This window comes from Trachypithecus francoisi, unplaced genomic scaffold (assembly GCF_009764315.1).
Source record: "Trachypithecus francoisi isolate TF-2019V2 unplaced genomic scaffold, Tfra_2.0 Lachesis_group14, whole genome shotgun sequence".
Classification (NCBI taxonomy): Eukaryota; Metazoa; Chordata; class Mammalia; order Primates; family Cercopithecidae; genus Trachypithecus; species Trachypithecus francoisi.
In genome coordinates this window covers 27004363-27126258 of record NW_022681459.1, presented here as the reverse complement: position 1 = coordinate 27126258, position 121896 = coordinate 27004363, and the positions used below count along the sequence as shown (strand labels likewise).

General features: G+C 43.6%; 1 protein-coding gene and 1 long non-coding RNA gene across 2 annotated transcripts; both read right to left on the bottom strand.

Moving 5' to 3' along the window:
• Window positions 1-3036: 3036 nt before the first annotated feature.
• Window positions 3037-65418, bottom strand: PCP4 (Purkinje cell protein 4). Its single transcript, XM_033232514.1, has 3 exons — window positions 65225-65418; window positions 34498-34549; window positions 3037-3450 (listed from the first exon to the last, which is right to left on the bottom strand). Exons 1-3 carry the CDS (start codon window positions 65231-65233, stop codon window positions 3323-3325), a joined length of 189 nt encoding a protein of 62 aa, XP_033088405.1. The 5' UTR covers window positions 65234-65418; the 3' UTR covers window positions 3037-3322.
• A 19398-nt stretch (window positions 65419-84816) lies between these two features.
• Window positions 84817-100837, bottom strand: LOC117096696. The gene is made up of 3 exons (XR_004442590.1): window positions 100129-100837; window positions 98898-98966; window positions 84817-85090 (listed from the first exon to the last, which is right to left on the bottom strand). It is a non-coding gene; the product is annotated as an uncharacterized LOC117096696 (long non-coding RNA).
• Between the last annotated feature and the right edge of the window lie 21059 nt (window positions 100838-121896).

Here is a 121896-nt window from a genome sequence, read left to right as displayed (position 1 = left end):
CCTGTCTCCACATGGGCTTTTGCAGCTCCTTGCAAAAAAAAACAAAATTTTTTAAACCTTTTTTGCAGCTTTTACCTGTCACAACACCAACCTTGTCCCAACTCAACATCTCCTTCATCTTAACTGACTCAGCTCCCATGATGGTTAATTCAGAATCACTAAAGAAATATTCAGACAGGCTGAGCCCACACCTTGAGTCAGGTGCCCACCACTGATCCAATTGGCTGTAGCCAAGGGAAACTGAGTCTCGTGGCTTCAGTTGAGTGAGGTGTTGTGTGTTGCATGTTGATAAGGGAAGCCATGGTTGACTCTTTACCACATGGGTTTATCAATAATGATAGCTTACATTTATTGGACACCTACACTGAGCCAGACACTCATGCATTTTGCCTCATTCTAAATTCCTAACACTTTGCCAACCACCTTATCACAAAGATTTTATCATCACTTTGCTATTAAACTGGCTACTTGAGGTAGGTAACTTCTCTGTGTCACTTGACTGACCTGTAAGTCAAAGACGGATCCAGTTTCAAGTCTCAAATACTTGAGTTCTTGCCTCCTGGCCTCCCCAAGTTCAGAGAGCAGAGTCACATCCCCCAGGCTGAAGTGCACTGATAAATTCAGCCTCTGGGACAGCAAAGCTGGGCAATTCCTTCTCAAGGACTTTGCCCAGACACTTCTCCACCAGCCACCACCCTTATTTACCCAGGAACTCCTCTCAGCCTGCAGTTCTCTGCCAAGTGTGGCTGTACCTGGAGAAGACTTGAGAGACTGATTCTCCATGCTCTGCCTTGCTGTGCCCCTCCTTCTGTTCCAGCATCTGCTTATCCTTGTCCCTTCCCCACCAGCCTAACAGCACCTTGACAAGGACTGTCCTGCTTTGCAGCCACTGCACCAAGTCCACACCCACAGCAGGAGTTGGATATACATGGCTGAAGGGACACTGAATTAGTGACACTCCAAATTGCTGGCACCCCATAGCACCTCAGGAGTTTCCTTCCTTTACCCTAAATAAATACTACAGCCCATGGTAAGGAAAAGGTGCTCCCTAGCCTGCAGCCACAATCCCTCGTCCTTCTTCTGGTTTTATGAGACCATAGACTCAACATACCCAGTTCCTATGCTGAGGGGGGCCGCATTTGGAATCTTCGCCATGCTGTTAGCTGAAGCTCTAGACCCTCATGAATCTACCTGGGAAGTGAACAGTTAAATTCATCCCTGTGGCTCAAAGGAAAGCAGTTATACCCCTGTTCTGTGATGGGAACAAGAGAGGCACATCACAGTCTTTGAGGGACCTCTCCAAATTTCACGTCTCTCACCCCACTTTCATCCTTCTTCCCCCAGTGGGCCATTGTCACTGAAAGAATATTCCCAGTCCTTTGGGGACATAGGGAAGAACCACTCCATTGGAATTTTCTGCTCTGCATGGAGAGTCCCCTGTAAAGAAAGCATCCTCATTATAAGCCAGATTAGCTTCCAGAGGGGTCAGCCTTCGGTGAGCACCAGCCAGAGTGCGGCCAGTATAGACAGCGTCCCTGCTTCCTTTATGTGAAATAGTCAGAGGATGGGGGTGCTTGAAGTATAAGGTGTGGTGAAATTGTTCCAAAATTTGTAAGTGTTTGTTTTGTTCCTGGCTTACTTTACATTGGTAGCTTAAGAGAATGCCAAAGAAGACTACATTGAGACTCATCTGATTTCTTTGGCATCCGTACCCCTGCTGTCTCAGGAAGCTTTTCCTGGAGTGTCCCCTCAGCCTGCGTTCCTCTTTTCAGTAGGGACCCCAACATCAGGAGTCCCTCAGAGCCCTCACTGGTTGTCAAGGCCAAAGTGATCCTATTTAGCTCTCTGATGATTGGAAATTGATCAGAGTCTATGAGTTTTCCCTGTCTCTAACAACCACAGGGAATTATCTGGCAGGAGAGATTTCCTTACACAAGAAAATATGCACATTTTCAGAGGGATTTTTGAGACAGTAAATCACACAAGCATGACAGTGTTTCTCAACCTGTGCCCTCCCGACAATAAATGTGGCCCTGCTGCAGGAACAGCAGCACGTCCACCTGCAGTCAGTGCCCTACCCATGCCTCACTCACCATCCCTTACATCCACACACCCATGCACACACATGGAATCATCCCTTGCCCGTTTTCCCATTATTCTTCATGCTCCACCTTGACCCTTCGTTAAGGAGCTGGCAAAGGAAAGACATGCAATGTCCCACAGTATACAAGAGCAGTCATGGAGCATCTCAAGCATCTCAGGAAGGTGAAGATGAGATGTGACTTACACATCACGTTATCATGTGGAAAAGTTCAAACAAAAACCACAAGTGCCTCCCAAGGTGGGTACCCACCCAACCAACTGGTTCCCGAATCGTGACGGCGAGGTCCTCTCCATGTGATGGACCTCTCCTCAGTGCCTACAAAACCACTTTGGGATTTGCGGAACAGTTTACCTGCAAGGTTTGCAGGGGGAGAAGATGGAGCGGAAGAGAAGCCTGATAGCTTCTCTAAATTACAGGTTGTAATAAATAACCCTACCGGGTGGCAAATCACAGCATGAAGGAAGTTGGGGAGTCTGGAGAAGGTGCCAGTATCCTGGAGTCACACAGGTGCAGAGTACTGCAGGTAAGCCACAGAATGGCCTGTAACAGGCTAGGGTGTCCCCTTTGGAGATCTGAAATGGGTCTGCTGAGTAAATCTGGGGACGCTCCAAACACATACGCATCACCTTCTCCCATTTTATTCTCCTGGATCAGTCATAATTCCCCAGGGAAACTTCTGAGTCTTCGGCACCGGAGGATGCAGGGCTCTATTCCCATGATAAGAAGAAAATATATTGCCATCGCCAGCCAGCACTTAGGACTCTCCGAATGAGGCAGGCATGGCTGAAAATGGATCTCTCACTCTCAGCAAAAAAAACTAACAGAAAACAACATGTTATGTCTCTGACTCCTAAGAGAAGGAGGAAATAGACACCTGGCTCACAGTCATCTCTAACATCGGGTAAAATAAAGAGAGAGAGAAAGGCAGACGCTTGAATTCACTCATCTTAACTTCATTTTATTACAACATCAAGGAAAATAGTTGCAGGAGGAATGAAAATGGAGAGAAACATAGAGATTAAGCTACTCACAATTCCATTGTCTATACCTTCCTACAAGGGTATAAATATCACAGGTTTCTGTACATGCATTGGAGGTTTGCTGTGCATGTGTGGATGGTGTGTGGATGACTTCTCTCTAGGGTGTTGTTCTTTTAATTTCTTGACAGGTCATGGTTGAGTTTGGTGTTTTCAGGTGGAATAGGAGGGGGCTCTCCCGCTAGGACTGAGACCCAGCCTTCTTCTTCTGGAATTTCCTGAACTGAGACTGAATGGCCACCGCTGCACGTTCTGTCTCTGGTGCATCCATGTCAATGTCAAATTCTTCTTGAACTTTCTTCTGTCCATCTGCAGCAAGACAAACACAAACAGAAGGCAGTCACTGAGCTGAAAATAGGAAAGCAGACAGCCCCACTAGATAAGTGAAGCCAGGAAGTCCACCTTGGGGCACACACAGGGGCTTGACTTACACCCCAGGACAAGAGCTCATTTACAAAGTAAAATCCAGTGGAGTGTTTTGACAGAGCTCAGAATCTACCACCTGAGCAGGACAATAAAACTCAAGGACACAGTCTCAACACTTCATGTACTTTCCACACATGATTTTCTGTTCTCAATGGCCATCTTGATATATGGTTTTAATATTGGCTGTGCTGTTACTTTCACCTGCTATCTCACATAGGTACCATTTAAATATTGCTAAGACATTGGTCCAATGGTAGCTGATATCCACAACGACTGAGTTAGCAAAGTCGTACACTGAGTTTCCATGTGTAATTCTGTGTGTCATTCTCAGGGAAGATTTGCTTGTTGCAATCAGGGCTTCCATTTTTATCATCGTCAAGTTGGGATGACACCATTTGACCTTCATAGTTCGACTGAACTTTCACAAAGCTTACATTCTTGTTCCTATGAGGTAGGCTTGGCAAATGGCTTGCTAAGGTGGAGGGATTTCACCAATTCGCACGGTGACAGGATATAAAGCAGGGGGTGGAGGAGGGAGCAAAGGCTTGGGCCTCTGTGCTGTGTACCTTATTACAGCACAGGGCCAGTGCAGCCAAGAAGGAAAAAACAAATAAATCAATAAAATTCTTCAGTCATGGAAGGTAAATGTCTTTCAAAGGCCTCTAGTCTGATCAGACCCGGCGTGTTCAGGGTGGTATGGCCGTAGAGTGTATAGTGTATGCTGTTTGGGTGATGGGTGCCTCAAAATCTTACAAATCACCACTGAAAAACTGACTCATGTAAGCAAACACCACTTGCTCCCCAAACACCTATGGAAATAAAAAACTAAAATAAAATAATAAATGCCCATAGTCTAATGAAGACTAGACATCAGATTCATCAAGGCATCCTTTTCCCTTTTCTTTCTTTTTTAAATACAGGCATGAGGGTCCCACTCCAAACTCCAGGCTTCCTCCTTGCCCAGCCACAGTGGGAAGGGTGCTCCTAAGAGCAACACTGATGTTGAGAAATCCGTGTCCCTGCGGGGAGGCCAGACATCTACACTTTTTAAAAAGGCTCTCAGGTGTAGCCAGAATTGAGATCCAAGGACAAAGGAGGCCTTGGAGTGACCTCAAGCCAGAACTGGGGATAGAACTCACCTCTCCTGGGACCTGGGCCAAGAACCTCGCTGCCACCCTGGGCTTGCACCTAGAGCAGAGGAGGCCAACCCTGTGAGGAGCACAACCAGCTTGGAGATGGGAGAACGGGGAGCATTCTGAGGCAGAGGAAAAGCCCTAGCCAGGGAGCAGGGCACGGGTTCTGTTCCTGACTGTCTCCAGGCAGCCTGAGTTCATCATCCACTACCTTGTATAGGGACTTTGCATAATAATGCTCAGGCACCAGCTCTATCAGAGAGGGTGGAGGAAGCTGGGGATCCTTGAGGATTTCAGGTAAGGCCTGCCTATTCTCCTGCTTGCAATAGATAGATAGATAGATAGATAGATAGATAGACAGACAGACAGACAGATAGATAGATAGATGATAGATAGATAGATATAGATAGATAGAAGATAGATGATGAGAGATAGATAGATAGATAGATAGACAGACAGACAGACGGATGGATGGACGGAGATAGATGGATCAATAGGTGGATGGATGGATACTTAGATACATACATACATATATTATATAAAAGTAGATGATAGACAGATATGGAAGATGATAGACAGAAAGATAGATAGATATAGAAGATGATAGATAGACCGACAGATGAACATAGATAGATAGATGGATAGATAGGTGAATGGATACTTAGATACATGCATACATATATACATAAGTAGATGATACCTACATACATACATACATACAAACATAAGTAGATGATAGATAGATACAGATAGGTAATAGATAGATGAGAATCAGCACTTATTTCAGATGCATCTGGTTGGGTAACATTTCCTCTGCAGATCCGTAAGCAGCCTCCTTTCAATTTTCCTAGCACCTAAGCAGCTTCTACCTGGAGCCCTTCAATCATACCCTCACCTAACAGGCGGGAAAGTCAACTCTGGCTTTGGAAGCCTTGTAGGACTGATGGAGCCATGACCCAAATCAGAGAACTGTTGTTTTCTATTTCAAACTTGCTGCCAATGCTCATAAAAGCAGAGATGTTGACTGCACCAGTGTTTTTGGAATATTTCAGAGGCAGGGGAGGGGGGCGCTTAATCCACGACAGCCCAAATGATTGAGAGACAAGTGGAACTGTTTCTCACACTCCAGGTAGCTATTCACATTGTCTTCTACATTGCCAGGGCCCTTTCTTTGGAGAACCATAAGGGGTAGGATCACTGGGAGAAGTAAAAGTTTCCTGTGGCTCAAGTAGATGCTTTAAAAGTGGTTAATTAATGTTATCACATGAGCCTGGAACTGGAGAGCAAGTGTCTAGCAAACCCAAAATGCAAATGGCTCCAGTGTTTGTGCTAATGGCAATAAACCCTTTAGGACCAATAACATCCTTGGTTAGGTAGTATCTACAGCACTAGGAGTTGTCATTTTTCATAAGATGGTTTATAGTCCCAAATCTTCCTACTCCCAGAGGAATCCTTGCATCGACTGTACAGTGAGTGCAAAGGGGAAAAATTCACTCCGATTCCAAGGAGGAGGGGAAGTTACTCTTTCCAATTTAAAATGTTGCTGCAATCTGAAGTTTTAAAAGGGCCTGATTCATCTTTTCTCTTTTATAATAATGGAAGAAAGCAGCAATATTATTTTTTGACAAATGACAAATGAAGACTGAAAATTATGTATATTAAGGAAATACATAATGAAACAGTGAGGACAGGTCACAAAAATCAATTTTGCACTTACATCTTAAACTCATATCTCAGCCAAAAGTGATCGATTGATTCCTCTTTTGAAAAATATTACATTGTTTCATGAAGAAACCACTGACATTTAAGGAAGCGCTACTTTCTGTGTATACTTCAGATAGGCCAGTCCTGGGGGTGGGTCAGATGTTGTTAGAGGAGTGACAGGAGCTCCTTCCACTGAGCCAGCCACGAGTGTGTAAGGAAGAGAACGGGGCACCCGACTGTAGTGGAGAAGGGACAACCAATTAGACTCGGTGGCACAGGGTTCAATACAAATGGCCTGTGGCCCTGGAAGTCAGGAAAGTGCAGTTCTAAATACCCCAGATTCAGAAGGCACGAGGGTGGGGGAGGAGAGTAAGGGAAAGGACCACAGCCAGGCCCAGAACCACTCTTCAGGGCCTTGGAGACTGCCAAGGTTCCCCAAGAATGACCCCAGTGATAGTGACAAGAACACAGGAGCACAGTGGCCCTGTGAGGAGCCTCCCCAGCCCCATCACTCCCGGGCAGAGGTGGGGACCCACTGCCAGCACAGAGGGCCCTTTCTACTGCTGACACCACAGGGAAGCCCTCGGCCATGCCTGCTGGGGAGACTGCAGACCCTAGGAGAGGACATTCTTCAAATATGCGCCGTAGGAGCACGCCACACCCTCAAGCCTGCATTGCAGTTCTTTATGATGCAATCGCTACCCATTACTTTACTTCTCTCTTCCCTTCCCTGGTTTGTCCTCTGTCTCCCACACTAGAGTGTGAGCTCTGTGAACCCAGGGACTTTGTCTGCCTTGCTCCAACAGCTTACATAGGACCCAGCACACAGTAGGTGTTAATTAAAAACTGTTGATTGCAAGTGAGTCCATTCATTAACATGCTAGGCAGCTGTCAAATGCGTACTTTTATCTGGAGGACTAACCAAGCATGGTACCCTCCTTGGTAACCATTTAACTTCAGTTTGTGAGGCGAGTCCTTGTCCTCACTCCCTGCAGCATTGTCATGGAGGAATGTCTCAATGGGCCTCTAAGGAGGGCGTGTGGCTGGGAGCCCTCCTGGTAAAGCCACTGTCTGACCAGCCAGAGGGGCACAGCCCACAGGTGGCATCGTAAGGAAGATGGAAAACCTGGCACCTGAGAATGACATCAGGAAGCACTGCTGTTTCATGGGAGAAAGTCTTGGGAAATGCTCAAGGCGGGATGGAGAGAAGAGGGGCACAGGCGTCTAAGGGCAGATGGCACACAGCGAAAGAGGAAGGCACAGGTGTGCCCTCATGCCCCTGGGCCAGTGCCTGTGGCCCCAGAGGAGCCTGTGGGGACCCAGCAAAGCCAGAGAAGCTCCGGGCAGGTTTTTAAGCACCTCCTTGCCTAGAACAGAGCCTGCCACCAATGCTTGGCCAGGGAATAAACAAAACCTGGGGCCAGGTATGGTGGCTCATGCCAGTAATCCCAGCATATTCGGAGGCTGAGGTGAGAGTTCGAGATCAGCCTGGGCACCATATGGAGACACCATTTCTACAAAAAGTTAAAAATTAGCCAGAAGTGGTGGCAGCTAATTTTTACACAGGGTTGAGCACAGTCCCAGCTACTCGGAAGACTGAGGTGGGAGGATCACTAGAGCCTGGGAGGTGGAGGCTACAGTGAACTATGATTGCACCATTGCACTCCAGCCTGGGCAACAGAGTGAGACCTGTCTCAAACAAAAACAAAAACAAAAACAAAAAACACAGGCCTCGTGTCCCAGCAGCCAAAGCCCTCATTCTCCTTGGGGATGAGAGGCTGCCTCTCTCCTCACACTTAGATACTCCCCACATGGAGTGAGGCACCCTGCAGAAGCAGGGGTGTGGAGTCCGGGGAAAATCTGAATTTGGGAATTGCCTCTGACTGCTCTGTGACTCTGGAAAAGGTTCTTAGCTTCTCTGGTGCTCAGTTTTCTCATCTAGAAAACAAAAGCCTGTGCTACCTGGCTCCCAGTGTTAGGTTTATGTTCAGATCAACATTCAATTGTACCTTAAAGAACAGGCCACACTGTACTGGGCATGGCATGGCCAGAGCTGCAAAGGCCAGTGAAGGGGACGTGGGCAGTAAGGTGGCTCTCCAGCCTCAGGGTGTCTGTGTCTGCTCAGTGGTGTGATTCATGGATCACTCAGGCCCTAACCCAAGGAGGAAGGGGGCACTTTCCATCATGGCCGCCCACATGGCCATCGTGGTCAGCTGTTAGCTGGGCTTGTTGCAAGATGGCCCTAGCTCAGAAATACAAGGCAGAAAGAATATCCTTAAAATTTGTTTGGCCGTGCGCGGTGGCTCACGCCTGTAATCCCAGCACTTTGGAAGGCTAAGGCGGGCGAATCACAAGATCAGGAGATCAAGATCATCTCGGCTAATACGGTGAAACCCTGTCTCTACTAAAAATACAAGTAATTAGCCAGGCGTGGTGGCGGGTGCCTGTAGTCCCAGCTACTCGGGAGACTGCAGCAGGAGAAAGGCGTGAACCCAGGCGGTGGAGCTTGCAGTGAGCCGAGATCACGCCACTGCACTCCAGCCTGGGCAACAGAGCAAGACTCTGTCTCAAAAACAAATTTGTTCAAAAGAGAGACCTCCCTCTGCTGACCAATACAGTCCACAATTCACAAGTCAAGTCACTGTAAAGCTTGGACAACGCAGAAGGACATTCTCCTTAGCTACAAGGACACGCGCCATGCCCTCCTAGTGGCCTAGAAGCCTTTGCAGGGCTTCTGTGTCCAGGTGGGAGCAGGGCATCTAAATGAGTGGTACAGACGAAACGAATGCCATTGTCATGTCCAGATGGCAGTACAATCATCTCCGTCATATTTCCCCTTGCTCCTTCACACAGAAGTCTGAAGGCTTGGGTCTGGAGTGGGTGGCCTCTTCCTGACATTTGCACATAGAATTCTGCCGCCTGTATTGGAACATCACTTTGGCCACACCCAGTCTCAATGGTGGCTTTTCAGCCTGAGCAAGCAGCAGGTTAGACTAAATCACATTTGGCCTGAGGATGCCTCCATACTCCGATCCTCAAATAAAAACTACAATCTTACTTAGTACAAAAACTAACTAGAAGCCTAACTCAGGAGTACTGTACAGGTGCGCTCTGGTCAACAAATAGTGGGGTCTCCAGCAATCACAGCAGCCCATTTTCAGTCAATCACAGGTGGACAACTTACTCCAACAGGGCAAAATGCTGTTCTGTAACCAGTTAAACTGCCTCGGTGCCTCCTGTCTGCTTTCTGCCCATGAAAGCTGCCTAACCACGTGGCAGGCTGGAGTTCTGAGAACCTGTTCTGGTTCAGAGAGATGCCTAATTCTGGAATCATTCTTTTGTTTAACTCCACTAAATCTGACTTGTCCACGGCTTTTCCTTTTAAGAAGTATTTCTTCAAAATACCTTGTAAGCTGTCCAGGGCTTCACAGTTGTCATTGCTTGTATTTGCCTCAGGTCCTGGAATTCGACCTTTTCCCACTCTGCACATTCTGAAATTCTCAAGCTGATTACAGAATAGTCCAGAAGATATTCATACCAATTAGCAGATTTGATGTGAGAGAACAGCAATTCCAACTCCACTAGAAGGCGAGGGGAAACCCGACTTATTGATCATTACAGCTCAAAAAAACAGCCCCATGATTCAACATCCTGTGTACCTGGAGTGCCATTATTTCTCACAAGCCCTTCAGACTTCAGCCCAGTCCATCACCTGCAAGATCACACCTCAAAGGAAGTGACAATCAAAATCTATCAGGCTGGGCAGTTACATGAACTGCTACATTATGTAGCTACCTGTCCTTTACCTGTCTACCTGTCACATTGCCCTTTCTCAACAAAGAGTGTAGCTGCAAAATGGCTCCAAGCAATGAGGCTTTTCCCTCTGAGCAGAAACCTCATTAAACCACCAGGACCTGACACAGAGCTCTGCCAATTATCATTGAATAATGAAGAAATGATGCTCCCTGAGGCTTGGAACGTCCCCTGATTCAGTTCTGCCACAACCTCCACTAGGAAGCAAAACAGTCCTATTCAAGTTTAAACTTTGCACTAGTATAGACATTTCTTATGCTACTTTCCTGAAATACTGTATTTTCCCCACAGAAACTGAATAGAAGGAGGCCTCTGCAATTATATGTTTTATTATGTCATAAGAGAAAGCTCAGGTAGCCCTTCTTAAAGATGGAATGGCAATAAAAACCACTCCTTATTGAGCATTAAATAGATCCTCCCTCATATATTCAAGTAGATTTTCTTTTACAGATCATTTGATGGGCAAATGTAAAATAGAGAATCATAAATATAAAGGTTAGGAACTATTACACTACCAGTTGAAGACAATCCCAAATGAATATTATGAGTCTCTGGGCCAGGCACGGTGACTCACACCTGTAATCCCAGCACTTTGGGAAGCTGAGGCAGGAGAGTCACTTGAGCCCAGGAGTTTGAGACCAGCCTGGGCAACATGACGAGATCCTGTCTCTATTTTTTTAAGTCTCTGGTATTGTCATGAAAATCCAAAGAACAGAAAAATGCTTTGATAAACTAGAATTCCACTTGCATTTATCTATTCTGATAAAACAGAGTTTGGTACTGCAGCAGAGGTTCTCACATCAGTCCCATAGTCCATCAGCAGATGCTTGTCGAGAAGAGTATTAGTTTGCTCAGGCTGCCATAACAAAATACCAGAGACTAGATGGCTTCACCAACAGGAACTTATTTTCCCACAGTTCTGGAGGCCAGAAGTTGGAGATGAAGGTGTTGGTAGGTGTGGTTTCTCCTGAGGCCTCTCTCCATGGCTTGCAGATGGCCACCTTTTTGCTGTGTCCTCACCACGTGAGGACATTAATTTAACATTAATCAATTAACCATCTCCAAATGCAGTTACACTCTGGTGTACTGGAGGTTAGAGCTTCCACATATTAGTTTGGGTGGGGAGACGACACAATTCAGCCTATAACAGCACCTGACCTAATTGCGGGGCTTCATAGGTTTTAAAGTAGCTTTACATTATAAAGAATCTATATTTATGATTCTCTATTTTACATAGAGAATTTGGGCTTCTGTAGTCTGTAGTTTGCACTTACGCAGTCATTTATGAGAGCTGCAGGGAAACATTCATCATCCTCATTCTAGGAGGGCCTCGTTTAAGATCACATTGTGAAGACTGGCCAAGCCTGACTTGGGATCCGGGTCTTGTTCCAAATCGTGTTTTCATTCTATGGTGTTAGGCTACTTCATCTCCTTAGATGTAGACCAAGTTGACAGACTTCTTTATGGACCAGTTAATATAGCTCTGGGGGAAAAGTATCTCTTGGATGGTCCAAGTCTAAACACATAATACAGTCAACAAGCTTGCAAAATCTGCTGGTTTACCAGGCAGTCTGGGGGAACTATAGCAAATTCATGCGTTCGGCGAGTGGTCTGAGAGAGCCATCCCTGTCCTGGGGGCTGGGAGAGAACAGAGAACAAACCTACTCCCCTCCTTCCTCAGGAAAACAAATGGAAAGGTAAATGCACAAATCAGTAATAGAATTTCAGAGACTCAAAGAGCAAAGCAGGCCGCTGGCGAGTGTGAGGTAAGGTTGTCAGGTGGGGCCTCTGCCAAGGAGTCATCCTGGGAGGGGCAGAGCCCCACAGTGACGCCAACCAAGATGGGGGCGACAGCCAGGGCTCCTCACGGATGGTGGGAAATAGCACTTCCAGAAAAATGGTCTTCATCTGTGCATTCACAATCTAAGTGGCAGGCTTCAAATAATTAACATAAATTCCTAGGAAATTAACAAACATGAAAATTCACCTAGGGCATGACAGAGCTATTCATGGATCCTGCAACAGTCCCAGAAAGGATAAAAAGTTTGAAACACAGCACAATTCAAAAATATATTAACCCCTAAGCTTGGGAAAGGAAACCCTCAAATCTATTTGTTTCCCAGTTGACAAAGATGAAAGATCATTTCTCACGTCATCATGGTAAGGTCATTGGAGGAACCATCAGTAAGTCACGACAGCAGCTTTTACTTTTAACACACGGACACACACACATACAACACACCACACACACACCACAGACCCACACATCCACACCCATGACACAGTCACACACCACACACACTCACACAAACACACCACACAAACACCACATATCATACCACATACACAAACACACCACACACTGCACACACACCACACACATCACACATCAAATACACACTACACAAACACACCACACACACACCATACCCCACACACTCACAGCACACCAAACACATAGCACACAAACACACAACACACACCACAAACACACCACACACACCAACCACACAGATCGTATCACACACAAACACACCACACATAAACACACACCACACACATCACGCCACATCACACAAACACACTATACCACACACACCACACACACACAAACATCCCACACACAGACCAAACACACACACACGACACGCATCAAACACACCCTACACACACACCACACATACCTACACACACACCACACACACACCTCACTCCACATGCACGCACTCATATACAAACACACCTCACCACACACACTTCTACACAAACACAACCCTCAACACACACATTCATACACACCACACACAAACACACCACACACATACACACATTAGACCACACACATCACACACCACACACAAACACACCACACTACACACACAAAACACACAAACATACCACACACAAATACATCACATTACACATACACATACCACACATACACAAATACACATTACACACATCACACACCACACACATACACACATTAGACCACACACATCACACCACACACACACTCATACACACCACACAAACAGGTAAATGCTTTAATTTACATACTTATCACTCTTCATATTTTAAGATTGATTTGATAGAAATGAATGGCCTCTTAATGCCTAATCCTGTAGATCAGAAATTTGTGCCCAAGCAGTAAATTGGGATGTAATAGTCCCGAGTAGGAGTCTGCCTTCATTAGGAGTCGCAGCACATAGCATCCTATAAAGGACCTAAATTTTAGCACGCTATAAAGAAATAAGTCATTTAACTTAAGTATGCCTTGCAATTGGGGTATTTTAATGCCAAGGTTCTTAGAATGTCCTATCTTCTTTCAAAGTATGATATTAACTTTGGAAGAATTAATATCTGTCAGCTGTGTTGCCCTTGATATAATTAAGCTAACTGATGCAGAGTTCTGTGCCACTGAGGCCCTCTTAGCTGGGATCCCCTCCCCCACACCAAGGCCACTTGGCCAAGGAGAAGGAGTGGGGATTCCTTCCTAAGGACCCCAAACCCTTGCCCTGGAGGCAGAGAAAGCCAAAGAGACAGGTAACAAAGCAAGTAAGGATTGGAATTTTATCCTTTACACCTCACATTGGATCAAGATATACTCAGAGAATAAGGTGTCTAGTGTTAGAGAAAAGGTCAATTCCTCCAGAGGAAAAAAAATTGTAACAATCAGTTTATATCCGTAGTACCTAATAATGCTGGCATACAGCATCACACTTTATGAAATGTCAGTTTAACAAAAGACCATAAGCTCTTTAAAAAGCTGGGAACAAAGCATGCAGAGAGCCACTGTGTCCTTCTGCCTGACTTCCTCAGTTGCAGTCCCTCTGCAGCTTGGGGCGTGTGGGATTCCAACAAGCCAGCCCCACAGCCCAGAGCCACTTCTCACTCCTGCCTGCTGGCTCCGTATTTATGAACGGGGACTGCTGATGCGGAGAATTGCAATTTTCCAGGTCTGTGCTAAGAGGCAGAGATTAACAAGCAAGTTCAGGCATTAACAGGCCCAGGCAAGGGGACTTTCTGCATCTATTGTATTCCCCAAATCAAATAAAAACACAATTCTCATTTCTTCTAGCTTTCCATTTGCCAAGTTAGTGCCTTCTTTGGTACTTAAAGCTTTTTCCAAGACCGAACTTAAAGCTTTTTCCAAGAACGAACAATTCTCCTTTGTCCTATAATAGAAGTATTCTGAAACCCACAGTCTTCGATTGTTCAAATCAAGTTCTGATTAATGCAAAGCCTAACTTGGGAGCCAAAGTAAGAGTTTACTGTGAGCTCCTCTCAGTCATCTATTTCCCATTATTCTGTTTCTCGGGCTTCCATCCAGAAGCACCCTGGCTTATATAAAATGCCCTCTGCGGTACTAGATAATCAAATGAGCACAGATCCATGAGTATCGATTGCACAGAATGAGGACTAATGAGATCAGATCTTCCTCCAAATTTATTAAGTGAGGAAGAGCACAAAAAAGAAGGTATAATCACCACTGAAGAAATACTAATTTTTCTGTTGAAAAGGCAAAATTTATTCCTACTTGTATGAGTTGCTTAGGCTGTCACGACAAAGTATCATACACGGTGTCACTTAAGCAACAGAAATTTATGTTCTCACATCCAGGAGGCTGGAGTCCAAGATTAAGATGTTGGCAGACCAGGTTCCTCCTAAGACCTCTCTCCTGGCTTGCAGATGACGTCCCTCTGTGTCTTCACAGGAGGATCCCTTTGTGAGTGTCTGTGTCCTCATCTCTTCTTCTTATAGGGACAGCAGCCAGACTGGATGAGGGCCCAGCCTGAGGATCTCATTTCAACTGAATTACCTCTGTAAAGACCCTATCTCCAAATAAGGTCACATTCTGAGGTCATGGAGATTAGGGCTTCGACACTTGAATTTGATAGGGAGGGAGTACAATTCCACCCAGAACCACTAGCCAAATGCCTACATTTTCAAGAAAAAAATTAAGACAATCGGTGAGGTATGATGAGAAACAGCTTGACTAGGGGTAGCTTGAATTCAAGTCATGACTCTTGACTGTGGTCAGATTTGCCTTCCTGAGGTTCAAATCCTTGCCCAGGCTAGTTTTTCTCTGGAAAGCATGTGCAGGGACACAGTTTGTAAGGAGTAGAGGGCCATCCCAATGCAGGGGTGCATTGCCCAAGATGGCAGCTGACAGCCAGGCTTCCCAATACACCCTCCTTCCAGCTTCTCCATCTACCACTAGGCTGAGAAACTAGAGGAAATCATTCCCAGATGTCTCGGGGTGGAAGTTTGCTGCGCAGGTTAGGGTTGGCCAGGCAGGTGCACTAGAAGGATCTGAGAGGCAGAAGTGAGCACCAGGGGGCAGTCAACCACAGGAAGATGCCGACTTCTGGCAAACCCTGAGGCGGAGGCACTGGGTTTATCTTGGGCAGCTGTGAGGACATCCCAGGGTCCTTTGTCTGGTGGCACATGCCAGGCAACATTAGGAGCAGTCGAACGTCTGCTAGAAAGATTGGTGGTGTAGCTAAATATCTTCCATATGAATTGTTTCTGGCTGGACACCATCTAGGCTGAGTTCTCTGCCTCCCAGAAATTTTTTTTTCTTTAACTTTCATTTTAAGTTCCAGGGTACATGTGCAGGATGTACAGGTTTCTTACATAGGTAAACGTGTGCCATGGCGATTTGCTTCACAGATCAACCCATCACCTAGGTATTAAAGCCCAGCATCCATTAGCTATTCTTCCTGATGCTTCCCTCCCAGTAAGTCCCAGTGTGTGTTGTTCTCCCCCATGCATTCATGTGTTCTCATCATTCAGCTCCCACTTATAAGTGAGAATACGTGGTGTTTCATTTTCTGTTCCTGTGTTTGCTGAGGATAATGGCTTCCAGCTCCATTCATGAACCTGCAAAGGACATGATCTCATTCCTTTTTTAGAGCTGCATAGTATTCCATGGCGTATACATACCACATCTTTATCTAGTCTATTCTTGATGGGCATTTAGGTTGATTCCATGTCTCTGCTATTGTGAATAGTGCTGCAATGAATGTACACATGCTTGTGTCTTTATAACAGAATGATTTATATCCCTTTGGGTATATACTCAATAATGGAATTGCTGGGTCAAATGGTATTTCTGCTTCTAGATCTTTGAGGAATCGCCACACTGTCTTCCACAATTGTTGAGCAATGGTTGAACTAAGACATACATAGATTCAAAACAAAGGGATGGAGGAAAATTTACCAAGCCAGAAATTATTAAATGTCCTGTAATAAAAGCCCTTTCTTCCAAATCCGACGAGAGTAGGTTCTGTTGTCTGCACCACCACCTCTTATAGCCATAACCAGTTACACTGGGGCCAGGGGAGGAGAGAAAATTATATAAAGAAAAGAGCTAATCTTGTGCTTTTAGAGATCAGATTGCAAGATTTTAGTTTATTTACATAGAAAATACTTTAATATTTACTCGAGAATAACTTGAAGGAAAGTAGGTAAATGAGAACTCTTTCAGGAGTGGGAATAACATACCAAATGCTTTCTTCCTCTCTGAGCACACGGGAAGAATTGAAATTCCTTCCCAGAATCAGCAGCTAGCTGCCCTAACAGCAAACCACAGAAAAGCCACAGTTTGCCTTTTTTCACACTCTGACTAGGAAAACTTGAAAAAAAGAAAAAAAAATCTCTTTAGGCTGATTGGAGGGACAGAGGACAAATTAGTCATCAGACAATTCAGATAACCCCTCTGTGCAAGCTAACCAGCTTGTAAGTACCCAATAAACTCCAGGAGCAGAAAGGGGTTGTGGCTGAGTCTGTTCATTGCCTTTGTTTATCCCCTTTTTCTTAGTTATAAAACCCCTGATCTGGGGCTGAGCACGTCGTTATCCAGAAAACAGTTTCCAGCCTCCTTACCGTCGGATGTGGCCCTGCAACTAGGATTTGATCAATATGACCTAAGTGGAAAAAAGAAATCTTACAATAAAATTGACAGACACCCCTTGCCCATTTTTTCCCCTCTGTTCATATCTGTTTTCTATTGGCTGAAAGGTAGGTGCAACGGCTGGTGCTCACGCAGCCATATTCAACCATAAGTTAGAAGTCTTACGCCAAATATGGCCAAACAGTAACAGATGCTTGATGCTCCTTGAAACTACACAGACTGCCCTTGACCATCTACCTCCAGACTCCTTCTATATGAGAGAGAAATAACCTTCTGTCCTGTGTAAGCAGTTTTTATCTTGGGGTTTCAGCTTCTTTTACATGAACCTCATCTTCTACACATATGTGATAATCAGTGTATAATTCATCAGGAAACATTTTATTTCAAGTTAATAATAGAAGTTCACATATATTTTACTGTGCATTGGATGGGTTCATTTCCTTCCCTGAACTGCAGATTTTGTCTTTTGCTTACATGCATTCATTCAGTTTCTGAAATGGGTGGTCATTTCTTCATAGCATTTAATGCTTTAAAAACCCCAGAGACTTTTTTTTTTTTTTTTTGGCAGAAATTCTTCCTTTATATGCAATAACCTTTGGCAACATTCCTTCTGAGGCTTCCCTGCTTCGTGTTATTTTTTTTCTCCTTGTGGGACATTTGCTTCTCCCTCCACACCCTTCCCTTTGCAGTTGCTGAAACTGCATAGTTTTTCAAGTACCTGTAAAACAGGAAGTTGATGTGAGCAGGTCCTGCTCCAGGGAAGGTGACCTCCCTAGTCAGGTTTCAGGCCACGCCCTTCATTCTGCACTGGGTCCATTTGTTTCTTCCTTTCACAGCTTTGGAATAATTGGAGTTTTCCTTTTTCTTTTATATTCCCTGGTTTTACCAGGTATCAGCTGACTCTCCTGAGGGTGCTCACTACCTTCTAGGACTCACATGTGCCCCAGCTTCTAACATTTCACATACCAGATTTAAAGCATCACACTCTAAAAATTTCACCACCGTAGAGAATTTCACACAGTTCCCCCGTTTTTAAATAGAAAGAAAAGTCAAATGCAATCATAATTACAGGACATTTTTAAGTAGTCTCAAAAGAACACCAATTAGCCTAATTAATATAAGAACCTCACTTGAACCCACTGAGTTTCTTCTAATACTCCTCGCCCCATAATTCTACAAAGAATTTTACTTTTTCTTTTTTTTTTTTTTAAGACAGCTCTGTCACCTAGGCTGGAGTGCGGTGGCACGATTTCTGCTCACTGCAACCTCTGCCTCCTGGATTCAAGCGATTCTCCTGCCTCAGCCTCCTGAGTAGCTGAGATTACAGGCGCATGCAACCACACACAGCTAATTTTGTGTGTGTATGTTTTTAGTAAAGATGGAGTTTCACCGTGTTGGCCAGGCTGATCTCGAACTCCTGACCTCAGGTGATCCACCCGCTTAGCCTCCCAAAGTGCTGGGATTACAGACGTGAGCTACCACGCCTGGCCAAAGATTTTGACTTTAAAAAGGAAAGGTGAAAGCCAAGGCAAACGGAGTGTGTTCCAGGACTTGGTGAAGAAGGAAGAGAAAGGCTGGTAAGAGCCCCTGAGAGTTTCAAGAACGGTGGGGAAAGCAAAGAGCAGCACGGGTTGAAAAATCATCACATGAACATCAGAAAGGGATCAAAGCTGCTTTCAAAAGTGGGTACTCTGGGCCTTTTCTCCTTACAAATACTCTTTATTCTCTTTGGTGCTGTTTGATTTAAATAAAGAATAAGAATACTCTTAAAGAATAAGAATACTCTTTCTTCTCTTTGGTGCTGTCTGATTTAAATGCCTTTCTCCCACAATGTGTGGGTGCATCTGGCATCCTTCGTGACCCACGTTTCTGCGTCCTTCTTGGCCTTGCCTGTCAACTCAACTGCTGGGCTATGCTATCTCACAGAGCACTTCCCATCCTGGTTCTTCACCCTGAGCGTCTAATCCCTGCAAACAGGTGTTTTTCTTTGCATATACAAGCTTTTTTAAATGCACAACACTATTCAGTAGATGGGTCTGTTGTGTTTGGAATTTCACGTGGGGTAAAACTCTCTGACTGGCACCTCCAAAGGGGGTCTGTGAAGCAAACCAGAGCCAAGTCCATCCCAGGTCCAACCACGCAGCTGAGCTGATGCACGCCCATCACTGCTCAAAATCTCAAGCCCGAGGCTACCACCAACCTGGAATCTCCATTCAGTCGTGGGTCCTGTGTTTTGTTTCATGCTATACATTTTCATACATGGTAAGAAAACGGCAGAGCAGAAATAGACACCACTGTATATGACTCTGATGTCCCATGTTTTAAAATACCCTTCAAACATGCTGAACATGACTAGGCATCCGACGTCAGAACGTTGTCATAAGGACAAAGAGAGCTTTTGCCTAGAGGTGTGTGCCCAGATTTGTAAATGAGTATTTTATATCTGAACAAAGATGGGTGCTGATTTCTAGGGACGGCCGGCCATGTGACAATTAAACTTCACAATCTCTGGTTTCCTAATCCACAGCCACAGTCCCTGACATCCCTTCTCTTGGTAGGTTTGGAAAGAAGACATAGCACTTCTATTTGCTTTTTTTAAAAATAGCACTATCTTAAGAGCTCATAGCCAGGCACTTGCTGATTTCTTGGAAATAGCTTTTTAAAAATGGGTCATTTTAAGCTTTGTACCTTTTTCTACTTATCAGAAAGATGGGTTCTCATATTTATAAAAAGATAATAAAATTAAATACCCCAGAAGTAAAGTTATGGGGCATTCTAGACTAAGTAGCTGAACTACATATAGTAACCTGGACTCAAAAAGATTAACTATAGTAGAGTTTTGGTGTTAGTTTTAAGCAACAAGTAATAATGTCCTCCTTTGGGAGGCCTAGGTGAGAGGATCACTTGAGGCCAGGAGTCTGAGACTAGCCTGCGCAACATAGTGAGACCTCATCTCTTCAAAAAATAAGTTACCCAGAGGGGGGCCCACACCTGTAGTCCCAGCTATTCTGGAGGCTGAAGCGGGAGGATTGCTTGAGCTGGGAGTTCAAGGTTATAGTGAGCTAAGATCTCACTACCGCACTCCAGCCTGGGAGACAGAGCAAGGCCTTGTCTCTAAAAAAATTAAGTAATTAATTAACATAATAATGCTCTGACACCTAATCACCCCGAAAAATGGCATTGGGAAGTACTTCCCGGGTTGTGAAAAGTTCTGAAGTGCCAGACTTTTTGTATATTGGTTCAGGTAGATGAACACCTAGGCAGAATTCAGATGGGGCCTGTTGACATGTGACCATTTAACCAGGGCCTGTTTTATGTGGTATCTTGGCAGGAGAGCGAGGCTCCTGCCATTTGTGGGTGCCATCGGAGCATCTCCATCCAAAAAGCTTTTACAAACCAAAAATAAAGTGGATTACTCTTATTCCTTTCAAGAAATTTCAAAGACAGAAAGAAATTTTCTGGGATCAAGGCAACAGGGTCAAAAATTAATCAGTTTGGAAATTGTTTAAAAAAGAAAACAAACTCTTCCAAACACCAACAATGAAATATCATTCCTTGACACATTCTAATTATCAGCAGAGGCAGTAGAAGCATTTCCGTCTAAACCAAAAATCTCATCAGTGATAAAATACCCATTTTGGGCTGCCATGGCTCAAGGGAGCATTAACAGAGGCTGATGTCAAGAAACTGATGGGGGAAACAAATTTAGATAGAATGTTAGAAAAAAAAATGTCTAACATCAGACTATTAGAGATTGAAAACATCTCCCAGGAACAGTAGCATCTGACCTTTTGCTAAAGTCATTTTAAGCTGAACTGAGGAAATACACAACAGGGAGTTATATTTCACCAGCTGTGAACGGCCGGGGTGACCTAATAGGCCGTTTCTAGCCCAGATAGGTAATTGGCAACATTTTATAGTTTAGTTCAACTGTGAGATGTGTGAATAGAATAAAAGTGAACATTTTATCTGCAGGTAGCTCATCTTGCCTTCTGAAACCCTATCTCCTTCTTCTACAAACAAGTCTGGATTATAATTTCAAAATTACAGTTCAACTCTTCCACACATAGCCATCATTTAAGGTGACAATAGGCTAGATTTATAGAAAAGACAAGTGAGGATTTTTCAAGAAACCGCTATAACTCAGTATTCCATTGCCACGGGGCTGGGGAGCACCTATTCCGGCAACCTCTGGCAGAGGTTTCCCGTAGTGTTTGGTTGGTACCAGGTGACACTGACGAGGCCCACAGGTGAAAAGGCGATAAAGTTTCTAAAGAATGTTGGCTACCTTCTGCCTGAAAGATCGCAGTCACACTTTAATTTCATGTATGCCAATTGCCCCAGAGAGAGGCACCCACTTCTTTTGTGTTTCTGTGTCGAGTGGACCACTGTTGTCTACACCTGTGCTCACCTCGGGGTCAGTCACTGGGGCGCCAGCCTCCTTGCAAAACTGGACTCACACTACAGAAAGGTCCAGGAAAATAAACCCTGTTTCCCTGTTTTACTGTCAGATATTGGAAATGCAGTTTTTCTAGAGGAAAGGTTATAATTTCCCATTTTCACCCATTTTGTTGAAATAGTTATTTCAACAAAAATAACTACTTGTTATCCTGTGTTCACAGCCAGTGACCATCCCATTCAGATTCCAACCATTGCCTTTACTTTCCCCTCCTCTTCCTCCACCAAGAAAAATCATCGTATTTCTCCTGTGGACTCATAGGCGATATCCCCTTGATGCTTACAGAAAATAAAATCAAAAGAAGTCAAATGTCCTACACTGTCCTAGGAAAGAGACAGCCACAGAATCATAAAGAGTCAGAATTTAACAAGAGCCCAAAGACAATGTCATCATACAATATTGCAACCCAAAGAGATAAAATGATTCACTGCAGGTGAACCAGGAACAAATGAGTAAAGCCCAGAAAGGCAGGAACAGAACAAACTTGGGAATGCACCCAAGCTCCACCCTTCGTAAGCAAACCAAGAGTCAGATGAGGTTTCTTGGCAGGACTTCAGGCCAAGCAGCTGAGGGGCACAGCAACCAGGGAAATGGCTAACGGGCGAGGAAGACCCTAAAAACAGTCAGCAAAAATGCCCAACTCCTGCTGGCACGGAGGCAGCCTGGTGTCAGCTAATCCATGGAAAACCTCAGTCAAAACTGGATGCTAAACATTGCTCTATCTCCTTCTGAAAGTTCTATGGGAAACAATTATTGAGCTCAGAGCTACCTGGGAGGAACCTTCAAAGCCCTTTCCCCAACCAGCAAATGCATTATAATCTACAAGCAAATATCTGCATGGACCAATTCTCATTGCCTGGCCCATTTTCAAAGCTCACTATAAAAACACTTTTTTTTTAATGGACTGGTGGGAAATTGAATTTTGGTTGAGTGCACATCCATCCAAACTGCCAAAAGCTTTATGTTTGCATGGAAACAGCAAAACTCGAAGTGTAAGAAAGGTTGGGAGCAAGGAGGATCATTGTCCCACAGTGATTAGCCCCGTTCACGATGACTGCTGTGGGAAGCGAGGTCTGCCCTCCTACACAGGCCAGGTCTATTGCATTTGGATTTGGTGAACTGGTAGGAACTGGAGTCTGAAGTGAGAATTGCTTCGCTCACATCAGTGCCCGGCCACGAAAGCAGCTCTCTGACTTCTGAGGAGACTTTGCTTTCTGAATGAACGCCAGAGCACGATTCAATTTCCAATTGTTTTCAGGGTCTGGGATAGTAGAATAGTAGAGAGAAAAGAATGCACCTTAGAAATATTGAAGAAGCCTTGGGAGGCCGAGGAGGGTGGATTGCCTGAGATCGGGAGTTCGAGAGCAGGCTGACCAACATGGAGAAACCCCATCTCTACTAAAAACACAAAAATTAGCCAGACGTGGTGGCACATGCCTGTAATCCCAGCTACTCGGGAGGCTGAGGCGGGAGAATTGCTTGAACCCGCAAGGCAGAGGTTGCGGTGAGCCAAGTTCACACCATTGCACTCCAGCCTGGGCAACAAGAGTGAAACTCCATCTCAAAAAAAAAAAATGAAAGAAAGAAAGAAAGAAATTTTGAAGAAGCTGCTTGCCAAGCACAAAATCAGCAGCAAGCATCCTCTTCACATAATCACAAATTCCTGAAGGGAGTTTTCATAAACATTGTGATGGAGGCCACGTCGCTGACTTCCCAGCTTCTCCTCCCGGCACCCCCAGCCATATCTGGGTCTATCCAATCGATACGTATTTCCACTGATCACAGTTCTACACCATTCCACATTCCAAGAGGAACAAAGGAAATAGCAGCTGAAACAGAAAAACCATGACCAGAACGCAAGGAGATCCCAGCAGGTGAATAAGAAGCATCTACTCCTTAGTGAACAGGAGAAGGGGGTAACCTTCAAAGGAAATACAATCTTAAAATTAAACCTAGTGATATGCAAATAATTCGGCTTCTTGCTCACGATGAGACTGAGGGAAATAACATGACAGAAAAACAGAGCAGCGACATGGAACAACAGTCTGTAAGAAAAGAGTGTGCTCAGCCTGAGTAGATACAGGATCTGCCCAGCGAAAAAGCGATAGTAAAAGAACAGATCAATACGCCACAACATCCCAAGAAATTGTCATTATAATAACTGTAATATCTGCTCCTTCAAATTAGTGCTGGAAATAGTGAGGTCTATAAATGGCTGCATTTTAAATTCAATGATCTCACGGCACTTGTTATTCTTCTTCCTTCTTGAACATCCAGAATGTACTTGACATTAAAGGGGGCCCTGATCTCATTTCTTCACCACGGTGCAGAAAAGAGCAATTCCCCTGTGTCGGGGGAGGAGAGAGAATTTAAAAGGAAATACGTTTAATTTAAATAAGGAGACGGTCATTTCTCATATTTTTAAGCAGCTGATCCTGCAGTCACAAATTTGAAGTTTAATTCAAGGTGATGAAGCCAAGAAATCCAAGAGGGACCTAAATGAAAGCAGACTGGCTCCTTGATGCCTCTGCATGGGGGTGGAGGCAAAGTTCAGCCTCTCCTCTGAGACCTCAGTGCTGTCTCCCAACCCAGACCAACACCTACAGCCCCAGGCACAGCAGCAGCTACTCCAGCCTCCCAGAGAGCACCTGGAGCCGCGGGTGCTCCTGCCCTCCTCCCCACCTTTCCTGTGGGCGGAGGCAGCTGGGGAGTCATCCAGAGACTCCACTGAGTGGGAGCAGAGCCTGGGGCGCCCACTAGGCCCCTGAGAAAGCAGCTTTCTCGAAGCCCACAGTCTGTGGGTGTGTGGCTGGAAGCTACTCTCCTCCTCCCTCCTGCTCTGACAAACCCCAGCTTACTGGTGAGAACCGTGCCTGCCCAGTCCCCTCCCCATTTCCCAGTTGGCCTGCCATCCAGCGGGGCCTTCCCTTCCGACTGGGTGGAGGTGTGCACAGCTCTGTATTCACCCTCACCCCCTTTCCAGCCACCTTCCTCTTGTATCTCCTCTTTGGCCACCTCCTTGTACCCTTAATGACACCTGAGGAGGGATGAGGGGCTTACACCAACTGTGAAGAACACACATTAATCTTCACAAGGACAGCCTCATCACTCCAGGAATGTCAAATATGTCATCCTTAAAGAAAAGAGAGATCTGACAGTTTTCCTTCCTTTAGAAATACTAAGCCAGCCAATTACACTACACAGTTAACATGAAAGCATGGTTTCAATAAACCACTTTTCTTGCTTTTGTTTTCTGAAACCAATCCAGAATTCGCATACAAAAATCATTTCTACTTTGTCTTTGGGAAGCTGCAATCACTTATCGTATAATAAGCTAGATGTTTTTACTAGCTTAGGGACAGAGAGGGGAACGGGGTGACCTGGCCCAAAGGCCAGGGAGGGAAGTGCATTGGCAAGAACTGGAAAAAGTCACTTGATACAGTGGAACGATGCATTTCTTGCTTCTCAGATTCACTCTCCACTCTTCCCCTGTTCCACCTAACCATTGCTCTGTAGTTTTGGTTGGGGAAGTCCAACGGGTAGAAGTGATTAGGGGGCACTTTTTATTGAGGCAGAGTCTCACTCTGTTGCCCAGGCTGGAGTGCAGGGGCACCATCTCTGCTCACCTCAATCTCCGCCTCCTGGGTTCAAGTGATTCTCATGCCTCAGCCTCCCAAGTAGCTGGGATTACAGGTGCCCGCCACCACGCCCAGATAATTTTTGTGTTTTTTTTAGTAGAGATGGAGTTTCACCACGTTGGCCGGGCTGGCCTCAAACTCCTGACTTCAGGTGATCCACTCACCTCGGCCTCCCAAAGTGCTGGGAGCCACTGCACAGGGCCTTTATTTCTTAATTCTAGCAACCTACTAGTCTCTGCAGTTGCCACAGCTTAGCTGTGCCTTTCAACAGGCCGAAGCCCCTGTCAGTCTGCTCCTCCAGATAGGCCTCCCTGGGATTCTGGTTTCTCCTTTTCCGGGTCTGCATCTCCCCCGAGCTATATTCTAGATTGGCTGCTAGAGTGCTTTCTTGGGTGACCAGGGGACTTCTGCCCCGGGTCTGAAGCATGTTCTGTGGTTGCTCTAAGGATATCCTGGAGACACGCCCAGGGCTGCAAAGCCTACTCTTCCCTGCCTCATATGGAGGGGAGAACAGATCTAGCTTGAGAGGGAGATCTACTCTCTAAGGACAATTCTGCCCACTCCGTCTACTGACAGCATTCTTTTCCAAGGAGAAATAGTAGCATTTTTCTGTACTTTTGTAATCCCAGCTGTACCTAACTAATATGAAACCTACAAATTTAAACCATCTTATCATTTGGCCCAGCCTGAAATTTAGGTTGGATTTTGCTTCTGAAAAACTGCCTGCTGTGTAAATTAATTCTATAAATAAGATTCCGAGTGTTTCACCTACTTAAAAGAGCAAAAATGTTTTCAAGCGCACAAGAAATACTATTTCCGTAAAAGTAATTGACAAGCAGAACCTGAAACATTTGAAACCTGGAATATCTCCTGCTTGGGGCAGGATTCCAAAGGCTAAAAAGATCCACATGTTCCTGGTTCAAGCTAAAGCTACTACACGTCCAAGATCTTGAAGAAGATCTTTAAGAGCAATTCATTTAGAATAATTTTTATTTTTTATTTTTTTATTTTTATTTTTTTTTTTGAGGCGGAGTCTCGCTCTGTCGCCCAGGCTGGAGTGCAGTGGCGCAATCTCGGCTCACTGCAAGCTCCGCCTCCCGGGTTCACGCCATTCTCCTGCCTCAGCCTCCGAGTAGCTGGGACTACAGGCGCCCGCCACCTCGCCGGCTAGTTTTTTTGTATTTTTAGTAGAGACGGGGTTTCACCGTGTTAGCCAGGATGGTCTCGATCTCCTGACCTCGTGATCCGCCCGTCTCGGCCTCCCAAAGTGCTGGGATTACAGGCTTGAGCCACCGCGCCCGGCCTCATTTAGAATAATTTATAACTTCACTTTTTCACCAAGGTATATAGGCTTTGTCTGTATGATGTGGAGTGAAATTCTATTTCAGCCGATCTAAAGCTGTCCACTGCTCAATCTCGAAAAGAAAGAAGGAAGAAAAGGATGAAAGGTAGGAAGAAAAGATGGAGGAAGGGGAGGAAAGGGGAAAGGAAGGGAAAGATAGAGGAGAGGAAGGAAAGAGGGAGGGAAGGAAGGAAAAGAAAAAAGGAAAGGAAGGGAAGGAAAAGAGAAAGAGAAAGGGTGAGGAAGGGGGAGGTGAAATATGAAAAGGCTATAAATGAGCATGTTGCTTTGATGTTTTAATTTTGAAAATTATCACGGCTGTCTCTATTCTTAGTCTGAGATCAGCCCTATTTTCCAAAGGCTAGTTAACTAAACTGATGAGATAATGGTACTATGGAGACAATAGTTTCTGGTTTGGCTGAGATGTAAGCCCGTTAACCTTATTCTGTTCCAAGGGGCTTAGACCACAGCCCATCCAAGTTCCCCATTTACAAACAAGGCCCTGGTCAAGAGGGAAGTCAGGAGAAAGTGTAAATAGAGACAATCTGGTGTGTTTGGACTGTGGGTCACATGACCAAAACTTTCCTCCTCTTATTTATGTGACCTTGGGACAATTCCGAGCTCACCAGCAACTTTGCCTGAGATCCTCTCCCAACCCACCTGCAAGGCCATGGTGAAATCAAAGGGAAGACGGCATGGGGGAGCATTTTTTTAAACTATGCAAATCTATAGAGATGTAAAGAATTGCAACTAGGGGTGGGTAGGAATCTCCGCTTCTGTCCACAATGCTTCAAGCACTTTCACACCCCAGACTGATCAGAAGCACCGTACTTATCCAAGGTGTTCCTTGCTCAATGAAGTTATTATAATGCTCACTCTGTAGGGCAAAACAAACAAAAAGTCACTCTTTTAACTGGGATGGATGTTAATAAATTCCCTCTCAGCACTAACCCCTACAGTAACCTTCAGACAGAATCAGCTCACTTGTTGAGCAATATCACCCATTGACTGGGTTTGTCTGGAGACTGCGATGGCTTTAAATGCCTGGCTTAATAAGCAATTCCAATGTCATTCTTTCCCCATCTGGATCAACATCAGAAGCAGCTTTGTGTGTCCATTTCTTCCTTCTGGAAGAGACTCTTTAGAGTGTTTGGAGCCAAAAGCACAAAGGACCCCATCTCTTGAGCATCGGCCATTATTGTTTTGATTTTTTTTCTGATTTCTTCAAATATGGAAAAGGAAGAAGATAAAGGGCCAAGAACCCCCAGAAGAGACCAGAGCTGTTGGATTTTTTACCTTGAAGGCGCCACCACCCATGTGCCTCTGGTGTTCACAGCAGCACTCATTCTTTCTCACTATGGTAGACTCTGAGCTTTAGGCAGCTGAGGGTTTCACTGCCCTAGCAGGAAACAGATTGAGAGCTTTCTGGCCTGGGACATATGGCACACCTTAGACATTAATGACTTTAGGGAGGTGCTTTTTTCACAGCCAGTGCTGTCTGTGAAAGTTATAAACAGCATATTTCTGACATATGTTGCAGCTGGATACTCAAAGTTGTCTCTGTTCCTTTTCAAAGAGGCTCGTCTTGGCTTGGTAAGTTTCCATGTAGACTATTGAGATTTGTGCAGAATTGGCATATTAGACCCTCAGTGTGGACTCAAGCTTCACCTCCCCCTGGATTCCAGACACCTGTACCCACTGGCCTACAGGAACAGCAAAACTCTGAATTGCAGGCTCTGTCTTCCGTGTACCCTGACCCATCCTCAAACTCTGATCTGACCACAACCCACATCTGAAGCAGAGCAGAGCTGAGTCACTGCTGCAGGCAGGGGCAGGGCGTGTTCCCTCTGTAGACTTTCTAGAATGGATTTCTTCCTCTTGCCTTCCATCCCAGCCCCGCTGTGCCCAGGAGCAAGATCAGCCAGGCAGCATCTTCTGCCAAAACTGACCTCTTCTCTTGGGCATGATAGTAATCACTCCATCATCTTTGGTTTCTGGACTCAACACCAGTTTCTTCTTACTCCAACCTGATGCCCAGCCTTGCACATGAAGCCTCACTCCACACACTTCCACATACCCAGGAGAGGTGATAGACAAAATATATCCTATGCAAAATCTGCCTCAGTCAGCACATAGGTCTTGAAAGATAATCTTGCACCAAGAACACAGACACAAGTGGGAGGGGGATGAATGTCTACTGGGAGATATGGAGCCACAAAGGACCAGGGTTAGGGGTTGATGAAATTTCTTTGGAAATAAATTTTTGAATTATATTTTGTATTTGAAAAATTATACTCCATTTAATGGTAGCATGTACATCTGTCTGCCTATAAATGCAAGCCCTTCTTGGGACCTGTCTCTCTACCTACTTAAGAGCAGTAAAATAAGAAAGTGACTCTGTGTGTGTACACGTGTGTTTCCTCAAAATCCAAAGGTGAGATACACTTCAACTTCTAAGGTTTGGGATTTATTTAAAATAGGGAAAGGAAAGTACCCAGTACATTAACATTTCATCTTATTTATTCTTGGCGATCATATAATCATATCAAATCAAACTAAGTCTTAAGGACTCCTAGAATATCCCCACACCTACTAGAAACTTCTTAGGCCACAGTCTCTCTCCCAAAGAAGGGGCACAGGTATTCAAGCATGGAGCCTGAGCTTGTGCAAGGCTACTCACACTCAAACACACACAACTGCAGTGAGTCCCAAAGGTAGTTCAAAATAATACTTTCATCTGTAGCATTTACCCACAGCCTGGATGTGAGGGGATTCTTTTCTTAAAATCAGGTGTGTTCATACACCTTCCACCCACAGAAATAGAGCCTTTTGGAAACACATGCATCTGCATCACAGCTCACTAAGTCAAGAGAAATCCATTCCAGTTTTAGAAATTCAATTTAGCCTGGGTAAGCCTCCAGGCTCTGCAAGTAAGCCCCATCACGAGGTTTATTATTCATAAATCTCTTTTTCAGGTTGGAAGGCTCCCAGCAGCCACTCTCCTTCCAGTATTTTTCTGCTTTTGTATGTCAATAAAAAAAATTAACTCTTGGAGTCTCTCTGGACAACCAGTATCAAGGGATGGATCAAGAAATCCAGCAATGTTAGAGTTTCCCCAAAAAATCTTTTGGTTGTGTTCAAATTACTAATTTGTGGTGAATAATCTAGATTCAGATGGTTGTGGCTGTATGTGTAAACATGTTTGAATTTAATTTAGCCATTTCTATGAGACAAAAAGATGTATAATGGAAGCTATGAGCTATTGTTTCTTTCAACTAGAAAGTTATTTCCAGAAACAAATAAAATCTGTGGCCTAAGTAATCAAATGATGAAGGCACTTTGCTCACATAGGAATGAAAAATCTCTGAACCTCCAAGCCCTGAAACATTTATTTTCTACATTTAAAACAAAATTGTAACCCTAATATTTCTGAAAAACCTGTCTTCCTACTGAAGATGATACCACAAAATCTAGTTCTAGTAGGAATATTGGGGTGGAGTGTGTGTACTGAGGCTAACATCCTGGGAAAATGAGGAGGATTTTGAAACATTCTAGAGAGTATGCGGTAGGTCATATTTCACATCAGTAAATACCGTGATGACAACAAAAATAAATATTGAATTTATGAGAAATTTGGTTCCCAGCAAATGGTGTTCTCAAGATAATATTCCATGTAATGAAATGGCAGGAAAGCCCAGTAATCTAAATACCTTCTGAAGTTTTAATGTGCCTGACTTGGGTCTTTTGTGATCCAAATAATTTCAAGGCACCCGTAGTTCACTCCCACAGTCTTTATTGCTTTATGTGTTCAATGGAGACCTCAACTCAATTTATAATATTTGGATTAAGAACACCCTGACTTGTATGGACAATTAATACAATGAGAATGTTCCTTTTATTATTAAGTGTTACTATCCAAATCTCATAACATTTTGATGGTTTTTTAAATACTTCATATTTCAATTCCCAAGGGTCCTTGCTCCTTCAAGACATGTAGACAGCTTCATTTGATATTAATAGGAAATATACATTAACATAATAGATCTCCCTAGATACCTGTAATAACAGAATAAAACCATTTGAATTTCAATGGAATGTAATACTAGGTTAAAACAGAAATTCCAAGATGATCTTCTCACATCAGGAATTTAAGAAAAAAAAAATTAAGTAACTTCAATTCTTTAGGAAAATGTTCTTTAGATTACTTCTAGAAGTTTTTACCCTCATCTTTCTTGGGCTGTTCCGGTTTTTGTCTTTGCTCCTTTTTAGAGGCAAAAGCACAGACTCTATATTATAATAAAGTATCATGAACAAATATCATATATAGGCAGTTTTAGCTGAAATTAAACTATAGCATGTTGATAATAATTTACATTTATACATTGCCATTATCTGGTAATTGTAAAACAATCTCAGATTCCCTTTTCTACCCAAAAAGGACTATCATTTAATATCTAGAATTATCTAATGAAAAGCCTTGTTCATAGCATCAGGAATATTTCTATTTAATTAATTTTTATGCCTCCATTAAAAAAATCACTCAGTTTCCACTGGTGTGGACCAGTTTTCAGCTAAAAGAAATTCCATGTCTTTGAATGGCAGAAAGTGGCATCAGCTATAGTAGCCGGCAACTCCCTTTGGTGCAAAGCACTGAGCATGTCAGCGTGCTTTGAAGAACCAATAGGATAACAACGTAAAGCCTAGGGGCAGAGACATCGAACACATAAGACCTAGTCCTGGCTTCATCACCATGTGCCTGGTCTTCAGGCTCCTCAAGGCATGACATGAGACACGCTGAGCAGTAGTTCTCGAAGTGTGAACCAGGTACCCTGGGGGGGTGCCTACATCCTTGAAGGGAGCCCAAAAGATCAAAAACATTTTTGGTCTTATAAAAGATACTATTATCATCAAAGGTAAGAGTTTGATCTTAAAGGATATCATTTGCTTTTTTAAATCTCGTACTCTCCCAAGTAAGCAGAGGAATTTTCCGTAGGCTATACATCATGTGATATAACAGGTTGAATGCAGAAGCCAGTATGGAAATCCAGCTGTCCTCTGTCAAGCCAGACTTTAAAGAGCATTGGAGAAATGTAAAATTGCCACTTTTTACTAAATATCCTTTTCCATTTTGGAAAATATAATGACTTTTCATTTTTTAAAATGTTACTTACATTAACATGTAGTAGGTTTATTATTTTATTTTTAATAAATTAATAAGAAAACCATTGAAAACTGTCTCCATTTTAATTTCTTTTTTTTTTTTTTTTTTTTTTTTTTTGAGGCGGAGTCTCGCTCTGTGGCCCGGACTGGAGTGCAGTGGCCGGATCTCAGCTCACTGCAAGCTCCGCCTCCCGGGTTTACGCCATTCTCCTGCCTCAGCCTCCCAAGTAGCTGGGACTACAGGCGCCCGCCACCTCGCCCGGCTAGTTTTTTTGTATTTTTTTAGTAGAGATGGGGTTTCACCGTGTTAGCCAGGATGGTCTCGATCTCCTGACCTCGTGATCCGCCCGTCTCGGCCTCCCAAAGTGCTGGGATTACAGGCTTGAGCCACCGCGCCCGGCCCCATTTTAATTTCTAACATAGGAGATAGTATATGGCGGATACACCTGATATCAATAGCCTAACTTAAGCATACCCTGAGAATGACCCTATGGTCTAAGAAGAATGTGTGCTTAAAGTTGAGTTCCGAGCTAAGGAATCTGGGAGTGGCCAATCTAGAGATTCATTCTTATCTGTGAGGAACATCTGAATTCCCATCCCATCCCATGGGATGCAGGCCGTACAGGAATTGGGGACCTTTGTTTTGGAATGAATGTAGATTGCCAAGTAGAAGTTGCTAGAGGGAGGGTGCTAAGTGAACATGTTGTGTAAACTGCAAGCTTGTTACAGGCAGTTGTGGTTCTTTTATCCAGCCCATCACCACTGGACTGCCGTATAAGGTAACTCCCCTCAATAAATCCTATGTCTTGTTCACTGGCTCCAGGTCTGTTCTTCAGAGCCATCTATATTGGAGTCAGTAGGGCTCCAGCATGACAAACATCAATAGGTATCACCAACATAAAGTTCTTTGGGGTCCTCAAGAATTCTTTAAAATGGAAAGAAGTTGTGAGGACAAAAATGTTGGCTGAGGTCGTGGCTCACACCTGTAATCCCAGCACTTGGGAGGCCAAGGCGGGTGGATCAGCTGAGTTCAGGAGTTCGAGACCAGCCTGGCCAACATGGTGAAACCCTGTCTCTACTAAAAATACAAAAATTAGCCAGGCATGGTGGTGGGTGCCTGTAATTCCAGCTACTCAGGAGGCTGAGGCAGAAGAATCACTTGAACCCAGGAGGCGGAGGTTGCAGTGAGCCGCGATCATCCCATTGCACTCCAGCCTGGGCGACAAGAGCGAAACTCCATCTCAAAAAAAAGAATCACTATAATAGAGGATCTCTGAGAAGTCTTTTGACTGTAAAACTCTAATTCTAAGGTTGTCAGGTTCAGTGGAAAGGAACTTGCATGAACAGATGGCTATGAATGTATGAGCTGGGAAAATCAGTGGAGGCTCACAGCGCCCTGTGCTCCCCTATGGCAGGCAGTGGGTCCTTCCTCATATAGGCAACTACATTATTGCTCCTCCCTTTTAAGCCTCATCCTTTGCTCCCTCCTCTGCTTCCTGCCTTCCTTGCCAGGACCCCACACACCTACCCCAACTCACACACAGGAGACAGGGAAAGCCCTGGGCAGCAAAGGAAGAGCCATCAGCCTCATGGAAAACCTTGTTTCCTTCCTCTCCCAGCCCCCTCGCTCCAATTAGGACATTGTGGAGTCCCCACCTCTCTACTTACTGATATGATGACCCCTTTACCCAGGGGACACTGCACTCACCCTGCCCGACAGGACTGCCCTAAATGGGTGGGTACGTTGGCAGCCTGCAGACGCAGACCAACATTCTTGTACTTGAGTCTTGCTCAGCTCAGACCCACCACAGAGACTCCAAAGGGGTTGTCAGGCCCCAGGGAATTTTAACAGCTGGTATTTGAGATTGGCATTATCCACAATCTGATTGGTGGACACCAGCATCAGTTTCACCCAGTTGGAAGCAAGAGTCATTTTCCGTAAAAGGAGAGTTCATCTTGAGGTAACAGAAAGGAAGAACATCCAGAGTCTCACCTCACTGGAACTATGCTGTGGCCCTTGGTGCACACCACTGGGTATTTTTTATTATTATGCTTGTTCTTATGTCAATTGCTAAAGTTAGGGACCTGGGGTTCCAACTGGCTCTATTTCCTTCAGGATCCATGGACTTCCCATTTCTAGCTAAATCTCACCCCAATGCCAAGCGTCCGTTTCCTGATCCATAAAAATATGATGATCATTCCTACAGTTTAGGACCATGGTTGAGACGGGCCCATGGAGAGGCAGGATGCAATGTTCCTGTCACCGCTATCATTTTTATTTGCTGGTGAATCGCTGCAGTGACAGTCACTGACTCAGCAGCTTCCAGTGGACCAGCACCGCATTCTGTGTGCTCCAGAGGGCTGAAGCAACTTTCAAAACATAATTTCAGAAGTTGCGTACTTCACAGTTTTCAAATCACTTATCTCATTTGATCTCATTTTATCCTCATAACAACTTGGATGATTCTCACCCACCCTAATGAAGAAAGCAGAGAACTATATTTGCATTGTAATTACCACGACGCCCAAAATGGGAGTCCTCCTATGGGAGGGAAACTTCTTATCACGGCATTTAGCTAGCTCAGTTTTCTTCGTAAAACCAGACCTCAGTGCTCACTGTGAATTGCTAAAATCCACTGTAAGCTGAAGCACAGACACATATAGTAAGCTGATTGGGATGGGATGCATGATCCACACCTGCTGCGCACCCAGGGCTGCAGATGGCAAAAGAGAAAGAACTTGGACTATTCATGTCCTCTTACCATTTTCACCAGATGTCTTGTCTTTTCCATTGGTTGCCCCAGCACCTTGTCGCTAAAGGCAAAAAAGAAAAGAAAAAAGAAATTGTTATCAGATATACTCGGGATTACTTTTGTCTCTTTTATAGTTCCAAACGTCTGTTGCCTTATACCAAGTTCTGTGTTACTTTAGCTCAGATGGCTAAAGCACGGTGCTAGTGAGACCAGGAATGGATCCACCAAGCAAGGATGTACTGAAGCTGCACAGACCGACCCCCTCATCCACATCCACTGCTCTAGGAATGCAGGTCACCAGTAACAAGAAAAACCAGGAGGGAGATCAAGCATAACTTCACTGAAAATATGAAGGCAACAGCCAATGTTCTGTATCAGCTATAAGATCAGCATTGTTACTTTTGTTAATATCGGTCATTAGGCTGCTGTGTTTTCATTCCAGTCACCATGTCCAATGTCTTTTTTATTTTTATTTTTTGAGACGGAGTCTCTCTCTGTCACCCAGGCTGGAGTGCAGTGGTGCAAAATCTCGGCTCACTGCAACCTTCACCCCCCAGATTCACACCATTCTCCTCCCTCGGCCTCCCGAGTAGCTGGGACTACAGGCACCCACCACCACACCTGGCTAATTTTTTGTGTTTTTAATAGAGACGGGGTTTCACCGTGTTAGCCAGGATAGTCTCGATCTCCTGACGTCGTAATCCACCTGCCTCAGCCTCCCAAAGTGCTGGGATTACAGGCATGAGCTACTGCGCCTGGCCCAATGTCTTCTTTTTAAATAAATTTTAATCAACTAAGAAACTCTTATGTTTCCTCCTACTTAAAATCTATTTTTTTTCTGCCATTGCTTATGCCTATCTTGTGCATTTTCATTTTACCAGGTTAACTAGAAGTATGAAGTCTTTTAAGGTTAGACTTAACTCTTTGGGCAAGATTCTCTGGGTGTGAAGTCTGGGGAGCTGTGTGAAATGCACCACACATGTAAACAGAAAGGGTGTTTTCTCAAAGCTTAACGTGATTCTAGTTGATGGAGAGAGAAGCATTTTGTCAATCTCATTTTTTGGTTGTTATCAAAAAGTATGCTTTGAGTTGAAAAGGACTGAAAAGCTTATAAAGTCTCTAACTTTTTTTTTTTTTTTCTGAGACGGAGTCTCACTCTGTCCCAGGCTGGAGTGCAGTGGCTGGATCTCAGCTCACTGAAACCTCTACCTCCCAGGTTCAAGCGATTCTCCTACCTTGGCCTACAGAGTAGCTAGGATTACAGGCACATGCCACCACTCACAGCTAATTTTTGTATTTTTAGTAGAGACGGGGTTTCACCGTGTTGGCCAGGCTCCTGACCCCGTGATCCACCCATCTCAGCCTCTGAAAGTGCTGGGATTATAGGCGTGAGTCACTGCGCCTGGCCAAGTCTCTAACTTTCAGGGGAAGAAAATGAGGGAGGTAGAAGGAGCATGACTTGCCCTAGATCATGCAGCTAATGAGTGACAGAGTAAAGACTGGAGCCTGGACTTCCTTGCCCTCAGGAATTGCTACTGTGATGACACTATCTGAATGGGATCCTAGAAAAAAACAGCAGAACACTGAACAAGGAGAAAACCATGACGGGTGACTAGGGGATAAGGTACCCTCAACATTCATATTTGGGTCCAGGTCTTTAGCCTAAAAACAGTATCAGAAAAATAACAATCAGTTCCCTTTGGCATTCAACATTATCATAAGAAATTCTCAGGTCATTTGTCAACCCTTAATTAATGGTAAATTGATCATCCGGGAAAACCTTGCTTTCAGAGTCTAAGAAGTATAAATAAATAGAGTAAATGATCAAGATTTATATTAATAAAGTAAACCATCCTCACATTTGCTTATTGCCTTATGCAGACGATAATTCCATAAAGAAGTAAAGTAAAGCTTCCCACTTATTACCAACTCTGTTCACCCTCCATCTGAGTCAATGTGAAATGATTTAAATCAGGTAGACCATTTCTTAAATATAGTAGATTTGCAAGTGAAAATGCCTGCTTCTTTTTGTCTGTCCTTATGTTGATGCCTCCTCTTTTTAAACACAAGGCTCGTACGTTTGCTGCACTGGGTGGAAATCTGACTACTATTGAGTTGGACCAAATCCGAGATGCAACAGCAGCCTCAGGTGATTAAACTCTGGCATTCAAATCCAGTATCTTTCCCTGCATAATTCATAGATGCCTCAAATAAAAGAAAATTTCACGGAATAAAAGAATAGTGTTTTAGAGTAGAATAAAGTCAAATTAAATGGAAGGCAAGTGCAAAATAGGTGCATGCTCAACCTCACTGTCTTTAAATGCCTTAAACATGGATACTTTTCAAATGTCATGAATAACTTGTTCCATAAAAGATCACTTTTTAGAAACCAGAGGAAAACCGAAATGAAATGTGCACAGGGGAGAAAAGGAGTCATTTTTTTGGGATTTCTAAGATGGGGTTTTTATGTCAGGTTGTATTTAATGGAGACACAATGAAGGTGATTTATGTCATAGGAGACAGTGTCTCACATCAGAAAATGATCCTGACAAAAAAGAACTCGTTATTGAAAGTATCTCATTTCAGAATTCTTTGAGACCTTTTGACATTTTCAATGCAGGTCTGAGGGCAGAGGAGGAATTCTCCAAGAGCTACCCTATTCCCAGGGTCTGGTCTTTACAATGCCAGGCAGTCACAGTTTCACTGAACTTATAGTGGAGAGAGTCTACACCAGGCTGGGTGTCAGGTAATCATGGCTCATGCTGCTGGGGCCAGGCTTCAAGGGCACTCAAGCATCATCAACTCATTGAGTTCTGACAGCATCCCTGATGGGGTAGATGCCCTTAGTGTCCTCATCAGCCTCACTTTACCAATTATATCCTGAGGTACAGAGAGGAATTTGCTCAAGCCCACAAAGTGGGGAAGAGGCAGAGGCAGAATTCAGCCCCCAAGAAGCTGGCTCTGGAACACTTCCTTTCAGCCACTGTACTTAAACATCTCTCAGTACTGTGTGCAGCATCTCTCCTGAGGGCCTCTGTCAGCAGGTGGGGAGTTAGGAGGCAGTGAGATTTGAGTTTGAAGGTAAATGTGACTTCATTTACACCACAGGCTGGAGTTTTGAGAACTCTTGGCTTTGAGGCATAAGCAGAGTCAAACAAAAGCCCAGGGTTCAATTCCAGAAATGCTATCAGATCTTTGTTAATGTTTAAATAACATAAGCACCCAGAGCTAGGCTCTACTAAAATAAATAGCAGACAGATGTGTGGATGGATAGATGAATGGATGAGTAGTTGAAAGAATGAATGGATGGGTAGATGAATGGATAGGTGGATGAATGGGTGGGTGGGTGGATGAATGGGTGGATGGTGGGTGGGTGGATGAATGGGTGGATGGGTGGTGGGTGGGTGGATGGGTGGGTGGTGGGTGGATGAATGGGTGGATGGGTGGGTGGGTGGTGGATGGGTGGGTGGGTGGGTGGGTGAATGGGTGGATGGGTGGGTGGGTGGGTGGATGAATGGGTGGGTGGTGGGTGGGTGGGTGGGTGGATGGATGGATGGATGGACGGATGAACGGGTGGATGGATAGATGAGTGGGTGGATGAATGAATGGGTGGGTGGGTGGGTGGACGGATAGATGAATAGATGAGTAGATAAATGGGTGGATGGATGGGTAGATGGGTGGATGGTCAAATGAACAGACAGATGGAGGTAGGTCATTCTCTAAGCAACCACTAGGGAAAAGATTCTTTTTCATGAGGTGATAGAAGTTAGCATCTTCAGGAAGGGGCTGCCTTTTCTATCCACCCCACTCTCATTCCCAAATAGGAGAAGATGTGATCTCTTATCTCTGTTCTAAATGAGCTCCAACTACAAGTTCACCATCCTAAGAACATATGTTGCCCACTGAACAGAAGTAGTCATAGTTCAAAAGTATCATTTATTATAATTGAACTAATAAATGAAATCAAGTATTCAAGAAACAGGGCACAATAAATTGGCTTCAGAGCAAACCCTGATATGAGATTCTGGAATCCTGAGCTCTTTCTTAGGAATTTCAGAAATGATCCAATGGTATCATGAATACCACCAATATGTCATTCAGTTTAGATATCAATATAACTTAATATGTTAGGATATGCAGAAGGCAGTACAAGTTCTCCCTAAACAAATATGCATAGCCACAATGACCAACTTAATGCAGGTGTAGAAAATATGCTATTGGAATTATCTAGAGAACTAAGCACTAGAGTATTTGAGAGCTCATGAATGTGGCATTCAGATATCTGCGAATTAGTCAGCAGATATTTTCTTCAATGTTTTCCAAGGGATCTAGAGAGTGAGTCAGTTATGACTGCTAAGAAGAGCAGAGGTTGATACATGTGGGATTTTGCTTATCTTTTCTTCTGGGGAAGGGGTTAGTAGGGTGGTAGTAGAGGAAAAAGTCAGTATCAACTTCAACCACAGCAAAACCAAATCCATTCGATTGTCTAATAATTCCACTCCCAGGAGAACGCCGCCATGAGTCTTGCAGTCTACATCACAATACTCAGTTCAGATGTTCTCATTCTTCTCCTGATCATCTCCAGCCCAACACCCACCCTAATGACTTCACTTTCATAAAATGCTCCTGTTTGGGACCCTCCACAACACCTTGTCCCCATGCAGACGTGGCATCTTCCTGGATGCTCACTGAAGAGTCTAGAAGGAGGACAGCCCCTTCCTCCTTCAACCATCTGAAATCAGCATCCCTGGTGCTCACGTCAGCTCTGTGTCTGTCCACATCATCAGGGACACTGGCCCTCCCTCTTTAAACATGTTAGAGCAATGTCCCTATTGTTATCCCCAGATACCTCCACAAAAGCAGGTGGCCCTCTGTGGGTCAGTGTATTCCACTCGGATTGACCTTCACGATCACAAGTAGTAATACCACTTGGCTCTTCCAAACAAAAGACACATTTCCCTCACAATGACTTCCTTCAATATTGTCCTTATTTCACTATTAGAACATGCTACATGCCCATCTAAGGCTCAACATAAGAACCCAAAATCACAGCCTGCATCCTCAGCCCTGTGCCAGGCAGGTGGTGCATGTGCTGGGACTCTGAGGAGGAGTCATAGGAGGACCCAGGGAGGCAGGTGAGATGCTCTGGGTTCTTAAACACGTGCCAAGCAACTCACGCAGCCTTAGAAAGTGAGGTTTCCATTCTTGGCAGTGTTCATGAATAAAAGTAGAACACTTCAGAATTTAATAAAACCCCAATTAAAGGTGACCTAAATAACAAATGGGTATATGAAGATCCTTGTGCCTTTAAATGTTTCCTCTGATAATCTCATACGTTCCCAGTATCCATAAAAAGGCAGGGGAGGTGTTTAAAGGTACAATTTTTTGAAATAAATTTTCCTGACAGTTCTGTTGCACCAAGGTCTGCAGGAAAGTAGTGAAGAATATATATTAGTCTGGGTTTCCCAGAAAACAGAGCATGAGGCAGATGCCAGTTGCACTATGGTTTTATTAGAGAAGGCAGTGCCAGAAGTGAAAGAGAGAGGATGGGAAGGTGGGGAGTGGAGAGGCAGCTGCTATGAAGATTCTTCATCAGACTGGCCATTGAGAGGTAAAACCAAATGCTGATCCTCCCAGACTTGGAGGGTAACCATCCTTCTACTCTATGTCTACGAGTTCAATTGTTTTGATTTTTAGACCTGACAAGTAAGAATACACAATGTTTGTCTTTCTGTACCTGGCTTATTTCCCTTAACATAACAATCTCCAATTCCATCCATGTTGTTGTAAATGACTAGATCTCATTCTTTTTTATGGCTGAATACTGGAGGTGGGGATGGTTAATAGGTACAAAAACTAGTTAGAATAAATAAGACCTACCATTTGATAACACAACAGGGTGACGATAGTCAATAATAACTATACATTTTAAAACAACTTAAAGAGTGTAATTGAATTGTTTGTAACTCAATACATGCTTATGGAAATGGATACCCCATTCTCCATAATGTATTTATTTCACATTGCATGCCTATATCAAAATGTCTCATGTCCCCTATAAATATATACACCTACTATGTACCCACAAAAATTAAAATTTAAAAAAGTTTTAAAACACAAAATTCTAAATGCTGATCTTGCAATGTGGACCCGAGAGCTGTGTGAACTGTGTCTGAGGACAGACGCCCTAGGGAGAAGACTAAAAAGTGATCCACCATGTGGGCGGAGGACTACCCAGGTGCCTAGGCAAGAGACTGAAGGCACAAACTGTTTCAGTGTAATAAAGAAAACAGTTTGAATAAGAATAGTCATAATACAAACTAGATATAGAGATGATCATGAACAATTATCAATCATTATTATAAACATTATTAATCATTAGCTTTTAATATTACTCTTTGTTGCATTACTAATATAACCTAGGAATAACCGACGGGCATAGGGTCAGGTGCTGAAGGGATATTATGAGAAGTGACCTAGAAGGCAAGAGGTGAGCCTTCTGTCCTTACACCAGCATAAGGGCCCCTTGAGGGCTCCTTGGTCAAGCGGTAACACCAGTGTCTGGGAACACCTGTTACTTAGCAGACCGTGAAAGGGAGTCTCCTTTCCTTGGAGAAGTCAGGGAACACTCTGCTCCACCAGCTTCTTGTGGAAGGTTGGATATTATCCAGGCCTGCTCGCCAGTCATCTGGAGGCCTTAACCCCTCCCTGTGGTGCTGTGCTTCTGTGGTCACACTCCTTGTCCACTTTCATGCTCCTCCCGTACTCCTGGTTCCTCTTTGAAGTTCGTAGTAGATAGCAGTAGAAGAAACAGTGAAAGTCTTAAAGTCTTTGATCTTTCTTATAAGTGCAGAGAAGAAAATGCTGACCTATGCTTCCTTCTCTCTCTGCTTCGGTACCTAAAAGGGAAGGGCCCCCTATCCTGGAATCACGTGACTTGCTTCACCTTGTCAATCACTTAGAAGAGTCACCCTCCTTACCCTGCCCCCTTGTGTTGTATGCAATAAATATCAGCGAGCGCAGCTGTTTGGGGCCACTATCGGTCTCTGAATCTCCATAGTAGTGGTCCCCGGGGCCCAGCTGTTTTTTCTTTATCTCTTTGTCTTGTGCCTTTATTTATTACACTCTCTCATCTCCGCACACGGGGAGAACACCCGCTAAGCCCCGTAGGGCTGGACCGTACACCACCAGCCGCCATCTCTTATTGATCCAAGGTGCTTCACAGAGCACCAATTCCCGACGCATCTGGACCGTGCAAGGTCTTGCATCTAGCATCTGCCTGGGTTGATGAGGAAGCCCCAAAGCAAGGGGTGGAGGTGGAGGTGATTGACGTGGGCAGGAGATGACATGCTGTTACTGTGCACCTTGCCTGAAGTCTGCAGAGCCCACGCTGAGTCAGCCACCCACGGGGGTCCTCAGAGAGGGCCTAGTGACACATGAGAGGTGTCTGACTCAGCACAGAGACATGGCTGGGTGACTTCTTTTTTTTTTTTCACTAAGTTGCAAAATCACAAACAATCCCTTCATATTCAATACCCTGCTAGTTGAACGGACCACACCAAGTTCCAGGTGAATAACTGGACTTGGATCCATTTCTCTCTGTACTTTGAGCTTAGAATGGACATAAAGATATGTCTGACCATATGTACGCTACAGTTAGGAGCTGCGCAACATCATTAATACCTAGGTCTTCAGTTCAGGGCTTGAATAGAAAATGTGCTGGCATCCCGAACATCACTAACAGTCCCACAAACAAATTCTTTTGAAAACAAAAAACTCGATTACTTCTCAGTCTACTATTCTTCCTTGTGAAGTATATTACAAAATCACGGTGTTCTTGAAATAACCACCACTGGGTAAGGCAAACAGGGCATTTCCCCGGTCACAAAATTTAAGAGGGCTCCAAGCCACTCAGTAATCAAAATAAATCATATGTTAATGCAATATTTTTCAAATAAAAAGTATTGCAAAAAGTCATGATGAACAAAATATTAAAATTTTGGCCGAACACGGTGGCTCACGCCTGTCATCCCAGCACTTTGGGAGGCTGAGGTGGATGGATCACCTGGGGTCAGGTGTTTGAGACCAGTCTGGCCACCATGGTGAAACCCCATCTTTACTAAAAATAAAAAAAATTAAAAAATGAGCTGGGTGGCGTGGTGAATGCCTTTAATCCCAGCCACCTTGGAGGCTGGGGCAGGAGAATCGCTGGAACCTGGGAGGCAGAGGTTGCACTGAGCGAAGGTCATGCCATTGCACTCTAGCCTGGGCAACAAGAGCGAGACTGTCTCAAATAAATAAATATTAAAATTTGAAATAGACAGGATCGGAATTACTGATATTTCCTTCTGCCTTCCACTTCAGTGTGTCTCAATCCAACTCTAGTTACCATGTCTCCCTGAAGTAAGGAAAAGATTGGAGAAACCCAATAATTCCAAGCTTTCAGAAAATTATTCTAATATAGTCATTAAAACCTTTTCATTCCATCACGGGCCATGCCTGGGCCTGAAGGACTCCTGTTGTGGTTTGGAGAGTGTTTACAATACGACTTCTAGAATGCTTCAGTGGAGGGCCTCGCTTCCAACCTTTGTTGTCCATACCCATAAAATCAGTGTGCTATTCATATGTCAGTAAGAAGCCAACTCACCTAAACCTGTTTCATCATCATCATGAGACAGATCATGCCTATTTGGGAAATAATTCAGCCCAGTACACTTTGTTCCATCTTTAGGATAAAATACAAGTTCCCATTAAAAGACACTTATTTTTCATTCCAGAGGTTGAAGAATATGAAATGTGAAATTCTAGTTGGTTAAATTTGGGGCCCAAATTGCAGTCTAATAATAATTTTTTCTGAATGTATGCCTCTGGCATTTAAAGTGGGTAAATCTGGATTCACTCTAAGAACTTGGTTTGATACTTAATTTGGTGAGATATGGTTGGACTAGGGGGTCACCACTTTTGAAGACCCCTAAGCGTTAGGGAACAAGGAGGCTTCTGAAGCTGTTAGGGTCCAGGTCATCTCCTAATTTCTTAGGGTGCCATACACCCCTCCCTTTCTTGCCCATATCCCCAGTAGACTCACCTATGTGGCCACCAAATATTGGAAAGAGCTTTATACATGAGTCTGGCTTTGGCAACACTAGAAAGAAAGAGAGAATCTTCATGCAGCCAGGTCCACAGGGGACAAGGGACAACTGGACCCACAGAGGCCCCTGGCTCACAGAGGCGTTCCCTCTCAGCTCTGGAATCAAGCCACGCAGGGATGGAAGTGAAATGGGCTCTCCCAGCCCTGCTATCAGCCTCTCATGGCTACTGCCCAGGAAACCTTCTCTAGTTAAAGGACTGCGGTGTCCCCGCAGGCTGAGAAGTCAAGATTAGTTTTTAAAGTGAAATGGAAATTAGGTACATTTACCAATGTGCAAAGCTGTCAGCAGAAAAAGTCACAGGTATAGAGTTAGGTACCCAGACTCAGTCAGGGCAGGCGACAAACTCCTGGACTGTTCGTGTCTGCCTTTGCTGAGTCAGGCCCTGGGCTAGGCCCGAGGGTCCCAAGCAGAAGGGACCCAATGCTCCCACTTTGGTGGCTCGTAGCCTGGAGGGCCAGGCAGAGACTAAAGCAACCATCTCAGTGTGGAGGGGAGAAGAGCTGAGACCCAAGAATGATTGACATCACGGGCAGTGGGGAAGTCCCCTAACTCACACTGCTGTCAGGTCTTGAGGGAGCTGTGCTAGCCACTGATCATCCCCACCAGCTGCATATCACTGGAGAAATTGCTCATTGAAGTCTCAGTCCCCTCCCTGCGGAAGGAAAATGATAATCCATGCATCCTACTGGCCATATCTAAGGGACCTGGACCCAGCAGCCATGTTCTCCCCACCTGTCCATCAATGACAGCGTTTACCACAAGAGCCATTGTTGAGTGATGTTAAATGGGTTATCTCTATGAAAAGAGAGAAAGTATTTGTTCCTAAGTCCTCTTTAAAATTTTGCCCCGTTCCCAACATCTGACTTCTGTTGGCCCCTGTCTACCACGGAGCTGCTGAGATTCTGCAAAGGAAGGAAAGTAAATCCATCTTGTTCTCATGGTGGCTTGAAAGCTCTTGTTAGCAGGTGCTACTTAACACTGTCTATCCCCCGGTGATGTGTCTTCTCTTAAGTTATTTTTCTCCACAGTGCTGTCTTCTTTTTGTGCTGTAGCATCCTGATATCAACACTTCTAATGGTTTCAGGGCTTTTAGCTCTCCTGGAATGCCAGCATCTCCACAAGCAGTTCCCTAGTGGATCATAAAAAAAGGGGAAAAACACAAATCTGCCTATCTTTGGTATATATGGCACATGAGGACCATGAAATATCAGATATTGCATATTCCTTGCACAATTAATACCCCACACAGGAGAGACACAGGGTGCAAAACTGCCTCCGTGACCTCAGCAAGCCCCTCTAAGAGTTTCTTGTCCCCTTCCTCTGAATCATCACGTTGATAAAGAAACAAAAAGGCCTGTTCCTATGGTATTATATTTAGTGTTATTTTGACAAAGGCTAATCAGGCTCTTAGATGATCAGTCTTTAAATGAACAGAGGAGCAAAGCCACAGAGATTGCACAGTGAAATGGCATCAACAGCCAGGCAGCTAAGCAGGTAGCTGATGACTGCTTGGGACCACCTCCATCATTAAGTACACGGATTCTCAGGAACATTAAAGACCTATGATTAAAGGCAACTTCAAAATCAAAGTTGCTGAATTTGTCTAAAGAGCAGAAGAGAGTTTTATGCCTACATTTTGTGATAGAGATGGAAAAGATTTAATTTCTCGCCGGTGATATTTTTAAGTCATCTGTAATTCTCCTAATAACATTCCAAAAATTGAGCGTTAATTTAATCCCTAAAGGTGTAGAATGTAATGTCAAAAGAAAACTTCAGCTAGAATGTTTAAAAAAAAAAAATAAGTTGGTTAAAAAAAAGTGATGGGATCTTCAATGACAAATGCATGAACCTTTCTAATTCCTCCTCTCTTTCATTCTCACCTCTGGAAGACCCAAAGGCTGAAATTCTGCCTCAAATGCTATGTTCTATTCCTATCATTTTTTATCCTGACCTTTACGGTGAGAGAATTAATTAGCATCACTGCCGTTTAGGCAAACCATTTATAAAGGTACCATCATTTTCAGGTATCCATGATTTATTTTATTGGTATTAATTTTATACTTTTTTCACAGTTATATTTTTAAAATTAGCATTTTCTACTTTAAAAATATCTTCTTTGTGCCAATTTTCATGTTGAAGAACACTATTTTCTATTTGCAAAGTAGGATATGGCCGTTGTGAAATTTTTGGAACATAAATGCACAAGGAAAAAAGCAAAAAGACACATACAATCCAAATAATCAGAGTGAATCCATGTTAGTACTTCAGAATATTTTCTTTCCATCTTCTTATAGGTGGACATATATATAGTCTCTCTTTTATAAAACCAACCACATGTCATACGTATAATTTCATAAAGGTATACATTGCAACTTAAAAAGCACAGTTGCTATTTAATGACTTCTGTGCGGACTCTTCTAGTTTCACAGATTTCACCATGAAATGTCCAGCCCACACTGTTGGGTTCGTTTGGAATTCCCCGACTTTTCAAATCATACGTATTTCATACCTGCCAAAAAAGCCACTTGTCTATTCAACTTGGCTCAACAAAGACTCATGGTGACGACTTGTGTGTTGCTGTCCGTTTCCTGAAAATTAATATCATAGAAGGTTCTGAATGGTCCTTGATGTTGGGCAGAGCTACTACAACTTTTGCAGTGTGGTGGGCTGAATTTGGACCTCCACCTGCATTTCACACGAGGAGGTCCTAAACCCCAAGTACCCCACAGTGTCATCCTATTGGAAGATAACACCTTTGCAATCGAGTAAAGAAGAATTCATTGGAATGGGCTCTAATCAAATAGGACTGTGTCCTTATTAAAAGGGACAATTTGAACGCAGACATGCAGAGGGAAGATAGTGTGGACACACAGGGAGAAGACAGCATCTACAAGCCCAGGAGAGGGGCCTGGAGCAGACCCTCCCTCACAGTGCTCAGAAGAAACCAACCCAGCAGATACCATGATTGTAAACTTCTGGTCTCCAGAACTATAAGAGAATACATTTCTGTTGTTTAAGCTGCCCTCAGACTAATTAATACATTCAGACAGCAACATAGGAAAGAACAGACTTATCCACAGGGGTGATAGAAGGACGCTCAGGAAAGAAAGCTGGGCACAGGCCTGGCTCTGCAGGCTCTGAGGCCTGTCCTGGCGTCCTGTCCCAGAGGAGGGGGAGGGTGCCTGGCTTTGGGGGAAGCCCAGGGCACAGGGGAGGGCATCTCCTTCAGTGCCGCTTGGGTGTGTGCCCTCTGCGGGGGGAGTGTGACTCCACAGGCATGGGCTGAATTCTCTCCTGAACTGCAAACCACATGCAGGTAGGACACTGTCCCCGGGCTAGAAAGAAGAGATGTGTCCTCCCTCAACCACATGCCCAGAACTGTTTCTCCAGCCCCGAGCCAGGTTTCCCCAGCTGCCAACGTGATGTCCTTCTTAGCTGCCTTGTGAGGGCAGCGCCTGGCAGAGGGACGAGCTGTGGTTGGAGCAGAGGGAGGGCAGCTGGGAGCTCCGCTGGACCGGAGGCTCGCTGCTGGGCCTCAGGCTCGCTGCTGGGCCTCAGGCTGGCTGCTTCTTAGCAACCAACGCCTCCCACAACCCTGGCTCCCCCGGGACTACGTGATTGACTAGCCCCCTGGAGCAGAAGCAGGTGGTGCTTGCTGAGTGTCAGTTTGAGAAGGAGCAGGACAGAAACTCATTTAAAGGCTCTGGCTGAGGCAGCTGTTCAGAATCAAAAGCACTCCCACTCACTGAATGCCCTCCCTGCAGTCAGAGACCCTGGCATGATTTATAAGGACCAGGAATGTAGGTCACTCTGGTGTCATTCTGTTACTTTTCTATACTTCAGCTATTCATTATAAAGTAACATTTATAAACTGTTGCACTATGAGATTTAATTGACTTAAAAGCTGATATGATCATGCTGTTCTCAAAACGGTGTAAATAGCTTGCGTCGTAATTGGGCTTATTTTTATTTAAGGTGTGCTGGTGAAGAATGTGGGCTCCAGAGCCAAGGGTAGAAAGAAAGGACTGACCATAAGCACACAAAGAAACTTTTTGGGTGATAGAATAGTCTATCTCTCTCTCTTTTTTTTTTTTTTTTTTTTTGAGACGGAGTCTCCTCTGTCACCCAGCCTGGAGTGCAGTGGCACGATCTCCACTCACCGCAACCTCTGCCTCCTTGGGTTCAAGCAACTGTCCTGTCTCAGGCTCCCAAGTAGCTGGGATTACAGGCACATGCCACCACGCCCGGCTAACTTTCATATTTTTAGTAGAGACAACGTTTTGCCATGTTGGCCAGGCTGGTCTTGAACTCCTGACCTCAGGTGACCTGCCTGCCTCAGCTTTTCAAAGTGCTGGGATTACAGGTAGGAGCCACCATGCCTGGCCAGAATAGTCTATATGTCAATTACAAGACTGCATATGTGTCAGCTGGGTGTGGTGGCTCACTCCTGTCATCCCAGTGCTTTGGGAGGCTGAGGCAGGCAGATCACTTGAGGTGGGGAGTTTGAGAACAGCCTGACCAACATGGTGAAACCCCGGCTCTACTGAAAATACAAAATTAGCTGGGCGTGGTGGTGCATGCCTGTAATCCCAGCTACCTGGAGGCTGAGGCAGGAGAATCACTTGAATCCGGGAGGTGGAGGTTGCAGTGAGCCAAGATCGCACCTTTGCACTCCAGCCTGGGTAACAAGAAAGAAATTCCGTCTCAAAAAAAAAAAAAAAACCTGCGTATACGTCAAAACTCACCAAACATACAACTAAAAGGGGTAGACTTTACCACATGTAAATTACACCTTAATAAACTTAACCTCAAAAATAAGTGTGCTGGAATCCTACTACCCAGGTAATCCCAGCCCTGGCCCCCAGCAGCTGTGTGGCCCAGTTTAGGTCACTTGACTTCTCTGAGCCTCAGTGTCTGTTTTTATTAAATGACAATAACAGTATATCCACCTCTTTAATGTGTGAGAACTAAATGAGATTAAAATGCTCATGTTGCATGGATCTGGTCTCTAAGAAAAATCAGAGAGCAAAATAATGGTAAAACAGGCTTAAGAAGAGATGTTTCTCCTTTTTTTCCCCCATTGTATTGAGCTTGCAATATAGTGAAGGTAATGAAAAAAGTGCATTGAGCTCACAGTTCAAAGACTAGGGGTAAATATGGCTGAATCACCACAAATAAATGATTCCGCTCCTCAAAGCCTCGGCTTCTTTATCTGACCAGTTTCTTTTTCATGGTGAATTAAAATAAAATGAAATACAGGAAATATGTACCTCACATGAATGTTAAGAGACTCCAAACAAAGAATGCTAATATTTGTGTCATTTTTCTCACGAAAGGATGCAGGCTCTACCTGTGAATATTATTAAGTTGTTCATTTCAGCTGAAGTTTCCTGGATCTCTGATTCCGACGGATGCATTTTGTGTGTTTCATACAAATCACAGCTCATATTTTTTCCAGAAAGGGAAGATACAGGAGGAGGGTACGCTGATGACAAAGAAGAAATGTGGATGGAAGACCAGGAGAACCCAGTGGCCCTGTCACAAGGTGTGTGCATCTGCCCCAATCAGCAGCCTCTCCCCAAGCCAGAGGTTGGATCAAAGGGCACAGGAATCAACATACAAGCACCTCCATTTATTCCAGCTACAACCAAATTCACATGCCCCCAACCCCACCCCACCAAGCCACCCTTGGAAGCCCCATGGATCTGTAGGGTGCTAGGACAATGCATAAATGTGGGGGTCTACCACCTTCTGCATCTGAACTGCACCAAAAGAAATGCTTCTCCAGCCACTCCACTTCTTTTATTGCCTTCCTGAATTTGTGTTGAATCCTTAGATTAGTCTCAGAATAAAGATGGCTGGCATATGAGCCAGATGCTAGCCAGAGCACCTGCTGTAATTAGAAACAACAACAACAAAAACAACAACAACAACAGTGGGCTCTTGGACAAAGGCAAAGAGACCCCAATGTTTATTACAAGGTTATATTCTCACAGTCTATGTAGAAGGTGCCAGATTGAAACAGTACAGAGAAGAAGAGAAGAGATTCAATTTCTCTCCCCATCCCTAGAAGTTATGGCTTGACCAGCCAGATGCCAAGAGTAACAGAGGGTGGAAAACTGTCAATGAAAGATCAGTGTAACGACAGAAACTGAGCTGTGCCTGTAACTCACCCATTTAAGGGCAAGTCTTTCTTATACAGATGATTAGGGGAAAAACCAACAGGCAGGACCAGTCTTCTAGAACTAAATGAAACTGACGATGTAATCATTTCAAGAACACTAAGGACGCTTGTCTGTCCCTCCGAGGATGATGTGGTTCTTCTAGCAATTTTATACTTCAAAGGCTAGGGAAGATGACATGAAGTCAGAAAACTGACATGGGGTCTTCCTGGATTACAAAAACTGGCCACAGAGAAAGACACATCTTTTCTTTGCTTTCAGCAGTAATGCCAGCTTTCCATTCCCCCAGTCCTCCCCAATACAGCTGGTAAAATGCCATGCCAGGTGTACTCAGATAAAAGCCAAAGAATGACCAAAGACCACAGAATGAATTGTCACAATAGCTGGGAGACCCTTGCCCTGCCAGTCCCTTAGCAGTCATCCGTCCTGAAAGATCTCTCATCATGGCCACACTGACTCTGCCACGGTTGAGCCAAGCATAATGTACTGCTGCACTCAGCATCCTCATCAAGTGAACAAAAACGTGTGAGAAAGAAAGGACACAGGCCAAACCCAACCCACTGTTATCCAAGAGAAGACCCTATTTAGAGCTGAGCGAATAGATGACACCTCCAAGTTCGGTAAAGATGTTTTCCTTTCTCTGCACCAAGGCACAAGGCTCTGTCTGCAAATGCAAGCAGCTATGTTTTTTCAGTCACAGTAACAACAGCTAAACACTTTCATGGAAACAAGCCTACTATGAGGTGGCTACTACCTTTATCCCGACTGGATGGAGAGAAAACTTGAGACACGGAGAGGCTTAGGAATATGCCCAAGCTTGTTACAGCTACGTGAGGGGGTCAGGGAATGGAATTGGAGTCTGGGCAGATCGACTTGGTAGTCTGAGCATTTGCCATTTCATCCTTCTGGTCTAGAGGGGGAAAGATTGGCTTGGAAGATGGAAAACCTGACTTGGACGCCCCCTTTCTGCCGTCAACAATGCAGACGTGTTACGCCTCAGTCCATCTGGTTGCAGAGTTGGAATCATGTTTCCTGCCCTTTCTTATTTTAAAGCAACGTTGTGGAAATGTATGACATCGCACAAGACTCTGCATTTGAAAATAGGTGGGCCATTTTAGGGAAAAGAGGGACAAACGCATTTCACATTGTCAGGGAACTCAATAATGCATCACTCAGGGTCCCGTGTCCGCTGTGATGTCAGAACCGCAGATGTACGTTTCATGCATCTGTGAGGACAGGACTCGGGGACCGTGAAAACAGTTCTTGCTTCATAAGTCACTCTGTCCAGCTGTCTCAACGTGTTTTTCAGGTGTTTAACTGGCTTCCTAGACTCTCATGCAAACCCTCTTCCTATGGAGGCTGCTGCCACTGTTCCTGCAATGACTTCTTGCGATGGAATGCAGATGTGTAGTTCATTTGGCACTGTGTGCTGCTAAACATGTTTCTCCAACAGTGAGTGTCCCAAGCTTCAGAAGACGGAGATTTTCTTTTTTGGTGTAATAATAAACAAATAGCCAGGCTTTTCCCCCCCAACATTCAACTAGAACAAAAATAGCTTCAGAAAACAGTAGAAGCCTGAGGTTGTATACTTTTGGAAAAAGGGAATGTTTTGTCCTGAATCAGCTGTCACAGCCCAATAAATGATTGAGACTCAGATAAGAAGACAGGTAAAAGTTATGTGGGCCATTTGATCAGCTGCTCTCTGCAGAAGTGAAAATTCTACTTTCCCCATAAAAAAATGCACACTACCAACAACCAACTCAGCCTAACAGCTGTGCCTCCTTCATAGTAGATATTTGTTCCATATTTTGTTTCAAATTCCTTTGAAATCCAGAAGGATTTAACTGACTGTAAAATAAAACCCAATTCCAATTTAAACATTGTTTTCCAGAGACAAAGCACTTACAAATGGCCAAAGCTCACACCACCAAATTACTTCCTATCTGCACATATTGATCCTGGAATTACTCAGGTAGATCTATTTCCAAAGCCCTGTTTGCAAAACTGTTTCTTTAATTAAAAAGCCTCGTACATCTGCATTCTGTTCCCTCTGGACATACTCAAGAAGAGGAAGTGAGGACCAAAGACTTGATAGAAAAATACTTGGGACAAAACTGGCCAGTAGATGCTTTCACCTGGATAAACAACCAACACTCAGTAAAGACAGTTGGAATCAGAACTCAAGGACATGTGCACAGAGTTTAGCATTTATATGGCTTTTAAAAATACACACATATACATATATATATATGGCTCCAGACATTGCAAAGATAATGGAATTATGTTTCTTCAGCTCTGCCTTTTTTTTTTTTTTTCTCATTAAAAAGCAATTGGGATTTTTCTCATTTTGACCCAGGACTGGCCTCATTGGAGAGTGACCCATGCGGTCCAAAGGGCCCACTCTCGGAAGGGCCGTGGCTTGGTCTGATATGTTGCTGTCCCCATCTTCAAATTCTAATCAATGTTTAACAAGGGGCATCATATCGATTTTTCATTGGGCCCACAAATTGTGTCACTGGTCCTGCCCTACTCCCCGTCACAGGCTTTTATGGATGTCCCAATGCTGAGCTACGTTACCTCAAACGAGGTTGAAGGCAGAGGGGGCCAGGAGGGAGGGTTACAGAACTGTGGTGTGTTTTTAAATGGCCTCACTTCTGCCAGGATCTGCCTGACTCTTCAGCCCGTATCTCTTTTCCTTGTTGTAATACTAACGGGACATTAAGGAGCCAGAGAAGGGGCCTCCAACGCCATTGCTTATACCTCTGGAGTACACTTGGAGGCATTTATATTTTGTCATGTGAAAATTCGAAATCCTCATCCAAAATGCAACTGTGGGGGAACTCTCATAGGAATTTCAGCCAATTCTGGCTCCCAGCAAGAACTCAGCAAAAGTGATGACATGGAAATTCATAGAATAGTGCCTGAAAAATGAAATGAATCATTTTTAAAGATGGCAAAGATGGAATCTGGATGAAAAATAACTATGAACTTGAAGGAGGTATTTGGTGGAGGTGCTTGACAAATTGCTACATCTATTTTAAGAAATTTTCTTGGCCGGGCATGGTGGCTTAATGCCTATAATCCCAGCTCTTTGGGAGGCCAAGGCAGGCAGATCTTTTGAGGTTAGGAGTTTGAGACCGGCCTGGCCAACATGGTGAAACTCCATCTCTACTAAAATTACAAAGTTAACTGGGCATGGTGGTGAGCACCTTTAATCCCAGCTACTCGGGAGGCTGAGACAGGAGGATCACTTGAACCCAGGAGGTGGAGTTTCCAGTGAGCTGAGATCATGCCATTGCACTCCAGCCTGGGCAAAAAGAGTGAAACACAGTTGCAAAAAAAAAAAAGAAATAAAGAAAAGAAAATTTTATTCAAGAAGAGGTAAAATACCCCACATTTCTGAGGTGTCGAACATTTCCAGAAATGATATTTGAGATGTGGCACAGTATTATCTAGATATTTTGACAGGACTTAAGCATATGTGAGAACAGAGTTATAAATATAGGGTTGAGCCCACTCCCTGAACAAGCTTCAAATAGAAGACAATAATATATTGGTTAATACGCCACTAGAAGTTCTGAGATACAGAGTGCAATAATACTCTACCATGAGCAAGCACGGATAGATACTCTCACAAAGGGAAATTACAGACATACCTAAATCCATGCACACAGTTCTCACAATAGGAACATATACATTTTATAACCAACCAATGTGTGCACTTTCAAAAATGTAATTGACTGTCCTCACTAATCTCTTTCCAATATACAGGAGACTTTTCACTTTTAAAGAAAGATGCAACAAGTCCATACAGCTTGAATATTCATTGACATGGGTGAGAAAATGTCCAACATGTTTAAAGCAATTTTTATCACCAGGCAGGAGTTCAGAATTAACAACAGTATCATAATGGATATGTATCCGCACAATGAGTTGAAGATTGCTAAATTCTCACATGGCTCTAAAATGGATGACTTTTAAGATTCGCAGAGTGCTGTCGTAGTGCTATTCTTCAATCAATGTGTGCTGAGCCCCTACTTCTGTAAGCCCTGGCTGCTTTGGGAAGGTTACCACTGGCATCTCCTTTCCTCTCCTTCCCAGCTGTGAGCAACGGCAAATTAACCCATACATCCTGGCACTTGCTTTATACAGAGAATAGGCCTGTAGCTCTGCATGGACACCAGAGTAGAGTTATAATTTTATGTGATTCTGTCTCCCCCTACAAGTTCTTTAAGGGGTAAGGACCACGTCTTATTGATTCTCCATCAATGTGAGTTCAATGATACAGCGCCGGGAAGATGAAATGGTATAGAAGACTTTTTCTCTCTCTCTCTCATATCACAATCTAGAAGAAAAAAAGAAATGTGGCTACAAAATGTGTGATAACTGATTATATATGCAATGGTTTTGGCCATAAAAAGGGCCACCATTTTCTGGAAAAACATTTTCTAAAAATGGTATATGTTAGGGTTCAGAATGCTCTTTTCTCATTCAAACAGAGCCCTAGAGAATAAGCAAGGCTTGAAGGTGATTGGTATAACCTCAAACTCAAGAACACTACCAGGCAAAAGAAAAGAAAACTTTGCCAACAAGGGTCTTGTTTCTTTGATTGTTTTGTTTTTGTGTTTGTTTTTTATTTTGAGGCAGGATCTGGCTCTGTTGTCCATGATCATGGCTCACTGCAACCTCCACCTCCTGGGCTCAAACCATCCTCCCATCTCAGCCTCCTGAGTAGCGGGGACTACAGGAATGTACCACCACACCCGGCTACTTTTTTTTTTTAATTTTTGGTAGAGATGGGGTTTTGTCATATTGCCCAGGCTGGTCTCTAACTCCTGGGCTTAATCAGTCCTCCCGCCTGGGCCTCCCAAAGTGCTGGGATTACAGGAGTGAGCCACCCTGTCCAATAAGGGTCTTAATGAAACATTCCACAGGGTAGCATTATGAACATTTCTCAGCTTCTCCGTGTGTGATGGGATGGGAGGCTGGGGGTGTCAGGGTGGAAGCTGGAATCCCTAGAAGTAGAGTGGAAGACCTGATGAAGAAAAAAATGGCTTTGTCAAGATTTCTGCGGCTATTCTTTTTTTACTCAAGGCTAATAAAAATATTCAGGACAATTTTAATTTAATAAATTACTTGTGCAAACCCTAAGTGGAATTTGCACAGGTTTAAAAGAAATTGGGTTGTATCCAGAAAATGAGAAATGGAATAGGATGAAAAATGTGGAAGGGAAACTTAGGCTTTCTCTCAAGAAGGTCTGTGATTTTGCACAAGATTCATTGTTGGACACTCAGTCCCCTATTTTAAAATGACCACTTTGATTGAAATGGCAGCAATGCCCTTCTCTGATTCCCTGAATTCTAAGTGGAACTATAAAAATTGACAGTCTTTCTCAAGGTCAACAGTCCTTAAGCAGGCTGATGTCAACTCAAGGAAGGGCAGAACCACCATGTTCAGTGGCATAGGTTGTTCACAGCACAACTCCAAGAGGTGCTGTTGGCACAGACTACTGTATCAACGGCAGCTCTAGGGTTGTAAGGTACTTCACTGTCACAAACACTCATGGTTAAGAAGACTTCTTTAGGATTTCTATTTATATTTGTGTAGGATCTAAGATCAATTTAAAACTTAGGTTTCATTAATAGCTAATATCTGGATTGATACTGACATCATCACTTGGTGGGTAGGAAAGAGTAGGAGTGCCACAACTGGAGATTGTCCCAGACACACTGCCTGTTGACTTGTTCTCAGCATATCATCACGTGATGCATTGCAGTTCCTTGTGTTCTGTTAAGAGGATTTATAGATTACACAATCTACCTTCAACTAAACTAATCTTCCTGCAGTAGGTAAGTGGCTTTTAAAATTTCCTGGCCGGGCGTGGTGGCTCAAGCCTGTAATCCCAGCACTTTGGGAGGCCAAGACGGGTGGATCACGAGGTCAGGAGATCGAGACCATCCTGGCTAATACGGTGAAACCCCGTCTCTACTAAAAAATACAAAAAACTAGCCGGGCGAAGAGGCGGGCGCCTGTAGTCCCAGCTACTCGGGAGGCTGAGACAGGAGAATGGTGTGAACCCGGGAGGCGGAGCTTGCAGTGAGCTGAGAGCCGGCCACTGCACTCCAGCCTGGGCGGCAGAGCAAGACTCCGTCTCAAAAAAAAATAAAATAAAATAAAATAAAATAAAATAAAATTTCCTGTATAGTCACAGGCTGCAACCTAGATGAACCTTGAAGACATTATACGAAGTAAAATAAGCCAGTCTCAAAAAGACAAATACTGTATGATTTCATGCATATGAGGTACCTAAAGTAGTCAAACTGATAGAGGTAAGAAATAGAATGGGTTTGCCAGAGGATAGGGGTGGGGTAGTGGAGAGTGGTTGTTGAATGGGTGCAGAGTCTTGGCTTTGAAAGATGAGAAAGTTCTGTGGACATGTTTCGCAGTGTAAATATAATTAATATAATTAATACTGCTGAACTGTACACTTAAAAGTGGTTAAAATAGTAAATTGTATATGTCTTATCACAATTGAAAAATTCTGCATAAAAATCATAGACTGAAAATAATACTGACACCACCAGCACAAACACCAAGGAAACAATAGAAACACTAACTAAACCTTCTATTCTTAGGATGCCTTCATGGGCACCAATACAAGCTTAAAAACCTCAGCCATCAAATTAGACTCAAAAAGAAGTACAGTTACCAAAAAGTCTACTGGAATTAGATTTCCATACCCTTCCTTTAACAATTAACTCTTACTATATTAGCATATTAGCATGTATACATAATTGTAAAATCAATAAAAATGTGTTGTGTATACATGGTCACATTTTTTTCCTATTAGGGCACACTATCAAAAACTTCGGAATATTGATATGCATAATCATTGTGGACACTATTCCGTTGTTCTGTTATGGATCTTCAGGAAGATTGAGAAGATAGTTCTCAGAACATTGGTATGTTAAAACAGACAGTTGTTGTTAGAGCAATGACAACTGTGGAAAGTCACAGAAGGCAAGAGGACCAAATCACATCAAGTCACCCTTCATTGTTTTAAGGAGAAGATGTCACTATGGCATAATGATTTGAAGTTTTGCTTCTTGCTATTGCTATCTAAAACTCTCTAGAAGATGCAGAGATAAGATCTGTAAAGGAAGGCTCCACACCATCGCCCGTCTTGGACATGGGCAGGTTTGTGGCAGCGCCAGTGTCTGTGTGTATGCTGTCACCCTTCAGAGATGAGGAGACGAGCACCCAGAATGCTGTCACACAGCCACACTCAGCTCAAAATTTGACCCATTCATTGCATCAGAGATTTGTCTGCATACCAAAAAAAAAAAAAAAAAAAAAAAAATTCTGTCAGAAAATTTACAATTTGAGAAAGAAAACCCTAAATACAATTGATCATTTTGCTGAGCTCATGAAAAAAAAATGATATTTTTCTAACAACTCCTAATGAAAGAGTGGCTATTATTTAATAAAGAAATTGCATACAGTAGTTCCCCCTTAATCTTCCTTGGTTTCACTTTCTGAGGTTTCAGTTACCTGCAGTTAACCAAAGTCCAAAAATATTGGATGGAAAATCCCAGAAATAAACAATTCGTAAGTTGCAAATTGCACTCTGTACTGAGTAGCATTATGAAACCGCTTGCTGTCTGAGGACATGAAACATTCATTTGTCCAACGTATCCACACTGTCCACACTACCTGCCCGTAGCCACTTAGTAACACTTCTAGTTATCACCATATGGAAAAAGCATAGCATGCATAGGATTCGGTACCACCCACACTTTCAGCCACCCACTGAGCATCTGAAGACAAGGGGAAACTACTGTACATAAGAATCATACATTTTAAAGCAGGTGTAATCTTTTAACTAGCTTTTTAAAAAAATACTAGAACTTAGCCACCTGATGGACAGATGCTTATATATACATATTTTAAGATTTTGGAAAAAAGGGAAGAAATTATATTATTTCTCCCTCTTGTGTTTCCTTGTTATATTTTTACTCTTATTTGATTAAGACACATGTTAATGGGTCCTGTCAACTTCTGGAGTCCCTTTTCAGAGGTGTATAAAATTAAAATAACCATTACTTCATTCGATTATTGACCAAACCACAGGTGTGGTGCTATGGGAACAGATGACTGTGTCTTTTGTCATGACACTGTACCACAGACTTGGATTGTTATACCAGGAATAGCGTGATCTCAAGCCAATCTGGATCCCAATTTGCTATCAAATCGTCACAAATAATATTTAACATTCACAAGTTGTCTTTCGAACTACGAGGCAGAGGTCTGACTCGTGTATGGCTGGAGATGGTGTAGTCTCATCCAAGTCCAAGACTGTCCTAAAATGGAGGGCAGAAACCTTGAAGAGAGGGACTCCCCTGCTCTCTATTCTAGCTCCTTTGTGAGGAAAATTGCCTTATTTGAATGGTTGGAACAGTTCACAACTTTTGCTTCCTTGCCCTGAAAATGTTCAATTTGTGGATGATTACCTTCCTGCTTTATGAGTCTAATTTGTCTTCCTTTTATTTACAAAATGGCGGGTTAAGAGTAAAATATAAAATAATGGCATTTAGTGGGTGATTGCTTTTTCTACTGGCAATGTCATAAATATGGGCCAAGTGTTTCCCTTTCAGAAATGGAATGAGCAGTAAATTCAGAGAGATTCTGAAGCATAAATTTACAGCTCTTCATGAGGCATAAACAATATACAAGCAGACCCATGCCTGGAATGGGTGGCTTAAGCTAAATTGTTCGTGTAGAATGATCCCAACATGAATCTGGCGTTTATAGGTTTGAGCCATTGATGACCGTGGCAAGCTTGCTTTGTTTGTGGCACAAAACAATCCGTTATCGAACATCCCCATATCTATACCCCAAAGGCACCTGCGCCCAGGTGATGGGAAAACGTTTCTGTATTCATCGTTCATATGGCACCTCATTTGAAAGATGGGAAGAAGAATGGCAAATAGTTTATTCCTGAGGATGATAGGGTGCACCTGCGGCAAAGACTCTGCCAGATCAAGCAAGATCGGTTTTGGTTTTGTTGGAAAACACCATGAAATATACTCTTTCCTCTAATTGGGGATAGTAAGTCCACAGAGTCACCAGTTACAATTTGGGTTTGAAGTTCAACTTTTCCTAATAGAGAAGAGGTCAAAATTAAGCAGGAACATGTGATTCGTGGGGCTGATGATTGTAAAGAGTTGCCATAACACTTGTTTCCCCAATCATGCATTTTATGAAGAAATGCTGTGCATTTAAAAAGTATCAGGTTTTCCCTTTTTAATTTTGAAAAGCAGAGATCCTATCAGATTAATTACACAGGGATATGGACGTGCAATTCAGTTTCGAACTCCCCGAGAAATCTGAATCCATCCCTTTTTGCATATAAATTTGCATATATTCCTATTTCAAATATAAATTTACTAAAATATTTAAATATTCAACTATCAATTATTTATTTTAATTATGAGTATGCTATTAAGAATTAATTTTAGGTGATAATTAAACTATTTACTTGCAATAATATGCAACTTGCTTTCCACATGCTAGACATATTTTACCTTCAACAATATGCCAGAGTTTACAACTGGGCTGATGGAGATTGGGCACTAGGGCCTATATCATTACGGGTCTGCTTAGAATTCTCCCTTGTTCTCTTGTAATCACAGTTAAATTGGTTTTCTGTTTCAATACAGCAAACCATTTTCCAAGGGATTCACAGGCTCTGACTCTCTGGCTAGTCTCTTTTGTTTGAATTTCATTGAGCTTATCTGAAGTGAGTTAGTCTCAATGGAGACAACACAGAAACACGGGATATTAGAATTGTACGTCCCTCGCTCAGTTCCCATATTTTCCCTGACATTTCCCCAAATGCCAAGAGTTCCTTCTGTTGAGATTCTTCTTACTTTTTCTCGTTTTCTTTTACTGTCATGAGAGCACTTGTGTTGCGTATATAACAATGCACACATTTCCCACATTAAAGGATTTAAATAGCAAACACGGGTTTCAAACCAAGAGTAAAGAACAAAAGATGGAATACATCTTTTCCAAATATATCCCAACCACAAGCCTCAACATTTAGAAAAGAGAATGCCTGGCCTATTGATTTCAGCAACTGATAAATCCACATCCCAAAACTTATGTATTCATTCAGTAACTGGGCATTTACCAAGTGCCAAATCAGCAGTCAGGCTTGTAAACGACATAAAATTGTCCCTGTTGGGAAGTTCACAGTCTAGGATGCTTCTCATCAATACTATGCAGCCTATAATACTTTAACAGCATGGTTTTTAATGTTGTGTTTCATAAAAATATCATTCAATATAACATAAACCTGTATGCATGCATTCCCTAAAATTCTTCTTTTATCCCAGTATGAAGACCTTTCTAGAAAGTCATTCTAAATTAATGAAAAGCCCCAGGCTTAGTCCCGATATTATTTGTGTGTCCAAATAGTTCAATGTGCCCAGTGGTCTAAGAACAGAAGGATCACAGACAAATTGTGAATGCCTTCCCCCAATCACATCTCTAATGAAGCACTTAGAGTAGAAAACAGAAATTTTAAAAAGTAACACAGGCCAGGCACGGTGGCTCACACCTGTAACCCCAGCACTTTGGGAGGCCGAGGTGGGCAGATCACCTGAGGTCAGCAGTTTGAGACCAGTCGGACCAATAGGGTGAAACCCCTTCTCTACTAAAAATACAAAAATTAACTGGGCATGGTGGTGGGCACCTGTAGTCCCAGCTGCTCGTGAGGCTGAGACAGGAGAATCGCTTGAACCTGGGAGGCAGAGGTTGCAGTGAGCCGAGATCACACCGCTGCACTCCAGCCTGGGCTGCAGAGCGAGACTCTGTCTCAAAAAAATAACTAACTAACTAACTAACTAACTAAATAAATAAATAACACAAAGAATGTGTTCATCGTCGGTTTAAGAAAATTTCCATTACAAAACCACATGTTTTCTTTTCATCTTGATCACACTACTTCACTAAACCTTTAATAAAATCTATAGTGAGTCGTTTATTTTCTTTTTGAAAAAAATATACATCTTGCATTGTGTCATTCTTAAAATTCAAAAGGGAAAACCTGAGACTTTAACCCTACAGCATTTCTTCATAAAATGCATGATTGGGGAAACAAGTGTTACGGCAACTCTTTACAATCATCAGCCCCACAAATCACATGTTCCTGCTTAATTTTGACCTCTCCTCTATTAGGAAAAGTTGAACTTCAAACCCAGATTGCAACTGGTGACTCTGTGGACTTAACATCCCCAATTAGAGGAAAGAGTATCTTTCATAGTGTTGTCCAACAAAACCAAAACCGATCTTGCTTGATCTGTCAGAGTCTTGGCTGCAGGAGCACTCTCAAATGAGGTTATAATTACTTAACAAGTTGGATTGTCATTTGACCTTCTGTTGCTGGGTTTTCCAGACCATTTGCAAAACCCACATTTTACGCAGTCACGCTCAGAATCTGTGCTTAACAACTGGTCTAAAACACACAGCTCCTTACAAATCTAATCACCCACCCATTAGCATCTGTTTGAGTTTACTCTTACATCATAAGAAGCTCAAAGCTGTAATCTTTCTCTTCTTAGGCTCTGTTTCATTTTAACATTAGTACCTCCACTGGGTAACCATGATAGTCAACTATGTAAGCCCCAAACCACTGTTGTATGATATTTTTAAATCAGTGGCAAAACACTTTTTTAAAAATTCATGTTTATTCTATGCCTTCACCTCACAAGTTAACTGCATGTAAACCTCCCGTTTGCAATCTCTGTCAAGAAAAATGCCATTTACAGCTTTCTTCTTCCTTTAGAGATTATTGTACGTTTTAATGTATGCATTAAATTTGACATTGATTCTGTTTGGGTGCTAAGAACAGACATGCCTATCTAAAGATTTGCCCTTCAATGTCCTTGGTGTTGGTCAAACCATGCCTTTGATGGGCATCGTCTTTTGCTGCGGCCAATGTCTGGACGAAAGAAAGAGCCACGGGCCTGGCACTGAGTTGCACTTTCCTGTCCACGCCAAAGAAAGAAAAGAGCCCAGCCCGTGACCGTGAAACTCGGGGTTACAAAGAGGCTTTTCCCAAAGGGGTCTCAAGTCCAATTAATAGCTGTCATTTGATTATGTGACCTGGAACGTCTCCAACCCGCACCCTAAACAGGCCAAGGGTGTCACGTTTTCAAATTCACGCTCCAGATGTTCGTCCTTATGCCTTCCAACCTTGCCCCCGGCTCTCCTAAATGAGTTCTTTTGAAAAGCAACTTAAAAATAGACACCTAAAGGAGAACATGGGACTGACTGTCATTATTGCAGGAACCCTTTTTTCAAAAGCTCTATGAAGTGACTAAAGAAAGGTAATCATTTTTCCTGTGCCTGGGTGAGTACGATGAGGGAGAAAGAATGCACCTTGTAAACTGAGGCTGTGATGGTTAGGATTTCGGATCCAGCTGATAGACTTCAGCCTGCATTCTGATCCCTGCTACATTCTCTTCCAATTCATCTCATAGATTGCTCCAGGCACATCTGACATATTTTAATACCGAAATGTAAATCAGACACCCCCACTAACCACCTCCTCTCTCTCACATTACCCTAAATTTGGACTTTACTTTCCTGAGCTGTTCTTTTCTATCGCATGTCATTTCCCCTAAAAAGTGTTGTTACAGGAAATAAAGAAGATGTCCTGTTGTAAAGCTGCCCAGTTTAAAGCCAGTTCGAGGCTCCCTTTGTCCCTCCATCTTTCCCTTAAAGGCGGGGAGGCCTGGAAGTGCAGAGCAGACCCTGGGGAGTATATGACACTTTGGGGTCCTCTCCACCCAGCAGGCTCGTCCACTGGCCCGGGGTAAGCAGCTAATGAGCCCCGGAGTCTCTACAGCAGGCAATCAGCCCTGGCGCTGCAGCAGGCACTATTGCCCACCAGACCCCAATCAATCCTAAGGTCAAGGAAAGTCTGGCAAATTCCATTGCTCTGGCTTTCTTTGGTAATTAGTCACACACACAAGTAAATGATGATCTGAAAGCTATTTCCACCTGAGAGTTATTAAAACTAGAAGCCACATTTAATTCATCCAACCAAAGAAACCCCTTGAGAGGTGCCGTGAAGGGGGAATCCAGTTCTCTACCCAGAAAGGAGCTTCTGTTCCACTTTATTAAATATTTTAAGCAGATTTGAGGTTTAGTCAAAGGACAAATTCCTGCCCTCCAAGGAGCACACGCCCAGGAACGTGGAGATCAGCCAGGAGCGGTGGCCACGCTGGTGGTCAGAGGGAGGGGGCCTCATGTGATGTGAGGGGGAGAAGAGGGCAGGAGGGAGGATGAGGCGCAGGAAGCTGGGAGGGGTTTTGTGAGCAGCAAGGGGAGGCAGAAAAGTGGGATGCGCCTCTTGTGTGCTTTTATCCACATTAAAGGAACTAAGGCAAGGGCTCTTGTAAGAACCTATAATGTGTCTGATAAGTGCCAGGGCAGGGCAGTGACTACAGAGCTGCCCTGATTACATGTTCAGCAGGAACCAGGCTGAGACCCTAATCACAGGTGCGCTCTGGAACACATGCTCTCTCCTTGGAGACCTGCACAGTTGAGTGAGCCCAGCAGAGCTGAGCATCCTGGAGAGCTCATGAGCACTTTGCTGGCCAAGAGCCTCAGCAAGAGACGGCATGACTGAGCCAGAATCCCAGGGTAGCTGACTTGACCCAAGAGGCCACCCCTCAGTGCTGTGCTGCTTTCTAAGTCCTTCTTCTATAGGAAACTCTTTTTGAATAAGTTGTATACGAAGAAAAGCCATTCCACGCAGCCATCCCTTCTTGTTGTAAGCAAGGTGAGCTGATGTGGACGCAGGAGCTTCTGAAATATCTGTAGAGTCCAGCAGAAAGCCCCTCCCCCTAGCCTGTGGGAAATGGAGGTCTCATCCTCATCATTCCATCTCTATTTCAGAGCCTCAACTTCTTTCTTTCTTTCTCCTCACCTCTCCTCTTCCCCTCCAACCTCTGGCATCCCTGCTGTTCAGCAAATTCCATACACATTTAGACATCAAGATTCACCTGGCAGTCAACTACCCAGCATTGAATCAGCCTAAGTCTTGGCTCTACTGTTCATTAGCTGGTAACCTCGAGCCACTTAGCTCCCATCTCTGTGCCTCAGTGTCCTCATCTGTCAATTGGGAATAATAATGGTGCCCACTGCACATTGTTGTTGAGAGGTTCAAAGAAGATGACAGGTGTAGAGAGAGTCTGACACTGTCGGCACACAGACCATTAGGCAAGTGTTAGCTAGTGTCATAGGTACCGTTGGTGGTGGTGGTGGTGGGAGAATTCCCACCTTCCACCCCACAGTCGGTCTCTCCCTGCCTCAAACCCTTGGCTCTGCCCCAAACCCCATTTCTAAGTTTTATAGTGCTTTGCTCTTCTTCTTGTCATGTTTACATCAAAAGTCACCCATCAGAGAGATAAAAGCAGGGAGGAGGCATTTTATTTCTGAAGTTGTTAATTTTACCCTAGACTTCCAAGAAAAGAATCATCCATCTGTCAGAAAAAGACAGAGAAGATAAAAGATCTTTAAAAGTAATTATTTAAGTGCCAACCAAGAGGAAATGAAAATGCATTTGGCTCGGTTATCGAGCTGAATTAGAGAATGGTGTTGTACCACCACTAATCTGCTTCCTAGATGAGAAAAAAGGAGAAGATGACTTTTAAAAAACAAACGTGCTGTCAGTTGGCCCCAACAAAACACATTCTGTATAAACATATTTAGAGAAGTGACTTTGGATTTGCAAAATTGTAGCTCCCCTTCTGCCAGGGCCGCCTCCGGTCTCAGAGCCACAGATCTATACACACGGATGTTTCCCAGCTCCTACTACTGTTTGCATTTCTTTCCCTGGTGCTCTGATTAACTGCAGAGATAGTTTGTATAACCGGGCCATGAAATGCCACCCATCGGCCAGCCCTTTCCCCACCTTGCCCCCTTCCCTTCCAAGGCTTGTGTTCACCAGAAGACCACCTGCCCACTCACATTCTGAAAGGTGCCACCGTGGGAATCAGGCAAAGATACACATCTTCATAAGAGAATAAAACAATTGGCTTTCTCTTCTGAGCTCTAAAACCCAAAGCACTTTTCAAAGTCACAATTCAATCAGAAGCAAACAAGGCATCCCTTTCTCTTCCTCAGGTTAATTGTAAAAGTTGCAAACTTAACCAATTTCTGTACTGACCATTCAAACCAAGAGATCAATCCTGTCAGTCCTCCAAGCAAAGAATTACAGGATTAATTTGTTCCTCAGCACTGCTAAGCCCCTCACATTTCCTGACACTAATCCTTCAACCGAGGTCCCTTCTCAATCCTAAGTTTCCCTCTACAGGTCGAAGCATCGCTCACCTCACTCATGTTGGCTCTCACTCAACAGCTCAGTCCCGCCGCTCAGCACAGAGAAGACTGCTCAGGGGTCGCCGCTCCACCGGTTGTGGCTTTTCTCTTAAAAAGAGCTGCCCGGTGGCATCACGCCTCCCTGGAGCCAATGAAATGCATTCACCTGTCTGCAAGCCTGGCCGGCATCTGAGAGCAGCAAGGGCCACCTAGTGGTGAAAAAGAGAACGGCACGTTCGGTCACTGCTCCAAATTCCGCCAGGGATGGAAGGAATTGCTTGATTTCTTTAAAAAGTAATACACTCCAGCTGGGCAGCAGACAGAGACCCTGTCTCTTTAAAAAAAAAAAAAAAAAAAAAGTAAAATTTAAAGTTTCAAAGATCATCACAGGGATGCCATTGTGCGTTTTTCAATGAGTGCAAGATTTACATGCATGAAAAATACCTTTCAAACGTCAGTGGGAAGGATTGTTTTTCTAAGGGAAAAGGAGTTCTGCAAACACCTGCGGACCCGCTCACGCAGCTCCAGGTTTTCCCAGGAGTTGTGTTTCCCTTGCCCTTTATAACACAAAACTCAGCCCAAGGACTTTAATATCTCTGCTCTCTCTCCCCCATCCCAAATCTGTGGCCCTGCTTGTACCCTGAGCTGGAAGGACAAAAGCAGATGGATTGGGACATGGGGTTCGGTCCCCACGACTTCTACAAGGCAGGAGAGTGGCTCCAGCAGCCTTACTGATGTGCACTCCTCACAACAACAGCGGGGCCAGGAAGGAGCCTGGGCATTGGCCCTGACCTGGTTAAAGGTCTCCTTGCCTTAGCCCTGTTCAGCCTTTCTGGGAAGAGGTTCCATCCTTTGTTCAGTCCCAACATCATGAGACTCTGAAGAGTCTTCAAGGCGTCAGAGTGGGCCCTCAACTGTCCCAAAAAGGCGTCGTACAGACTGAAGGCACATTCACATCTGTTACTCTGCCAGTCCTGGTACAGGACTTGGCGGGTCTGGCGAGTAGACTGAAGCGTCTTGTGACCCGTCCCCAGCGCCCCTCATTTCCCTGTGCAGAGCAGGCCACCAGACTCCAGCCTACCAATCCTCTCTCCTCAGCTCAGCAGCCTCACACCCTCTGACCTCGTCTGCCCTCACTACATGCCCAGGTCACCGATGCGACCACATCCTCAGGTCCACCTTGGACAGCAAGCAGAAGGCCATGCGCCCCGCAATGGGCACCGGCGAGCACAGAATGCCCTCAGAGGCCTTGGCCAGGAGCGCCAGCTGGTCAGCACCCTCTCATCCATACCGTGGGAACACCAGGCGGCAAGACAGAGACTCTACTGTGGCTTCTCATGGGAACCAGTGTCCTTAACTTCCAGCCACTTCACATGGGGTCCCGTCTGTAGACAAGTCCCGCTCCAGTGGGAAGTTTGATACATGAGTTATTATAAAATAACCTGTATTTCACAGAGCAACAGAAATGAACATTTTATTTACATATATATATAAATACGTGTGTTATATTCTTTTACTTTTATATGTATATAAATTATTTATTTACGTATCCTGACCTCACAAATCATTTGCAAACTAATAAAGGCAGCATCCTCCTTCTCCCCTCACTCCCCTTCTCCTCCTTGCCCCCCCAATGCCATGCTTGGGAAGGCCCACGTGGGATGCCTTTAGGGTTGCCCAGGTAGTTAGTAGTGGGAGAGGAGGAGAAGGAGGGCAGGGTGAGGAACTGGAGTGTCATCTGCGATGTATGATAGTGTCATCTGCGATGTATGACAGATCGACAGATTGGAAGAAGGGGGCTTGCTTAGCTATACTAGGAGACACCTGTGATTTCTCAGGGGCAAAACCACACCCTCCCCAGGGCACTCCTGTCCTGTTGGGGGCTGGAGCCCCCACAGCCTGGAGGTGTAGAAGGGGCCTCCCAGGGGCAGCCTCCACGGGGTCCCTGCTGTGGTCCTCCAGGCTGTGCAGAGGGGACGTGGAGAATCAGCCTGTGCTCTGCTGGCTGGCTCTGGAGCAGACCTGCATTTTCTAACAACACAAAGACACATCAAGAGCTGCAGCAGCCTGGGCTTGGGGACACAGCAGTTCGTGCTGAGGCTCCAAGTAGAGGGGCAGGATTGGAGGTGCAGGGCTGGACCAAGGCTTTGCTGGGTAGACTCAGCAATTTGGAAGCAGCCAAGGGATCATAAAGGCTACTGGGGAGAGGGTGGGTTATGGTCTGAGCTGATTGCCTTCCTCCAGAATTCATACATTCAAGTCCTAACCCTTAATATCTCAAAATGTGACCTTATTTGGAGATAAGGTCTTTAAAGAGGTGATTAAGTTAAAACAAGTTCACTAGGGTGGGCCCTAATCCAATAGGACCGGTGTCCTTATAAGAAGAATAAATTAGGGCACAGGCACTCGCAGAGGGACAACCCTGTGAGGATACAGCGAGAAGACGGCATCTACAAGCCAAGGAGAGAGGTCTCAGAGGAACCAGCCCTGCTGCCCCTTGACCTCACACTTTCAGCCTCCAGAACTGCCAGGGGATACATTTCGGTTGTTTAAGCCACACAGTCTTGGTACTTGGTTCTCGTATCCACAGGAAACGACGGAAACAAACACAGATACCATCGCAAGCACGCGGAGAAATTTCAGGGAAAGGATAGAAGTATCTTAAGGGGGATTTTCTCACGATTTGCCTTGTGGCATGCAATTTCATCCTATTTATTTCCCCAAAATATCTTTAGCAAAATAACTGTCTCTGGTTAATGAGCTGTAGAGTTGTCCTGTTACAGAGAACACAAAGTAAATGTTCAGTATTGCTACAAAGGGAGGGTCAAGCTGCCCTGGGAAATCGGTGCTCACCAGTGACACAAGACAGGTCTGAGTGTGCAACCCAGCAGGTCTCAAGTGCCAGCACGTTGGCTGTCAAGTGGCATCCCAGCCTGAACGCACATTGCATCCTCTCCCACAGACGGGCCCTGGGACGACATCTCCTAGCCCCATTGATCCTGGGGGGACAGTACCACCCCAACAAGACCAGTTGTCAGATCAAGAACACCAGAGATTACCTGGACCTCTTCATAGCATATCCAGGGACAAGGATAGTCAATGAGCAATCTTTCAACCTTTTCCTGTGGTTCTGATGAGCAGTCAGGTTTGAGAAGTGCTGCTTGACACAGTGATACTCTCTCCCTTTCTATCTCCTTTTCAGGCCTGCTTGGCTGTGGTTTACTTTTACACACGTATGTCAATACTTTGACGTGTCCCATCATTCAACTTTTCTCAGGTTAGCCAAACACTGTTAGGTGACCACTGGGGTTCTGAACCAGAAGCTTAGAACTTGGATCCTGGACGTGAGAAATCATTTTCTATATGACCTTGGTGATGTTGCTCCATTGCTCAGTGTCTGATTTTCTCCACTGATAATATAGAAGTATTCAAGCCTTGTGTCTGCCAACCTAAGCAAAAACATATGTGAAATATATTGAGCTAGGAAATAAATTTTGAAAGAACTTCAGAAGAATTAGATCTACAGCTTCATATATTAGATCTTGGGGAAAACTTCAGCCTGGCTGAATTAAAATACAGACATGTGGTTCTATAATTTATGGAAATGTATATATATAATAAGGACAGATTATTTTCATCTTGGAAGCGTGATCCTGCCTAAAGGGGCAGAGTTGGCCCAAGTTGTCTTTGAGATTATTTATAGGGACACTATATATTAATGACCTAGGGCTTTTCATCAGACTTTCATACCAAATGCATCATTTGTGTATAGTTTCTGGGGGTGTGGGGACTTTGAAAATGAACCTAACTTCTGCCTCATTTCCTCGCCTTTGCAGACATAGCACTGTTTTAATCCAGCACAGACGAAGAAAGTGGTCATCCTCCTTGGAACGGAGTCTGCACAGCCTGGCCTTGATGGTGAGGCTCCCCTCTTCTGCCTTCACTGCTTCCCAGCCCAATGCCAACTGTACACTCTGGGTGTCTACACGGGGAGCCTCAGCATCCCTGGCCTGATGGGCAAACCCAGGGGCTCCTATCTTTGACTCCTCACCTCCTTCCCTGCTGCCCTGAGCATGAATCTTCCAGCAGACTCTAGCCTGCTCCCAACCACTGGATGTGGTGTGGCCCTGAGCCTGGAGGCTATGCAGGTTCTATCCATAGACATGGACATACAGCTTAATTCTTTAAACCCCTCCTGGAAAGATGTACTTGCTGTAAGGATGCATGAATGTGTGTGCTTGTTCACTCAAGCCTTGTCTCCCACCTTCTGGGCTTTAAGCCTCTTGAGAGAGAGAGGCCAGGCCACACCACCCTGCTTATTTTTTTATTGCCATGCCTGGCGTGATACCCAGCACGGAGTTGGCACCTGAAACCACTTCTGAATAAATAAATACCCCAGTGGTCACTAAGTGTGAATGTTGCTGTAGGAAAGAAAGCTCTTTTGTTCTGTGAAATTAAATTCTCTTTCCCATGCCAACAGGTAAGAATTTTCTCTTTTGAAAATGAGAAAAAAAGGGTATTTTTAAAATCTGCTGTCAAATTTTAATCCAGTTTTCTAGAATGTTAAAAAAATCTTCCCACAAAACACACCTGTTTGAAACCTAGATAATTGAGTTTCACTGCCTTTTTGAAGAAAAAATAATAATTAACAAATATTTGGCTATGATCTTCCAGGATTTTAGCAACTAATATTGCACAAACATCATTCTGCCTCTACTTCATACCCCATCTCTTCTCCACACTACTGGTCACTCTTAATTAGTCACTCTATGTAGTAGGTGTGTATGTTTTATTATTTCTTGAAGTTATTGAAAACTTGGTATGCATGACTTATATTTTCTCTCTCTCTCTCTCTCTCTCTCTCAACTTTACCCTCTGTCTCCCTCTAATCTGAAATAATTTGTGTTTTATGCATGCAACTTTCCATCCCATCTCGACACTAGGTGAGGTGGCTCTTCCAAGAGGCACCAGCCAACAGGAGAGAAAGGAAGAATACGAGAGACAGACAGGGACAGGTAAAATCCACCTGTGATGCTCCCAGGGATCTCTGTCTTGTCACATCTTCTAATTCCAAGTGCTACAAACATAACTGAAGCCGCTGCTATTCTTAAGGCTTAAATTATTCCCTATGTATGGCTGAAAAGGTCATTTCATAACTCCTACTTCGTTTCAGCTCAATTAAATGCCCAAGCCTGTCCTGCCGATGAGCACTGGCTGGCTGGCCTGCAGAGCCTGCGTGTCACCTCTGTGGCCCCTCTCTTTGATGAAAAGGTCAGTGGGTGTTTGTCTTCAAAGAGCCACTGCAGCTCTGAAGGCTGCACTGTGGGCTGGCTGAAAGGACTTCTCGATTCTTAGCAGCCTGACAGCTTTCAGAACCGGGCTTGGTTGAGTCCTTAATTATTTTTCCTGTCTCCACTCTCTACACAGGTGAACTCCTCCAATTCACTTTTCAGTGATTGTTCCCAACATTTCAGATCCCTGATTCTTTCTGCAGAGCCAATCTGCTCATCTAGAGCTATGGAGCAGATCATGTCGCTGCCAAATTCATATGCTGAAGGCCTGGCCCCAACACAACTGTATGTGGAGATAGGGCCTCTAATGAGGTTTAAGGTTCCATGAGGTATATAAGTGTTGGACCCTAATCTATTATGACTGGTGTCCTTATAAGAAGAGATTGAGACACAGACACGCACGGAGGGGGGCGGCCCTGTGGAGACACAGAGAGAAAAAGCCAAGGGGAGAGACCTCAGAGGGAGCCAGCCCTGGCACCTTGACCTCAGATTTCCAGCCTCCAGAACTTTTAGAATGTAATTTTCTGTTGCTGACCCTCCTGGCTGTGGTATTCTTTTAAGGCATCCTGAATTGACTAAGACCTCTGGCAGAGAGCTAAGGTTAGTTTCTATGCTGGACTCCACAGTGGACCACACCCCAATCCCCTGCCCTCTAGGGACTGAAGTACTCATTGTTGCACCTGCTGAGAGTGTTGGTGATGGACCCAACTCTCAATTCTGAGGCCCTGAAAAGAATGCTCTCAGGCAAAGGGAGCTATGCAGAGGGCAGAACATATCCAAAAAAAAAAGGCCTGGCCCCCTGGTCCCAATTTGGGACAACTCTGCAGAATCTTCCATTCCATCTCCAAAGCTTGCTGTAGGATCCACTAAGGCATTGCTCTGCCTCAGTCACGGCCTGAATTCTCTCTCTGCCACATCCTGCCCCATTCACTGCCACACAGCATCATTACAAGGCATGGCTCAGTATTACTTTGCATTCTCAGCTCCACCTTAGAGGCAGCTTCTGGGAGACTGACTTGACAGTCACATCAGGAGCAGTGGGAGGAAAGCAGACCTTGGCACAGGGTTTGGAGCTGGATCACCTGCCAGCCAGCTGAAAGTGTGGACCCTCAGTGCAGCGTGCAGGTGCAGCATAGAGCCCCACAGAAGTGCAGTATTGTGCAGGTGTTAGGGCACTCATCCTGGGGAAGTGGGGCGCTACACTTGTGGAAAGAATGCACGATGTGGGAACCATGAAGAGACTGAGTCAGACAGCCAAGAAATATGTGGGAAAGAGTAGTTACAAAGACAATGAAATCAGATAGCTGATGCTGCGGAAATCAAGGCTATAGACAGAAATAAAGCAAGGCTGGGGGTGATTCATTAGGACCTCAAGGCTAAGTATGAGACCCAGGTCCATTTTGGAAGCTCTGGTTTATTTTATAAAAGTAAAGAAGACCCTTATTTCCTATGGACTGCAGGCAGAGGAGGTTGAAGAAAGGCCCAAGGCTTATCATGAGACTAGGAGAACCCCACACAAATCCAAATCCTCAGTGTCAGCAGGTGTGCTGGGCCAAGGTCTGATTGAAATAGAAATGGATCCTGAGTCACGGGTGGATGTGCTTGAAGATCTCAAATTCCCAGATCCCTCTGATGCCTCCGGACTTGCAAGACTGGCCTTTTCCTCCCTGTCAAAGGCTAGTGCCCCTGGTGCTTGAAGATGATGCAGAGTCTGTCTGGTAGGATAATATACACCTATCCCAAGAGAATTTCCACCTTCCCTCATGCCTACCAAACTCATGACTAAGCTAGAATCACCCATAAGCTGGTGTGGAGGAGTGCTAAGCCTTATAGTGGAGGAAAGGGCTCTCCCCAAAGGACCTGCAGGACTTGGCCAACATGTACAAAGAATGTGTAGGGGATTGGATTCGAGCATCAGATCAAGGCAGGAAGGCACTAGCAGAAGCAGGAGCAGAAAATGAAGTTGGGCAAGAGAAAGCTCATTGATACAGGAAAACTATCTTATGATACAGGACTTAACACTTTAGAAGAGACCTCAGGAGATGATACCTAAAAGCTGTTAGGATGGCTTTTGGAACCTTGAAGAAGATGGTGCCCATACTGACTGAGGCCGAAATGCCAGACCCGCCATGGCAAAAAGTGGATGTGGGGACCAAGGGGCTAGAGTTGAGGGCACGCCACAGTGGATACACCATGCAAGTCTGAAAAAGTGCAATGAAGGCATTGCCTTTACCAAAGCAACAAGGAACATGTTAATGAGAGGGACCCCAAAAGTACTGAGTAGCCTGGTGGTGTCCATCCTCTGCAGGACAGGACTGGGCATCGGGGAAACCACTACAGAACCAGGCTCCCTGATAGCAACATGCATGGCAGGATCTAGAAATAATAGAGGCTGGATGGCAACATATACCTATCAAAAGCAAGGTGGGTGCAATAATCATAAAAGGGCAGGCAGCTGGTTGGCCGTACACCAAGCTATAGTAATAGATGTTAATAGAACACAGCACCCATACCAACAAGATAGAGGACAGCCAACAAGTAAAGCCCTCAGTCTACCCTTGTGGTTCCCAAAGGAGGAGCAGGGCATTTCCTCTTCCCTCCCTGGGGAGACACTGGCAATGTCTGGAGACATTTTTGTTGTCACAGCTGGGGGAAAATATTTTCAGTTATTACAATCTGAACTAGGAGGATGTAAATGATATCTAGTGTGTAGAGACCAGGGATGCTGCTAAATATCCTACTGATATGGTTTGGCTATGTCCTCACCCAAATCTTATCTTAAATTGTAGTTCTCATAATTTCCACGTGTCATGGGAGGGACCCAGTGGAAGGTAGTTGAATCTTGGGAGTGGTTACCCCTATGCTGTTCTTCATGATAGTGAGTGAGTTCTCATGAGATCTGATAGTTTTATAAGGGGTTTTCCCCGTTTGCTTGGCACTCATTCTTTCTCCTGCTGCCCTGTGAAGAGGTGCCTTCACCATGATTGTAAGTTTCCTGAGGACTCCCCAGCCATGCAGAACTGCGAATCAATTAAACCTCTTTTCTTTATAAAATACCCAGTCTTGGATATATTTCTTCATAGCAGGGTGAAAACGGACTAATACAGTAACTTGGTACCAGGACTGGAGTGTTGCTATAAGGATACCTGAAAATGTGGAAGCAACTTTGGAACTGGGTAACAGGCAGAGGCTGAAACAGTTTGGAGGGCTCAGAAGAAGATAGGAAAATGTGGGAACGTTTGGAACTTCCTAGAAACTTGTTGAATGGCTTTGACCAAAATGCTGATAGTAATATGGACAATGAAGTCCAGGCTGAGGGTCTCAGATGGGGATGAGGAACTTGTTGGGAACTGGAGTTAAGGTGACTCTTGCCATGCTTTAGTGAAGAGACTGGTGGGATTTTACCCATACCCTAGAGATTTGTGGAACTTTGAACTTGAGAGATGATTTAGGGTATTTGGCAGAAAAAAATTCTAAGTGGCAAAGCATTCAAGAAGAAGCAGAGCATAAAGGTTGGAAAATTTGCAGACGAATGATGTAATAAAAAAGAAAAACCCATTTTTCTGGAGAGAAATTCAAGCTGGCTGCAGAAATTTGCATAAATAATGAGAAGCCAAATGTTAATTGCCAAGACAATGGGGAAAATGCCTCTAGGGCATGTCAGAGACCCTCACAGCAGCCCCTCCCATCACAGGTCCAGAGGCCTAGGAAGGAAAAATGGTTTCGTGGACTGGGTCCAGGGCCACCCCCTGCTGTGTGCAGCCTCAAGACTTCATGCCTTGTGTCCCAGTCTCTCCAGCCATGGCGAAAAGGGGCCAAGGTAGAACTCGGGTCATTGCTTCAAAGGCACAGGCCTCCAGCCTTGGCATCTTCCACTTGGTGTTGGCCATGCAGATACACAGAAGACAAGAATTGGGGTTTGGGAACCTCTGCCTAGATATCAGAAGATGTATGGAAACACCTGGATGTCCAGACAGAAATTGACTGCAGGGGCAGAGCCCTCGTGGAGAACCTCTGCTATGGCAGTGTGGAAGGGAAATGTGGGGTCAGAGCCTGCATGCAGAGTCCCCACTGGGGCACTGCCTGGTGGAGCTATGAGAAGAAAGCCACCGTCCTCCAGACCCCAGAATAGTAGATTCACCAACAGCTTGCACTGTGCACTTGGAAAAGCTGCAGACACTCAACCCCAGTCTGTGAAAGCAGCCAGGAGGAAGTTCTGTACCCTACAAAGCCACAGGAATAGAGCTGTCCAAGGCTGTGGGAGTCCACCTCTTGCATCACTGTGACCTGGATGTGAGACATGGAGTCAAAGAAAATTATTTTGGAACTTTAAAGTTTAATGACTGCTCTATTGGATTTCAGACTTGCAAGGGACCTGTAGCCCCTTTGTTTTGGCCAATTTCTCCCATTTGGAACAGGTATATTTACCCAATGCCTGTACCCCCATTGTATCTGGGAAGTAACTAACTTGCTTTTGATTTTACAGACTCTTACGCAGAAGGTACTTGCCTTGTCTCAGATAAGACTTTGGACTTGGTCTTTTGGGTTAATGCTGGAATGAGTTAAGACTCTGGGGGACTGTTGGAAAGACATGATTGTGTTTTGAAATGTAACGACATAAGAGTTGGGAGGGACCAGGAGTAGCATGATATAGTTTGGCTGTTTCCCCACCCAAATCTCATTTTGAATTGTAGTTCCCATAATTCCCACATGTAATGGGAAGGACCTGGTGGGAGGTAGTTGAATCTTGGGGACAGTTACCCCCATGCTGTTCTTGTGAGAATGAGTGAGTTCTCATGAAATCTGATGGTTTTATAAGGGGCTTTTCCCTCTTTGCTTGGCACTCGTTATCTCTCCTGCCACCCTGTGAAAAGGTGCCTTCCACCATGATTGTAAGTTTCCTGAGGCCTCCCAAACCATTCAGAACTGTGAGTCAATTAAACCTCTTTTCTTTATAAAATACACAGTCTCGGGTATTTCTTTATAGCAGCATGAGAATGGACTAATACACCTACAGTATTCAGAACTGCTCCTGATAGCAAAGAATGATCTGGCTCAAAATGTTAATGATGCCAAGACTGAGAAAACCTGAGCTTTACAAACACACCTATACAAAGATCTATAAATCTATACAAGAAACCAAAGGTGGATAATCAAGGAGCTGACAGTGGACATCTCAATAAGAAGTCAAGATTCCTTGCTCTATTTTTAGATCTGAGCCAATTCAGATCCAGAAGCAATTGACAGAAAGCCAAGTCCCCAGGAGAAAGGATCTACCAACATCAAGGCTACTGTATGCAGTAGTAATTTTCCTAGTTCTTCCTCAAAAGGACCCACAGCCATTTCCTTGAGTAACAGTGCACCAGGAAAGGAGAACACTCACACATCTTGAAGATTTTTAACTGTAGAATCCAAGTGGAAAGGGGGGTCCAAAGTGTTGGCCTTCCTGTTAAAGAAGGGGCATCCAGGGGTCGAATATAGATGGGATCCTGGCACAAGTACAAAGTGGATGGACTGGAAATACGTACATTGGACAGTTGACAGAACATCCATATTAGACTCATGGCTTGTGGCAAGAGTGTTCTCAGTTGGGAAGGCTAAGCAGAAGCTCTGAACTGCCCCTGCTCCAGCCAAAGTAATAAATAAAAAGTATGGCCGGGCACGGTGGCTCACACCTGTAATCCCAGCACTTTGGGAGGCCGAGGCGGGTGGATCACGAGGTCAGGAGATTGAGACCATCCTGGCTAACAAGGTGAAACCCCGTCTCTACTAAAAATGCAAAAAATTGGCCGGGCATGGTGGTAGGCGCCTGTAGTCCACTTGGAGGCTGAGGCAGGAGGATGGCATGAACCCGGGAGGCAGAGTTTGCAGTGAGCCAAGATCGCACCACCGCACTCCAGCCTGGGCAACAGAGCGAGACTCCATCTCAAAAAAAAAAAAAAGTAATATCACATCCCAATGAAATGGCAGAGATTAAGGTCACTCTTCCATACCTACAGGAAGCTGGGGTGGTGGTGAACCCCACCTTCATTTAATTCACCAGTGTGGTCTCTACAGAAAGCAGACAGAGCCTGGAGGATGTCAGTGGAGTACTTCAAACTCAGTCGAGTGGCAGCCCCAACTGCATCTGCTGCATCTTTGTTAGAGGAGAGCAACATGGCCCCAGGTACGTGGTATGTGGTCAGTGACCCAGAAAATACCTCCCTTCCTTTCACAGTCAGGAAGGAGGATCAGAAGGTCTGAGCCCCCGACATGGCACCAGCTTTCAAGGAGACCAGCTTTTGGTTTCAAATTGAGGTCATTAAACTCCCTCTACCCCAGAAGAGGCAATAATTCACCTTGACTGGAATTGACACATATTCTGGTGTGCATTTCCTTTCCAGTCCACAAGCCTTTATCAATCCAAGTGCAGCAGCACCACCCGAGGCTCTGCGTGTGACCCAGTGACACAGGACACTGTGTAGCATCACCTGGAACAAGGGCCCACTCTATGTCAACAGAGGTATGACAGAGGCATGTTAGAGTGGGTGTACCATGTAAATCTGGAAAAGGCAATGAGGTCATCACCTCCACCAGGGGACACCAGGGAGACTAATTTTGCAAGATTCCATAGCAAAAAGAAGGGAGCTGCGGAGAGAGAGCTGCAGAGGTCTTCAGAGCATTTCCTTGAGCCTTTGAATACAGCTCTGTGTGAGAAAATTCCCTGAAGCCAAAGTGAAGGAAACCACCCAAGCTCAAGGAAAAGCTCCATGAATAATTCCCAGAGCTCCCACGGAATTGGAATCACTCATCTTCCCACCAGCCAATAGGAAGCAACATCAAAACACTCAGGCATGGAGTAAAGGCTCCACCTGTCTTCTTATTAGAATTAACGTAGATTCTGGATATTAGCCCTTTGTCTAATATCCAGAATCTACAAAGAACTCAAGCAAATATACAAGAAAAAAACAAACAACCCCATCAAAAAGTGGGGAAAGGATATGAACAGACATTTCTCAAAAGGAGACATTCATACAGCCAACAGACACATGAAAAAATGCTCATCATCACTGGCCATCAGAGAAATGCAAATCAAAACCACAATGAGATACCATCTCACACCATTTAGAACGGCAATCATTAAAAAGTCAGGAAACAACAGGTGCTGGAGAGGATGTGGAGAAATAGGAACACTTTTACACTGTTGGTGGGATTGTAAACTAGTTCAACCATTATGGAAAACAGTATGGCAATTCTTCAAGGATCTAAAACTAGATGTACCATATGACCCAGCCATCCCACTACTGGGTATATACCCAAAGGATTATAAATTATTCTACTACAAAGACACATGCACACGTATGTTTATTGCGGCACTATTCACAATAGCAAAGACTTGGAATCAACCCAAATGCCCATCTGTGACAGACTGGATTAAGAAAATGTGGCACATATACACCATGGAATACCATGCAGCCATGAAAAAGGATGAGTTTGCGTCCTTTGTAGGGACATGGATGCAGCTGGAAACCATCATTCTTAGCAAACTATCACAAGAAGAGAAAACCAAACACGGCATGTTCTCACTCATAGGTGGGAACTGAACAATGAGATCACTTGGACTCGGGAAGGGGAACATCACACACTGGGGCCTATCATGGGGAGGGGGGAGGGGGGAGGGATTGCATTGGGGAGTTATACATGATATAAATGATGAATTGATGGGTGCTGACGAGTTGATGGGTGCAGCACACCAACATGGCACAAGTATACATATGTAACAAACCTGCACGTTATGCACATGTACCCTAGAACTTAAAGTATAATTAAAAAAAAAAAAGAATTAACGTAGTCTTTGACTCACCATGACAAAGCCTCAGATCAGAGTCTCAGCAGAATCAGACTGGTCCAAAGGTTACTTAATTGCCTGCGAGAAAAGTAAGTAATCCAATACCCTTCAAGGGAATATGATAAAATTTAGTACCCCAAAATATGAAATTCACATCTGGCATCCAAAATTACTAGGCATGCAAAAAAAAAAAAAAAAAAAGGTAAATACCACAATCCATTTATTTCATAGAAACTAATGGCAAAGAAGATGTAATTACTAGACCCTCCCTCCTATGCCTCTGCTCTATGATCCTGGAAATGCCCAAGCAGTGGCCATAGACAGATGAGTAGGATTTATAAATACTATAGGGTCAGTCCATGGTTACAAGGGCTTCCAGGGAAAAGCAACTTAGGTCAATGAGATGAAAGGAGTCTTGCATCTCAGAAGGATCCCAAGTGATCTGAGACTGAAAAACAATAGAAAAATAGCTGGCTTAGCTGTTGTTACCCACAATATTAACTTCTTTTTTTTTTTCAAAGTGAAAGCAAGTTTATTAAGAACGTAAAGGAACAAAGGAATGGCTACTCTATAGACAGAGCAGCCCCCAGGGCTGCTGGTTGCCCATTTTTATGGTTATTTCTTGATGATATGCTAAACAAGGGGTGGATTATTCATGCCTCCCCTTTTTAGACCACATAGGGTAATTTCCTGACGTTTCCATGGCATTTGTAAAGTGTCATAACGCTGGTGGGAATGTAGCAGTGAGGACGACCAGAGGTCACTCTCATCACCACCTTGGTTTTGATATGTTTGGGTCGGCTTCTTTACTGTGATCTGTTTTTTGTTTTGTTTTTGTTTTGTTTTGTTTTGTTTTTTCTCTTTTTTTTAAATTATGCTTTAAATTCTAGGGTACATGTACACAACGTGCAGGTTTGTTACATATGTATACACGTGCCATGTTGGTTTGCTGCACCCATCAACTCGTCATTTACATTAAGTATTTCTCCTAATGCTATCCCTCCCCCAGGCCCCCACCACATGACAGGCCCCAGTGTGTGATGTTCCTGGCCCTGTGTCCAAGTGTTCTCATTGTTCGATTCCCACCTATGAGTGAGAACATGCGGTGTTTGGTTTTCTGTCCTTGTGATAGTTTGCTGAGAATGATGGTTTCCAGCTTCATTCATGTCCCTGCATGAACTCATCCATTTTTATGAATGCATAGTATGTGGCATCTATGTGCCACATTTTCTTTTTTTTTTTTTTTTTTTTTTTTTTTTTTTTTGAGGCGGAGTCTCGCTCTGTCGCCCGGACTGGAGTGCAGTGGCCGGATCTCAGCTCACTGCAAGCTCCGCCTCCCGGGTTTACGCCATTCTCCTGCCTCAGCCTCCCGAGTAGCTGGGACTACAGGCGCCCGCCACCTCGCCCGGCTAGTTTTTGTATTTTTAGTAGAGACGGGGTTTCACTGTGTTAGCCAGGATGGTCTCGATCTCCTGACCTCGTGATCCGCCCATCACATTTTCTTAATCCAGTCTATCATTGACATACAATATGAACTTCTGATCACCTGAATTCAGAAAATCCAACTATTTTCCCCAAGAAAATTTGTTTATACAGTTATAAAATTCATAAAGTGGCATGTCTCTGTAGACTTGGCTACTTGGGAGGCTTAGGCAGGAGGATCCTTTGAGCCCAGGAGCCTATGATATTGACACTGCTCTACAGCCTGGGCAACAGAGTGAGACCCCATCTCAAAAAATTAAATTAAATTAAATTCAAACTAAAATTAAAAAGTTTGGCCAGGCACAGTGGTTCACACCTGTGATCCTAACATTTTGGGATCACAACACTTCGGGAAGCTAAAAGGGTTTGGATTACGGGTGTGAGCCACTGCAGATCACTTGAGTCCAGAAGTTCAAGATCAGCCTGGGAAACATAGCAAGATGGATCTCTATAAAAAGTTAAAAACTTAGCTGGGTGGGATGACACATGCCTGTAGTCCCAGTTACTTAGGAGGCTGAGGTGGGAGGATGGCTTGAACCTAGGAGTTCGAGGCTGCAGTGAGCTGTGATCATGCCTCTACACTCCAGCCTGGGTGACAGAGACTCTGTCTCCAGGAAAAAAAAAAAAAAAAAGTTTCATCATGGTTTTCCCTGGCCTTGGATATATCAATATGGTAGAAACCATTTCTCTTTCATACTTAAAAATGTTCCCGTATTAAGGATTATGTCAAGCAATCAAACAAGACAGAAGTATGTATGTGTGCCTATGTGTGTGTGGTAGGGGTGGAAGCTGGAGAAAGAGGTAGATGAAAAGTAAACCCACCACAATACACTCCCAGTGGCTACTGGGTGAAATTGTACAGCATTTAAATGGGTCACAAAAGAAGAACTACTAATAGTTACTCCTATGTAGGCTTAGTGCTTATGTCAATAAAATACTGTGAAACGATGCCAACATCTTTCCAAATGAAAGCAAAAATGATATCCAGAATTGATGTCCTGCAAAACATTCATATCATTTCAGTTATTTCAAGACTGTAAAACATTAGCATAAAAAGTGATAAGTTCATTCCAGTTAATATGAATCCTTCCTTTAAATAATTTCAAATACTAAATCATACTGAAGAATTTATTACCAATATAATAACATTTAAAAACTCCTCAGTCTATTAAATTCAGTGAACCAAAAGTCTTCGGAAAAATATAATTCCCTAATTAAGCTGCAGCGAGGTGGGGACCTACGAGTCCTACTGTGCAGCAAGGTTCTCACCAGGGCGGCGGCAGGGTTACCAGCCACATTCATGAGCTGTTTCAACCAAGGCACAGCTGTGGAGAATGAAGCTTAAGAATGCATAAATGCCAGCATATATTTGGATCCCAAAAGGCAAAAGCATTTTCACTGAGAAATTGGCCAAAAAAACACCTTTATTTCTCTTCTAATAAAATAGCTTTTGCAACCAGGTTCCTGTGAATTTCACCCAAAGATATTTGGGGTTTTAACATTTAATTCAATGACCCTACTTTGGCCTGAATATTCCAAAAGCCAGAATGTCATCTGTAGCATCATCCCTACCCATGACATTCAGGTGTGGACGAGCTCACTGTCCACTCTGCATTAAACACATATCTTTTAACAGTAACAGTAATGCCTTTAATATGGTCCATAGGGACCTATCGGGTCCTGGCATCCCTGATCTCTAGGATCACAGAAAAAATACCTGAAACTTCATAAAAAAAACTAGAACTACCATAGGAGTGGGGCAGAAACATTCAAGAACACCAATCTAGAGGACCAGGGATGGAGAAATAGCTGCAGGAAGGGACTTTAACCTTGGGAGAAGGGAAGGGTTCTACAGTGGAGAGGGAGGGAGAGGCTGTGGAAGGTGAGTGCACTCTTTGTATGGAAAATTTGCATTGAGAGAACCAGGGACAAGAAGAGACTGATGGGAGAGTGGGGTTAAGACATAGAAACGGGGCTGGACATAGTGGCTCATGCCTGTAATTCCAGGGCTTTGGGAGGCCAACGCAGGAGGATCACTCGAGCTCAGGAGTTTGAGACCAACCTGGGCAACATAGTGAGACCTTATCTCTACTAAAAATTTAAAAATTAGCAGCGTATGGTGGTGCACACCTGTCAGCCACTCAGGAAGCTGAGGCAGGAGGAGTTCTTGAGCCCGGGAGGTCAAGGCTGCAGTGAGCCATGATCACGCCACTGCACTCCAGCCTGGGTTACGCAGAAAGACCCTGTCTCAACAAAAAAAAAAAAAAAAAAGAGAGAGAGAGAGAAAAGAAAAGAAAAGAAAAAAAGACATAGAGGGGAAGGGTCAGGGGAGATTACCCAAAATTACTGCATCCCCAAGAATTACTGAACGCAGAAGAGGGAAAGAGGCCCAGAGCCAAGTTATAGAGAAGATCTCAGATTGTGAGTAAGCAAATCACACATCAGACGACAGGAGTTAGGAAGAGACAGCTAGGTGGGTATCTGCAAGGCAGGAGACAAGGTTGCACCGGCAGGTAGAGAAGTGTGGCAATCAGGGGCCTCAGTCTGAAGAAGAGCTGCATCTTATGACATCCTGGATCATCCTACTAGGCAAGGAGGATTCTTATGGGAGAAAGCTGGGCTGAACTAATAAGTTAATGGCGGTGGGGAGGGGATCCACGAGCACTGGTACTGGCTGCCCAAGCCCTGGCCCAGGGACACCTGCCAGGGATGAGTCATCCATCTGTGGCTGGAGCCGTCCTGTCTCTCTGGGGGATGGTTATGGTATTGTGCTAGGATAGGGGTCACTTGCCCAGGAAGTCAGGAAACCCAGACTGTATATTCCTAAAACAGACAAAAGGGAATCTCTCTCTCAGTCTGGACCCAGAAGCATGAGAAACAAGGAGAGAACAAAAGACTGGCTCCCTAGTCCCTGACTTCAGGAACATAGTGAGATAAGGTCTCACTATGTTGTCCAGTCTCATCTCAAACTCCTGAGCCCCTGATCCCACCATGGCTAAGATGTGTTCACCATATCCACGTGGGAAGGGGCTCTGCTTTGAGGTTTCAGGTGGAGTGAGACTTCTTGCAGTGAGTAGGAACCAAAGAGGAACCAGGAACCATGACAGCACCTGGATGAAGCAGGTGGTGTGAGTCTGTCCGTCTCAGGGCCCCCAGAGCTGACTGTTAGCAATGTAAGAGCCAGAAATGGATGGAACTGCATTGTCTTCTCCATGAGCTTATGAAAGAGAAACAAAGTCCAACACTAGTTAAAGTGGGAAGGACAGACTTTATTCAGTAATAACTATTGCAATAGAGAAGGGGTCTCGCATGAAATAAGCTCCACGTTGCCAAAACAACAAGAAGGAGACTTTTACAGACTAGAGTGTGCTGAGGGAAAGGCAGTGCCAGGTGCTAGGCTGGGCTGGTTCATGTGACCAGGACACCTGGGTTGGTTAATAGGCACTTATCCAGAGGAGAGACAAACGTCTCATGTCTTTAGGACAGGAGGCGGTGCTGCAAATAAAAGCAAGGTGCCCACCAAAGTCAGGACCTCACCCTCCCATGGGGACAGGAGTGGAGTTATCTCCCTGAACGTTTGCAATCAGTGAGTCTGCTCGCAGGTCCTTAAGAAAACAGTTCCAAGTGGTAGAAGATTTACATCTCAAAGGGACAGACAAAGGACTTACAATTGCAAGCTTTCTAAAGGAACTGCTCTTAAATGGGGCTCAGGGCCTAGCTGCCTGTCACCAGGTGTTGGCTGGAACAAACAGTAGAGTCTTCTGGCAGCGATGAGGTTTCACAAGTAGGAATTTTAGGGGCTGGAGTCATTGTCATCCCAGGGACACAGCCTTGAAAAACCATGCAAGTGTTTATTTAAGTCTCTTCATGTCGGAGGCAAATAAAATCATTTGTGCTGAGAGTCTGCAGTTTTCACAAGCCAAGCTTGAGGCCTAGTTAAGAAGACGGCTCAGAGTTACCTAAGAAGAGTTTAGTCAAGAAGAATCTTGGCCCAGGTGCACTGTCAACTCCATGATTGCACCATGCCTTCCATGACGGCACCATCTTCTCCATGACGGCACCATCTTCTCCATGACGGCACCATCTTCTCCATGACGGCACCATCTTCTCCATGACGGCACCATCTTCTCCATGACGGCACCATCCTCTCCATGACGGCACCATCTTCTCCATGACAGCACCATCTTCTCCATGACGGCACCATCCTCTCCGTGAGCTGCACCATCTTCTCCGTGAGCTGAACTGTCTCTTTCATGAACTGCCTTGGTGAGATCCTAGACAAGGCATGATCGTCAGTCAGTATGTAGTGTACCCATCTGAAGGAGACGAGGCAAGGTTGAATGCAGAGCAGTGCTGCTTTGGGAGCTGGCTGGCAGACAGTGGCTCAGAACCAGAGCAGGGTCTCTTCCTGCCCAGGGAAAGAGGCAGCACCTGGAGGATCTGATTCCCTGAGCACATCCCAAGAGAGCTCAGCTTGGATGCTGCTTCTCATGGTGGGAGCTGGCCGTGGTGAACCTGTGACTCATGGCTGGCAGGCAGCAGCTGTGGATAAGAGGGAGCCAGAGCCAGAGAGGAAAGAAAGAACAGACACACGTGCCCACTCATGCATGAGCCCAGGAGTACCCTTCGGAGACTCCCAGGGATTCCTGGAGGTCACTTGGACAGCTGTTCATTTCCAGCCCGGAGGCCAAGAGGGATGAAGTGACCAAAACCGATGATTGCAAGGGAGCATGACACTATTTTTTTTTTTTTTTTTTTTTTTGAGACGGAGTCTTGCTGTGTCACCCGGGATGGAGTGCAGTGGCCGGATGTAAGCTCACTGCAAGCTCCGCCTCCCGGGTTCACGCCATTCTCCTGCCTCAGCCTCCCAAGTAGCTGGGACTACAGGCGCCCGCCACCTCGCCCGGCTAGTTTTTTGTATTTTTTAGTAGAGACGGGGTTTCACCATGTTAGCCAGGATGGTCTCGATCTCCTGACCTTGTGATCCGCCCATCTCGGCCTCCCAAAGTGCTGGGATTACAGGCTTGAGCCACCGCGCCCGGCCGTGACACTATTTTTTAAGCCCCAGGCTGCCGAATCCTGGAGTGTCTGAGTCTTCATCACAGTCTAGCAGCAAGAATAGATGAGGTCAAACCCCCTGGGAAACAGGACAGGCCCTGCGAGCCTCCACTGCCAGCCCTCTCTTGAGATGCAGATGTTTAGGGTCCTGTTCCTTCTGGATTTATTCTCCTTGCGACACCATCCAGCCATTTTAGTTGTCTTTTGCACATGAATTTCCTGCCAAAGCAGCAGAGATTGCAGGAAAGGATGAATTTTTTCTACAACTGGCAGAGGGGGAACGGTGTGCCCAAAGGCTCACACGAGCAGCTGGGTTCCAGCCAGAGACCTCAAGGGAAGACGGAGTCCTCTGGAAAAGGAAACAAGGCTTAATTCTCCTTCCAGGGTCAGTCCTGGGGCCTCTGGGTTGTATTTAATTTTATTTGGGAAGATGGCATTTCTTTTTCACATCTGCAGTGTGCACGAGGGGGATAACCTTTTCCCTGGAGAAGCTGGTGGCACTGTTCCGTCCCCCAACACCCAGCCACCTCCACAGCCTCAAGCTCAGCAGAACTGGGAGAAGGCGGGTGCTGAAAACCTTGGACCAGGGTGGGAATGACAGGTCGTGCCCTGGAGCAGGGGATGTATGCAGAGTGGGTAATAACTGTTGTCAGTTCCCACGGAGCAGCCACTGCACTCAGCACTTCCTACGCAGGAAACCGAGGCTGGCAACTGGAAAGCACTGCCCACAGCCGGAGCTGGCAGCCAGAGGCTGAGCTGCAGGGCCAGGCGGTCTGTTCCAAAGCCTCAGCTCCCCATGGTGCGATTCTGCCTGGCCAGCCCATCTGAGCCTCTGTCATCTTTGTGTGTGTGTGTGTTTGCCCTCATCCTTGGCTGCTGGCTGTCTGAACATACAGTAAGCTCCACTAAACAAGGGGACGGCATTGGCACAAAAAACACAAAACAAGTGATCAACGCCCCGTGATTTGGCTCCAGGGCTACACCTGATGGCCCCCTGGCATCAAAGAAAGGTCACACGATAAAGGTTTCCGCTGCCAAGTATGTCGTTTCAGTTTCTAAAGCACGTTCACAAGCCTTACGACACCTCGTCCCATCGTGATCTGGGCATCATTAACCCCATTTTTAAATACAAAATGAGCTGAGGTTTAGCGGACTGTTTGTATTGATTTCCCATCGTTACTGTAACAATTCACTGCAAACTTTGTGCCTTAAAACAACACAAACCCCGTATCCCTTAGTTCCAGATGGTAGCAGCCTAAAACACGTCAGGGGGACTGCATTCCTTGTGGAGCTTGCAGGAGAGAACCCATGTCCCTGGTCTTTCCTGGGCTTGTGCCCCGTGTCACTCCCACATCTGCCTCGGCTGCCTCAACCCCTTCTCTCACTCTCCTGTCCCCTCTTCTATCTTAAGGACCCTTGTAACTACAATGCTCCCGCTGAGATAATTCAGAAAATCTTCTCATCACAAAATCCCTAACTTAATCACATCTGCAGAGTCCCTTTTCACCATGTAAGGCTCCACATCCTCAGGTTCCAGTGATCGGCACATGGACACGTGTGGGGAGCACACTGCCCAAGCCTCACAACTCAGAAGTGAGAGAGTGAGGCTCCCATAGCAGCTGCTAAAAGGCCTGGTGCTCGAGAGACGGTCTTTGCATAGACATGTGTGCATTGGGGTGTCTGGGCACACAGAGCCGCCGGCACAGACTACTTCCCAACCCATCCATTCCCCTGCCTTCCAACTCTCTCTCCCTCTCTCTCTCTCTCTCTCTCTCACACACACACACACACACAGAGGCACACATACACAGACACACACATACAGGCGCGTGTGCGCACGCGCGCGCACACACACACACACACACACACACTGCCAACATGGGGCTTTGGACCACAAGAAATCTGACTCTACTGAACAAGCCTTTCCCTCGGCCCCCAGAGGTGTGAGCAAATGACTGACTGAATGAAGTGGATTTGGATATGAAGAGCTGAGACCAAGACCCAAGGTACAGCAGGGCTCTGCAGGGGCTGGGCTATGGTTGCCAAGCGCTCTGAGTTATCTGACTATGGATGATTCACCTTGAAAGCCAACTCTAGCAAAAACATTTCAGGAAATTCTCAAATCTCAAAGAATTTTCCTACTTGTTTGAGGAGTTGCTCATCTGGTTCTCATTGTGCCACAGACTCAGTCCATTTTTGTCCTCATAAATTAAGTGTATTACGTTTTCAAGATGATGGAATCTAATACTTATAATTATAAAAATAAAAGAAGAGTAGAGTAAATGTCTGATGCTGTCATGATTCCTTTCAGCATCAGAAGATAAATTTTTCATGAATAATTTTCTTAGTCGATGCTGAAACCATTATTTCCAAGTAGTTCAGTGACTTTTCCAAAGATAAAGCCTTGAAGATAATTAAGCAGGAATATTTAAGCTATGATAATCTGCATACAAGGAAACAGCTGCTCTTCTTGCCTAAGAAAAATACACAAAATTGACAAGCATTTATAGTCAATAGTTACCTGATGTGTAACTATTAAGTAAGAAAGCACCCAGGTTCTTACTTCAAAATGAAGTTCAGTATGATGATGCATTTCCATTTTATTAAAATTAGCTGCACAACAAATAGGTAAATATTGTTTGCATTTCAAGACAAATGACAAGGCCAATTTCAAAAAAGGTTTGCAAGAAAAGCATCGTAAAAGTTGGGAAACCAGGGAATTTTCTAATTGAACTTGTTTTAAATAATGATAGCTTCCAGATTCACAGATAATTTGCCTTCATAATTATGGAAAATTCATCTTGCACAATGAAAGCTAAAGTTTTCTACTCTAAAAATGTTAGTCTCCCGTGGAGTCTAAGATGAGCATCTTCACATTTGCATTAAGTTTCACTTTTCATCTTCTGAAGGGGCTCTGAAGTGTGGTTCATTTTCCACATTTCTCTTATACTCGAGCAAAGGTAGACCCGATAGAGTTACCTTGCTTAGGCTTATTCTAGTTTCAAAAAACAGCAAACATTCCCAGCTGGCTTAAGCCAAAGAGGAGGAGGGGTTGCAGGGAGACAGGGCTGGTTCATGGAAGCCAAGGACAGGAAGTTAGGTGATCCATGAGGAGGCCCCTGGGAAACCAGGAGGCATCAATGGTGAGCTTCCACCCTCTCTCTTTGCAAATCGGTCTTCTCAGTCCCTCAAGGCCACAGGGTAGGTAGAAGATGACCATCCACAGCCCAAGTTTACATGTGGCAGGGCCTGTGTGTGCACTTGGACAGATTTCCCATAGCCCAGCTAGGCCAGGTGCCCACCCACGGCTGGATCACCCCCACCTGGGGGATGTGAGCACACAACAGAATCATGGCCCAGGAACCAGTCCTAAGCCAGGTGGGGCCAGCATGTTCCCAAAAGGGGCAGGTCATCCCACCAGGCAGCCATCCGACCAAAGTACCCCCGTCTTCTGCTGGGGCTCATTGAAGGCTGAGTGATTGGATTCCACTGTCTGAAGAGACGTGGGGTTCACGTGGGCCCATGTTTCTAAACAGGAAGCAAAAGGCATGTGGAGCAAAATGCTTTGTCATCAGTCAGCCTGACCCACACTGCAGGGGCTTCATATCCCTACCCCACCTACTATAAGCCAAAGCATCCTCTCCCCAGTCTTCATGACACTAAACCACCCACCTTCATGTCATGTGCCTCCTCAGAGCACAGCACTGCATCCTATTGAAAAGCACTGGGTTTTAGTCCAAGCGTTTTGAAATTCACAGTGAGGGTCCTGAGACCCAGAGCAAGATATAAAAGAATGCAAGCGATTTAGCATAAGACAGTGGCCTCTGCCGGCCTCCTAACCATGCAACCTCAGAAATACCTTCACATTCCTGGACCACGGCTCCTCATCATCCAAAAAATGAATTCAATGGCACCTCTCCCATAGACTGATTGTAAGGATTAAGTGAAATCAGACGTTAGATTGAGCCATATGAAATGTCTGGATTTGCAGGGCAAACAGTTGAATATCTTCTTTCATATGGCTCACGTAACACTCAGGAGCTCTAGCACATAGTAAGTGTTCAATAAATATGAATCCTACAGGGATGCAAATTAAATGTAGACTGTGCCAAATACAATGAAAAAATAACTTCTACCCAAGAGCACTGCATTCCCACCCCACCTCAACTTTGGACAGAATATAGCACATGGCATTAACTAAGGTAGAAAAGATAGTGCTAAGAATATATCCTTTGGGGAAATTTTAATTAAGTACCATCTGTGACAGTTCAAAGAAAGTTGGTTAAGTGACAATAGGAAGGACAAAAGGAGGCATCATCCCAATGGAGCCATAGAGCTGGTGGCCAAGCAGTCTTCTGCTTATAGAAGACACTGGAGAAAGCGATTTTCAGCTGTCATCCCCTGAAGACGAGACAAAGCCTTGGTCTCCAGCAAGCAAGAGGTAGGGGACAGGGATTGGTAATTGGCAGGGTGGTTGACTTTGGGATGCTATTCATATTTCACTGTTTCAGCCTTACCTCGAATTTTGCGTAAAAGAAATGGCTTTTATTTCAAGCTCCACCAGTCCCTAAGCTGTCCCATGCGTACACACACCACCGTGAGACCCTCCGCTGGCTCCAGATCTGAGCCCCAGCAGGCCAGCAAAACACGGAGCGCATGAACCCCCTGGGCACAGCCCAAAGACTATCCTTGGCACTTTCAACTAGCAGTTAACTTTTAATTAAAAGGTAAAGAGACATTAATTATCAGTTAACAAATTTCAATCTCTATTCAGACAAGGGAATTGATGTGTTTTTAAAAGGCCTCAATAATTATTTCTTGAAGTTGAGAAAAGGGGTGAAGATAAAAATACACCTTCGTCCACACTCTTCTTCTCATTTTGGAAAACTTGGGTGCTAGGACAGCCACACCCAACACCTGCCAGCCAGTGCTCTGGATTTAAGAAGTGCAAGCGATTTGGTGTAAGACAGTGCCCAGTCTGTGGACTGAATTATCAACATTTTTGAAAGGAAGGGCGTCAGACCCCAGCAGAAGGGGCAGGTGTCCGCAGGCTCTTGGTTGGTCTTGGTCATTTTTGGAAGACTTTGGAACTCTGCACAGGAATGTCTTTCTCGGCTTGCTCCTATCCTGTCCCCATAGAGCTTGGCTTTTCGAGTGCAGGTGGAAATGGCTTCTGCTGCTCACCTCTAAGTCCAGATGGATTTTTGCCACGTGCAAAAAGTTTCTAGAGGTCAAATAAAATTGCTTCCAGGAAGGGGAAAGAAAGGGTTCTCTTGCCATCGTGACTTTACAGTCATCACATCGGCAGAGCTTCGTGGTGGAGGACAATGATTTTCTACTGCCCTTGTTAAGTTCTTTGTAACCTTGTGATTTTTTTTTCTCCCTCAAACCTCCTTCTGAGATATTCTCCTACTTTTTCCCAGAAAGGTCATTTCCCTCCCTTCCTTTCTTTCCCTGGAAGGAAAATTGAACTGGTACATCTTACTTGAATTACTCAGCCTCTGAGAATGGAAAGTACGAGGGAGATCAAAAGGCTTTAAACTCCTCGGATTAAAATTGCTCCAAGATAGCTCTGCCAGATGGGCAACATGCTGTGAGGTCATCTGCCATGAATAAATTAAAACCTGGGTCAAATACAAAAAGGAAGAAAAAATTCATTTGAAAGACCCCAGTGTAGGTTGAGCTTTCAGCTCCTCTGCGGGCCCACAAACACAGTTCATAGTATGAGAACCAAAAACTCCCCAGGAGCAGGCCAAGGGGTTGAGGAGCAAGTTTTGCAAAAGGTGAAGCAAAAGACAACACCAACGCACTATTGTCGAAGATGCTCATTCCTCAGAAGGAGCAGACGAGAGTTCCAAACAGATCAGGGTCTCTGTGTACGTGAGTGGTGCCCTCAGCGTAGATCCCGTCCCTGGCCCGGTCCTCCTGTCCTCAAATGTCCTCTCCTCCTTCTCCTCCTCCGTCGCCACCACAACCTCAGAAAAGCAAGGGCTGCAGCCTTTTCCCAGGCACTCACATCTCCACAGACCCAGCACCAGACTGAGGGTGTCTCCTGGGTTAGAGACCATCCCAGGCCTTATCCCGCACAACTGTTGACCACAAAGCCATCCTCACGAAGAGGGAGAGGGTAGAGTCAGTCAGACTCACAGACCTTCCCGGGCTTTGGGGACTGCATGACTTTGAGAAAGCTGTGTGACCTCTCTGATCCCCACCCACTCTCTCTTTTTTTTTTTTTTCCTTTTCTCTTTTTTTTTTTTTTTTTTTTTTTTGAGACAGAGTTTCACTCTTTTTGCCCAGGCGGGAATGCAGTGGCAGGATCTTGGTTCACTGCAAGCCTCCTGGGCTCAAGCGATTCTCCTGCCTCAGTCTCCCAAGTGGCTGGGATTACAGGTGTGTGCCACCATGCCTGGCTAATTTTTGTATTTTTATTAGAGACGGGATTTCACCATGTTGATCAGGCTGGTCTCGAACTCTTGACCTCAGGTGATCCACCCACCTCAACCTCCCAAATTATGGGCATGAGCCACCACATCCAGCCTGCTCCCCACTCTCCCTCCCTCCAATCGACGGGAACTGGAAACATCAACCTCATGGGAGAACCAAGGAAGCCTCCACAGAGTGGAGTCAACACATCTCAGTTCCCCTTCCACACCACACCACCAGCCCTGAGGCTGTGCTCGCTCCACCTCTGTGTCCCCAGCACCAAGCACTGACCAGATCCATGGTAGATATTCAGTAAAGACACAGTCAATGAACCTGCCCAAACCCACAGACACCAAAGTCTTTTTACCTTAGACACCAAAGTCTCAAGATAACAAAGACAATCCCAGGTAGAATATTGGATGAAACGATGCAGTTCACTTTGTTTGATTCTGGGCTCACCAAGCACATGTTTTTATTTGTATTTATTTATGTATTTATTTTTTGAGACAGAGTCCTACTCTGTTGCCCAGGCTGGAGTGCAGTGGCATGATCATGGTTCACTGAAGCCTCAACCTCCTAGGATCACGTGATCCTCCCACCTCAGCCTCCCAAGTAGCTGAGATCCTGATGAAACAGTATTTCACTATTCAGTATATAGTGAATACTATAAACAGTATTCACTGTTGCCCAGGCTGGTCTTAAACTCGTAGCCTCGAGCGATCCACTCACCCAGGCCTCCAAAAGGGCTGGGATTACAGATGTGAGCCATGGTGCCCAGTCCCAAGCATATATCTGATTTACATCTTTACTTCCCTTCCTGAATAGAGCACAAGTCTCTTAGCCAGTGAAAAGGAATGTTCTCTCGGGTAAGTTAATAAAATATGTTCTTGGACTTTACCCTGGTCCTTAATAGGGAACCTCACATTCCAGATATTCCTGTGTTGTGGCAGCACTCAAATTGAGTTGCTAAATGCAAAAAGTGTGGATGACACCACAGATGAGTGGCGGCCGCATCAGCCACAGGCCCCTCTCCTTCTCCTTGTCCCTTCCTCTTCCCTCCTCTATACTCTTACCGTCTCTCACACTCCCTCCTTCCGTACCACGCTCTAAACCTGTTTTCCTCTCTAAACCCCAAATCACCTGCTACTGAATCCCCCAGGAAGGGAGATCTGGGGATACCACCGCCCCATCTCACACTCCCTCTCCCACTCAGTGGGCCCACACTAGCTGAGCAGGGGACAAGCCACCTACAGCTCCAGATGACAAAACACACATGTGACCATGTACACAGAGAGCTGGTAAGAACAGAAAACTTCCTTCATTCAGAAAAGACTGGAGCCAGACTGAGACCCAGACCCGCAAGCCCCCTGGGGCATCGCAGTGCCCTCTACACAGAGGGAGGACACAGGAACCAGGTTTTCTTCTCAGCCTTTCACTCCAATTTGTGATTTTTCTCAACTTGATTAGATCGTTTGCTTATATATTTGGTCTCTAGTCTTCTGGAAATAAGGGGTTAGACAACTGTTAGGCAAGAAATGGAGAAAGCACTATTTTAAAAACAAGCAAATAAGCAATGACCACAACAACGATTTCTAGAACATCCACTCTGTGCCAGGCTCCTTGCTAGAAAATGAGAGTAAGCCTCAACTGTTTTCCTTAAGGACTCATGACTTTTTAGGACAATTCATGTGTGGATGAGTGAGTGTGGTCTGCTGTGGCTTCATAACACAGGCAGCTAAGGGGCAGCCAGATGGCCTGCGAGGGTCAGGGAAACCCATGTGAGCTGCGGTTTAGCGTCATCTAGAGTTACACGATGGTTTAGTATGCGTAACACATAATGTTATGCTGCGTTTCATCATCTAGAGCTGTAGGAGGAATGGGGTGAAGGATGAGGATGAGTGATGGGGAAGGGGATATTGAAGACTCGGTGACCACAGTGAGCTGAGATACAGAAAACTGACAATCCTGGTGTTCTGTTATCTGCCAGCAGCTCTGTGCCAGAGGGCGTGGTGCATAGATGAGGCAGGAGCTGCTGAGGCTGAAGAGAGAATTTGGAACGAGAGAGTGAAAAACACCACCTATCCCTCTCTAGCTTCCTAGACTTGGGTAACAGGAAGCCACAGATTGCTTTGAAGTGTTCTAAGAAGGAACTCTATTGACAGTTCAGAAGATGAGCTCAGGGGGGCAGGAGAGATGTCAGCAGCGAATGATGAGCCCTTGACAATATTGATACAAAATGGAAATGCATTTCCCCACTTCCAGGAATTGACATTATACGTATGCCTGCACAGAGGTGAAATACATCTATACATGGGTACTCCTTGTGCCGTTGTCTATGTTGGTTTAAAAAGAGAGAGAGAAAGTGTCCATCAACAGAGGACCTATTGAGCAAACTATAGAAAACCTGCAAAATGGAACACTATGCAAACATCAAAAAGAAGGGAGAGAAGGAAGGAGGGAGAGAGGAAAGAAAGGTGAGGCCCTCTGTGCAGTCTTAGGAACATACCTTTAGGATGTATTGTTCAGCGAAGAAGGTGCTATATTTCACGTAAGAAAGGGGGAGATAAGAATACGCACGCAAGCCCAGGCAGCATGGCAAAACCCTGTCTCTACAAAAAATACAAAAATTAACCGGGCATGGTGTCGTGCACCTGTAGTCCTGGCTACTCAGGAGGCTGAAGCGGAAGGATCACTCGAGCCCAAGAGGTCAAGGCTGCAGTGAGCCACAAGTGTGCCACTGCACTCAGCCTTGGCAGCAGAGTGAGGCCCTGTCACCAAAAAAAAAAAAGAATATATATGCAAATGTTTCATGTTTACATAAGGAAAAACTAGTAACAGCAGTTACCTATAAAGTATAAGGAGTGATAAGTGTGTCATTCAGGGCCTGACTACAAACTGTTGGGCCGCTCAGATGGTTTTAGCTGGAGAGTTGAATGTAGAGATTAAATACCCATCAATACCAGTCAGTGCAGAGATGACACACTATGTCTGCAGGCAGGAGGAAGAAACCATAGAGGAAGTTAAACAGCCAGGGACTAACAGCTTCAGAAAGCCGTTTCCATCACCCCTTCCTCCTCCCATCGCCGCCTTGCCTGAGGGGCAGAAACAGTGACCTGAGTCCCAGGAGAAGGGGATTCGCCCAGGAGATCACCCCAGAGAACCTGCCACCATGTGAGAATGTAGCTGACCCCAACCATGGTGAGGCAGAGACGGAGCAGAAGGGGGAGGTTATGGAACCTGCTGGGTTCCCTCCTCTGGCTCCACCCCATGCCCTGTCTGCATCTCCCACTGGCTAAACAAAGCCCAAGAAGCAGGGCCAGTGCACTGTCTGGGGCAGCTTCCCGGGCCGAGCAGGGCATGAGCGCGGAGAATGGACGTTGAAGTCGTGCACCTTTTATATTGTTTCAATTTTAAATCATGCAAATGTGTTTGCTGTTCAAAAAATAAGAATATAATGCCAAAATATTAGAATAATTCAATCACTGGGACCCAGAATGACAGAGACAACGGCGTGCGCATTGCCCCTCCCCAACCGACCCATGCAAGCGGGGAGGACAGGAGAATCTCTCCATGCCCAGAGTAGAGTCAAAACATCCACATGGAACCAAAATGGAAAAACAAAGACAAAGTCACGCACAGGATTGAGTGTGGGGCGAGGGTCTTACTCTATGACAACTTCTAATATATTGAAGAGTCTGAATTGGAAAACACTGCCACTGCTCTAATTGCTGGGGGAGGTTTGGAGGTAAAATAATCTTAGAGCAGAGTCCTCCTCCCTGTGTGGCAAAGAGAGGCTCATCTGCAGCCAGTGAGGAGGCATTTGTAAGGGAAGCCCACCCTGGGAAGATGCCAAAAGCCCCAGGGAACGATGCAGGGCTTGTGGTTTGCAAGGGTTGATACCAAGGTGGTGTAGCAGGAGTGATACCTCTTTCATTGTGTGAGGCTGACTGTGTTGCCTTCAAGAAGAAACAGTGCTCACTCTGGCAAGGTGTGCCTGCTTTGCAGGTGAGAGGAAGCTGGCAGCTGCCCATCAGGCTGTTTGTGAGATGGAACTGGAGGTGAGGCACCTGCTTCACACTTAACTGTGAAACCGCCTGGACCCTTCCCCCTGGGGCCTCAGCAGCAGTAAGAGTCTCCATCCGAGTCCAGTCCAGCCTGGAGGCACTCAGAAATCAAGATTCATGAAGGGAACCCACGAAGGGACCAACTCAGTCCTTGCAGGGGAGCTCAGGGACCTCCGAGGGAGCGTGGGTACAGTGAATTCAGGATACTGAAAGAGGCTGTGCTGTAAGCGGGGAGGGTGGGAAAGGAGCACAGGTTGTGGTGAGGAAACTCTACGTGTGACAGCCTCCTCTCAAGACCTGGATCCTCACACGTCTCCCATGGAGAGTAAAAGGAACCCCGAGCTGCACAAAGTCCCAGCCTCACTTCTTTCAGCCTGCACTCCTCTTCCCTGATCGACCTGACCCTTCAGTGAAAAAACTCTATACCCCTCCCTCACCATCGAGGATGGTTTCAGAAAAACAGTACAACATAGAGAAGATAGGAGAAGCCCCAGAGCTGTATTGTGCTGCTTGGAAGGTTTAGGGCCCCTCCTCCATAGCACCAAGCGCCTTTATAAGATAAACCTATGCTTCCCAAATCAAATGAAAATGACAAAAATAGGCAATGCTCCTGAACCTTCAATAAGTATATGATTTTGAAAATTGTGATTGGTCTAAATTAAATGTGCATTTCATTCCTATCACTCATGTCCTGTATTCTCAAAACATAACTTGGTAAACACCGTATCACCTGAAGCTTTGTGCACCATTCCTTCTCTATTGTAAAAGCCTTATCATTGCATTATTTCCAACTGATTTGTGCCGTTCCCTCACACAAGACACAAAAAAGAAAACACCCCACCATCTTGTGTAGATGAAGGTCAGGCCTTCAAGGTCAAGTGTGGCATCCTGAATTTGGGGCCTGCAAACTTGGAGGACTCACAAGGTCTTCGTGACCCATGAGGGTTGAAATTCCTTCCCCTTTGCAGCAGGAAGTGACCCACTTCATTGCCCCAGCAAGGGTGGAATTCCACCCCTCCATCCAGTGTACAGATACACAATATTAGTTCTCAGTACTCATGTGAGTGGCATTTATTTATTATTTGAAAAGCCATGCATTAGCCTCTGCAGGTGCTTTATAACGTAGGAGCTAGGATCCTATCCTAGATAAGCAAACACCCCACAAACTAGGGACAGTAGAACCCATCAGTAACTATAGTACAAGATTAAAATTGCCAAGCAAGAGTCATAGATAGGTATGTTGCTATGTTAATATTTTTCTGCAAAAATTTGAAAAACTTCAAACCTATGGAAAAAATCAATGATTGCAATCAACACCTATGCACCCTTGACCTCAATTCACCAGTTGTTAACATTTTCTCACATTTGCTTTCTCCTTTCCTTCCCTCCCTTCTCTCTTGCTCTCTCTTTCTTCCTCTCTTGATCTCCAAATCATTCGAAAGTAAGTAGAAGTCACCGTGATACTTTTATGTTTCATTTTTCACAAATGTTTCTTCTAGGAGAAAGGATATTTTTCCTATATAACTTGAATATTATCACACCCAGGAAATTTAACATGGATCAATAATAATATTACCAAATACACCATCTATATTCCAGTGTCCCAGTTTCCCAAGACGTTCCCAAGGATCATGCAATGTATTCAATCTTCATAGCTCTTTAGTCTTTTTTTTTTTTTTTTTTTAGACGGAGTCTTGCCCTGTCACCCAGGCTGGAATGCAGTGGCGTGATCTCGGCTCACTGCAAGCTCTGCCTCCCAGGTTCACGCCATACTCCTGCCTCAGCCTCCCGAGTAGCTGGGCCTACAGGTTGCCCGCCACCACGCCCAGTTAATTTTTTTGTGTTATTTTAGTAGAGACAGGGTTTCACCAGGTTAGCCAGGATAGTCTCGATCTCCTGACCTCGTGATCCACTCGCCTCGGCCTCCTAAAGCGCTGGGATTACAGGTTTGAGCCACTTCACCTGGCTTCTTTAGTCTTTTTTACCTAGAACAGATCCTTTGCCTATGTTTTTGTTTTGTTGGTTAATTTATTGTAACATCTTTTTTTAAGTCCAGGTCAGTCATTTTGTAGAATGTGCTAAGTCTGTATTTGTCTGACTATGTCCTCGCTAACCTTAGATTCCAGTTAAGGGCTTTGGGCCAGAATGCTAAATATACGACACCGTGCCCTCCCCCTTGCATCACAGAGGGCAGCCTGTGATGTCAGCTTCTCCCATGATGGTGATGTCGATAGATGGCTGTGCTAAGTGTTGGACCTCTCCGTTGAGTGGAAATGTTTTCCCTTGTAATTAACAAATAACCTAGGGAGGGAGTGACGCTCCGAGACCATGTAACCATCCTGTTCCCAACAACTGCTCCTCCCAGGGTCTTCACCTGACTCAGCGACAGCAGCAGTTGTAAAATAATGATTTTCTCATTCCATCGTTTTCCATCTAATTCTTTCTCTTTTTTTTTTTTTTGTTTGCTTTGTTGTTTTGCTTTTGCTACTTGGAGGTGAAGAAGGGAAGAGACCATCACTCGCTGGAGTGATGAAAGAAACATCAGGAGAGACAGGGCGTTTGGAAATGTGGACGGAGACCTAAAACACTGCATTTGCAGCCTTATATTAGGAAACAGGTGTTTCCTAATCCTCCTTTTCTCAAGGATTACTCCCATCCACTAGTTTGTGAGTAAAGAACCACATGGGGGGAGGTGGGACTAGAACTGTGTCCGCAATCGGGGGAACAGGTTGCTAGGCTCATGAGCAACAAGAGAGGGTTAGGCTGTAGTCCTTGTCCTCATGCACGGAGCACTCAGTAAACCCTGGCTAAACCCCCTCCTTTGATACTGTGCTGCTCTGCTGGGCTAATTATTCCTGGAATACTGAGGAATCTCAGACACGCAACTGCAAAGTACATGTGTTTGACGCAGCATCCCAAGGCATCGATGCTACTTAAAGGTTTAGGGGAAAAGAGATATTTTGTATTAAAACACGTAAGAATAGGATTAGAACACAAATTGCAGGCAAAATGTTCAGCTAAAGCATGAGATTTCACAACAATGTTGTGCTTTTGGTAAGCCATTGTGGACTTTGGTGAGCCCCTGGAATCCCAGGGACACACAGCTTCTCCCTTCTGCTGCAAAGACAAGATTGAGAAGAACATTTGGGAAACATGCTCAGAGTCAACCAAGCAATGAAGGAGACACAAACATCAGATATCAGGGAGCAAAAGTAGGTAACAAGCAGATTCGATGGTGCAAATGTTGACTGCTACGGAATCCATATTATAGTCATGCAAAGGGGTATGACTAACACATATGTTAACACTTTGTTTCTAATAATGTCATTATTTGTAACAAGGATTCTAAAACATTCTAAATTGGCCTTTGTTCTGATTCTTATCAATGATAAGTCTTCTTTGTCTTATCCTAGAGGTAACTGGATACTTCATGGGATGTGTTAGTAAACAGAAGAAAGGTTCTAACTTCCTTTAGGGTTTAAATTGTGTATTTTGGAGAGAGAGAAAGAGAGAGAGATTAATAAAAAGAAAACACTCACCAAAGAAATCCATTGGAATAGAATAAGAATTCCAGGGCCTTATCAAGATTTGGAATCCAGCCTATTATTCTATAAAACGAAAAAAAAAAAAGACATTAAAGCTTTAAAATGAATAGAAGGCAGTCCCTGTCTTTATAGAATTGCTGAAAATCCAAGCTCTGAGGGTTCAGATAGAGTTAAACCATTTGTAAACCTAGTCAGAAGAAAATGAAAATTATTAAGGCTGTGTAAGTGTATTTTTTTATGAATTGGAAACTAATCTCAATTTTATAACTATGAAGCAGGAGGCTTCTTAAGCTCTGACCATCAGTTTCAATTCTGAGCTCTCCTAAATACTTAGTTCACTGCCTCTTTGGAACTGAAGTCTCAGTAGCTAAGACTTTAACGATATTAGAAGGGACTCCCTATACCTCTGCCCAGTGGAGTGTGCTGGGTAACAGACCACGTGCTCACAGAGAGGAACACTGCACTGCACGAACTCAGAGCCTCTGATGCCACTCAAGCAGCTAATGGCCAGGTGTGGGTTCCTTTCCCAGAGGGACATGTGTCAGGGAGGAGCACCTTGACAGACTGTGGGGCAATGCATAAGGGCAAAGCTCCACTCCATCTCTTCACTTGTGAATCTTTGAACCCAATCTATACTATGCCCTTCCTGCAGTCTTTTTATCCAACTATAATATCTATCACAGTTTACAGCTTTGTATTTATGTGTCCAAGATATGTCTTCCCCACTTCACCAAAGTTCCTTGCAGGAGGGGCTCATGCTCTTGTCCACCCCTATGGACCCAGCTACAGCCTACCTTAGAGTACATGCAAGTTCAGCATTTGCTAATGAATGAATGAATGGCTCCCAAGTAGGAATCATATTTGAGAGATTTCCCCCTTGCCTGGGCATTGGTCACTTGGTAGTTGGAGCTGCAGTCTACCTGGATTTTCATTTAACCAAATGAGTAGATCCAAGACTGTCCTATAGCTTCAATCATTCATCCAGCTCATGTTCTCTGAGCCCTTATTATGTCCTAAAGCCTATGACAGGAACTGAGGATGTGAAGATGAATAGGACATGTACAAATGAGTTAACACATCAGTCAAATCAAAGCCTGCTCCCGATAACTCTTTCTTTTTAAGGTCAACCAAACACATTGAATCTTTTGCTTAACATGCAATACGAAAAAAGAGAGAAATTATAAATTTAGGAAGATAGACAAAAGAGATAGTGACCTTGACTCACCAGTATCCAGGCCCAAAGAGAAGCAAGTTCTCTGATTTCACTCCCTGGAGCCTCAAACTTTCTTGTTCTTCTCCAGGCAGCAGACATTAAGAGAGACTGCTGAGTTTCTTAAACGTAGAGACCCTTGACAGCCAAAATTGCAAGTGAATTTAAATTCCAAGGCCAACTCTATTGATTGGTATTGTTCTCCTCCAGCCGTGGGATGAGAAACTACTACTGGACTAAGAGAGAAAAGCCACCATCAGTTAGTGATATCTTCCATTGGTGCTATGTGCCATATTTCTGTCAGTCTTTCCCTCAGAGGTGGATATTACTATGGAGCTGATAGGGAGATCACAGGAGCAATTTCTACCATTGCCTTAGCACAATATAGGGTATATACTAGATGCTAAAGAAAAATTTAAGTAGATCAATAGTCCCTGTTCTATCAATGTTCTCTTTGTGAGATTCATGCCACACTTTCTGTACCACTTTGCAGCTAACGTGTTTATGGGAAGGCTATGATTTTGGGATGAACAGATTGCACATGGCCTTTGTTCTGATTTTCATCAATGATTATCCAATAGGGTAATACTTTTCTAAGTTTTCTGATTCATGCAATAGAGTTCAAGACATTCTTGATTTAAATTATGCCAGAGATTATCTGTGTTTGCCCAGGACAACCCTTACTACTCTCTGTTATGATGATTCATTTATTCATCTGCAAGTACTGCAGAGACAGTAACAACTACTAATTGTTAGTTACTGTTAGTAGAGACAGTAACAACTACTAATTCATTTTTGTTTTTTCAACCCCAAGAGTAGTGCTTGGTGCATTAAATTAACATTTAAGTAAGTAAATGAGCTGAACATTTTACACCAAGAAGATGAAACTTTTGGCTTAACAGATAGGACATCTCTTAATAGAAGAGATGGATATTTGAACCACAGGTGACAACTTAGTTTTCCCCATATTACAGAGTAGTAGAATAGCTGGGGTGTCTCTAAGTTGGAAAGAAAAGGATAAATTATATTTAAAGTAAGGCAGAAAAAGAGTCAATATCTGTCATAAATTTTTAAATCAAAAATAGCACAAAAATACTATAATATTAAATATATAGAAAATAATCATGGGGGAACTCAGCAACAAAAAAACAACTCAATCAAAAAATGGGCAAAAGACTTGAATTTAGCCATTACTTCAAATAAGATATACAAATAACCAATAAGCAAATAAAAAGATGCTCAAAATCATTAATCATTAGGGAAATGCAAATCAAAATCACGAGATTTGTTCTGGACCAAATGTGTGTCCCCAGAAAATGCATATGTTGAAATACTAACTTCAGTGTATAATAAGAGATGGTAACTTTTGGAAGGTAATTAGGTCATGAGGGTGGAGCCCTCTTGAATAGGATTAGTGTCCTGATGAGGATAGACTCATGAGCTCTCTCTCCCCCCCCCCCCCTCTCCTCTCTGCTTTGTGAGAATACACAGAGAAGTGAGCCATCTATAAACCAGGAAGAGTGTCTTTACCAGACACCAAACATGCTAGCACTGTAATCTTGGACTTTCCAGCCTCCAGAACCAAAGCAATAAATGTTTGTTGTTTAAGTCACTCTTTCTGTAATATATTTGTTATAACAGCTCAAGACGACTAAGATAATAAACCACTTCACACCCATTAAGATAGCTGTTATCAAAAAAAAAAAAAAACCCATAAATCAACAAGTATTGGCAAGGATGTAGGATGTAGAGAAATTGGCGCTCCCACCATTGCTGGTGAGAATGTAAAATGGTGTAGCCACTGTGGAAACCATATGGTGATTCTTTTAAAAATTAAGCACAGAATTACTATATGATCCAGCAATTCCACTTCTGGGAATATATCCAAAAGAAGTGAAAGCATGGACTAGAACAAATGTTTGTACACTAATGTTCACAGCAGCATGATTCGCAGAAGTCGAAAGGTGGAAATGATTCCAATGTCTATCGATGGATGAATGGTTAAACAAAATGTGTGTATACAAACAATGGACTACGGTTCAGCCTTTAAAAAGAAGGAAATTCTGACACATGTTACATGAATGAACCTTGAAGACATATACAAAGTGAAATAAGCCAGACACAAAAGGAATATATTGTATGATTCCACTTGCGTAAGATACCTAGAGTGGTCAAATTCATAGAGATGGATAGTAGCATTATGGCTGCTAGGTGCTGGGGAATGGGAAATTAGTGTTTAATGGGTACAGCATTTCAATTAGGGAAGATGAAAACATTCTGGAGATGGAGGTTGGTTGGTGATAGTTGCACAACAGTATCAATGTATTTAATACCACTGAACTGTACATTTAAAAATCATTAAAATGGCAAATTTTGTTATGTATATTTCACCACAATAAAATAAATATGTTTTTAAAAACAACAAATGCATATGCCCTAAGGATTCTATTTCACTTTTGTGGAATTTTTTCCTACATACATAATCACAAATACATAAAATGACACACAGACCATCCCTGATTTGCCATGGTTTGACTTAGGATTTTTTGACTTACGATGGTTTATTGGGACATAGCCCCATCATGAATCAAGAAGCATTTATATATATAAGGTGATGTCTTGCAGCTTTGTATATAATAGCAAAATATTGGAAGCCATCTAAATTGCCTTCATGAGAGGACCAACTGGATGTATTATCATTCTAAGCATACAATGGAAAGTTTTGCAGCTGTAAAAATGTACCAAGATGCTCTGCATAGATTTATGTGGAAAGTTTACCAGGATATATACTTGAGTGGAAAAAAGCAAGGTGCAAAGCAGAGTATGATATGCTATAATTTGTGTTTTAAAAACAGGGAAGACTATGTCTTGAATTGTTTGTATATGCACATGATTCTCCTGGAAGAATACACAAGAAATGAATTTTTAAAATGTCTGTGAAGAGGGTAAACAGGAGCCGGGGAAGGAGGGGGGCTTTTCATGTCATTCCGTGCTTAATTTATAATTTGGGAAACATGTGAATGTACTGTCTGTTCATATAGATTCTTTAAAACTAGTTTTTAAAATAAAAATAAGCTATGTCAACAGAAGAAAAAGCAATTATGTGGACATTTTACTTAAAGTAATCATCTGTGATAGCCAATTATTGAGATTTCCTGTATTAAATCGTACGGCTGCCCCAACAAATGACCACAAACTGCCTGCTTTATAAAAACAGGCATTTATTCTCTCACTGTTTTGGAGGCCCGAAGTCTGAAATGAGTGTCAGCAGGAACATGTTCTCTCCAAAGCCTCCAGGGCAGGATTCTTCCTTGTCTCTTCCAGCTTCTGGTGGTGGCTGCCGTCTTTGGTGCTCCTTGGCTTGTATATGCATTACTCCGATCTTCACCTCTGTCTGTCTTTACCCAGCATTCTCCCTGCGTATGTGTCTCTCCATCCAAATTTCTCCTTTTTTAAGGACACCATTCATGTTGGATTTAGGGTTCCCCCAATGACTTCATCTTAACTTGATTACATCGGCAAAGACCCTATTTCCAACTAAAGTCACATTCACAGATTCTGAATGAACATGAATTTGGGAAGACAGTATGAAAGTCAGTATACGCACTAAAGATTATGCCAGTGTCTCGATGTGCTTATGTAATTACTATCCTCTTCCCTGGCCCCATCATAGGGGCCTCCTGTCTTTCTTTCTCCCCAGAAGATTGGTGTAGAGATGTACCCAAAAGGAACACCTAAATGACCTAACAGGACAGTTGATGTCCACTCTTCTTCTTATTCTTTCCATCATTGTCTCCTGCTCAATGCCAATTCACCAGTTTCAGGTATTTCTATTTCAACCAATATCCATTGCAGTTATTTTAATAGCAATAGTGAACTAAAGGACTTACTTGAGAATAACACTCACACTGTGATAAATTACTGAGGATATCAAGTGAGTTGTTAAATCAGGAATAAGATGCTAATTATGGACACAAGTACAAGTTGGGTTTTTATTTCTATTTTACTTCCCCAGGAAATAAATAATACTTATCTAGCTGGGACAGCAGGTTAGTTTCACAGTCCTGATCTTCTCATCTCTGGATCACGATCTGATATCTTAACCTTGGCTGTACTGAGGCGTTAATGGCTCACTCTTCATTTTATTCAACATCCAATTGTTCTGTTACTGGGCTCTGCCACTGCTGCCAAAAAATGTTCATGGGCTCACTTCCTCCTTCTTCTGCTCCTTTTCTTCCCTCCATTCTTTGTATCTTCTGCAGGTGTGGCCCCCAACAAGCCCTGCACCGTGCTGTGTTCTCTTGCTCCTATTACGGGTGAGTAAAGACAGATAAAATAGTGGTCAAGACACAGGATGTAGCATCAGACCCTCCAGGCTCAGATTACACATATGTTACTTACTAGCATGGTAACCTCATGCAAGTTATTGGACCTCTCTGAGCCTCAGTTTACCTATCAGGCAAGGAAGAGAGGCTCTCTCTGAGGAGGTGACATAAGTCTGAGACCTGAATGATGTGAAGATGTGTAGAAACAGTGCTGAAGGCAGAGGATCAGCAAATACAAAGGTCATGAGATGGAAAGAAGGTCAACCAATGTGGGGAAGGCAGGTAGACCAGAGAAGCTGCAACATGGTCGTCTAGTGCATATGTGTGCTGGTGGGGTGGGCAGGGGTTGGGGGATAACTGAAGTCAGAATAATTAGTCACACCCAGGTTAAGAAAGCTTGGAGGATTTTTTTTCTTTATGTATAATGGGAAGCCACTGGATAGTTTTAATAAGGAAATAATATTATCTGATTTACATTTTTAAAGACTCTTCTTGCTGCTAAGAGTATGACACATACTGGAGGTAGAGTGAAAGCAAGGAGATCATGAAGACTCTAGGGTAGTTTTCTAGACAAGAGGTGATGGTGGCTTGGACCTGCATGGGAGCTATGGGGATGAGCCTAGTGAATGAGTTGAGGAAATATATTACGAAGGTAGAGTTGACAAGACTTGCTGTAGATTTGTATGTTACAATGAAGGAAAGAAAAGAATTAAGATCTACTTCCAGATTTTTCTCCATATTTTATACAGGATCAAAAGTTCTATTTTGGACATTTTGGTTTGAGCAGCCCAGTAGACATCAAAGTAGAGACGTGAAGGGGGCATTTTATATACAAGGTTAAGATAAACTTGGAAGCTGTTGGCATATAAGTGGTATGTAAAGTCATTGGACCATAAAAAATTACCTAATGAAAGAGTGTAAACAAACAGGAAAACAAGGACAAGAGAAATGGTCATCCAACATGCAATCTTGTAAAAACAAGCACTAAAGAAAGCAATTTGAAGTAGCAGGAAAAATCAAGAAAATGAGGCAACATAGGAGCCAAAAAAGAAGGTGGCTCAGAAGAAGCTAGTGGTCAAACTTAAAGAAATCAAAAACATGATACAAAATGTGAAAGGAAAAGTCTTTGGTGAAATAGATAGCATAAATTAAAAAACAATGACAACTTCTGGAAATCAAGGGCACACTTAGAGAAATGCAAAATGCACTGGAACGTCTCAGCAATAGAATCAAACAAGAAGAAGAAAGAACTTCAGAGGTCAAAGAAAAGGTTTTTGAATTAATCCAAACCATCAGAGACAAAGAAAAAGGAAATTTTAAAAAACAAAGTTTCCAAGAAGTCTTCTCCAGAAGACTTCTTCTACAGTCTTCTCCAGACAAATGCTGAGAGAATTTGCTATTCCCTTTATAACAACACAATGAGAAAAAGAAAGGTATTCAGGCAACAAATAGCATGATGAAGCATGATGAATAGAACAGTACCTCACATTGCAGTACTAACATTGAATGTAAATGGCCTGAATGCTCCATTTAAAAGATACAGAAAGGCAGAATGGTTAAGAATTCACTAGCCAAGTTTCTGCTGTCTTCAGGAGATTCACATGAACATAAGGATTCATATGAACTTAAGGATTCATATAAACTTAAGATAAAGAAGTAGAAAAAGATATTCCATGCCAATGGACACCAAAAGCAAGCAGGCATAGCTATTCTCATATCAGACAAAACAAACTTTAAAGCAACAGCAGTTAAAAAAGACAAATGAGGACATTATATAATGATAAAAGGGCTAGTCCAACAGAAAAATATCACAATTCTAAATTTATATGCACCTAACACTGGAGCCTCCAAATTTATAAAACAATTACTACCAAACCTAAGAAATGAGATAGACAGCAACATAATAAGAGTGGGAGACTTCAATACTCCACTGATAGCACCAGACAGGTCATCAAGAGAGAAGGTCAACAAAGAAACAATGGACTTAAACTGCACCCTAGAACAAATGAACTTGACAGATATTTAAAGAACATTCTACCCAACAACTGCAAAATAAACATTCTACTCATCAGCACATGGAGCATTCTCCAAGCTAGATCATATGATAGGCCACAAAACAAGTCTTAATAAATTTAAGAAAATTGAAATTATATCAAGTTTTCTCTCAGATCACAGTGGAATAAAACTTGAAATTAATTCCAAAAGCAACCCGCAAAACCATGCAAATACAAGGAAATTAAATAACCTGGTCCTGATTGATCACTGGGTTAACAATGAAATAACCATGGAAATTTAAAAATTCTTTGAACTGAACAATAATAGTGACATAACCTATCAAAACTTCTGGGATACAGCAAAAGCAGTGCTAAGAGGAAAGTTTATAGCATTAAATGTCTACATCAAAAAGTCTGAAAGAGCACAAATAGACAATTCAAGGTCACACCTCATGGAACTGTAGAAACAAGAACAATCCAAACCCAAACCCTGCAGCAGAAAAGAAATAATGAAGATCAGAGTAGAAGCAAATTAGCAGAAACAACAACAAAAAAAAAATACAAAAGAAAAATGAAACAGAAAGCTGGTTCTTTGAAAACATAAATAAAATTGACAGACCATTAGCAAGATTAACCAAGAAAAGACAAGATCCAAATAAGCTCAATTAGAAATGAAATAGGAGATATTACAATTGATATAGAATAGAAATAGAAAAGATTATAGAAATAGAAAAGATTATTCAAGGGTACTATAAGCACCTTTATGCACATAAACTGGAAAACCCAGAGGAGATGGATAAATTCCTGCAAATACACAACCCTCCTAGATTAAACCAGGAAGATATGGAATCTCTTAACAGAGACGAATAACAAGCAGTGACCAATAACAAGCAGTGAGATTGAAATGGTAATTTTTAAATTGCCAAGAAAAAAGTCCAGGAACAGACAAATGCACGGCTGAACTCTATCAGACATTCAAAGAAGAATTGGTACCAATCCTATTGACAGAATTCTAAAAGATAAAGAGGGAATCTTTCCTAATTATTCTATGAAGCCAGTATCACCCTAATCCCAAAACCAGGGAAGGACATAATTTTAAAAAACTACAGACCAATGTCCCTGATGAACATAGATGCAAAAATCCTCAACAAAATACTAGTGAACAGAATCCAACAGCATATCAAAAAGATAATCCACCATGATCAAGTGGTTTTCATATCAGGGATGCAGGGATGGTTTAATATACACAAGTCAATAAATGTGGTACACCACACAAACAATTAAAAATAAAAATCACATGATCATCTCAATAGATCCAGAAAAAGCATTTGACAAAATCCAACATCTCTTTTTGATTAAAATCCTCAGCAAAATCAGCACACAAAGGACATATTTCAACGTAATAAAAGCTATCTATGACAAACCCACAGCCAATATAATTCTGAATGAGCAAAAGTTGAAAGCATTCCCCCTGAGAACTGGAACAACACAAGGATGCCCACTTTCACTGCTTCTATTCAACACAGTACTGGAAGTCCCAGCCAGAGCAATCAGACAAGAGAAAGAAATAAAGTGCATCCAAATTGGTAAACAGGAAGTCAAACTGTCGCTGTTTGCTGATGATACGATCATATACCTAGAAAACCCTAAAGACACATCCAAGAAACTCCTAGAACTGGTAAACAAATTCAGCAACGTTTCAGAATACAAAATCAGTAGCTCTGCTATATACCAACAGTGACCAAGCTGAGAATCAAATTAAGAACTCAAGCCATTTCACAATAGCTGCAAAAATAAAATAAAATAAAATAAAATACTTAGGAATATACCTAAGGACGTGAAAGACCTCTACAAGTAAAACTACAAAACACTGCTGCAATAAATCATAGATGACACAAACAAATGGAAACACATCCCATGCTCATAAATAGGTAGAATCAATATTGTGAAAATGACCATATTGCCAAAAGCAATCTAAAAATTCTATGCAATTCCCATCAAATACCACTACCATTCTTCACAGAACTAGAAAAAAGAATCCTAACATTCATATGGAACCAAAAAAGAGCCCACATAGCCAAAGAAAGACTAAGCAAAAAGAACAAATCTGGAGGCATCACATTACCTGACTTCAAACTATAAAGCCATAGTCAAAAAAACAGCATGGTACTGGTATAAAAATAGGCATATAGACCAATGGAATAGAATAGAGAACCTAGAAATAAACCTAAATACTTTGATCTTCCACAAAGCAAACAAAAACATAAAGTGGGGAAAGGACACTCTATTCAATAAATGGTGCTGGGATAATTGGCAAGAGGCATGCACAGGCCACATGCAGAGGCATGAAACTGGATCTTCATCTCTCATATTATACAAAAATCAACTTAAGATGGATCAAAGACTTAAATCTAAAACCTAAAACCATAATGATTCTAGAAGATAATATTGGAAAGATTCTTCTAGACGTTGGCTTAGGCAAAGACCCCATGACCAGGAACCCAAAAGCAAATGCAACAAAAACAAAGATAAATAGATGGGACTTAGTTAAACTAACAAGCTTCTGCACAGCAAAATAAATAATCAGCAGAGTTAATAGACAGCCCACAGAGTGGGAGAAAATCTTCACGATCTATACCTCTGACAACAACTAATATCCAGAATCTACAAAGAACTCAAACAAATCAGCAAGAAAAAAAAAAAAAGATCCCATCAAAAAGTGGGCTAAGAACATGAATAGACAATTCTCAAAAGATGATATACAAATGGTCAACAAACATATGAAAAAATGCTGAACATCACTAATAGAGAAATGCAAATCAAAACCACAATGCAATACCACCTTACTCCTGCAAGAATGGCCATAATCAAAAAATCAAAAAATAATAGAGGTTGGCATGGATGCTGTGAAAAGGGAACACTTTTACACTGTTGGTGGGAATGTAAACTAGAACAACCACTGTGGAAAACAGTGTGAAGATTCCTTAAAGAACTAAAAGTAGATCTACCATTTGATTCAGCAATACCACTACTAGGTGTCTACCCAGAGGGAAAAAAGTCACTATACAAAAAAGATACTTGCACACACATGTTTATAGCATCACAATTTGCAATTGCAAAAATGTGAAACAGGCCCAAATGCTCATCGATCAACAAGTGGATAAAGAAATATATATGCATACCGTGGAATACTACTCAACCACAAAAGTGAACAAAATAATGGCATTTGCAGCAACCTGGATGGAATTTGAGACTATTATTCTAAGTAATGTCACTCAGGAATGGAAAACCAAACATCATATGTTCTCACTCATGTGGGAGCTAACCTATGAGGATGCAAGTGCATAAGAATGATATGCTGGACTTGGAGGACTCGGGGGAAACAATGGAGGATGACAAGGGATAAAAGACTACACATTGGGTACAGTGTACACTGCTTGGGTGATGCGTGCATCAAAATCTCAGAAATCACCATAAAAGAACTTATTCATGTAACCAAACACTACCTGTTCCTCCAGAACCTATTGAAATAGAAAAAATGGGGGGAAAAAGCAGCAAGTGGTCAAATGAATCAAATGCTGAGAGGACTAGGGAAAGCACACATGTGATTCTCTTGGATCTTGACAAGATGATGGTCATGGGTAACCTTGACCTTAGCTGATTCAGTGTTGTGATGGGACCAGAAGCCAGAACGAAGCTGGTGGAAAGAGAACAGAAGAGAAGGGACTGTGCCTATATAGTGCTGTTCTTACACAGAGTCTGGCACATAGTCATCTCCAATAAATAACAAGGGTTTATTGTTACCCATCACAAGGCACTTCTTGAATGCAGCTCGGCATGGCCCCTGAGTTGTAGATCACTACATAAGAAATCCTAAAATCACCGTGCACTACAAAATGCTACTCCATCCTGGAAAAGGTCACCAACAGAGGCACTTGACCAGAACAAAGCACTATTTTGTCAAACTTACAAACTCATGATGTGAACAAAGAAGGTGGAGTTCTGTTGTGCAAATTGGGTCCTGAAGCACGTAGGGGAAGACGTAAGTGGCAAAATGGGAAAGTCTTCCCGTAATAGTCATGCAGGCCCGAGGACACACCTGCCAGACTCACCTCCCTAAACAAAGGGGGTTGTTCTATGAATAAGTATTTATTAGCATCATATGCCCTTGTCAACATTTTAGTGATGTCATCAGAAATGAGAGATGCTAGATGCATGACATAATCAGAAGATCATATTTGGTGACTTCTGCCCCAGGTGGTGACAGCATGGGACCAGCTTATCTTGTGAGTAGAAAGAGGGGAGAATTTTCTTCCAGCAATCATTATATTTGAGAAGCATGTAGGTTCAGCAGAAAACCAAAGAAGCAAGAAAAATGCCATGAACTCTTAAACGCCTGAGCCCCAAAGCCCTAAGGCAGCAGCTGCCCAGGCCTTCAAATGCTCCTCGTTTGACTCATCTCAGGGACCGATTCTGCTGTAGTAGGAAATACACAATGTACCAGCAGACCCATTCAGCAACACTGCCTTCTGTAGCTCTACAGAGACCTGTACCCAGTGAACTCACTGATGTGGTGATCAGTCTGATAAAGAATTAATCATTTAGAAATTCATAGTGTCTCTCTTCACTCCCTCTGCCATACATGTGAGGCATGGAAGAGATGGATTCATTGAATCAAAGACTCAGATGCCCTAGCCACGCTCTGCCCTTGACCTATTCATTCAACAGAACTATATTGAACCCTTCTTATATGCCAGGAGCTGTCTAGCCAGAAACACATAATACAGCAACACACGAAACAGAGTTTTTGGGGACCCTCATGAAGCTAGCTTTCGAGAACAAAGGCATATAATAAACTAGTAAAGAAATGAATCCATGATACTCATTTCAAATACAAATAAATGCTACCAAGAACAATGCAGCAGGTGAAGAAATAGAGGTGGCAGGAGTGGGACATGGAGTGATTTTAGATATGGTTGTCACAGTTCCCCTGGTGGAGGCCCCAAGGAAGTACAGATCTGAATAAAACGAGGAAACAAACCTGGTGAGTATCTGGGGAAGAAGTAAAAATTCAAGGGAAAAGGTACTAAAAGGACAAAAGCCCTGAGACAGGGATGAGCTTGGTGTGTTTGAGAATTTTGCAAGAAGACCAGTCTGGCTGGAGTAAAACAAGAGAAAAGAGTGGAAGAATGCAAGATCATGTTAATTTACGCAGACATGCAGAGATTTATGGGTCATGGCCAAAAACTTGGGTTTTATTTAAATGTATTGGTAAACTTTTGGAGGCTTCTGAGTAGGAGAAGGGCATGATCTGATTTATGTTTTAAAATATCACTCTGGGCCACGCGTTGTGGCTCACGCCTGTAATCCTAGCACTTTGGGAGGCTGAGGTGGGTGGATTCTTTGAGGTCAGGAGTTCAAGACCAGCCTTCCCAACATGGTGAAACCCCACCTCTACTAAAAATACAAAAATTAGCCAGGTGTGGTGGTGGGCATCTGTAGTCCCAGCTACTCAGGAGGCTGAGACAGGAGAATCACTTGAACTCGGGAAATAGAGGTTGCAGCGAACCGAGATAGCGCCACTGTACTCCAGACTGGGTGCCAGAGCGAGACTCTGTCTCAATAAATAAATAAATAAATAAATATCACTCTGATTATTTAATAGAGTAGAAGCAAGCAGTTGACTATTGCAGGCGGAGAGATACGCTGGCATTGATGGGATGATACTAATTGAGGTTATATTAGTTGTCTATTGCAGCTGTGACAAGTTGTCACACACTTAATGCCTTAAATGACACGATTTATTATCCTACAGTTCTGTAGATCAGAGGCTGATATGGTCTCATGAGACTAAAATCAAGGTGTGGGCGAGGTTGCATTCCTTTTGGGAGGCTCTAGGGAACAACTTATTTCCTGTTCATTTGAATTGTGAGAATTTAGTTCCTTTTTGGCCATAGGACCAAGGTCTTTGTTTTCTTCCAAGCTGTAAAATGAGAGCTGTTTCCAGCTTTTAGAGGCTACCACATTCCTTGGTTGTGATCCTTTTTCTTCACCTTCAAAGCCAGCAGCAGCAGTTCAGTCCTTCTAATGTCATCTCTCTCTGACCCACATTTCAGCCTTTCTCTTCTACTTTTAGAGGTTCATGTGAATTAGGCTGGACTTACTCAGATCATCTAGGATAATCTTCTATCTCAAGGTCTATTACCACAATCACATCTGCACAGTCTCTTTTGTCATGTAAAGTAATAGTTACAGGTTCTAAGGATTAGAGCATGAACATCTTTGTGGGGCCATTATTCTGCCTACCACAGAAGGGATGACAAATAGATGAATTCCAGATGCATTTTAAGGATATTGCCAACAAGACAATGAATGAAATATGTAAAGAAGAGAACCAAAGCCAAGTAGCCTGACTTCTAGCAGCACCATATACTGATTTGCGGGGCAGTGAGTTTGGGAAGAAATCTGATATTCCTATGTATCCCGAGGTGTCCCTAGCAAATTGGATGACAAATATTGAGTTTAGTGAGGAGGTCAAAGACAAAGAAAAAACATGAAACTATCATCATATTTATGGTTTTTAATGCCATGAGACAGTGAAACCATCTAGGGAAGAACTGTAGATAAAGAAGAGAACAAAAAACTGAGTCCAGAATGACTCTTAGTCTAGTCTCAACCAATATTCAGAGGTCACAAGAAGAGGACAATCCTAAAAAGAAAAAGTATAAAAAGAGAAGCTAGTGACATGGGATGGGGAGAATCGAGGTTTATAGACACCAAACGAGATTTCAAGAAGGAAGTGATCAAGTACATCAAATGTTGCTGGTGCATCACACAAGATGAGGACTAGAAATTGTGCCTTGGATTTGACAAGATGGAGGTGGTTGACGACTTTGACAAAAGTAATTGCAATATGGAGAATTAATCCTTCATAGGAATAGAAAGAAGGGAGCCTGGCAGATGAGAGAGTGCAAACTCATTTGGGGTAAGTAACTCTTTTGAAGGTTTTGCTGTAAAGATCAGCAAATTAAGTTCGTGACTAGAAGCAGATGAGAAGTCAAAGAACAATATTTTGGTATGGGAGATCATACAGCATATTTGCTGATAAGAGCGATCCATGAGAGAAGGGAAAAGGGATGATCCAAGGAAGCCACCTGTATAGACAGAAGCAATGGTATCCAAGGCACAATTGCATGGGTTGGGCTTAGACACAGCAGGCTGTATATCACAGGAGGAAAGGCAGAGTGCCTGAGACAGACAAATGCTGTTGGGTTAGCAGATTTGGTGGGGAAAACATAAGGTAGTTCTCTGGTGATTGCTCAATGAAATAAAGCAAGGTCATCAATTGGGAGTGATTATTATTCAGCAAATATTTGCTCCCTTTCCCTGCCATCTCCATCTGAAGAATACACTTTCCCACCTCATTGACGTGGGACTTGGCCTTGTGACTTAGTTTGGCCAATGAAATTTGAGTAAATATGAAGTGAACAGAGCGCTTTTGCCACTGGCATGAGAAGAATATGCCCTTGGCAAGCAGATGGTAACAAAATAATGACAGACACATGAAACAAGGAGCCCCAGCTGATGCACAAACCTGTGAGCATGATTACAAATTCTTCCCACTGTATGCCACTGGGATTGTGTCCTTGCCTGTTACACAGCAAAAACTGACTGAAAATAGTTGTTTCTGGGTGTGGAAAAAAAATTGACAAGAGAAAGTAATAGGTTAGTCAGGCAGTGCTGAGGAGCTACAGGAGGTTGTGTTATGAATTCAAAGTGGAATTCATAGTCCATGCTGGTAGCAATTGTTTCTAGTCACCTTCAGTTGCTTGGATGCAGGTGTGAAACGGCCAGAAGTTTTAGCCAAGGCTGAGTTTTGCCAAGCAAAGTCAAGAGGAGCAAAAGAGCTGAGGATGTTTGCAAAGTAGTGATTATATTTAAGGACTCTGTAAACTCTAAACAGGGTCAATAAAAAGCAAGAAAAGAAAGAGCAGACGTAGGGGTAATGACCAGTGAAAAAGAAATCAGGTTCATTGGCGTTCCCAAAACAGATGAAGTGTGTTGGAAGAGAATGACTAAGATAAGTAAAGAAATGAGGAGGATCTTGGAGGAAAATGCTTATAATTAAAATTGTGGAGGTCTAAGGAATAACCAAAGGGGTAGGATGTGGCTGAGATAGAGCAGAGAAAAACTTACACATGCAACAGTGAGGAAATGAAGAAACTGAGGAGCCCAAGTGTGGTGGTTTGACCTGAATGCTGAATCACCAAAAATGGTAGGAAAATGCTAGGAGCAGTTTTGAAGACAAAGTGAAGTGTTTAATGTTTATATTTGTTCATATTAAGTTGAAAAGACATGAGTTCTGCAGCGAAAACAGAGTAATAATTCTTACTTATAATAACCATACTCTTCCCTCTATGCCTCATTCTTACCTCTAAGGTGGTACAATGAAAGCCAGATCAGACATCACCCTCCGTATACCATGGTCTGCAACGACATCATAAACCTGGGTAGTGACTGAGGCTGACTTAGAGAGTAGCCCTCCTCTGCTCTGAGAAAAAGAAATAATCTCCCTAGTTAAATAAATTCTCTTTAGAAAATACCCAGGGATTTTACACTTCAGAATATAAATAAATGTCTCTAAAAGGAAGAGAAGACTAGAGTCTCCAGATTTGGATCCCGGGAATATGCCCGTGGTCCCAGGTCTCATCCCCCTTGAAATGTAAACACATACCTTTGGGAGGATAAATCTCTCTGGAAAGTCTCTCAGTATCCAATCATTCTTTAGCTTTCAAGCCATATTCTTTTAGCCCAGGTCCCAGATTTTAATAAAATTTGCCCAGAAAATTCTAACTCCAGAAACACAGAAATATTGTCTCTATAGTTCCTTAGCTAGTAAGAATGACATGAATGTTAATAACCTTTAGTGAGCAAGGAGAAGTAACCAGAAGATGAGCTGAGGCCTGTGACAAGTGCGGAGTGATGGTTAATTTTAATGTGTCATTTTGACTGGGCCACACGGTGACCAGATATTTGATTAAATTTGTCTTCTCTATTCTCATTTTAGCCATTGTTCCAATACTCCACTTATCCAAACAATAATGCATAATATTTCAGGTGTCTGTGTGAAGGTGTTTCTGGATGAGTTTAACACTTGAATTAGTAGACTGAGTCAAGTAGATAAACCCTTCCTAATGTGAATGGGACTCATCCAATCCATTGAAGGTATGAATAGAATCAAAGGCTGAGTAAGAAGGAATTCTTTCTCTGCCTGACTGTCTTTGAGCTGGGACATTGGTCTTCTCCTTCCTTTGAACTTGAACTCAGACTAAAAATTATAGCATCAGCTCTCCTGGTTGTCATGCCCTTGGACTTGGCCTGGAACTTACACTATTGGCTCTCCTGGTTCCCAGGCCTTCCAAGATGGGCAGGAACTATACCACTAAGTCTCCTGAGTCTGCAGCTTGTTGATCACAAATCTTGAACTCAGCCTCCATAACAGCATGAGCTAATTTATTACAGTAAATCACTTGCTAGAAGACAGATAGATAGATAGATAGATAGATAGATAATAGGTAGATAGATAGCCTATTTGTTCTGTTTCTCTGGAGAACCCAGACTAATTCAGATGGTAATGGCAGTTACCTCAAAGGACCAGAATTTTTTAGGAAAGGGGGAAGAAAATGATCAAGAAGAGATCATGCAAATCAGAAAGAATACCTGCCATACTTCCCAACTCTGTACTCCATGCAGAATGGGAGAGGAAATAACCACCATTCAAGAAGACTATAGGAGAAAGCAGGGTCCTCAGGAGAGAGCAGATCTCAGAGAAGAGAACTTTCTGAGAAAAGACTGGAAGTACAAGGGGTTTTGCTGATGATAGTGCTGATTCCAGAGGACACAGTGGAAGTATCTGCTTGATAAGGAAGGGCTGGAAGATTGAGTCCTCTTAAGGAATACGAAGAACCTCCTGAGGGCACAAGTCGGGGTAGGGGGAAAGGGTCTTCTCAAAGCCTTGACATTCTGGTGGAGACTGAGACATACAGAGTGATGAGATTATTTCTCATGGTCTTGTAGGAGAAAGTGGATAAGTGGCCCTAATGATATCCTCAGACAGGTAGAGAGGCTGAGGAAGGAGAAGTCTTGCAAGGATTACTGTGCCCTGTGTGTCCCTTACCTTAATTGCTTCAATGAGAGGTGTCCCAGAGATAGGCAGACTTTCTAGGAGAAATCCCTAGCTATGCACTTGGCAGCACTGAAGAGATTCTTATCTGGAGACTTGCTTCCATGCAGACTCTGCTCAAGTCATCAATCAGTGGACTTAACAACCAAAAAATGGGAAGTGAAACTGGGACTTCAGTTACACAATGGAAGATGATTTATGGTAAAAGTGCTCTGAGGAGAATCTGGCCATTCAAAACCACTCAGTTCCTCAGGAGATTCTCAGTAACCCATCACCCATGAATTATCAAAGACCTTGCCCTAGGGTAGGTCCTTAATAATATTTTCCATGTTCTTTATTCTGGTTCATCCCTGCTTTTCATTAAAGCCTGTTTCTCACTAGATCATGTGTCTGCTGCTTGGCTTCTCTTGGGCTATACCCTGACCTCCTCTTCCTCTTCCTATCACTTCTTTCCCCTTGGATCTCTCCAACATCTTTCCTCTCATAGTGAAGGACAAAATCCACCACCTCCATGTATTTCTTCAACCTTCACTGGGCTTCTTCATTTTACACATCTACATCTCTCTTTATCCATTAATTCAGTGTTATTAACAGCAACAACTTTTGCTAGCTTGCCAAAAGTATGTATTCTTTTCTGGAAATGCCTAAAGTATGTGTTCTTCTCTGGAAAATGTACTAAGTGCACTGCTGACCACAGTTTCATCTTCAAGTCATCTTTGGAATCCCAGTCTACTCATCTCCAATCTCCTCTCTTATTATCTCATCCTAAATTTGGCAGTCCTTGAAATCCATTTATTCCAAAAAAACTTACCACTATGTGAAAACGATGGGAAAATCTCCCAGCCCACCCTCCCCAAAGGAAACATGAAATCTCATAACAATACTAACTACCTTGCTACTTGGTAATGATGTTAATAGCCTGCTTTTTAAAACATTCATTTAAGCGTTCACCTGGTTGACTCTACATTATTTCATTTCTAACCTCAGTAATCCGTTCAGCACTTTAAGCTTTTAAGAAGGCATAAATCACAGCTTGATTTTATGTAGTGTCACACTCAGACACATGTTATTAATTTATTTTTATCTTAATGATGGAATAAAAAGTCAAGAGTATTCTGGCATTATCCTTAAACATGGCCAACTATAGTCAATGCTCTTACTACAATTTGTCTATGTCTTGGAAGGTTAGGGTTGTGCATTTTCCAGAGAACATACCTAAATTTTGCATTTTTGCAGGCTGCTATTGCACTTGCCCACATTTTTGCTGAAAAAACAAATATGTTTAAAGCACGTCACATGCACTAATTTTAAGTCTAGCTATTCCTACAGATCTGTACAAGAAGAACCAATTGCATATCAAGAACAACAGAAGAATGTTCATTAATACCCCCAGATTTATTTATTTGTTTGTCTCCTTATAATTATCATAATCAAAGAGTAGTTGCAAGTATGGTACAATTTCTCAGTTTGCCAATAAAGCAGAAAGACTTAAAAAGTCAGTTCTTGATGCCAGAAGTTGTAGTATTCAAATCTGGGATTTTTAAAAATCCTCTACTTCTACTCTTCCCCTGATATTTGCTTATCTGAAGTCAGATAGAAAAATGGAAAAGAGGCAAAATTCCCTGAAGTAGATGCCTTTGATGTTCCAAGTCCCATCTCTTTGACCCACTGCCTCCAGATAGGATGAAGAGTTTTGGGTGAGCTCAAACCCATTATATTAGTCTGTTCTCATGCTACTAATAAAAACATACCCAAGACTAGGTAATTTATAAAGGAAAGAAGGTTAATTGACTCAGTTCTACATAATCATGGCAGAAGACAAAGGAAGAGCAAAGGGACTTCTTACACGGTGACAGGCAAGAGAGCTTTTGCAGGAGGAATTCCCATTTATAAAACCATCAGATCTCATGAGACTTATTCACTATCATGAGAACAGCATGGGAGAGACCCTCCCCCATGATTCAATTGCCACCCCCTGGGTCTTTCCCATGACACGTAGGAATTATGGGAACTAAAATTCAAGATGAGATTTGGGTGGGGATACAGCCAAACCATATCACCCATCTTGCATTTTGCAGCATCTTACCTCAGATGGCCACCTTGGGTCTTTCTCTTTTGCCTGCTGTGGGGTCTTCTCAGTAGTTGGGAGGGAGGGAGGAGGAGATTAATATCCCCAACCAATGGGAATAGGAACAGATGAATAAGTGCTGCACCCTCCTGTCCTTCAAGCAGACCTTTCTGGGAGGTATCCCACGCTCCTCACAGGGGCTCCACTGGGCTTGAACCCTCAACAACTACAGCAACATCCCCTATTGGCTTTATGTATTATATCGATAACATATGAGGGTACCCTCATATGACAAGCCCTCTGTCAATCTCCCTACTCTCTAACTCCTGCTTTCTGGAATCACCTTATTTGATGGGGGAGGAGACTCAAACAAATCCTCCTCTCCATCAGTTTTGCTACCACTGAGTCACATGTTTAGTCAGGAAATTGAATGATAAGGAAACTGAATTTAAGAGTCAATTTTAATTCCCAGTAACTGCTATAGTTTGAAAAGTTCATATATTGGAAATTTAATCTCCAATGCAACAGCATTGACAGGTGAGACCTTTAAAAGATGATTAGGTCATGAGGGCTCTGTTGTCATAGGTGGATTCATTCCATTATATCACAGGAGTATATTATCACATGAGCAGGTTCCTGACAAAAGGATAAGTTCGGCTGTCTTCCCTTCCCTTCCTTTTTCCTTCCCTTTCCTTCCCTTCCCTTCCTTTCCTTCCCTTCCTTCCTTTCCTTCCCTTCCCTTCCTTTCCTTTCCCTTCCCTTCCCTTCTGTCCCCTCCCCTCCCCTCCTCTCCTCTTCTCTCTCTCTTTCTCTCTCTCTCTCTCACAAGCATGCTCTCTTGCTTTGTCTCCTTCTCTCTTTTCCTTCCACCTTCACCAGGATATGACACAGCACAAAGGCCCTCACCAGATGCCAGCACTATGCTCTTGGACTTTGCAGCCCTTAAAACTATAAGCTAAATAAATTTCTGTTCTTTCTAAATTATCTATTCTCAGGTATTCTGTTATAGCAGCATAAAACAAACTAAGACAGTGACAATTTTGGATCATCTGAAAATTTCACTAATACCTCAAAAAGTCCTGACCTGTACATTGGCTGCAAGAAATATAAAGTAAATAGAGAAGAAATATAAAGTAAATAGACCTAAGAAGCAAAGAAATTTTTCTCTTTCAGAGAGTATTAGCTCATGTGAGAACTCAAATGCAAGTCCACAGGGAAAATTGCAGTCATCATTCAACCTTAAAACAACACTTTGACAAAACCAATAATTTGAAAATTCTATGAGGATAGCACTTTATTCTTTATGTCCTAAGAAACCTTGGAAGATTAATAAATGTTTATTGCCTGACTTTGAAGTAGCTTTATCAAAGATAATAAAACAAATGTTCTGAACAAAAGTTGGCCTTCCATTGACATGATCCTTCTGGAGTCCCAGAGAGGCCATTTTCTAGCGAGAGTCATGGTTTATCTTAGAAGTCAAATCATCCAACTACGGTAAATCTCTCCTTGGCTATTCATTTTTAATTTATGTGTAATTTTCACTCACGGTATTTGCTGACTCACATGAAAGAAAAATGTTTCCTTTAACTTTTCCTCTCCATTTTTTAAACTAACACAAATTACTTCATAGCAAAAAGGATTTAACTAACACTTTTTGTGTATTAAGATACATATAAATATACTTTAGAAAAATGTTTATGTTAAAATACTTATAGGGCTTAGGAATGAATTTGTATGACTTTAGGATTTTTTTATTTGGGGTTTGGGGTTTGTTTGAGTTTTTTGGAGGGAGATGATTTTTATTATGTGTGTGTTTCCTTGTACATGAACGAGATTATCCAAGAAATAGAGAGAGAAAGAGAAAAATCAGAATCAGAAGGACTACTTTGCTATTGATGGGCTTAAAGATACAAAATGTATGATTTTGAATTCTTGGATATTAGTGCTAGAATCTGACATATAGCTTTGCAAATTATTTACATGAGGGAGTGCATGTGAATTGTCATTTACAGATGACAGAAAACTTAATTTAGAAGGGATAAACACAAAGAAGTTTATATGAACAGTCAGGAAAAAAGGCAGATGGCTGTTAATATAGGCAAGGGCAGGTTGATACATTTTTTGAGAAGTAATGCATATAAAAGGGGTTGCATTTGTTTGCTTGGACTCACACGGAATACTGCAGACTGGGTGGCTTAAACAAAGAAGTTTATTTTTTCACAGTTTTGGAAACTAGAAGTTTAAGGGCAAAATGCCAGCAAATTCCATTTCTGGTGAGGGCTCTTTTCTTGACTCACAGATAGCCACTTCTTGCTGTGTACTCACATGGCAGCTGGAGACAGAGAGCTTTTGGGTGTCTCCACCTCCTCTTATAAAGTCACCAGTTCCATTGGTTTAAGGCCCTACCCTTGTGGACTCACTTAACCCTAATTACCTCCCAAAGGCCCCATCTCCAATACCATCTCACTGGGATCTAGGGCTTCAATATATGAATTTTGGAGGGACACAATTCAGCCCATGACAGGAGTCACAACCTTTGGTGCAGTAATTTCTCTTTTCAGAACCTATCTTAAGAGACTATTCCAAACTATAGGAAAAGATGTGCATAATGATTTTTCCTTACGGGAAAAAAAATGGAACAAACCTAAGGCATAAGTAAAGAACAAGAAATGCACTCAAAGAAACCACTGGCAGCCATTAAAAATGGCAGCCATGAATACTAAGGAGCAATAGGGAAAATACAGTGATAGGTGATTTTTTTTTAAGACAAGAAGGGGTGTTGAGTAAATCCAGTTAGGATTGAACTGCTTTGGGTTTTTGTTTTAGCTATGGTTACTATGATGGACTGAATTGTGTCCCCTCCCCCAAAATTTCTATGTTGAAGCCCTAACCCACAATGTGACTGTATTTCGACATAGGGTCTTTAAAGAGGTAATTCAGTTTAAATGAAATCATAATTAAGGCCCAATCCAATCTGACTAATGTCTTTATTAAAGAGGACAGGGATGCATACACACCACAAAAAGGCTATATGAGGCCACAGGGAGAAGATGGCCATCTGCAAGCCGAGGAGAGAGGCCTCAAATGAATCAACCCTGCTGACTCCTTGATCTCAGACTTCCAGCCTCTAGAACTATGGAAAATAGATCTCTGTGTTTTCAGCTACTATAATCTGTGGCACTTCGTTACAGCAGTCCTAGCAAACTCATACAC

Coding starts and splice junctions, on each gene's coding strand:
- PCP4 (XM_033232514.1), bottom strand. Junction 3,451..34,497: donor CAAGACATCTGGTGAAAATG/GTAAGAGGACAT, acceptor GTCTTGCTGCAG/ATGGACAGAAGAAAGTTCAA.